We start from the raw sequence: 144179 nt of genomic DNA on the forward strand, positions 1-144179 counted from the left end.
TGCCACATATCTTAATCTTCTACCCCCTCTGAATGTCATGTTCATGCCACTGAACACTACTATACTTCCCATTGCTTTCCAGTATGCTTTCTTACAATTTTCCTTTGTCTTTCATGCCCTTACAGCGGTCTCCAATAGACCAGCTATTCTGCTAGATTCTTGACATTACTGACTCCTAAAGGCATTTGCTTGAAACTCACTGAGCCTGATTGCAACAAAATTTTTTCTTATATATTGATGGGCCAGTTACCCTTCCAAGAAAAATCACTGAAAGCCTTTGTCTCAAAGGTTTTAGCTGCCTGGTGAAGTTTATAAAAATATCCCGGGTGACATGTGACTGTGGTGGAACCAGGTCTCATTTAAGAAAAAAAAAAAAGTTCTATCAGTACACAGGATGTTGTTCTGGAGTTTGATAGGATTTTGGTGCCATGCTTAGCTTCTCCACAGTGGTTAAAACCTGAAGACCTTGTTCTCTAAAGCAGTGCCGGTGAAAGAACATTATTCCACAAACTCCCACCAACATTACTTGCATGTGTGCTCACACACCCTGCTCTCTTCTGGTCAATACAAACTGTTCTCCAGGCAAAGATGAACACTTCTACTTGCACAATAGATCAACTTTCTTCCCTCCCATTTAATGCAGTAATCTCTCCCCTTTCCTATAACGCAAGTTTATTAAGTTTTGTAGAGGAGCAGGTATGCTTGCACGTGAAAGAAAAAAAAAAGTGCTTTGGAATGTCCTGTAAGTGCTTGAGAATCCAATATCCAGTATATCAAATTGGTAGATCATAAGTGAAAGTGGTATACCAGGTAAGTTTCAAGCACAGGTAGGTCATTTTGGAAGCTGAAAGAATATAAATGGTATTAAAAATCACACGATGTGACCAGGCAGACACAGAGAGCCACAGAATTGCTGATCCAGTCTTGAAGACCTCATCAGGGAAGTCAAAAAAAAAAAAAAAAAAACAAAAAAACAAAACAGAGTGAGTTGGAATGGTCCATGAAACAAGAAAAGGAAAATATTATGAAGGACAGAAGGGAACTGCTTTAAGGAGGGGGTGACCAATGGTACTACTTCTGGGAAATATATTTACACAAAACAAAAATGTGAAAGCTGGACTTAGAGAAATTATCTTTTTTTGAGTTAATGGGGAGTAGTAGAGACAGACAGTCCATTTTTTCCCAAAGATATTTTCTGTGAAAAGGAAAGGAGAACTGGATTTACACGGATTTCTGTTGTCAAAATAATGCTAAAGAATGAATAGGTTTGAAAAATACTACAGAACTAACAAAGCAGTGGAAGAAGTTATAGATGCTATTCAGATGGCAAAACATAGATGGCATTGTTAAAGGTAATACTGAAAGGGCTAAAAATTAGTGTAGAAAGATAAATTAGTGAAGAAAGTCACACTGGGATTAAGAGAACCTAATAAAGAAATTTCTATAAAATGTGGAGAGAGAGGTGCGCTGAGTATTGTTCCTTGAGATAGAAACAGACTAGTTCTCTACAAGAACAATCAATATTATTGATGACTTTGAAACTATCTTTAGTACACCTGTTACTAAGATAATATGTCTTTTAAGTTAACTTGAGGAAAGGATATATAGCTTCTTATGTTCAACATTTATTGTTAACATTTAAAAAATGTGAATTTACCATAAAAAATTCTTTAAAAAATCGATTCTTCTACCACTGTTTTCTGGAATTCCAATATTGCTAATAAAATATCCCAATGATTCACGTGCTGCACTACAAAACTTTCTGTGACCACTCCAAACTACTTAGTTTACTGTTTTCTTTCCTCTTTTCATTAAAACCTTCAGTTATTTGCTGATAATAATTTCCCTGCTTCATAGCTATGAATTGAAGCTATAACAAACATCGTGGGGAAAGTTGAGATTCAGCAGATTCTAAGATTAGATGGTAAACTTGATTTTTTTTTCTAGTTCAGCTAATTATAAACTTTGCTATAATATAATCAGGAATGTATACTATTTCTATTGTTAACTGTTATTACTGAAAACCAACAATAATGATCATTATTACTGTGTGGAATACGGTTCTTTGTATATAACACATAACAAAATCTGCTGTTTTATTGCAAAGGAGTACTTAAAACTCATAGAAAGACATTCTATATTCACTTATTAGGAAACACTACATTTGTAGAAAGTTATACCTGTTTCATTAAATAATGAGTTATTTGAGCTAATGTAGCTCTTGGGGAGTATTTGGCTGGAATGTACAAAAGGTAAATCTATTTTGTATCAGAATTGGAGAGACTTGGTTTAATTTGAATAGTAAAGGATGAAAGTAGATTATTTATACTCCAGGAGTATTAATCTTAGAGCATATAAACTGGACATTTGTGGGCTGCAAAATCAAGTATCTGGAGATAGGCACATTCATTTGGGGAAACAGTTTTCTATTCTTTATGGTGATAAAAATTATCACAGAGAGTTCTATTTTCATATACTTCTTTTTTAGGAGTGATGTGAAATCAAGGCAGTGTGCTTATAAGTAATTTTAAATACAGAGATAGGAAGATACATGATTATAAAGTTACTTTAAGTTCTGTTGCAATTTCTCTGATAAAGGAGAAAACAGAGTGATACGATTTCCATACGAGTGTAGTTCCATCCATGTTCCCTAGCCTGACATTGATTATTGGAACAAATGTCAAAAAGGAGTTATTTTAGTTATTATTCTCTTTCTCCTTTTTAATACTTATACTTTTGTGGATTATATCATTTCTTTTAGCTTCAGTTGCTCTATCTATAACATAGTTGTTTTAACTGTTTCTCTAAAATGTTGTAAGGCTCAAGCAAGTTAATGTATGAAAAGGTGATTTATAATTTATAAAGCATTAAAAAAAGGTACTATTATTACAAATACTAGGTGAGTTTAGTTGATTTGAGAGTTTACTCTTATAAAAGGTGAACTTTATCTACTGATCCCAGCTTTTATATTAATTTATTTACTGTGAGGCAAGGGTCATTGCCTAGAAGAGATCTCAGGTCACTCAATTTTATAAAGGTGACAACACATTCTAGAAGGATCATAAATATTAAACAACCATGTATTTGGAAGTACCTATTTAAACACTTTGCTGTGTCTCTGAAACACCCCTTCACATACTTTGAATAATTAATAGATGTTTAAAAAATACTGACAGTAACATGAAGCTCATTCATGTCTTTTGAAGTCATTGTGTTTCCTAGGGATAAGTGATTGTGGTGTTAACGAAGCATCGCTTTTCATAAAAAAATGAAAGTAATTTTTACAGTTTTCAATAAATCATCACTTTGTAAGTTAGGATACGATATTTTTGCCCCAAGGTAAGGTGAAAAATGTTATGGTATGAGGAAAAAGAACAGCAGCAGTGACCAGTTATATCTGCATGATGCCACATATAAGTGCAAGTTCAGAGGATGAGTTACCATCTTAGGAAAGGCTTTTTTCACTGCTAGGAATAAGGATGTCATTGGGGGAAAAAAAAAACTCAATAAAAATTCTTGCCATTCACCAAAAGTATGTATCAATTACATAGTCATGAACACAGAGCTATTTGGTAATTGCTAAATTGCAAGGAATAAGACATTTGATCAATACAGTAGAGAATGAAGGGCTTCCAAGGGAGAAAACAACTCTTTCTAAAGGGAAAATTTTGACTAGTCTGAGTGCAGAAAAACTTGAAACTTCAAGTAAGTGACAATTTAATTATGCACCTTAGTTTTGGCAGAGAAATAGCTCTGGAATAAGTGTCAATGGCTGTCCATGTTAAGTTCATACCTTTTGATGAAAATACTATAGTGTTATCCTAGGATTATGTATAAGACAGCTTACCTAAACTAAGATGTGGTTAGAGTCTCAAGGCCACAAATTAAGCAGGAGAGTGTGGAGTGATGATGCAATCAGTCCAACTGATGTTTAGAGAGAATCTGAATTCAATAGCTTGAGAAATATAGCCATGTGTCAGCTAAGGGACTTCTGCAGATTCCCTGCCTTGGACAAACATCTCTCTCCTCCCCTACCCTAATGATCCCTTGGCACATCCCAGGGGTTCTGTACCTGCATTTTATTGGTTCTCTTTCAAACAATCTTTTGATTTGCTTATGACCTTCACAATTTCAAGCCCGCTTCCTCTGAGAATTTGAAATATGCGCCTTGGTCTGAGCCTCAGAAGAACTCCCATCAACTCCTGACCACAAGGCAGGTGTTAGGAGTCTCTGGCCATACTCTTAGTGAAATGAAATCTTTGATTTTGATGTGTTAAGGATTGATGTATGGTAGGTCCAGGTCTCTGGCTGAAACATTCAACCTGTCCTTCCTTCCTACATTGTAATATCTGTTTTTAAATATAGCACTATTGTTATTTTAATACATTAATTGGGGTGTAACTGATATATGAAAAGTTTTAGAATGCTTGAGTTAACTGCCTTCTTTATATGCAACTTATTTTTTAATAAAATTCTTTATTTTGGGATAATTTTAGATTTATGAAAATTACAAAGTGACACGTACCTTTCACTCACTTCGACATCTTACATAACCACCATGTTACATTTGTTAATCCTAATAGATTCACATAGTAGCATTTCTATCTAGTGAAATGTAGTTTAAAGACTATTCAGATTTCACCAATTTTTTGCACTGTCTTCTGTTCCAAGATCAGAGGGCTGCTTTTAAAGGTTGCATAATGTGTCTCAACTACTCAACACTCAGCAGTGACTCAGTATTCTACTCAAAATAAATGTGAATATCACACAGTGAACTACAATGCAGTGTACATTTTCCCTACAACCAATTGGCTTTCTGGTCTTTTCTTGTAATGTCTCCAATTCCTGTCCCCTTATACCGTATGCTGCATTTACAGTTGCCATTCTAACAGTTCTCTAAGTATACCGAGTACTTCTGCATGGGAAATTTGTCTATTTCCCCCATTTACTTGTCTACTCAATCATTTACTTCTATCACTCTGCCCTCAGGCATTTGCACTGATGCTTCCCTCTGCCTGTGGCATTCTTGCTCGGAAATTTGTGTGACTAACTCTTTTATCTTCTCAAGTCTTTGCTAAAATGTCACTCTATCAGTGTCATCCACCCCCAACTTCCAAAGCCTCCCTTCCCTGCAGTCCTCATTTCTACTCCTGCATTTACTTATCCTAAAAGCACGTACTTACTTTTAATTTTAAACTAACTAGTTTATAACAGATGTAGATTTACAGAAAAGTTACAAAAAAGCAATACAATTTCCAGATAATGCACAACCAGCTTCCCCATCCTTAATAGCTCACACTACTGTGATAAGAGTCCAAGAGTAGACCATTAAGATAAACTCCATATTTTATTTGGGTTTTATTATTTTTTTCCCAATGTCCTTATGTACTTTGCCTGTTCCAAGATCACAGTCATGTATCTCCTGAGTTTCCTCTGGTTTATGACATTTTCTTTGACAAATTAAAAAAAAAATTTTCTGGTATATTTTGTGAGTTTTCCCCAGTCTGGGCTTGGCCTTGTCTGATATTTTTATCATGGTTAGACAGGGATTGTGGGTTTGGCGGACAAAACCCAGTGAGGTAAAATGCCAATTTTATTACATCATCTCAGGGGAACATGCTCTTGAGATGATTTATCACTACTGACACTGACCTTCATCAGCTGGCTGAGGTAGTGTTTGTAAGGTTTATCACTGTAAAGTTACTGATTCTCCCCCCACCTTTTTTTTTTAAATGGTGCTCTTGGGAGGAAGTTATTAGCTATACACAGTCCAAATTTAAGGAGTGTGTGGTTATGTACCACTTCCTTTCAATCAAAGGATCTATATAAATTATTTGGAATTCTTCTACATGAGATTTGACCATTCTCCCCACTAATTTATCTATTCAATCATACATTTATCTCAGCATGGAGCTTATGGAAACTATATTATATGTTGAGTTATAATCAGTGCTAGGATCTTCCAGCTTTAGTCATCAGAAGCTTTTTCAGGTAGCTCCTATGTCCTTTTGACATGTCCAATACTTTTTATTTTCTGACACTAAAAGAGACCCCAGGTTCATCTTGAATATTCTGTCTCTGCCCTATAATTAGCCATTCCTTCAAGAAATCTTGGTTGTTTTCACAGGAGAACAGTATTAGAAACCAAGATCTGGGTGTGGCTATGTTCACTGCTATTGGGATACAATAGTTTCAAGACTCTATATGTATGTGTAGTTTTTTTATCAGTGTTGTGTAGTTTTCTACATACAGATCATGCATATTATTGCTTCTGCTCCAGTTAAGTAAGTGTGGGAGCCATCTTGTCTCCCTCCAGGAGCTCATCTCTTTACCTCAGGTCTCTGATGTGTTCAAGAAAAGTTGTTGATTGTTTTTCTAGCCTTTTCTTGTTAGCCTGGGGATGGTGACTTCCAAACTTTTTATATGTCTAAGGTAAAACCAAAGTTCTTGCAGTACAATTTTAATGAGTTATCACTTCTTATTTTTAAATTATCACTCAGTGATTACCTACCTGTCCCCTAATTCAGATTCTTCTCTCCTTCAAGATTCAAACATTTATCATTCTAACCTACAGTACATAACATGTAAAAAATATTTATACAAGACATCAAATTAGTTGATTATTATTTGTTGATAAATGAAATGGTTCCAGAGATTGTGTCTCTACTGTCTTTCATGTTAGGTTACTTCTCCCATTTCCTTCATGTTAGAGATTTTCAAGCCCATTCTGGCTGTATGATCCAATAAAGGTCATTAAAAGTTCATGACATAGCTGAAAGTCTGGCTTACTTTCTGGTCAACTAACTGTAGCAATGACTAAAAACCTCATTATCTGTCTTTCTAATTTACTCCTAGAAGTTGTAATTCTGCATAAACTTACATTTAACTCCTTTTTCAGTCTTATATAGGGTAGTTATTTAAATAGTGATGTCTTACATTCAGATAAAAACACTTTCATCATTTTAAAAATAATTTTTATGATCAAGGAATTATTATTTTCAATGACTTTCATTTCCTACTGGAATTCAATGAAGAGACATGATTTGGTCAAGTCCATGTGGTTGAAACAGAGAAAACATGAGGACTGAAATTCCATTCTCAGTTTTAAAGTTCCTATAGACTTTTACCCACTTGAGATACCATCTGCATCTACCAACATGCTGACAATTTGATGTAACTGTCTGGACTATTCTTAGTACAAAAGAATGTACACCTGCTTCTCAGCCTTGCAATGTGTCCTTCCCAGGAAGCCTCCTGCTCAAAGTACGAGCTCTGAAATGTTGCCTATTGATCAACCACACCTTTCATATACAACTACTTTTAAAGATTACAACTCTTAAGCAAAATAGGAACCAGCAACAATAGTATTTTGAATATTGGCATAGTAGATGAATATTTCTTTGAATTAATTATATGCACTGCTTATTGTTACCCAGTTTGGACAAAACTGTATTTCCTTTTTCGCTCTCCTAACTTCACATTTGTGATTCTACTTTAAGTTTGTTATCTCTATTTTTGAACTGTAGGCATAGGCAGTTACTTCTCAGGGCTGGAAACACCTAAGAAAAGGTGTCATATTCATAATTGCATCATTGGTGTTTACTCAGCATGGACATTCACTAGTGCTATGACTTTGGAAAAAACATGTTGGTTTATACTAAATTTAGTAGATTCTCTTAGGCTTTAATTTTCAAAAAGATGCTTCTGCCAGTGTAAGACCCATTCAGACTTAAATGTTCCAGTTAATTTCTGCTAAGGTGAATTCTGGTGCAATTAAAAAAAAGTGTAGAAATCTTGAAAGTGCAGTTGCTTGCCTACTCAGATCAAAGACTTCAGAGTTAGATTTAAACTTGCCAAAACCAATATTGAAACAACTGTGATTGGGCTTTGTCTATTTATTTTTTCCTTCTCGCACTATCTCTTTCATTATCTTCTCTCAACTGATGAAACACTGCAAATAAATAGTTTTTCCTTAATCCATCCCACTTCCCCAGAAAATAAGTGATCATCTTAACTTCACACTCTGCCTATAGGACTGACAAGGAGTAGGGTATGATCTAACTCAGGTGTTCACATTAATTCAGTGGAGAAAGAACACATGGTTTGTGTGACTTTACTTTTAAAAACATGCTTATTAAATGGTTATGTATTCCACTAAAGTAGATAATACTAGATAATGCACATCTTCATATCCACCACCCAGTTTTAACCCACGCTGGCGTTTCAGCTGATAAGGAAAGCAATTTTTATAATAAATCATTATAATAAATAATAAATAAAATATAATAAAGTGAATTTTATAATACAGTGTCCACTGTTGGGCACTTAATTTATAACAAAAAAGCCAAGAGTATACAATGGACAAAGGAGAGTTTTTCAACAAATGATGCTGGGAAAGCTGGACAGTCACATGTAAATAAGGACACAAGATCATCATCTCATACCTTGCACAAAAATTAACTCAAAATGAATTAAAAACATGGACATAAGACCCAACACTATAAAACACATAGGAGAAAACACAGAACACTTCACAACATTGACTTCAGGAATATCTTTTGGGTTTTATCTACAAGCTCAAGAAAGTAAAAAAAAAAAAAAAAAGAATTGTATCAAACTAAAAAGCTTCTGCACAGTAAAAGAAACTACCAGTAAAACAAAAGCCACTGTGCTGAATGGGAGAAAATATTTGCACATAATATACCTGACAAAGGGCTGATATCAAAAATATGTAAAGAACTTATGCAACTCAACAACAAGAAATTAACCCCATCAAAAAATGGACAGAAGAACTGAATAGACACTTTTCTAAAGAAGATAAAGAGCTGGCTAGTAGGCATATTAAAAAAAAAAATCTCGGCCCTCCCTGGTGGCGCAGCGGGTTAAAGCACCACACTAAGAAGCTTAAGCCACTTCTGCACGAGTTCGATCTCCGCCTGCCCCGGAGGTGATCCACATGGCGCGGCAGACCTCTCCTGACCTGCCAGCTGCTCCCCTCAGCAGTGGACTTCTTCGATCTGCCTGTTCTGCTCCCCACTCTGTTTCTGGTGAAGCATCTCACCCTCCGCATCTCTGGCCTGTAGCCTGTACCCCAGTTCTGTCTGAATAAATAAATAAATCTTTAAAAAAAAATCTCAAGATTCCTTATCATCAGGGAACTGCAAATCAAAATCACAATGAGATACCACCTCACACACATGCAAATGGCCCACATAAAAAAGACAAAATATGGGGAAAAAGGAAAACGTGTACACCATTTGTGGAAATGTAGAGTGGTTCATCCACTATGAAAAGTAGTATAGAGGTTCCTCAACATGTTAAAAATAGATCTGCCATCTGATATACCAATTCCATTCCTTGGAAATGGAATGTAGAGAAATATAACTAAAGGTCAAAATAAAACTGATAATGAACTATTAACATTTAACTATAAAATGGAAGCAAATAGAAGAGAAGGGTGGCAAAGTGGGATGGGAGGGAAGAGAATCAATGCAGCAAAACAGAGGATTACTGAGGAGCTAGCAGTAAACCTGGGGTGAAGCTATGCATCTGTGGAGTTTTGAACCTATAACCCCCAGAGATACGATGTAAACCAACTTTACCTCAGTAAATGTAATTTTAGAAAAGAGATTAGACAAACTTCACTCTTTATATTCTTTCATAGGAAGGTACAAATAGGGACTTCTAAATCTTTAGAAATATGTTCCTGTAATCAGACCGAATGTAACCAAGTGCCTAGAACAAAATTATTTATTTTTTTTTAATTTTTAACAAAGTAGAATTGTTTTACTTTTTTAATCTGTTCTTATTTTTCACAATATTGGGCTTCTCCCCTCAGGTGAAGTCATCATAGTTCTCACCAAAGCAGCCATCACCCTTCTCCTTCACTTTGGTTCATACACAAACTTTTTTTTTTTTTTGAGCTAAAAGATAGTAATACTTTTGAATCCCCAATAGACAAAAATAATAAAAAATTTTAGAAAAAAATAAAATGTTTTATATTACTAGTGAATTTTAATCCCTTTCCAAAAGTCTGACATTTTGCCCAAGTATAGAGTTGAAATAATCAGTGACTTCTACACGGGTGTTCTTAAGTAAGTTTATAAAACCATAACTGAAGGTAGTAGAACACACACTGCCTTTGGAGGGCAGAAACCCAAGGCTTGAACTGGACTCACGTTCTGACTCTCTAAGTCACTAATAATTGAGTCTCCATTTCTGTACCTGGAAAATTGTGAAATAATAGTGTCACTTCATAGGACTGTGAGGATTAGGTGAGGTACTACATATAAGACACAGAAGTAGGTGCTGTAGGCCAGCCCGGTGCAGGATGGAGGCACTTCTTACAGCTGCTAGCAGTTGGCGGCTGCTGGCCTTCAGACCAGGCTCTCCCTGAGACTTGTCCCCACCTGAAGGGAACTGTGTCACACAAAATGACCCCCCCCCTCTTCTGGAGGGTCAGCACAAACCAAAAAGTTGCCCAGTTCTATCTGTGCTTCTTGCTTCAATTCAGGAAAATGCTGGAGGACCCTCTAGTTTACAAGCTTCCTGGGGCTTTGACTGTGGCCTCCCTTGTAGCTGCTTTGCTTAAATTTTCTTGCTGCCCAATTCTGTTCCCCTGATACCCCTCACAAGAGAACCTCAATAAAATATTGCACACAATTTCTGCCTCTGTGTTTGTTTCTAGGCCAGTATAGCCTAAGATGGTGCTTAAAACAGGGCCTGGTAAATATTCAATAAATACTGTCAAGAGAAACTGCTATTATAATGATCATGGCTTTTAGGTAGTGCTGAGTCTTTCCTGTCCATGGTAGAGTTCACTCTATCCTCTGGAACTGTGTTTGCTTCATACGGGTGCTGTGCTGTCTAACCCTTAGCAGAGTGATCTAGGAAGTCTCACAGCTCCTAACATTGAGAGTATTTCTCCCTCTAAGCAGGGTAATGGCATTTATTATTTACACCATTCAATACCACCAGAAACAGTAGAATTGGGCATTTGTGTTCTGTAATGCAGGGCTCAGTGTTGTGGGTTATGCTAATGCAAGTCAGCAGATACAATATATGTAATGCCAAAAGCTAAAGGAAAAGAAAATCACATGGAGTTAAAATGTTGAGAAAATAGTGATTAATATTTTCTATAATTCTTAATTGTCATCATGAACCTCCTCAATCTGGCTTATAGGAGCCTGCACTGAAATCTGTATGTGGGTGTATGTTCTCACCCTATGTAGGCGAATGTAGACTGTTTCAAATATATATGTTGATATACTGCATTCAACACATGTACACCTAGGAAGTAAATCCATCAATTATGTTGGTATGTGGCTAGAGAGTAACGGTGCTTAAATTTGGAATAGGGGTGTAGGTGGAATATTTTTAGTAATTTCCTTTTTCACCCTAAAGTGTCTACAGAGCAAGTTTTAATGTGTCTACCAAAATGCTCTCAAAATAATTTACAGAAGGATCAGAAAAATCTGACAGATTAACAAACTGACATCAACATAATTTTGGAATTTTATTTTAAAATGTAAACTCCTCGCTCATTAACATGAAACTAGGTGGTCTACATTTTCGTTTAGGCAGTGAGTGATTGGAGTGCCTTTTGTCTACATTTATTTGTACTGAAAAGAAATGTACAACGCACACGAGAGTTTTTTTTTTTTTTCTTACATCCTTTTCAAAGTTCTTCATTACACTTTGGCAGCCTATTACTCCCACTTGTGCTGGAATTTAATGGCTGAATCACGTCACTGATCAATTAACTCTGTATTAACATTCCTTTCAAGAATCCTTGGAATCCACAACTATGCTGAAGGACAAGCAAGAATGACAGACCGAGGGGGTGATAGACTGAACCCAGGAAACCCAATATTTGCATTTTGTATTGAACGTTTCAATGGTAAAGAATTAAACCCAGTGTCTTTAATTATTTAAACTAGGTATTTAGATGATGGGCTAAATGGGGAACAGATCTGAAATATCCATCAAGAACTGAATGATGTCAAAAATGAACTTTACAGGTTAAGCATGTTGCCGAAAGAACAAATGATTATTACCTTTACACAGCCAATTTAGTAAAAAAAGTATTGTGAATTCAAAAACACACACACAAAAAAAACCTTTTCAGTAATAATCCAGTACAGAAATGCTGTTACAACAGGCGTCACAAGTCTTGCAAATTCCAATTAAGACAAGTTTATAAACATCATGACTGGCTTTTGAAGCACATTTCAATTTCCAAGAGGAAAAAGGAGTTGGGTAAACGATTTCCAAATGCTCCAGTTGTCCCTAAAGCAGCAGTTTTATTTCAAGAATAGTGCGGATGGGCTCTGGAGACACAACAGAGCTGTCTTTATTGATAGATTTGCTTGTAATTTGATGTTTACAATCATGCTTCAATTCGGGCACCTTCAAATAAAGAGAAAGGAGCCATGAGGAAGGAATTGGAAGAAAGTTTGAGAGTGAAATAGAGGGGTTTTGGAGACTATTTGATGGCTAAGTACAATTAATCTCCAGGAAGTGCTTTCAAAATATACTTTGGCCTGTGCCAAGCTAGAAATTGGAGCATCAGATGTGATGTCCTCTGTGTGCCCTGTCTGTGCTTTGAAACCAGAGTTGTAAAACTATTGAACTGCTACATCAGGAAGAGAACATAAAGTTATAGCATGATTCAGAATCCTCCAAAGGGCAGTTCAAAATTGGCCTTCAGCTTTTTCTCCAGGTATATATCTTCTTGCAGGATTGTGGTTATACATTTGTGCTTTTTTTTATAGTTTTTTTTTAAGATGTATTTATTTGTGTATACAGAACTGTAGTACAGGCCAGAGGTATAAGGGTGGTGAGAGGCTTCACCAGAGGCAGAATGGGGAGCAGAACAGAAAGATCGTAGAAGTACACTGCTGAGGGGAGCAGCAGGCCGGTCAGGAGAGGTCTGCTGCGCCATGTGGTCACCTCCAAGGCACGCGGGGATCCAACTCATGTGGAAGTGGCTTTAGCTTCTTAGTGCAGTGCTTTAACCCACTTAGTGCCACCAGGGAGGGCCCTGTGCTTCTTTTTTAGTGAAGGATGGATTTGGACATTAAACGGTGAACTTAAAATAGTATATGCACATGCTGATTCTTAACAGTAAACACCTAAAACTTATATGATGCTATAGTTCAATTAAAAGTGTATGTAGGCCCTCCCTGGTGGCACAGCAGGTTAAAGCACAGCACTAAGAAGCTAAAGCCACTTCAGCATAAGTTCGATTCCCACCTCGGAAGTGATCCACATGGTGTGGCAGACCTCTCCTGACCCGCCCGCTGCTCCCCTCAGCAGTGTACTTCGTCAATCTGCCTGTTCGGTTCCCCACTCTGTCTCTGGTGGAGTCTCTCACTGCCCCGAGCCTCTGGCCTGTACCCCAGTTCTGTATGCACAAATAAATAAATATTTTTTTTTTAAAAAGTGCATGCACACTATCTGAAATGTCTTCAATAACAATTCTGGTCCAGGTTTTCCTAAAAACCAAAAAAATGTGGATGGACCCTAGTAAGAGTGATGAAGGGCATATTATAGTTACAAGTCAGCAAATATTTAGTTATCACTTGCTATGAACAGGGAGGGGGTAAACTAGATCTAATATTTATGAAGTGTCTAATACATTCTGGGCCTATATACCTGCACCATATAAATAATTCTTCACAGCCACCTTTGGCCACACACACACACACACACACACACACACACACACACACACACACACACACACACACACACACACACACACACCCGCGCCGCGCGCGCACACCCATTCAATGACAGCCATAGAAACTTTCAGCATGATTCACACTCATAAATCCTTGAGTAACATAAAAAATTCTAACATAATTCCCACCAAATAGCTCCAGCATTGTTCAGAATGGAGATTTCTTTGATTTCAAGGCAGTTTGGTAATGGGAAATAAATGCAGTCTCCAGATGTCATGTGCTCCATCCACATTTGCAATTTACATACACATACCTGAGCTTTTGTGAATAAATAAGGACTCTCTCTTTTATTCCATAATATTCTTTCAAACTTAGAGTTTGAAGTTCAGTCCACCCCACTGTTTTATCATACCAGCAAGAAAATAAAATCTTGAAAGCCACTAAGGTTTCAACAAGTCGAATCTTTCAGAGTCTTTGGATACCTCCCAAGACTTTGATTTAAGAAAGCAGCTTAGTAAAGGTTTGCAACTTTAACATTTGACTCTATTAAAGTAAGAAAAATAGTTTACTCTATCTCAACATCTTAAAGGTAACCAAATAAATGGAAAATGTAGGAGACCCCCCAACATCTATACCTATGATGGACCAGCCTGAAAATTCTGCCTCATAAAATCCTATGACAAATGATTTGATGACTGTGTGGAACACTAATTGTTTTTTCTTTTGACATGAAACTTTATTTAAAAAGTTTCATCCTTTGGTAGAGACATTAAATACGTCACCAATTAAACCTGCTTCTTCGTTTAATTTGAACATCTGTTTTTCTGCCCTTTAGTTTTGCACTGTGCTCTACAAGTCCCATGTGATATCGCTAGCGATATAATGTTTTTCCCTGATATTCCAGATGGGTTGCATGTGGTCACAGGAGGATCCAGGTCAAAATGTGATTTGTATAAAGTCATGGTATACTTGAGGCGAGGTGACGGTATCACTTGACTCTATCGGAGTAAAGAGCAATAGAGCTATTTTTGAAAGAGAGTTACCATTCAGTAAATATATTTTTGCTAAGTCCTCCTCTAAGAACTGTATACACAGGATTACATTTCTTGGACTTAAAACTGCATGAGTATTGGGAATTTAACAAGAAGGACATAGCCATAGCTTCATGGAACTTCGAGATGATGAAACTGAACTTCAGAACACTAAAGTAATTTGCTTGTGGCTGGGCAATTCTTAGCAGAGGAGAAGCTGGGTTCAAACTTAGTATACTGGGACTTTTCTACTACTGTTCTTGTTTTTATACTACAGAGCAAAAAAGCCAGTTTGAAGAATTATGTAGGTGGAAATTCAGGGTCAGCAAAACAATAACATTGTAGCCACTGAAGACAATGAAATAACCAAGAAGTAGAGAAGAATACATTTTCCTAACATATCAACTGACAATTTATCTAATGAGTAACTACAAAGGGAAGTTTGGAATAATTAGATAGTTTTACAGTGCTAATTGGTGTTTTATTTATTGAATTAGCTTGTATTATCTAGCTATTATGTTTTGGGTTCTGGGGTTACAAGGATGACTCATACAGGAAGCTTGACCTCAAAATGTCACAGTCTAGAAATGAGGAAACAGACATCTAAATAAGCAAGTAAATAAACTAGTTGTTGTGATAGAAATCTGTACACAACAGTGGACCATATTAGAGGGAGAAGTAAATTCTAGCTAGGGTCAACAGAGGGAGAGGAATAAGAAAACCTTGTAAGAACTCATGCTTTATTAAGGATTTAAAGAGGGATTTCACAATGGGGGGGGGGAAGAAAGGGCGGAAGGAACTATAAAAGCATAAGATTGTGACATTACACATAGCTTAACATGATTGGGGAATAAGTTTTCAGAAACGAAGCCAAGTTATTTGCTTGGAAACAGTTGAGGTGAAAATAGCATCTTCCTTCAGGAGAAGACACAGGACCATTGAATAGTTGACTTATAATTCTCATTCTTGGCTACACATTGAATTTTCTAGAACCATGCCAGGATCCCATTTTAGACCAATTTAATTAGAACAGATGAGCTTCTTAGGTGACTATAATGTTCAGTCACTAGATGAACACATACATGTGCAACTCACACATGTTGCTTCTACTTTCAAATTTCAACAAAGGATGAGGGGAATATAAATACATGTGAAAAACATCAAGATGTTACAAGTTATCCTAAAGTGGAATAAGCCAGAGGCAGAAAGAAAAATATTGCATGATCTCACTTCTATGTGGAGTCTAAAAGTCAAACTTACAAAAAGTATAGAGTAGAAGAGTGGTTGTGAGGGGCGGAGGGGTGGGGAAATGTGGGGATACTCCTCAATGGGTACAAAGTTTCAGCAATGCAGGATGAATAAAATCTAGAGGTGTAACGTATATCATGATGACTATAGCTAATAATAGTGTAGCATATACCTGAAGTTTGCTAAGAGCAAGTTTTTGTGAGATCTACTGAGATGTATGTGACAAAAAATTGTATGTGAATTTAAGTTGTATAACATCTTTGGCACACTTATGTATTATAAAGTGGTTGTCACTGAAGCTCTAGCTAACATAGCCATCAAGTCACATGCTTAACATTTTTGTGGTTGTGAACATTTAAAATCTACCTTCTTAGCAACTTTCAATATATAACTTTCAGTATAAAACAGCATTACTGGCCCTCCCTGGTGGCGCAGCTGGTTAAAGCACAGCACTGAGAAGCTAAAGCCGCTTCTGCATGAGTTCGATTCCCGCCTGCCCCGGAGGTGACCACACGGCGTGGCAGACCTCTCCTGACCCGCCCGCTGCTCCCCTCAGCAGTGTACTTCGTTGATCTGCCTGTTCTGTTCCCCACTCTGTCTCTGGTGAAGCCTCTCGCCGCCCCTGCACCTCTGGCACCTCTGTACCCCAGTTCCGTATGCATAAATAAATAAATCTTTAAAGAAAAAAAAAAACAGCATTACTAACCATTACCACTAAGTTATACATGAGAATCACAGAAAGTACTCATCTTAGAAATGCAAATTTGCATCCTTAAACAACATCTCCCAATTTCCCCACCTCTGAGCAACTGGCAATTAACACTATTCAATAGAGAGCAGATCTCAACACCTATAACTGCACATGTACACATGTGTGTATACACACAGGTGACTGTGAGGTGGTGGATAGGTAAATCAGCGTGACTGTGGTCATTTCACAATGTATTATATATCAAAACATCATTTCGTAAATCTTATCTGTAGACATGGTCAATTACATCTCAATGGAAGAGATGGAAAGAAATTAAAGTATATTATATGTTGGTGGGGTTACCGTTAAAAATGGTAGGACACAGTCCTTTATGTGGAGAGTTAATTAAGGGAATACAGGAATACATTATGACTTTAATTGTATTGATTGTGGTGTCAGTACCATGTTTTGAGGAACATACAATGGAAAAAGGATTTGGTTAAGGACAGCAAACTCTATGAGATATTAAATTTGCGCTTCACTGAACAGCTAATGTACTACTATGAAACTCCAGAGAGGTCTGAGCTAATGACAGACAACTGAAAATCATCAACCTATATGTGGCAAAGCGGTAAGTGTGGATGAGATGGGATTAAGGACATGAATGTAGTCACAAATACATGAATATAGTCAGCCAAAGACAGAATAATTTGGCTAGTGACACTTTAGGTGCTTACAGCTAGTGAGGCTTTCCAAGGGAACTATGAAGACACAATCAAAGAGATAGAAAGAAATTCAGAAGATAGCATTTTCCAGTAGGTTCCAAGTGGTGTGTAAGGCTTGACCATTATTAGAATTTAGATGTGGTAAAGTTTAAGTTGACACCTGATATACCAGAGGCTAAGTACCAAAAAAATCAAGAAGTTTGGTGAGTGGGAAACTGGATAGGAGGGCCACGTTCATGCAGAAGTGATCTAGGATGATGCTGGAAATATGGAGAACAAAACTATTCAAGTTTTGAAGTCATTTCATGTCCAAAAAATGATAAAATCTTATTTAGATGGATTAGAGGCACTTTTTTTGTGTGTTAAAAGTTTTCTTCTTTCCCTTGGAGCTGTTACAAATCCAACTATTTTTTCTCTTGGGGAGAGCTATTAATGTGAGAGAAGCAAGAATCTATGTGTAATCATTGGATAACATTCTTGTATTCCTCCAAACCTATCATATGGTTTTACATCTTTGTGCTCCAGGCTTAATTGTTCATTTCACTAACCCTGTCATGCCTTGTCCAGACTTATTTCACTTTAGTTTTTTTTTTTTTTGCTTAAGTGTTACATTTTTTAAGATCAAATTTACATGTGCTGGTTGTCAAAATATTAAATACATACCTGACTTTGACAAATGATGTAGTTCTGTAACCCAAGCCCCTATCAAGATATAGAGTGGTACTATCACCATAAAAGTCCCCTCACATTCCCAGTCAAAGCCCACACACAAATGTCAGAGGAAATCACGATGTTGATGGTTTTTCATCAAAACAGTTTTGCATGTTCTGGAAATCCATACCAAGAGTAAATCCATCATCTTGCGAGCAGACACCTGAGCAATTTACACTTTGGTGTTATAAATAGAGCTGCTATGAGCATTCATGGAAAAGTGTTTCTGCAGACTTTTTTTTTTTTAATTTCACTGAGGTAAATAGTAGGAGTCGAACAGAGAATAGGTGTTTAGTTTCATAACCAACTGCCAGAGCTTTTACCAAAGAAGTTGTGTCATCTTGCATTGTCATCAATGTATGAGAGTTTTTGCCAGTCTATGTCCCTGCCAATATTTGGCAAGACATCTAAAGAAATTATTACCAATGTAAATTTACAATATTGTTATTTATATAGTCAAGTATGCATTATTGTGTTCAAGACTCACCCTCTTAAGAGATTTATTTCTTTTTTCTTTAGAGAAAGTTTTCCCTAGTTTTGTGGAACTGTCTTCAAATTTAAGTAATAAATGGTTGTTTATTTTAAGCAATGTACAATTGGATCTGTAATTTTTCATCTAGTCTGAGAGTATGTAATGATGTTAGAGCGTCGGGGAGGAGGCAGGAGAATTTATTCTAGGAATAGAATTTTAATTTGCCCAAAGACCACACCACTCCCGTTTCTTCAGCCCCTTCTTCAAACAGAACAGCTCAGCTTTGATCTGTACTTTATCCAACAGACTTGGGATTAACTTTCATTTGAAGACAAGCTATCCCAGCAAAAGAAACTGTATAACAGGAAACACATGTTTCTGTCCTCTCTTTTCTCACTTGGCCTTGTTAGGCATTGAAGGTACTGGAGCAGGGAAGATAGAAGGACAGACTCTGCAGTAGGGGAGATTGGTTTTTGTATTTCTGTGTTCTGTGCCTGGATCTGATACGGAAATAAGGCTTGACCTTTTCAGATCTTCTTTAAAGGCATCGTTAATACTGTTGTTCTGGAGGTGGAAGTTTCAAGCCCCAGATGCTCTTTCTCAAACCAATCCACAGTGGACAGTCTTTTCAGCTGCAAACTGTCTTTTTCTCATCTGTAAATTTTTATTGTGATTTCAAAGGCTGACCTTTCATATTGCTTCATTTTAATAATGGTTTATGTGTTTTACTGTAAAAAATGCTTATTCCAGAAAAAAGTGAAAGTAAATCAAATAAGAAAATAACACCCAACAACACTCAGAGGGTATGTTGGGCTATTTTCCAATTATTTTTAATTTTTATGTATATACGTAACTATATGTGAATATATGGTAACTTTTGCTCTATAATAAATGATCCCAAAGTTTGAGACTTTAAAGAATAACCATGCATTTAGATCATTCACTAATAAGCCCTGGTTACTATTACAAAAACAAGTTTGGTAGCTAAAACAAGAGAAATTAATTTTCTCCTATATCTGGAGGCTGGGAATCCTTGATCAATGAACCAGCATGGGTGGTTTCTAGTGAGAGTTCTTTTCTTGGCTTATCATTAATTGACTTCTCCTATTCACTCTCATAGCCTTTCGTTGATGCATACACACACAAACACACAGCCATCTCTGGTATTTCTCCTTGTAAGCACTCTGATAGCTTTCTCTTGGTTTAGAGCCAAACCACTGTGACCTCATTTGCCTTAAGTACATTGATAAAGGCCCTCGCCCTAAGTATAGTCATGTGGGGATTAGGATTTCAACAGATCAATTTTGTGGGAGCACACATATTCCTCACATTCAGTCCATAACAGATAATGATTTTGTGACTTTGATGGTGCCATGTGTCCGTGGCCAGCTGGTAGAGCCTTGTGATGGCTAGTGAATGGTGGTTTCATCTGGGAAGGCTGGGAAGTTACATACATCTTTCCCTTCATTGTCTCCCATCACTCAGCATGTAAGCGCAGTCACTCATGTAGTTTTTGGAAGGGCCTAAGAGCAACAAGAAAGCAAGCCCAGATATATAAGAGCCTTTCAATTCTCTTGTTCCACTGGCCAAGATAAGGCCACAGCAAATGATATAGGGGGTCACAGCAAAGACCTAGGAACCAGGAAGTTGTGAACTGTCATTAATTTACCACATGTATGCAATATACATACACATTTTCCTCAAAACACTGGCTGGCAAATTTTGCATGCTGTTTTATGACTTCATAAAATATCACAAATATCATGTTTTTATCATTATTTCTTAACCACATTTTATGTTTGACAGAACATAGTCTTAAACAAGTACTTTTAAAACAAGCCCTAAAAATATTCTACTTGCGGCCCTCCCTGGTGGCGCAGCGGGTTAAAGCACTGCACTAAGAAGCTAAAGCCACTTCCGCATGAGTTCGATTCCTGCCTGCCCCGGAGGTGACCACTCCTGACCCACCCGCTGCTCCCCTCAGCAGTGTACTTCGTCGATCTGACTGTTCTGCTCCCCACTCTGTCTCTGGTGAAACCTCTCGCCATCCCTGAGCCTCTGGCCTATACCCCAGTTCTGTATGCACAAATAAGTAAATAAATAAAAAATATTCTACTTGCAATCATAGAATATTGACTACTAAAATGAGTATTTGTGGGGTGTGCATGTGTGTTTGTGTATTCCAATAAAAGTTTATTTACAACGTTTTGGCTTGTAGATTGTAGTTTAACTGTTTCACATACATTTGGAAACTAAACTGATTTTTGGCAGGCAGACAATATTTTTGGGCCTATATGTTCTATTATATATACATTTCACTTTTTAACTTTTTTTCCAAATTGAAGCAGCATTGCAATGTAACATATGTTTCAAGTACACATTATTCAAAATCAACATCCATATATAGCACACTGTTTGCAACTAAGAGTCTAATTCAGTCCTTGACCATAAAAATGGCCCCTTTTACTCATTTACCCACCCTTTTCCCCCTAAAAGTTTATTTTTGTTTCCTTTTATCTGTTTGTTTGTTTTCTCTATATACCACATATGAATGAAATCATAAGGTGTTTGTCTTTTGCCATCTAATTTATTTAATTTAGCATAATACCTCTCCAGCTCTATCCATGTTGTTGCAAATGGCAGACCTTTACCTTTAAAAAAAAATACTGAGTAGTAGTCCACTATATATAACTCATCTTCTTTATCAAGTCATCTTCTTATGGGGACTTTGGTGTAGCAAACAAGTGGGTGCATGTATCTCTTCAAAACAGTGTTTTTACATTTTCAGGTAAATAACCGGAAGTAGTCTAACTGGATTGTGTGGAATTTCTATGTATTCCTTAAGAACCAATCTTGATCACTTCCCATAAACACTAAGCTAACACTAAGGAGATACTTGTAATTAAGGCATAAAGTGCATGGAAACTTTTCTTACTTTAAACAGAATAGCAAACGTATTGATGCACTGCAGATGATCATATGCATAGATCAGTACCATGATGAATAGAATGTGAGATGAAGCACAGGTTACAGAAGTCATTTTTGACTCTCCTATATTTCAGTATCATTTGAGCTCCTATTTCCCCTACACCTGATCTATAAGCAAATCCTCTTGAATAAACACTCAAAATGTATCTCAAATCAAATCATTTATTGCACCTCCACTGCTAGCATCCTGGTTCAAGCCATCATCATCTCTTGCCTAGACTGTTAGTCATTAAATAATCTCCCTACTTACATGTTTATCTCCTTAGAGTCAAATCCTCAAAACAGCTGTCAATATGATACTTCAAAAACATAAGTCAGATCATGTTACTCCTCTGATCAAACCTCTCCAGTGACTTTGTTTGATTTAGTACTTCAGGCAGAGTAAAAGAGACTGCACATCCAAAGCAGTTAACTGTATAGAGTCTAATAAAGAATTTGTATTTAGAGCTACTGGATTTAAGGAAAACAAGTAAGAATAGTGAGACATACAGGGACCAGCAACAGCAGGAACCTTTCTCACCCAGAGCTGAACAGGTAAAGGGAAGCAACAGTTTCACCAGGACACTTTGAGAACCAGAGCCATAGAAGGAGGAGGCCCAAAGGGAGTTGTAGTTTGATCAGGACAGAGACTCTTACATCTGCTTTCTTAGCAGTACATCTTTTTGATCAGCTGGACACACATGAAAATAACAAGGCAAGGGCCAAGAGTGGTGCAATCTATTGATTCCACCACCCAAGATAGAAAGGAGAAGGATGGAGAGATCTTCAGGGCAACACTCAAGCCACCTGCACAGGGTAAAAGCCACAGCCCTTCGTCTAACATGCCAAGCCTTCTACTGATCCTTAATTTTTGTTTACTCCCCTTCTCATCTTTCCTTTATTTTGTCAGGTTTGTTGTCATTCTGGCAGTACACACCAGGTATTTTCCTTCCTCGTGGCCTTTCCATAGTTTTTCCTCTACATTCAATGCTCTTGTCTCAGGTATGTCCCCGTGACTTACTCACCTATGGTAGGGGCCTGTGTAAATTCTGCTGTTCCCCTGATTACCTTTCTTCAAAGAATCCCATCTTTTCTTGTACTCTTTACTCCAGCTATTCTCTGTGGCACGTAGCTCCATCTAGTATAATGTAGGTATGTTTTGTCTTTGTTTTCCTTCTTTCCACTAAAAAAATGTAAGTGCCAAGGAGACCTGCTTTGTTTACAACTGTACTCAGTGTCTAGAACAAAGACTGGATCATCATAAATGCTATTTGTTCACTGAAGGGATACATCAGTTGAACCCAAATACATTATATAGTCAAGCAAATGGAGTTTCCAAGAGCCCATCAAGAGAATCCAAACATCCGCTTGTATATCTGTGGGAATTCTATTGAGTACCTCAGCTTAGGCTCATTGGGATATCCTTATAATCCTTACAACTTTGTGCCAAATACAACATTACAACCACTTATAATGCAACTGGCCTTCCATGTTAATATATCTTAAGTGCCCGACTGCCTGCTTGGCATCCAGCCATACAATGGATCCAAATGCAATATTACCAAATTCCACTGTTCTTTCTGTAGTCCTTTAACAACATATTTTTGATGGCCAGCCTGCACATCAACAGGAATACAGGAAGTAACTCCTCAATGACCTCATATTGCCAAAACAAAAGGCCTTTCTTTATTCTCCTATTACTTAGCAGTAACATTGTCCACTTTTGGTCATGCTATTCTTATTATACTCTCTTTGGTTGGGTTCCAGGACAAAGCACTTTTGTGCTTTCTTCTTACTTTTCTAAACTGTTTTTTGGTTCCGTGTAGTGGATCTTCCCTTCCTTCCATGCCATCTAAATGCCAAATGCCCAGGGTTTTTTCCTAGGATCATTTATGCTAAACTTTTAGGTGGTAATGTGAACATTTATGACTGATGACTGTGAAATTTATAGTTGTAGCTTCTATTTTCCCATGAAGTTCAGATTGATGTATCTAATGGTTTATGTGTCCAAACTTAATCTATCTGAAACTGATCCTCTGTTGATTCTCCTAGTAACTAGCAACTGTTGTATTTTCCTCACCGTGGCTTACAGTAATGTAATGCCTTTCTTCTAACTCCTCAGAAAAAACCTTTCTTGATTCATCTCTTAGCCTCATAGTCCATACCTAACCTGTTAGCAAATCCTATGAGTACTTCTACTTTTGTGATATTAAAAATATTATAGTGAATAATATTCATGTAGTACCTTTCTTATGATAAATTCCCCACATAGTTACATTAAGAAACTCTAGGTCTATTTTATTGCTTTAACAACTACTTAATTGCATTTCATAGTTTCTCATTCATCCATTCACTTACTCAACAAATATGCATTGACAACATGTTATATACAAGAAACTCTTTTAAATGCCAGCAACAGAATTGAGTACTGAGCCTTCATGATACTTTACCTGCTCATGTGAAAAAAAGTCAAGTAAAGAATGACAAACTCTGGTTAAAAATTATAAAATAAGCTAACAGAGACTGATATAAAATATAAACAGGAAAACATTCACATTACAGAGTTTTTAAAATAAAATTTCTCTATATATTTTGCATCATTATTCATTTTTGTACAGTTTACTTTAGTTATATTAAGGGTTAAATTACATGGCATTTGTCCAAACTGAGTATTATAGCCAATTATGTCTTCTTTATTCTTTGTTATTTCTAATTGTCAGTTTGGGAGATGAAAACAACTCCTCTCAAATATGACTACTTTGGCATTCTTACTCTCAGTGTTGGTTATCTGAGATTTAGCCTTGAGCATTGAAGTTTTAAAATTGATTAAATGCAAAACAATGCATATAATCTTATAAATATTGAGGCACTACGAATGATCAAAGAATAAACAGTGCTGCTATTCTTGGAACCATAAAATAAACATTTTCTGAAGATATGAATAAACATGAGAAGGAAACAATGGAACTGTGGTGACATGTTAAAGTAGGTTCTGAAATTTGTCAAATTGTAACGAAAAGAATTCTCCAGTCACCATCAAATCACATAGCTATGAGTCTTGGCATCAAACACCAATTGACATCATCTACTGCTGCTCTATATCTGTTTTTAGCATGTTGAGGGAGTTTATTATAGTATAGATAGGAAATGAAAAATGTCTAAGGAGAAGGCAGTCATATCTAATTATGTATTTTCATGGGCCACACAATTTCACTGAGATGACAACTACAAGCAAGCCAAAAAAGAAAGCTAGTTGTGTTTCTAGTCTCTTCTAACACTGTAGGATTGAACTAGACTACTGACCTCCAAATTACATTGTATGAATAAACCATTTTTTTAAACAAAATATTTTCTAATTCTTAAAATTACACAGACAGTTCTACAGTTGCTCTCAGAGGAATGTCAGCTGGCTGTAAACATCCTTCTTGTCAGATGTGAAAGCTGAACTTGACAGTGACTCAGGAAACCCTCGCTGCCCTTGTGACTCTTGCTACCTTAGTTCTGTTTCAATGGTGAATTCACAGATGGAAATGGATTTGGTACAGTCAAAAGTCACTGGATGGTTGTAAACAGCTTAAGTATCCTGAGCCTACACAGATCTTTGTTTGTGTGTAAAATAGAAGTCTTACTGGCTAAATACAAATAAAACCATTTAATAAACAACTTTTCCCCGAGCACCTATGGTAGTCTTCATGACTCTTTCATCCCATTAACACAATCATCTTGAGCTGACCATGTTCAAATGAATACTTTGAGTATAAAATCAACATAAGTGTGTGTGTGTGTGTGTGTGTGTGAGAGAGAGAGAGAGAGAGAGAAAATTCATATCATGAAAGAGACAGTTAAAATGACCTCAGTAGAAGTTGACAGTGTTGTTCATCAGGGAGCATAAATGCTGAAAAAGTGATTGTCACTTTTACATTTCTTGCATTCTTTTGTAGCAGGCCTTAACAGGGCAGATGAGAATTTAGCAAGAGAATAAAAAACCCAAGTGTGAATATTGAAAACAAATAACCTCTGGGTGTGAAAATCCTTAAAGACCTGTTCCAGAACCAAGTTGGAATTTTGGTTGATAGAGAAACTGCGTCATCAAATGATTGGGATTCTGTTTTTATAACTTTCAGGATATCATTGTCTTTCCACTCCTTTTCAAAAGTATCTTCTCAAATGTTGAGGTGAAATAATATGTGATTCCCCACTTGTCTTAAGTAAATTCTTCAAACATCAAGTAGACATCTCCTCGTAGGGCAGAGGGAAAAATCTATTGTCTCTAATTATGGATCTAGAGAACTAGCATTATACTAAAAACTATATGATTTTAAACATTTTCTGTGATTCAAATTTGAGAATAGAAGAAGAATCCATGAAGCTAAATTTAAAGGGGTGTTTCAAAGTCTAATAACTGGGTCAACTCAGAGAATGTGAATTAATACAATAGGATGTCCTCTTTGATAACCTGAAGGTCAGATTGGAGACAGATTTCTGATTAAGGACAAGGCAATTTCTAGTACAAGCTCAGAGAAAAATTAAATAGATTTCGAAGGGTCTTTATAGAAAGGTTATTTTGAAGCTCAGAGCAACCTAGCTGGATGTGAAGGGCTAAGAAAGGAGAGAAAAATCCAGCACTGCTGGTGGGAATGCAAACTAGTACAACCATTATGGAAAACTGTTTGGAGGTTCCTCAAACTGCTTAACAGGGAGCTTCCCTAAGACCCAGCAATCCCACTCCTAGGTATCTACCAAAAAGACACAAAAACACTGATTGAAAAAGATACCGGCCCTCCCTGGTGGCGCAGTGGGTTAAAGCACAGCACTAAGAAGCTAAAACCATTTCTGCATGAGTTCGATTCCCACCTGCCCTGGAGGTGACACATGGCGTGGCAGACCTCTCCTGACCCTCCCACTGCTCCCCTCAGCAGTGTACTTCATCAATCTGCCTGTTCTGCTCCTCACTCTGTCTCTGGTGAAGCCTCTCGCCACCCCTGAACCTCTGGCCTGTACCCCAGTTCTGTATGCACAAATAAATAAATCTTAAAAAGATACCTACACCCCCATGTTTATTCCTGCTTTATTTACAATTGGAAAAACATGGAAGGAGCCCAAATGCCCAAAAGTAGATGACTGGATTAAAAAGATGTGGTACATATATACAATGGAATATTACTCAGCAACCAAAAAAAAAGAAACACATGTCTTTTGCAGCAACTTGGATGGAGCTGGAGAAGATCATGCTTAGTGAGATAAGCCAGAAAGAGAAAGAAAATTACCGGATGGTTTAGCTCATAGCAGGAGTATAATGGACAAGGGGAGAAAATAATAAGAATAATGAATAGCCATATTCAAGAGATATTTCGTGGGGGTGGAGTTGGGAATGGGATCAAAAATGGGGGGGGGTAGGGGGAAGTGCACGAGACTATGGTGATGGTACATGGGTGACTTGGTGATGGAAACCCACAGGGATTACAAATGAGATGAAAAAAAATGTACAAAATGATGTAAAAATAAACTATTATATTATTAAAAAAAAAAAAAAAAACAAAAGAGAGAGAAAATGGCCTGAGTGACCTGGAGGAGGTAAGAAGGCACTGAATAGGACCACTAGACTCTCACCAAATTCTATATCCTTGTTTTTCTAGTTTTCATTTTCTCACTCTGTTTTCCCCAATAATAGACCATATTTACCACAGAAAGTCAGTGTTATATACATCTAATCTTTTGTGAGAAATTGAGGAGGTAAAGGATTTTATTCACACAGATAAATGGAGCATAGAAAAAGGAAAATAGAAAAATGAATGAAGCAAGTGTGATTTAAAGCAGAGAGGAATTAAAGGAATATTTCCAGAACCATTCCAAGTACATGACTACAAATTGCAAATCACAGTTGTTACACAAATATTGTTTTTACCTGTCAGAGTAGCGGATTAAAGGTGTGGAAGAAAGTTTTGATCTTCAAGAAGAATGAGTGCTATCATTTTCATGTTTGCCATGACAGCTACTTCTGGTAAATCTAAAGCTATTAAATGCTATGAAACATAAACCAGTTCTAATACACTCAAGGAACAGCCAATTTACACAACAGCTGGGAAAGAAAATCAAATCCATTCCATTGGACCAGCTGAATTGTGAGAGAGGCATTTCATACCCCTCCAGCTGACACAGCATGTAGATCAAACTGGCAGCTGTATTTTAGGGAAAATATGTCACAACAGACAAATGTAAGAAAAGGACAAATCCACAAAAAGGATCTTTTGCATGTGAATCACACTAGTAGGAAAACTGCAGAATGAGTAAGTAAGAAATTAGGCATCATCCCCTCAATATTTAGAAAGCTCTTGATACCCACTGCAACCACCATGAATTCTTTCTCTCAGAACAGAAGTCATGAGCCAGAGTCTTCTAAATATATTCACCATTGGTCTTTTTGTGTTATCCTTAGATATGAATTTCTCACAGAACCATCAATCATGAAATGCACATGAAAGTCAAAAAGATAAAAGGAAACAAGTGATCAGATGTGTATAGTGTTGCATGTAGCTAGTCAGGGCACACTACAAATTCAGCCTTGAAACTGTGCTAAATAGAAACCTCCTGTCAAAGTGTCCTTGGCATATCTGCCAAATGATGCATTGTATTAAGCCTCTCACACAGGAAGTATTACCATCTGTGAACTTGTACGTTTATTTGTTCCATTTGTATTGACAAGAGCATGGTTTCAGGATGCTTAAATAGGTTTATCAAGCTCACATATTAGCAGTAGGCGGCAACTCTGAGATTTGAACCCAATTATTGAAATGTGAAAAGCTGGATTATTTACCTCTTTTTACTCTGCTAGGTGAATGCCTACTTTTATTTGAATCCTATTGCAATGGAGAAATAGATGGAGAGTTCTGAGTTCCTGAGGCAGACTATTTAGTCTTGAACAATTCCTAATATCAAAAGGTCTCCTTCATTCAATATTCATGGCAAAACGTTTTAGAGCCTTGGAGAACCAATCTCCTCTCTCCTTTGGATCTCTGTACTTGGAGGTGGACAGGATCTGATTTCAGTTTGACTCGTCCCTTCTCCTTATTGAATTTTCCAACTCTCTCTGATATGATATATATTGAGTCCCTTCCACTCTTTGTCTATTGGGAATGCTACCTATTCTCTGTGTTTCAGTGTGTTCAGATCTAAAATGCCATGCAATGTTCTATACTCAGTTTTGTTGATAAAAATCTAATACTGAATTAATAGTAAAACTACTGGTATTGTGCATATAACAAATACTCAAAAATGGCTGTTATTGATATTATTAATGCTATTAGTATCATTACCCGTAGGCAATTGTGGTGACTGAAATGTAATTATACAGGCAAAGCCTTGAAATACAGCATGGGGCAATTTCATCCTGTGCTATTATGTAAATTTCCTTACCCCTTTTCTAAGCACCTAACACAAGGTAGTCTTCATGACACCTTTCATTCCCATGAGTTTGTTTTCTAATTGTTCACTTCTGTTGACTTGATGCTAGTAGAAGTCAGAATTCATTTTCTGTATTGGAAACAGATTTTTTTGTTAATGTTATTCTTTTCTTAGACAACTATGAACTCTGACTTTAGAATGAGTATCATTTTGTTCTATTATATGTAAATGAATGATCTTCTGTAACACCCTGATAGATGTGTCTTCTCATATGGCCAATCATAAAGAGTCTGGAATGTTTGAGGAATATTCTTGAAGACTATGGTAGACCTTCTCCATGCCCATCATAGGAACAGCATCAGTGTCTTGGCAATGACAATCTTCATGGTACAGATGTGCTGGGGTTTTCATTAGGTTCCATAGCTGTAACATTTCAGGGGCGGCTTTCTCAGATGCCACATAATGGTGTGAATTTGCATTAACACACTTCAGGGAGAATTCTCATAACGCAATGTCCTGGGATGTTTTTTTCTTTTTCTTTCTTTATTGATTTGATTAACTGAGTAATGTCTGAAACTTGTCCTTTACACACATGCATGTGTGTATACACACATATGTATATATGTATACATGTACATATATGTGTGTGTGTGAGTGTCAAATAACTAGCTGTTTATTCAGTATCAGTACACTCAATATCGTCTATGAAATATGTGCATGGTAGGAAGGCAGGGACAGCCAAGTGGTGAGGAAGTGATCTGGTAATAACAGGTGCAAGAAGGTCTATATCATGGCTACTGTTAAGCATATAATTACATTATAAATGGTCTTCTTGCCAAGAGGTCATGGAAATGATGGGTGTTTTTCTATGCTAGGAGAGGAGAAAATTCTCATTCATTCTCAAAATAAAAGCATCCTCTTTCTTTTACTACTGCTATTTCTGCACAGAAAAGGCATATTTAATTGCCATTTCATAATCATAAATCTATTTCTAAAGGGTAGGCAAAGTGTATTTTAAAATACTGAGCATAGTGAGAGCATTTTAACAATGTTAGTTAATATTGATTTTTGGTTCCCAAAGTACATAGTCCTTAAAATGGTCCATCATTTTTATGACTATAAAGAATTATTTAATCCTGGGTTTGAGTTTAATCCTTCAAAGTACATGTAATTTCAGCTACCACCATTCGTATATTCTGACCACAGATACTGCTGCCAATGCTCTATAAAACCTTACTAGTGATTTCCAAAGACTGGATTAAATGAAAAAGAAATATACAATCTGATTCAAGTAAACAAAGTGTCGCATTCTTTGAAATTTGGTTGGAAACTGGCCATCAACTTTATTTTTAATACATTGTCTTATATACTGGATGTACTAGGGATGTAGTTATTTTGAATTTATTTCATGGCTTTTTCCTTAGAAAATTTTATAACTCACTTAGCTTGTAGATTTAGATGCTTGCTGCCTTGTTCATCTATACATATGCCTACCACCCAACCCTTAATTATCTTAGGACATTTAGTTGAAAGAATAGTTTGGTAAAGTTGTATTCTAAAGGTAGCCAGCATTTGTTTTAATCAGGAATGGTAAAATGCACAGGCATGAATATGACATTTATACTCACAGATACCTAGAAACTGGAGGCACACCTGCCATTCTGGGTCACATAGAGAAGCACCAGGCAGAGGAAGTAACAGGAAAACATGGTCAGAAGCCTATGTGTGCTTGCTTTGCGAAGGAACAGGTGAGACAGAATATAAAGATTTAGGGTTGGGTAGTTTGAATAATTCCAATGGGCTTTGGAATATAAGGGGTTCTCCCTAGGTGCCTGTTACCTGGCCTTCAGGTGATTGGCAAGGGGATAAGAGCTAAGAGCTTCATTAAAGAGTTGGTTGAGGATTCAGGCCTTGGATTGGTTGGTTTGCATAGGAAAGGTCTATTTTCTAGATGAGTTGTGCCTACCTCTAGGAATTAGCTAACTCTGCAGGGAGGCTAACCCTCCAGTGTCAATAAGTCCTCAAGATGTCAAAGCATGAGAACATAGAAACTAAAAGTCGCGGTTAATACTGTTTGGTGCCCAAGGTGAGACACCTGACATGTATGACTGATTTTGAGCTTATCCAGAAAGCAACTGTCTCATTTGTCACTAGGTGCCCAGCCAGAGCTTAGAGCCTGGCTCATGGGAAGTGATTACAGATCGCTAGTATGTGCTAAGACCTCACCTGTACTATATACTTCTAGTCAGTCTTGCTTGTCTTCTGAAATTTATAAAAAATATTTATGAGGAAAACAAAAGGTCAAGATAGAAACAAAACACTATGTTGTTTATCTATAATAACAATTACTTATAACACTTTTTTTCTAGCATAACTCGGATTCACCAATTCTCGACATATGCTTCTAAACAGATGACAGACATGAAAGGTCACACAGGTCTCAGAGTCTCAGCTTTTTGATGAGCCCTAACCTCCTCTTCTGTCCTGCCTCACTTCTTAATCTTATAAACTACTCCCTTTCAGCATCTGTATCTGTTTGTGCTCCATACAATAGTGCTTAGGAGATCATGCACATCTGTCAGTCAATCTGACAGCAACCATTTATTGAGCACCCAGGGAGAACATAACCCACAGACTGTATCAAAGTAAATAGCAAAACCAAGCTAAATTACTATTTTGAAAATGAGTGGAAGCAATGGGTTCCTCTTTAAGGATGAGCAAATTCCAGTTGTTTTAATTTTCTAAAGTCTATTTGGGGAATAATCAAAAGATTTTGTCAAGCATTGTTCCTTAACTTAAAAAATTATAGATTTTTTAAAATTAAATTATCTTTCAAGGAAATTGTGAGCATTCACTTTCTCTATTTCCTATTATACTATCAAGTGATAGACTTATAAAATAAGTTTTGTATTCTATGAAGCCCTCTGAAATTTCTTAGAAAAATTTTTCTTTCCTGAAAAAGGAAAATATTATTTTATTGGAAATTAATACCAACACGTGAAACTTAATAATTCTTGGATAAACTACTTCTTGTGTGTGTGTTAAGATTCAAGCCACCGTTGTGTTTTTCCAGATAGGAACTAAAATTTGGGATTTTCTTTGGGAAGGGGTTGTTTGGTTTTGTTTCTTTAAACTCAGTTAGCTTAAAGTATATATGCGAGCATAAAAGTATACATGCTACACCAATTGTTACTGGCTGTCAGAGTAACTACTGTAACGAATCCTGAGTTCCAAGCCTATTTAACCTATGTGATAAGTCTTGCAAAAGTTGCAAGGTCCAGTCAAAAAAACTCGAAACCAAATCAGGAGACAAGCATGTACACTTCTGCTCTGTTCTAACCTGCAGTGTGATCTGGGGCTAAGATAAGATGAGATACCAAAGTATGATGAAATATTGGACCAATGGATCTATCATTCTATCGTTTTTTTTTATTAACTGAAAAAAAAATCACCAGTAAACTACAAAATATAAAAATGCTTTTTAAATGTATTGTATTCATCTCCAGGAATCAAAGTACTCCAGGAATTGTCAACCACACACCAGTACAAATTGGGGTATTTCTTAGCATTATTATTATTAATTGCTACATAAACACCTAGGAAACATAGTTATTGTATAAACATATGTTAAGAAGAAAATGAAACTAGGATTATACATAGTAGATTTAGACAAGTAAGCAGTTTTAGCTAGCAGCAAAACTGGCCTTGAAAATGGACCTTATATATATGGAATTGCATTGGAAAGGAAGCCTTCTATTCTGCTGAAGATGGTAGAGTAAGTGAAATGAAAGCAGTTAATGTTACTACTTTTCTATATTAAGCCTTTTAATGAGTTATTGAGGGCATTAATACTGCTTAGCCTTCTGATATCTGACCCCTGCTACTCACTTAATTTCTTTCCACTCTCTCTTTTGCTTCCTCTACTCCCACCAGTACACTAAGCATGGCATGTGGGAGCTTTCTCTGAATCCTACATTAGATTCATTCTCCTCATTACACTCTTCCTTAGCAGTGTTCTGTATTTCATAATAACCGTAATGGTTTCAATGAAATGTTTAGTCTCTATATTCCCTCCTAGGATATAAGGTCAAGAAGTCATGTTTATTACTTTGCTTTTTGAAGGAATATAACCCAATGATTAGTACAGTATCTACTATGTGATATGTACTTAGTTAATGTGTTGAAATCAACAAATTAGTGGCTATTTTAGACTCTCATTTAGTTATATAGAATGTACAAACAATACCTAATCATTTATGAGTTAAAACTAAAAGGGAAAATTTAAGTTTTAATTTCTTTTCCCTCATCCCCTCAAGTGGGGACATAAATATAGAGAAAACCAAATGATTTGTGTAGAGAATGCTCTAGATCTCTGTGACATTGACAAATGACGGACACAGAGAAAATGTAATCATATACTACACTTCAGAGCATGTAAGCTTAACCTGCTGCATTACAGAAACAAATAAATAAAAGGCCAATTTAGTAATGGTTGAAGAAAACAGAACATGAAGCTGAAGGAAGGAAAAATAAAGATCTTATTTTTATCTTTTATTTGCTTTTTGTTCTGTATTTATTGTCTCTTGAGTTATTGGTTTTCTTTACTTAACAAGCAAGATTGCTAATGTGTTAGCAAAATAAAGATTTTTAAAAAATCATCTCTGTGAAAAAAAAAAAAAAAGATTTATCTCCAGGTTTCTTTCACTACAAGTCCAATTGGTCACAGTTACTTAATGGCAGCTGTTGGCTACAGGAAATGTCAAGGATAATAGAAAATGTGGGCTGGTAATGTTGGAGAAAAGGGAACAGGAGGATGTGGAGGATGGAGGGAATCTGCTCTTTCCAATTTTCTCAAACTCCTAGCATTTTCTCAGTAGAGGTGAAATTGAAGATGCGATCATGGCCAGTTGTGTATGGATATAAGTACACATTGCTTTTCACCTTTTGTGTGTCTCTAAGCACCAAGCTTAGATTCACACAATGGTTCCACGACACGATGGTGAAATGGAAAAAAAAAAAAAAAAGTAAAAAAGTCCATTTCATCACAAGTGTCTTTTTCTATTTTAGTTACTTCCTCTTACTTCTTGAGAGTTAGGTATATCAGACCTATATTAGATGCTATAAAATATTCAGACTCTAGTCTTATTACAAACCTCCTGAGTCAGCATCACCAGGCATGCGGTCTAGGCATATGCATTTTATTGTATCTCCAGGCAATGCTAATAAGCATAGAGCGAACATTGCTGGTTATCTAATAGTAAATGAGCAGTATGATTTATTTTCTAATAATTTGGGAGTCATTTATTGTTTCACTTCACAAGTCAGAAATACAATTTTCCAGAAGTTTATAAACTAAGATTGCCATGTTATAAAGTGGAAGACGAGTATCTGGTATTCAGAGAACTTGATTCAAATGTAGTCTCCTTTGTTACATACACTGTGACTTTTGACCAAATAGACTGAATATGAAACTATTTATATTTTCATTTTTGACCGACAAAATGACACTTCTCATAGGGTTCAGCCTAATGGCCTAACTTTCTGAGTATTGTTTCCTGTATTCTAAATGGGATCATGTTATTACCAAAGGACTATTTTTAGGATTAGAGCACTTTTATAAGAGATCCTACTCTAAAGCTATAATGTGAGATGTTCTTTCATCTCTTTGGCGATCAGAACACTAGTAAATACTTGTCTTTATGTTCAGTTCTTGTACACCATTAAAACATGGTCTGCAGTAATTTTTGTTGTATATACACATAAAACCTGCTCCCCATTTTGGAAAGTGTAATGATTACTATAAATACAAAAATTTGATGACCAAATTAATGATGACTTCTTGTATATTTTGGCCAAAATGACTTCTTGGAATTGTTGACTTTCTAAATGTCCTTATGTAATTCCTTCAACCCTGATTGCTTTCACTTTTTTAACTTTGCAGGCCACAGAGAAGCTGCTTCATTATGTTGCTATCCCTTGTTGTATGGTGCGTACAGAGGAGAAGAAATGTTTGATTCCAGAAAGAGCTTTCCAATATCAACATACTGGTCAAGCTGCAAGCTCAGGATGGTGACCCCACCCAGCTAGTTCATTAAAAAGAGATTCACCTTGCCTGCCATAAGTTACCAAATTAGTGCCAGTGTTCACATTCATTGGTGTGAATGTGGTGATGGTTGAAAGAAGCTGGAAGATGTTTTGATCTTCAGAAATGTGAAATTTTTCGTTTATACAAAAAAAGATTGATGGACAAGTTATCAATAGCCAGAAAAACTTAGCAAATGACTCAAGCAGAAATGAATGGTGCGTACTATAACAAGAAGTTGGTGATTTGGGGGGAGCCAAAATTAGTTTGCCAAAAACAAGTTAAAAGATTTGTCAATTGAACTTTGTTTTTCTGTGTAAGTTTCTTTGCTTTGTAATTTAAACTATTTAATAATATATTTCATTATGCCCATTTGAAAATGTTTGGAAAATATGTATTTGTGATTGAAAAAGTAGAAGCACAGTCAGTTAAGAATCACACTAAATAAGTGTTATTTGGAGAGCTCTTAGGTGGTCTAAACACAGTGATGCACTAAGAGGTTATTGTATACATCTCTTCCTACTGCTTCAAGCAGTGATATCACAAAGGGCAGTTAAAAGTAAACATGATGGTACAGGTCCACAGTATAAATCAGGGTATTATTTTGCTCTAGAGAGTCAGTTGTTAAGTATTTCCCAGCACATCACTGAGCCTATGGTTTCCCCCTACATTACTGTATTTAGTTGCTCATGTAAATACTGTCTCTATGAGTCAATGTGCTAGGTTAGGGGGGAAAAGGATGTCACATTATGCTGAAATTGCTTCTTGTCTAGTATGAGAAAGATATATGGCCTGTAAAATCCTATATGTTTTGTTCTGTTGATTTCTTATTCTCATTCTATACCAGGTTCTCTACCACAGGTTGTGTTCTTAGTCAAACAGGGTATTTCTGTTTTCCTTAAATACCCCAAGTTCATTCTTGTGTCATGCTTTTGCACCAATACATTCCTTGAAAACATGGAAGGAATGTTACATAAATAAAATGCCAATGAATTCATTTGCACTTGAAAATAAGATTGCCAGCAGACATGAACACTAATACCAAATAATCTGCTTTTTCTTTATCTGTGGGAAAGTAATATTGAACCACATTTACTGAGCAAAATCAAATGAAGGTAATGCTTATTACCAAATGAATAGAGCCATGGGGAAGAACCCAGTAGGCCTTGCTCACTCAATTCTCTGTAAACTGCAGTCTATTCAAATACATTATTGAACGATGCTTGACCCTTCAAGTAGTATGTTCATTCAACTCTCTTAGAGATCGAGTAACCCTTTATTATAGGTGGTTTTATGGATCCATTTAATGAATTCACAAAATAATGTTAAGCCCATGTACTTGGAACACTACTGATAATACCTAAGACCCTGAACTATAATGTGGCATTATCAGTAGCTACATTCTAGGCAATCATTAAAAAATTATTTGATGTTTACCACCACTCATTGTTACCCATTCAATTGATAAAAATTATTTCATGAGTGGTACTGTTTGAACAACACATGGTACATGTACTTTTCCTTCTAGCTTTAAATGAATACTCAGATTCTCATAACAGAAGATTTGACACTTAGATCATATTGTATTGCCTTCCCACCTGACAGATATGCCTTATTGAAGAAAGTCTACGAAACACCTTTATATAACTGCGTGGTATTGTAGTAGGAATAAACAAATCTATGAAACCAAACAGAGTCTGAAATTTCTTGCAGGATGAAATTGAGATTTCAAATTTGGTGACAGGTTTAGGATAAAAATAAAGAGTGTTTTTCATCTTTTAACTGATACATTGTATTTCTTGTTAGCTTTTAGTAAAAAAAAAAAAATGTGACTTTCTAATTTTAAACTGTAAGACACTAAAAGAGAGACAGAAAGAAAAAAGTATCCCAGAACTTGCTTGTATAGTAATTAAAAAGCGTTCAATGACAACCTATAATAATTTATTTTTATGACCCTGCCCTGAAAGAAAAAAATTCTTATTTCATTCTTTGTTAGGAATAGTGTATCCAGAGTAAATATTTTGCTTAATATTATAAATTCTGTGAAATATATAATTGCTTCAATTTTTCATTTTTAATCTCAAAATAGGAAAAGCCTTATCTGTACCATATTTTAAATTTTGTTGTCTTTTCCGAAGAATCTATCTGTTGAAGCATACTCAATTCATTTCTAAAGCAATATGGCGTACAAATATAAACAAGTTAATACTTGGTTAGTTACAACAGACTTTGAGCATCAATATCTCCTATATCTAGCACAAAATTATACCTTTCAAACTGTCCAAAATGCTAATGGTACATGGTCAAGTTACATTTATATTTTTTCCTTGGACAGTGCTAGACATAAATGAAACAATTCTTACACATTAGCTCCACTTTCAGAGATCATATACAAATCAATTCATCTCATATTAAATACCTATTACACAAAGCAAGTCAGCACAAAATAATGATTTTTCAATCCCATGACTACTTTTTCAATGGCTACTTTCAATCCCATGTTTTCTCACATGAATTGCAAGTCTCTAATTGAGATGTGCCATATTTCTTCATCCCTGGAAAATACGAGGGTAGGAAGGTAACCTCAACAGGAATGTCCTAACAAGTTACCTCCTAAGATCAATTTTCTTGCAAACATTCTGTCTTGTAAATATCATGTCATGTATCCTTTTCTATTACTGTGCAAAACTCTCCCACATTTAATAAAATAAAGAATACTATCCAGTTATTATTATTATCACTTCACAGCTTTGGGTAGTGACAATGTTCAAGTAGGCAGTTATTTCTTCTAGTCTTTCAATTGGGTGGACAGTGACAGAGAAAGAGTCACCTCTAAGAATTCCACTTACTCATGGCTGGCAGATGATTCTAGCTATGTACTGGGGTCTCATCAGAGGCTGCCAATAGGGACACCTGCAGATTCCCTGGGCTCAATTGCTAAACATATTAAGAAAGAAAGGGCAAGAGGAAGCTATATTGGCTTTTCAAACTGAGCCTTAGAAGTCATGCAACATCACCCTATTAGTTAGAAGCTAGTCCCTAGGTCAGTCTATATTTCAGAAGAGGAAGTTCAGTTTCACCTTCTATCAGAAAAAAAAAAATGTTTAAGAAAACTTTGCTCATTTTTCAAATCATTACATATGTCTTGACTTTTTTTTTTTTTAAAGATTTTATTTTATTTGTGCATACAGAACTGGGATACAGGCCAGAGATGTGGAGGGTGAGAGAATTCACCAGAGACAGAGTGGAGTGCAGAACAGGCAGATCAACGAAATACACTGCTGAGGGGAGCAGCGGGCGGGTCAGGAGAGGTCTGCCACGCCATGTGGTCACCTCCGGGGCAGGCGGGAATTGAACTCATGAGGAAGCGGCTTTAGATTCTCAGTGCTGTGCTTTAACCCGCTGCGCCACCAGGGAGGGCCTGTCTTGACTTTTAATGTCGGTTCTTACTTGTTTTAGATGGCTGCTTTTCATTCTTGATCCCCTGACTGGGAGGTGGGCACATGTGTACTTCACAGAGCCTTTGTGTACCTACAGATTGCCATAACCACACATCAGGAACATAATGACCTGGAACTCCATATCTTGTTTTGTGTTCTGCCCCAAAGTTACACATCACTGCTGTCTTTATTTCTTTATACTTAAAGGGACCAAGTGTTCAGCATAATTAATAAGAGCTTTCAGTCTTTGTTGCTGATAATAGATAACCTGAATCGTTAAGGCTTCTCTGGGTCTAATAGGTATATTGAGCAGGGTTTCCAGAGATTTGTAATCATTCTAGTGCCCTTAGTCAACTTGCAAAATGGGACAGTCTCTAGTATGTTTTATTGCCTTTATATATCAGTTGGCAGTAGACTGGCTCACATTCTATTCAGTTGGTGATCTGTCTGGTTGAGTAGGGTTAAATCAAAAGAGCAATTTATTCATGACGTGATTCCAAATATTGAAAGGTTTGTTTCTCCTGCAGGCACATGAGATCACTGGAGAGAATCAAAGGATAGGCTTTTATGACTCTCGCCTCTATATATCATGCTTTCTAGAAATGACTGCCTGTAATAGTATTCACTACCCTTTGAAATGTAAAACCTTGAAAACATTCCATTCTACAATCTTGTCATTAGTCAAGGCAAGGCTCAAAATATTTCTAGAGTTAGCAAAATAATAAGAGCTTATGGAAATTTTAATACCTTCATTTTATTAAGTATTTATTCAGTGGATATTTATCATAGAATATAGCACATATTTTTCGCAGGCTTTTTATGTACATGTGTATGTAAATAGGTTTAATGAAAATAGACATTTACTAAATCAGTATTACTCTATGGAAGGCATGTATGAATATAACATTCATATCCAAATGCATGTAACTTGATCCCTCGACTGACATTAAGATGATTATTCTTTTTATTACTCTACAATTTAATGTTTTATTTGAAATGAGTGATTTTTAACCTTTGACCTACAAATTTTAAAATTAGGTTACTGCCCTACAGTACAGAACATAATTTACTTTAGTTAAATTAGTATGTCCGATTTGAAAGACAACTCAACTTTTGCTCAGCACAGCTGTATGAAATTTCCAACAGAGAAGAAACTTCCCACTGTGTTTAAACGTTGAATGTATTTACAGAAGATTAAAAATACCGGCACTTTACAGTCACATGCTGGTGAAAATTGCCTTTGAAATAATTCATGAAGTAGGAAAAATGGAATTTTAGTAACAGAATATAAACCAGTTTTGGTTAAGAGTTAGTATTTATACAACATTGGGGGATATTTTGTTTATAAATATGTTCAATGGTATATTTTATTTATGTTAGAGTTTTTAGTACAAACCCTAGAGCATTTTAAATAGACATATTAAAATCTTCACTTCGCTATGATTTGGGAAAGGCTTACATCTCTTGCTTGGTATTTCCTCAGATTTCTAGAACAGTTGCAATTGAGAATCATAAAGCAAGCGAATTAGTTTGTAGAGTGGAAAAACAGAGTCATTTCCGTAGAGGACTATAGGTAAAAAAAAAATTTAATAAGCCCTCAACATACATATAAAACATCTATCAGCAACATTCATTGTACTCATGGGCCTTCAAAGAGAAAGTTAATCTCTCAGAATATATGACATTTGGATAGTGTCGTCCCTCACAGTTGTCAGTCAAATGTCCCTTGGGCAAAGGGAAAAGTTATTTCCATCTTAAATAGTCAGACCCAATGGAACGCATCAAACTACACAATGTCAGAAATCGACCAGTTATTCCTGGATGCTGTTTTGTCATCACAAATGGGCACTGTTACCACAGTTTCATCAATCAGTTGAGAAGTAACCAGTTAGTTTCTTGTTCACTTCCTCTGTAAAGCATGGTTAATTTAGTTTTCCTTGAGCAGGCATCTGCCTGAGAGGAAATTGTGAGTCACTATAGATCCAGGTAATAGTTAATAATATTCTAAATTGACTATTCCACAAGCTGGCAGCCTTGCAAGTCCTGTATTGTCTTTTAGCAAGTATGAACCAAATCTTTGGCTCCAAGTGTTTACCTAATAGTCAGTTAATAGTTATTCCTTACCCTACTCATATAGGGTTTTAGGCTCTTAAACCTTCTTCCCAACGCTAGAAAGATAATGGTGCCTAGGGGAAATATTGTCCATTTCTGAGAAGGAAATGACTGGAAGGCAGAGGAAAGATGAGGGGAAGATAGAAGTAGTCATCAATTTCCTAGCATATAGTTGCAGGATATAAGGAGGAGGTACTTCTATAAATTAATAAGTAAAAAAACAACAGCTAAGAAGGAGGCTACTGCTTTCAATCTCTGTGGAGAGAGCTAGGAAAGGGTCACTTTTAGAGCTGTCCCTCCCCACCAACTTCAAAAAAAGACCCTGAGAACTTGCCCTAGAGTGGGATTCAGTAGAAGGAAACCTTGAAGTTGTCTTTCCCTAGACCAATCCCAATTCCCAACAACACCAGCACAGATTTAAGATCTAGTTGGCGTGATCAGAGACACTCACTAGAACTGTGGGAGCAGAGGATGTGGTGGGGGATCAGCTTGAATAAGTAGCTTGCCCCCTAGTGGAGACCAAGTTGAGCCCCGGCTGTTGTGACTAGGTTAAAACAGGCCAGTTACATCAATCACAGATTTCTGCTATTCCATTAGCAAGGTTAACTATACCTGTATTTACTTGAAACCTTACCCCAGAGACCAAAAAATAGAGGACATCACACCACCTTAGGGAGAAGGAAAGTCCTCTGGAAGATTTTAATATTTAATTCCAAAATAAAAAAAAATATATTTATGCCTTTTAAAATGATGCTTGTCAATGTAATTTCACCAGAGTAAGTTTAAACAAGTTACAATAATGAGTGATATTTTTTCTCCTTTGACAAATTCATGGTCATGACAAAACAAGTTTCTTTTCATTTGAATTACTTACCCTGCAGGAAGGAAGGAATGTGATCTCCTCAGTTTTTCTCTTCGTCTAGGAAAACCTATTTTTCTTCCTTATTATGGCTGTGGAGAAAGAGAAGAAACATTACAGCATCTTCTTCTTTCTAACATCCTCTGTGCATCACCAGTGATATGCAAAAGTCTGTTCATTTTGAGATTAAAGAACACGCTCTAAGTTCCATCTTTAAAATAAAAATTATACTATAACCAGAGTGTATTTATTACATATAATGAAGCTATTCTTGGAGCTTCTTAGATGTAGTCTGGTTAGTAGAAACAAGGCCAACTACCAGTTGTCAATACTCAGGCCTCTTATTTTCTTTTTCACATAGAAAAGTTCTCACTCTGAAATACTGGAGCTGCCATATTGACCACCAAGTGATTGCTGTCAAGAGTTTATCTGGAGAGAATTATGAATATGTGCTTTGAAATCCATTACACACTAATGTTTTCTATCACCAAGTGTTCATTTACTGATCCTCAAAAGAAAATTATATATATATATATATATATATATATATATATATATATATATATATATCTACTTTTGTAGAATTTCTATTATAATGACTGTAGAAACCATTTCAAACTCTTCATAGTCTCCTTAAGTTTATAATTTAAGGGCATAATTTCATTATGTTATCTCATATTTTTAATAAATGAACATATTACACAATAGTGGAAAGAGTGAGTCCATATAATTTAATGTTTATTATTTTAATTATAATTAGAAAATTTGCTTCCTAATCCCTCCCCTCCATATTTCTAAATTCCTCGATAAGCTCAGCTCTTCCCCTTATTCTACAGGAAGCATTCACCTTCCTGTCAAAGCTGTTAGTACTCCTCATTCCATGAAACCTAAGCACCTCTATGATAACTGTCACATGACCCTTTCCTATCTGCCTGCCATCTTCCATTTTTTTTAATTTTCATGTATCAAATGACAATTTTTCCCATATCTACATACATTCTCATCATTTCCCAAACTAGGAATAAGTTAACCTATAGTTCCCCACCCTCATTTAACACACTTTTACTCTAATTGTCCTCAATTTATTTTATATATTGAAAGATAAAGAAAAACTATTACAGAGAAAAAATACAACACTTTTGTTTTACCACCAACATTTTCAAGTATACATGTTTTTCTTATGGTAAACATGACTTTCAGCAATTGAGCTAACAGTGGTTGACAACACTGTGTATGGTTAAGAGGTCACACCATGCAGATGTATATTATCATGCCACACCCACCACCCAGGCTCTAGAAGTCCTCTCAGCATAGTCCATTGTGTCCCCTCTCCACTTTTCTCTCTCCCTGCACACACTCTCTCTGGTAGCATCAAGTCTACAGTAAGGTTTCAAGATTGTTATAAAAAGATTTACTATTGGAATTGCTATTTTGTTATCACATAGACATTAACAGAATTACCCAGTTAGAAGTCAATACATTCAATAAAAAGCAACCAAGTCATTTTCCATAATGTCTGTATCTCTTAGAACTACTTGGATTGCCAGGCCATTTCCATGTGAAATTCTGTCATTCAGACTTTCATTTTCCCCTCCCCAAGACCAGTTCATTCAGTCATAATATATTTCTTCCTTCCCATTGTCTTTCACAATGGTGCTGTCCTTTCTTTGCCATTGTTACCATCCGAGCCCAAACCTTATTTCATGCAGAAGCTTTTTCAATACTTCCCTTATTGGCCTCCTGAGTCTCCTATTTCCAATACTTTTTTTTTATGTACTTTTAGATTTATCTTCTTGAAATACCTGAATGAACTTGTCCACTGTTTAAAAACTAAGTCAAATATTTATGAAGTGTGCCCATATTCTTTTACTTGACCATCAACATCCTCCAAAACATTTTTTCTTGGCAGTATTGATCCAGAGTCCTATGATCCAACTCCACTCTAACATTCACCATGTTCTGATGATCCATTTTTCTTATAGTATTCATTTCTGTTCCCATGCTGTTTGCCTTATATAGAATTCAATCTTCACTTTTCCTTTATTAAACTCTACTCACCCTTAAGACTAGTTTACTTTCTCCACTTTTGACTTCCCTGGCCACTTCATACCTTGTTAATATGATTTAGTTTATGCTATTTGTAGGAGTGCTATGTCACTTTTATGAATCATGCAATACACTGTCCCATAGCAAAAGATACTCTTTCTGACCTAAATAATGGATGAGACTCATATTGGTTGTAAAAATTATATTAATGCCTCAATTCTCCCAGGTTTCCCATTTAGTACTCCTAATTCCTTGACTGAAATGCAGTCTTTCATTTTCTTATCTAAACTTGCTTGGTTTCACATTTAAGTGACTTACTACTTCTGTATACTTGGTGATCTAATGATAGAAAAAACAAGGTGAACCCTATTTCCTCCTTAGAAGATTAAAAGAAATTATTGTTTGGGCCCTCCCTAGTGGTGCAACAGGGTAAAGGACAGCACTACGGAGCTAGCCACAGCTGCTTCAGCATGAGTTCGAACCCCAGCCAGCCAGCTAACCCATATATGGCGCAGCAGACATCTCCTGTCTCACCTGCTGCTCCCCTCATCAGTGTATTTCATCAATCTGCTCCCTACTCTGTCACTGATGAATCCTCTCACTGCCCCTGCACCTCTACCTTGTACCTCAGTTTTCTATGAATAAACAAATCTTTTTAAAAATAAAATTATTGTTTTAGCCATTTAGAATGTTGTCTCAAAAACCATGGTTAATTTTGGGAGATAATGTAAGAGTCAGGAAATCTTCAGTTGTAGAGTGGATCCCATCTCTCCCATTTCGGATGGGGCAAACAACCAAGGCATCATAATGGCTTCATGATTGTCAGTCATTATCTATTAACACCCAGACTTGAAACTTAGAACTATCTCTGACATAGCCTAGTACTTATTTAGCTATCATAAAAATAGAAGTGGTGGGTGTTTAAATAGCTTAGTTTTATATTCATCAATAAAGATGAGTAAGTTCCTTCTACAAAAGGTGTTGTTTAACTACCGATCCCTACTAATTGGTGATCTTCTTTGATGTTGGTTGTTTCTTTATGTGTTTTACAATATCGTCCTAAGAATATGAATTCTCATGCAGCATTAGATTCTCAACACAAAGAATTGTTGCTATTTCTTCTGGCTGCATACCAGCTCCTTTAGTAATTTTTACTTAGCACCATAATGAATAATAAAGTGTGTTCTCTGCGCTACTCAGCTCCTACATATCTCCACCCACCTATCTTCTGTTCCAAAAACTAAAAAAAGTAAACCTCCATACACTTTTAAATATCTTATGGTGGACTTTATTTAGAATTCTATACCAGGAGTCCACATTTTTATTATTTCTTATAAATACATTCCAATACCAAAATTACCCTTTCTTCTAAAAACTAGTCAGAAAATTTTTCCCTTTGTAAATTAATCCCGTATCACTATATTGTTTATTACATGAGGTAAAATTTTTCAAACATGTAGATTTATATCAAATATAATCTTGTTTTGAATACCCAGCATTCAAAGAGAAAAAAGTGCTTTCTGTCGAACAAATCAAAATATAAACTGGGAAGCTACCATCAGTCAGGGAGTTTGAGCAACCTATGTATGCAGAAAAAAAGATAGTTCTGGGGCCCTCCCTGGTGATGCAATGGGTTAAAGTGCACCACTGCAAGCTAGCCACAATTGCCTCTGTGTGAGTTCGAGCTGGAGCCCAGGAGGTAATCCACATGGCGCAGCAGACCTCTCCTCTCTCACCTACTGCTCCCCTCAGCAGTGTTTGTCCATCTGTCTGTTCTGCTCCCCACTCTGAATCCTCTCACCGCCCATGTACCTCTGGCTTGTACCCCAGTTCTGTATGCATAAATAAATAAATATTTTTAAAAAGATATTTCTAAGTCATTGGATGATTTCAGCCACTTGTCAAGAACAGCATCGAGACAGAAGTGTTAGGAGCACCCTGTCTTCACAGAAGAGAATGAAGAGTTAGGAAAGAAATTAATGGCATCTCTTTAAGTAGCACTTAGGAATAGTAGAGAACTTACAGAATGAGAATGAAAAACATCCATGGGTAACTGCTACAGGGACAGCAAGTTTCCAGTTTACATGATGATGATATTAGAACAAATTTTGAAAGAAATATAGATTCCTAAGTTAGCAGTGCTCATATGTCATCTAAGAAATGCTTCCTTGTCCAACTACTTATCTTTTGTTGCCTCACCAACAATAACTTTCACCCTGTTGTATTAAGTTAAGCAAATAAGAGTATGAAACTCACAGCAAATATTTATATTACATTTATATGCTAGTGTTAAGCAAATCCCTGACTCCCAAGAAAATATTAGTACCAAAATTAGCCCAATTAGTCCTATTTTCCTTTGCACTCATAGCTGATTGGCAGACATGAGATTGAATTCATCTCTACATTGTGAATGCTATGGACCTGTCTCCTTGGAATGCAGCCCTCTAACTTTCCCCTGTTATCTGAAAGCAGAACAGTGCTACTTGCTATGGTTTGGCAGGTTGTTCTGGGATCTGGGAATGCTCAAAGTGTATTGCAGATAGATAATATTAACAGTATTTCCAGACTTAAAAAATAACCCATCAAATGACACCTAATAGGGAAGCTCTACTTTTGGTTAGTGGGAAAACTACTGCATTTGTCAACACAGGAGAGACTGAACAAGGATAAAATGATTTCTTGTGGCTGCCTTTATTTTCAAATATCCTACCATGCCCATTCGATCCAATTATTAGCTTTGAAGATTGGCAGGGAATCACTATTTTTTTGCACAGGATCACTTATAGTTTCAAAAGGGACTGTTACTCTAACATATATATATATATAATTTATTTATGCATACAGAGCTGGGGTACAGGCCAGATGTGTGGAGGGTGAGAGGATTCACCAGAGACAGAGTGGGGAGCAGAACAGAGAGATGAACTGAAGTACACTGCTGAGGGGAGCAGCGAGTGGATCAGGAGGGGTCTGCTGTGCTGTGTGGGTCACCTCTGTGCCCATGGATTGAACGAGCACTGAAGCGGCTGGAGCAAGCTTGCAGTGCTGAACTTTAACTCACTGTTCCACCAGGAAGGGCCTTTAATATATTTTTTTACAGACCCAAGATTATATTGGTAATTTCCCAACTAACTACAAATTATCTTAATCCTTAAACTAGATACAGAATATTAATACAGTGGAACCAAATTTTAAATCTCTAAAGCAATCGAAGAATTAACATCTTCGTGGGAACTAGAGATCACATGCTCTCCACTTCAGAATTAGTAATTGCCCAAGGCTTACACACCTCTGGGTGAATAAGCAGCTGACTGAAATAGGACTACGAAGCCATCAGTACTACAACCTACGATAATTTTGTGGACATACATTGTGAACACACAGTCATCTTAATTTCAATCAACTGGCATGTACATTTATCCTAAAATGATCTTCCCTGGGACTGTTATTAAATCAGCATGACTGAGATTCTTGAAAAATAATTCTATACTGAAAAGTCCAAAATCTTTAATCATGTATTCTGTTAATAAGTAGCCATTTCTGTCACCAGAATGGGTAAATATGTGAAGTATGGATATGTAAAAGGGAGAAAAAAAATCCTGCAGTCAGCAAATGAATACATGCAACTTCAATGAATATGGACACCATTTATTTTCTCCTTTCAAACATTCTGTGCTTCATTATGTAAAAGAAAGTAAAAACCATCACGTAAGAAAATGTTAATCTCATCCTTCCAACCTAGAGTCAGACAGGTTCTTAATCCCTTAGATGGAAATGTTCTGAAGGATCTTTCAGTTTAAAAAATCCAGAAACTGGCAGAGAAAGTGAAAATGATTTAGACTAAATGAATTTTTTATTGCCCCTGTGGGAGGGAAACACAAATGACTCAACTATTTTAAAAAGATTTAAGATTAATTTGAAGAATCTTTATGATTCATCTACATTTATTTTTTCTATCACAAAACCATTTATAATACTGTTTCCAAAGAAGAGAGAGAACTGATAATAAGAAGGATACATGTGTGTGCGTGTATAAGTATAGTTAAAGGGGAAATTATTTTTAAGTTAACCAAGGTATTTCTTTCAGACAGTAAATGCTAGCTTTGGGTTACACACACACACACACACACACACACACACGTGCTCGTATGTGTGTATTTAAGTGTAAAGATTATAATTTTATGGCAACCATGTATTTTACTTATCTGGACTCAAATTATTTTCAAGTTTCAAGATGGGAAAGTTGCCTCTGAAGAAACCCATACACTCTAACAAATATAACCATTTAAGTATATTTTGAAAGTTCAGAACTGAAAGTAATTTTTTTCCCTCTAGTTCAGAGAGTAGACTAAAAACATACTAAATTATTTTTTCATTTGTTTTCTTTTTCTTTTTTGGGTTAGGTCATTTCATTGGACATGAAATACTGATTCATCAGCTGTTACTGATTGTGGTGGATGCAAAGTGCCTCGCTGAAATAGTTTGCCTAGATATATTTATTTACAAATAGGGGCTGTATTATGTAGGGAGATCCTTTGATGTCACTGTTGCTTATGAACCATCTTGACAGATTGTGGTCAATTCCTTTGTGTCACCAAAATCCATTAGTGGAAACTCCTAGTCAGGGAGACATAATGTTTACCCAGTGTCTTTTTCACTATTTCAAAAGATACTGCTGAAAATCATTGACCCCCATACCCTCCTCATAATTTCTACATTAACTACACAAACAAAGATGAATAGTCTTTGACAGGGAAAATAGTAGAAATTAGAAATTATTCTGGTTTCAATAAATTTGATGGTACAGTTTTGTGTAAGCTGGACATTTTTTATATCTTATTTTAATCAACTTTTGTAATATTTTTATTATCAGTTTGGAAAATCTCCCAAGAAAGTTTACCAAATGTAGCATAGCAGCAATGGATGGACAAAAGAAGCAGAAAAGGAAGGAACTTGTAAGTGGCTCTGGGCTGGATTTTCTTCTTACTTATCAGCTTATCTCCCAACTCTTCAAGTTGTCTGATTACATATCAAAACCAAAGTTTGACTAGTAGCACAGCAAAACCGGCAATTGGAAGTGTTTCTGTTCAATAAAGCATGGACAAAAAATGCCAGGTTGTATTGGTCTTATCAGTATTCTTCTGCATGGTTCTCTCTTCTGATCCATTCTTTTCTCCTCCCTACCCTACTTCACATTTATAGACAGGCCCCTCTAAAGTCCTCCTCTCTCTTCCCAACCACTTTTCGATTTACTATTTCTCATATTCTCCCAGTTCTTAATACAGATTCTGGTTTTTCATCTCCTTGCCTGGACATCACAGGCATGAGGGATTGTACTTCGACTTTTGTTTTATTTTCAATTTTCCAGCCCAGAGCATTCACAGTTCTGATCCAACCCCTGAGACAGGGAGTCTGGCTGGAGTCCTGCCACGTCAAGTGTGCCCTGAGGACCAGCAGCACAGGCACTTCCTGAGAGCTTGGGGCTGCAGAACCTCAGCCTGCACTTCAGATCTCCTGAGTCAGAGTCGGCACTTCTGCATTTTAACGAGAATCCCAAGGTAGGAGAATTAAAGCATGAGAAGCACTGGGATAGAAGTTGCTAATTTTCAAATCTTATAATCCCTTAAGGGTCTTAAAAGGTTGAGAAGCTTTTGAAAAGTGGATTTGTGAGATCTCTTTGGCACAAGCTGCTGTCATTCTATCACTTCACCTGTTACCCCCACAAAACCCCAAGCAACACACCAATTTCAAGGTGGGGATGGCTGGATCTCACCTCAAGTTAAAAGGAAATGGTTGGGGGAGCCACTTTCCTTGAAGTTGTCAAGTGACACTGGACTGGAATATCATTATTGAAATGGAAACCATGAAGGAACTCTTTGGTAGCAAAGCGAAGTGAAAGCAACTATATCGGAGTCAGCCAGTCAGCTGATACCGCAGTTTGAAAAGAATATGTGTTTTCTATGGTTCACAGACAGAGATAACTGGAACCATCTTGATTCTTGACCAAAAATCCCAACTAGGGAAGTAAGGGAACTGCCAAATCTGGTAAATACTCACAGTTAAAGGCATCAAACGCACTGCAGTAGGGGGATATATACTAACTCAAGCAAAGCTTGTAGTGTCTCAAAACAGAAGAGAATATATATATATTTATATATAATGTGTGTGTGTATCTATGTGTGTGTGTTATATATGTGTGTGTATATATATATATGTGTGTGTGTGTATATATATATATATATATATATATATATATATTCTGAGTTTAGAATCTGAGTTTGGTGTTTCTAAAGATGATCTTGTGAAGAGAGAACTGTTTAAATTGGCATGGTTTGTGATATACACACTTTGGATACCTTAACCAATTCACTGTTATATATTCCAGAAGAACCTATTTCCTGGAACAAGTAGGGAAACTATTTTTGCTTATTCTCAGTATGTGGCTCTATATGACCACATTGTCTAGTCTTGGGAGGAGGGGGAAATAGGAATTTATTGATAATAAGTATGTGCTTTGTTTTGTGGTGGTGTAAAGGTTCTGAAATTAGACTGTGTTGATGACTAATCTGGCTAATGGAAAACCACCAAATTATACATTTTCATAAGGTGAAATTTATAATATGTGAATTTTATTTCAAAACTTCTGTTGTTAAATATATAGTCATATACACAGGGGGGATAGATGGATCAACAGATATATGACTGATAGGCAGACAGAGAGAGCCAGACTGAGTCTAAAGATCTATGAGGTTGTAGCTACAGTCACCATTAGCTCTGAAAAACCAGCTCATTAACACTTTTTCCTTTCTTTTTTTTTTTAAACACAGCTCTAATTTTAACTATGCTTTGTGGGTACTTTGTTAGGAGTTAGCCAATAAAATTGCTGTGGGGGAGAACAAAAGATTCTTGTGAAACACCTTGAAATTCCACTCAATTATATTTTAAAAATGATTTAGAAAGACTACTTTTTTTTAAAGATATATTTATTTGTGCATATAGAACTGGGGTACAGGCCAGAGGCTCAGGGGTCGTGAGAGGCTTCACCAGAGACAGAGTGGAGAGCAGAATAGGCAGATCTATGAAGTACACTGCTGAGGGGAGCAGCAGGTGGGTCAGGAGAGGTCTGCCACGCCATGTGGCCACCTCCCGGGCAGGCCGGAATCAAACTCATGAGGAAGCGGCTTTAGATTCTCAGTGCTGTGCTTTAAACTGCTGCGCCACCAGGAGGGCCCTAAAGTCTACTTTTAAAATAACCAGACATCAGAAATTTTATACATGACACATGTTATTTTCTATAACAAAACTACCCAGAAATGGGGCAGGGGGGCCAGTCCCCTCAATTTTTGTCTAGTATTCTCTACAGAGCACAAGTTATTTTCAACAGCAACTGTCTTATTTATTAAAAAAAAAAAACACTTGGCCCTCCCTGGTGGCGCAGCGGGTTAAAGCACAGCACTGAGAATCTAAAAGCCGCTTCCGCATGAGTTCGATTCCCGCTTGCCCCGGAGGTGACCACATGGCGTGGCAGACCTCTCCTGACCCGCCCACTGCTCCCCTCAGCAGTGTACCTCATTCATCTGCCTGTTCTGCTCCCCACTCTGTCTCTGGTGAATCCTCTCACCCTCCGCATCTCTGGCCTGTACCCCAGTTCTGTATGAATAAATAAATAAATCTTTAAAAAAAAAACTTAATATTAAAGTGACAGATTACATCTGTGTATGCAGGCATCATTAACAGCCTGTGAAGTAAAACTACCAACTGTCAGTGGTCATCCCTGATGATAAGGTCAGCAAATTTACTCTGTTCATTTTGTAAAAGAAAAGGTATTTCTAATTTGAACTACTATTGATGGCATTAATCAGTGAATCTTTTTGAAGAACAAGTTATTATGCTCTTAACTCTATTCCAGTAAACAATGTTGCTACCATTTGTGCTGATAAACTCATACACCTGAGTATATATAAATCACAATAGGTTGTGACCTGTTGAGAAGTCAGGAACTAGTAGAATCAGAGCTGGGGACAAATTCCTGATTTTCCTAAAGACACAGAATGACTCCTGAACATCTGGCAGACAAACCAAGTGTGGAATTCATATATCAATCATTAGCAAAATTCATTGTTTTCACTTTTAGATAGAACATTGTTTCCAGGAGGTCCAATACTTCCCTCCAGCTGCCAGATTCCTCTCAAGAGGCTGATACCTTCCCTCAGTTTTCATATTTTCATCAATGTCTTTTATTGATATCTATAGCCCTAAGGAGTCCTGACTCAGTCAACAGACGTACCATGTGGATCACCTCTGGTGCAGGTGGGGATCGGACTCATGCGGAAGTGGCTTTAGCTTCTTAGTGCTGCGCTTTAACCTGCTGTGCCACCCAGGAGGGCCAGGGCTGGGATTCTTAACTGTTGACAACTTGCAGGTGATGGTCCTTGAACTAGAGACAGCTGCAGGGTCCCAGGACACTAGCAGTAGAGTCGGGCATGCGTATAATCAGATTGTGCTCCTGCCTTGTAATCATCAACATGCTCCTATGAAAGCAATTTCCTCTGCTGCTTTAGAAAGAGCAATTTTGAATTTCCTCCTTCTGTCCATCAAGGAAAATGCACTTGGAACAAGAGGGCTGAACAGTGATTCCCACCCCTGGCTGCACGTTAGAATCACCTGGGGAATTCTAAAATTTCCAGTGTCCAGACCACTTACTAGGCCTACTAAATGAGAAATGCATGGGGTCTGACCCAGACATCTGTCTACTCCAAAGCTCTGGAGGTGACCCTAATGAGCAAGTCACCTTGAAGAATCACTGTTTAGTCCCATATGACCTAAATTATGGTCTGTGGGCCAGCTGGTGAGTCATCACCTGTTTGTCAGTAGTGAAAAGTATCAAGCCCAATACAGACCCACTGAACCAAAATCTGCATTCTAATAAGATCATAAATGATTACTCATCCACACTAAAGTATACAAAAGCACTGTGCCAGACTCTTGAAATGAGCTTTAAGCCTCCAGTCCAGATGAGTTTCATTTAAAAATTTCATGCAAAAGCAATGAGCCACAGCCACATGATCTTAGCCATGCTTATAATGGCATGGGAATGAGAAAGGTTAGAATACCAGATCCAAAACAAAAAAGGCAGGATTTCACCTCCACAGATAAATGACTTTGGTTCTATGTGAAAATCATCTCCAAAATGGATTATCAAGCTCATGGCCCATGAATATAAAGCAAGAAAAGGGTTATGCGTGTGTGTGTGCGTATGTGTGTTTGTGGGGGAGAAAGAGAGACAGAGAAGACAGAAAGAAATGGTTAAAAGTGAAGGGGTGCAGGAGTTTCTTATATGAAAAAACTACAGCTTAGGTCACCAGTAATAATTTGGATAGTAACATTTACAATTTATATTCATAAGGACTATTATATAATAAGGAAAATTTACCTTAAAATTCACATGCCAAACGAGGATGTGGTAAAAAAGGAACTCTCCTGCACTGCTGGTGGGAATGAAAACTAGTACAACAACTATGGAAAACTGGAGGTTCCTCAAACTACTAAACATGGAGCTTCCCTACGACTCAGCAATCCCACTCCTAGGTATCTACCCAAAAGACACAAAAACACTGATTCAAAAAGATACTTGTACCCCCATGTTTATTGCTGTTTTATTTACAGTTGGAAAAACATGGAAGCAGCCCAAATGCCCAAAAGTAGATGACTGGATTAGAAAGATGTGGTACATATATACAATGGAATATTACTCAGCAACCAAAAAAGAGAAACACATGTCTTTTGCAGCAACTTGGATGGAACTGGAAAAGATCATGCTTAGTGAGATAAGCCAGAAAGAGAAAGAAAAATACTGGATGGTTTCACTCATAGCAGGAGTATAATGGACCCGGTGGAAAATAACAAAAATAATGAACAACCATATACCAGAGACATTTTGTGGGGGTGGAGTGGGGAATGGGATCAAAAACGGGGTGGGGAGAGGGAAATGCACGGGATTATGGTGATGGCACATGGGTGACTTGGTGATGGGAAACCCGCGGGGATTACAATTGAGATGGAAAAAAAATGTACAAAATGATGTAAAAATAAAGTTTTGTAATAAAAAAAAAGATAGACTCATGATAATGTCATTAAACGTATTCCTTTCAAAAAAAAAAATTCACGTGCCAAAACCCAAACAAAACCAACTGACAGTACAAACAAAACCCTCAGAGTTTTATTTGCTCAATAAATCAGATATAATTTGGCAACTGAGAAAATCTGAGACTGCTATAATAGTAATATAGAATATAATTAGATAAGCTTTGTTGAATGTCTTGCTATTAGAAACAGAACAGTGATTCACTAGAAAACTACTGAGGGGAGTTTTATTTCATGAGCAAGAATATGTTTCTTCTTTATTCTCAATATATAGGACTTCATTGGTCATGTGTTCCTGCTATCATTGAGTGAAAGGACACCCTGGCATATAATTTGACTTCTCAAAAACATTATCAAAATATTATTCAGTTATTTTTAGAAAATGTAATCTAGTTCCCACCTTGTGACCCAAAGTGTATATTATCTTACTTACCTTAAACTGAATACCTCATATTTAAAATGTATTTAAAAAAAATCATCTTCATACTCTTATGATTCAAAGAAAAACTACTATCTTTCATTAGAAAAAGGTTTCCACTTAGAGAAGAAAAATAGCCATCAAACCAAGGAGATCGATTGTCTTTTAGAAGCAACATGCGGTTGGGGGAACTGGCTTGGCAGGTGACAACATCATGAAAACCTGAACATGTTATTATGGAAATGAGCAAAGAGCTATACAGCTGTCACCTTAACTGTAAATTTATGAATAATTGTTTCACATTTATATGTGAAGGTAAAGAAATTTGTTTTTATCCTTTTGTTGAACTTGTTTCTTAATTCCCTAAGCACAGGGTAATGATCACCAACATAGATGACATATACAAAAATAGAAACAACATAATCAGATATGGAAAGTGTGTGGGTTAGAAAAACAGGAGAGTGAAAATCCAAAAGTAGAGATAACATCATTATTAAACAGAATAGTGTGGTCCTCCCTGTGGCACAGAGGTGAAAAACAAAGCACTATCAAGTAATCAACAGCCACTGGGTTGTTAGATCCCAGGCCAGGGAGCTGACCCACATGGCACAGCAGGCCTCTCCTGTCTCACCCACTGCTCCACTCAGTGGTGTATTTCGGTGCATCTGCTTCTTCTGCTCCCCTTTCTGTCTCTGGTGAATTCTCTCACCGCCTATACCTCTAGCCTACAACCTAACACTTGTATGCACAAATAACTCTTAAAAAATAGTTTTGTTTGTTATAAGCAACTATTATTACCAGGGACAAAACAAGGTGCATTTCTCCTTTTATATTTTGAAAAGCATGATATTAAATGCACCTATCCTGTTGGCTAAAAGCCAATATTTGTGTCTTCGGAAGTATAAATTATTCTGAGTGCTTTCTCAGACAAAAAAGTAAGTGTTAGGTCTTCTTTTAAAAGCTCTGCATTATAGACAGATCACTCTAAAATTAAGAGAGAATGACCAACATCTCTACAAAATGTCTAAAAGTTAAATTTTCAAATTACTAAGCAAATGAGTATAAAGGCTAACTATAACATTTACAAGTGGACAAAATTATGGGCTAGAATTATCTTCCTAAATCACGGGGCTTGTGAGACATTACCTATATATACCTCATGAAAAGTAGAACAGGAGAATTCTCATTCATGCTGCTCTGTTGAGCTCCGATGGGAAACGTGAAGTTATCTAAGTGGAAGTGACCCAGTAAGATGCAAGACAGCCTGGTGAGGTCCAAGGATCACCAAACTAAGATCTGATCAAGATTCTTACCAGATGTTTGACTTTGGGGAACTTTATTTTCCCTGTTTTGGGTCTTAGGTTTGTCCTTCAAAAAATAAAGGAATTCTAATAAATGCTGTTTGAGTTCTTTTTTTTTCCTCCAAAATATTGTGACTATATAGCTAAATATATTTTCATTCTATGATTTACATTCAGATGTGGCATATTTATTTTGAAGCTTTAATTTCTCTTGTAAAAAACTTGGCCTACCCTAAGAATTAGTGAATTTAATTTACAAATGGAATGGATTAAATGCTTCTAAGCTTTTTTTTTTTTTTTTTTTTTTTTTTGTCTTGAGACTGGCTACTATTTGTGTTCCTGAGACAGAGAAGGGGGGTATACTATACCTCCTACACCCAAACACACCTACATTTATCTTTATTCTCCACTTCATCCTTGAGTATTCCAGCAACAAGAAGCTAAGCTCAGTACATATACCAGTCACAACCCCATATTTTCTATTTGTATGTCACTATCTATGCTGCTTAGGAGTCATAACAATGAAACAAGTCAGCCAGAATGTACCATTGCCTGCTTGGGGAATTTTTCTTTTTGGCTTATTTCAGTAAGCATGATCCCTTCCAGGTCTATCCATGTTGGTACATATGGCACAAGTTTGTTTTTGATGGTTGTGTAATATTCCACTGTGCATATTTCAAACTAAGAGTTATATGAGTCTAAGTCCCCAGGCTTTTCTTCATCTGTAACTCCACTATAACTGTCCTTAGCATCTGATGAACACAAGGTGTCAATATCTCTGAATACTGTGGCTGACCCTGTACAAAAGCAGAAGCAATGTTCTTATCTTCACACTGCCTCATACAAAGGCATATGGTCATGGAAGAACTTTGCATTCCTACTGTATAAGCTTATTGGCTTGAGTTACAAGTGCAGATTGATATCTTATCACCTGGAGCTAAAGATTAAGCAGCCCTAGTTTTCACCCAAAGAAACAGTGACTGCGATCAAAGGACTGTTACCTGTTACTCATTGCAGTATGCCATATTTTATTAATAAAATCGCTATTGTGTACTATGACTTCATTGATAAAACTGGAATAATGCTCCTTCCTGACCAGCAAAGAGTAGGCAGAATCAGCTATTAAAATTTATTGACCAGCTTCTTGCAGGTGAAGAGAGAAACAATTATCCTATATATTGATATCTAGAGTAAATTGAAAGGTGTGTTTTTCCCCCTAATTTCCATGGTAGATGATTTAAAAATTAAGCTATTGAGAAAGTCAGTGGAATGCTTGATTTACCATCTTATATCCACCCAATCTTAAATAAATAATTTCTTCCATCAGTATAGTAGAAATGATTATTGTGATTTGGGGTTCATTTTTAAAGTATTAATTTTACTTACCTTCCAGCCACAAACTACAGTGTTTATCAATTAATTATGTATGCCTTTAATTTTAGTGAGATTTAATCCAGTAAATAAATTAAAAATAGGCCCTCCCTGGTAGCGCAGCGGGTTAAAGCACTGCACTAAGTAGCTTAAGCCACTTCTCCATGAGTTTGATCCCCGCCTGCCCCGGAGGAGATCCACATGGCGTGGCAAACCTCTCCTGACCCACCAGCTGCTCCCCTCAGCAGTGTACTTTGTCGATCTGCCTGTTCTGCTCCCCACTCTGTCCCTGGTGAATCCTCTCACCCTCTGCATCTCTGGCCTGTACCCCCGTTCTGTATGAATAAATCTTAAAAAAAAAAATAATTAAAATAAATTCAAAAGAACCAAGAAAAATTATTTGAGAATTAGTGTAACAATTTAGGGAAAGTAGTAGTTATTTTAATTATGATCCACAGCTTCTCATTTTGCCATTTTAGTTTATCATTGTGTCTGGACAGGGATAGAAAATATCTGAAAGTAAGAAAGTTACTTTTAATTCAATGCACACAATTCTGTGAACAAAGCATTAGTGAGCTGCAAAACAAGACAGAGATATAAAGCATTTTGTCCTATTACTTAACAAAGAATGGGCTTTGTATCTATAACCTTAAGGAAATCTAAAAACTCCAGCATTTATTAAATGATACCATCACTGCAACTTCATTAAAATCTTGGCTATCAAAATGAATGATAATCAAGATTATAAGTACCATTGTCATATTTTCAGCATTTCTTGAGTTACTGTGTTTTTCATGTGCTGTTAGAAAAAGCTACCATCCTATATGCTTCTACTGAACATATACCATATCATGATTATTTTTAAATATACGATTCAATGCCAAATATTTTAACAACACAGTTCATTTTATTATTTTCCTTAATAAGTTCCTTGTTCAAAATCACTTTCTTTGTGTCCCTTAAATTTCAAATCACCTAGCTAGCAAACAATTCAGGCTTCAAGAAACAAGGATATGGGAAAATGAATTTATAGCAAATTATTCAAAACCTACAGGACTGGGTCTATGTACAGGAGGATGATGACACCTGACCTCCTTTCCATTTATTTTTCACCATGACAAGGTCATGGTTATTTCTGCTACAGTGTGCTGAGCCATGTTGGAAAATATTATCACTGATGTTTCCATCTGGTTTCTGTAATTTGAAGTTTATTTCAAAGGAACAGCAAAGCCCTCTTAGCTGAAGCTCTGGAATTAATATTTCTCATTACCAAAACATGGAATACAACTTACTCTTCATACATTTACCAAAACTCCCCTACTTCCTAAGCTTGTGTAGGGTAAAGTTCATTATTTGGTTCATAGACGCCAAGAGTCAGAAGGCTAAGAGGTTATTTGATTCAATATTTCATCTCAAGCAAAAATCTATTTATAGTAAGAGCAGGAGCAAGATGTTTGGGGAAGAATGCATGAATGAAAGTGTGTATGTATCACTGCCTTTGCTGCACATGTTTGGTACCTTTAAGACATATGGTAATGGATTATAGAGACCCAGGTTCAAATCCCAGCTCTTACAATTTGCTACCGCTTTAAGTTTTGATTTCTTAGCTTTTCTTTTCTAAATTTTACTTTACTCACAGTCTAAAGGCATTGATTCTTGCCTCTCAGGGTTGTGAAGGATTAGCCAATTATTGGTCATGGTTATTATTCAATAAATACTCTGTGGTGATGAGTATGATGATGACGGTGCTAAGACTACCGAGACTGTATGTTAAAGGAACCCTAGAAACTTTCTTCATTCCAGGTATATGATGGCTGGTTACTGAGAACAGTTAAGTAAAGGACTCTTCTAAGTAAAAAGTATTAAGCAAATTCCAGGGCAAATTGTTGAGGTTCAGATAGGTTTTACTGTGGTTACTAGAGGAGATTGTGGGGTGGAAAGAAGCTGTTTTTTAGTCTCTGGAATCTAATTATCTTACAGTTTTGTTACTGGAATCATATTATATTATAATTTTGTTAATCACAGCTCAATGAATTTGAAATAAATATGTATGCATGTGTATATATGTATATATAAATGCTGAAGAAAAAAGACTGAACTGGAACTCAGACTTCATGATAAAACATGTGCAGCAGCTTGATCAGTATTTTTAACATCCCTGAACCTGAGTATTTTTATCTGCCAATCATCCTGTTGATTTAAATAAAATCATATAGAAACATGCAGTTATAGCCCACAAAACTCTACACAACCACAAAGTGGGCCTAACATTTGTACTAGCACTGCTACAAACTGAAAGAGCTAAACCAGGAGCCAGGAAAAGGAACTGCCCAGGGCTATGAATGGGGTCAGTGACACAGGAAAGTCTCAGAGAAGAAAGCAAAGAGCTGTATTTCACAGGAGTGGCATGTTTTTTGATAGAAACTGATTCCCCAGCATCTGATTCTTCAGAGTGGATTCTAAGACCAACAGACTTGAAGCACAACTGAAGGACTGAAGATGGACTAGTAACTGTTGGTAGTTTCAGATGTACCAAGACACAGTTAAGCAGCCCTGTATGAAGTTATATAGTCACAGCTATGTTAAATGACTCATGTCCAATGTAAACACAAAGCAAGATGAATGCCATGACAGCTGATTAGTGTGTAGTAAACCACTAGATGGAACCAGAGAGAAAGTTAGGAGAAACAACACTCCCCTAACAGCTGCCAACCATAACTACTTGTCAGCCTATGTGACCTAAGTTAACTCTGATTCACTAATACTCTTTGGAGGTATAGGTTCAACCCAGCTACAAATCTACCCAATTAATTTTAATCTCTGTTTCTCCATAATGATTTTGAAATCTACTTTTCATGAATCTTAATGAAATCAAGAAATACTACCAATAGTATCCACTCAGAATAGCAATATGTCTCCCTAAGAAGGATGTGAAATTATTTGCCTTATTGTTTTCAGTGAACTCACAATGTTTCCTTGTGGTCACTACATACATTTCATTCGAGATTTGCTCATTCTCAAGAATCTCACATTTTAAATTGTTTCAACGGATTTCCCCAATTGTAGAAAATTAACTAGTAGACCTTTTTCTTTAAGATTTTAGAGATTATCATTTTTATTATGAATATATTTAAAGCTTTAACTTATTTCCTGTAATATGAATTAACTTGGGCAAGAAATGAACAAGGAATGTGCTTATAGTCCACAAAACTCCAAACAAGCACAAAGTGGGCCTAGCATTTGTACTAGTGCCAGTATATACCGAGAGAGGTAAGCCAGGAGACAGGAAAATCATTCCTCTTTTTTCCCTTCTCACATATACTACAATTAAAATAATCTATTATGTATTTAAGTTTACAATATAGAAAAGTTTTGCTGGCCCTAGAAACTGTGACTGAGCATATTATTGCAAACAATTTCATAGTGAGCTTTGCGAATGTTCATTATTGTTATATTTCATATAGTTTCCTTTGAATTTGTAAGTTCCTTTGAATCTGCAATGGCAGGAAGGTACTCTGGGATTGCAATAGCAGGAGAGATGAATGAACAGGAAATGTGTCGTGTACTTGCTGAAAATAATGTCAAAAAATTCACAGTGTGCCCCAGTGGTATTTAACCTGATACAATGCATGCATGTAACAGGGATCTATAGAAAGAGGTCACATTTGTTGTCAAACAGTACATGTAGTCTAAGGAATCCTTTTTGTTTGATTTAGGAATAGCAGCTAAAAACACAAATACGGAAGTCCAGATTCTGGGACCAAAATCTGACAGGGTTTTGGGAGGTGTAAAGAAGTCAAGGCACAAGTAAGTATTTTCTTACACTACAGAAATTGGAATGTTCTCTGTCTACTATAACAGAAGATCTTTCAGAAGAAATGACAAAAATGTAAGGCATTAGATGATAGGTCACAATGTTTTGGTCACACGGCATACTGATATTCAGTGTTTCAACTACCAAATGACCTCTATCAACTTTCCATAACCCCTTCCTGGGATACCTTCTCCCCAAATCTCTGAGCCCATCCCATCGGACAAAGTAGCTAATAGACACATGTTAGCCCAGGCCTGCTGTACATATGTGTGCTGATAGGCTCAGATGCACACACAAATATACATAAATGTCCCTAGATGCCCACAGAAAAACTTGTCATTACACAAAGTCGCTGTTACACAAACTAGAATGCTCACTGGCATGTATGCCTACAGTCACTGCACAGGCATATTCACACACACTTCTAGTCACCAAATGTATCTACAACATTTGGTGACCATTTTGGCTTAAGGCAGAAGAACTATTAGAGTTGGTATGTGTGGAGTTCTTATGTTCTGTCAGCCCTGCTTAACTTTGGCTCAGCCATGAACAGTGTGTCTCCCAAAGAAAAGCAGTTTGTTCTATCTATAGTTGGGTTAGCCCTTTGGAAACGATGATGAGAAGTAAATGTTGTTTTTCTCTGCATGTGCCTAATACCTATATCCTTAGAAGAGCACTGATCTATATATATATTTAAATAAGTCATAGTGTTTCCTAGAAACACACTAGTTAAATTCTATATAAATTCAAACAACATGAAAAAAAATGTTCACCCTAGAAGCAGGTTTATGTTATGATATCTTAAAGAAAATAGCTTGTTTACTTGGGAATCAGTGAAAATATAGTGGTTAGGAGTTCCATTTTCAGTTCTGGAAGAGTAACTCACATCACAACAAACCTTTCACTGAGAATAGATACAAGAACTGTATAAAACACAAAGAATACCTATTTAAAGACATCAGAAGACAATGAAAGTAGTCAGGACTTGTGAGACCAGGGTCCTGTGAGTAATAACATACACTAAAATACAGCTCACCTTTTCTGTTTATCCCACCATACAATCAGGTTCTTATGAATATTATAAGCAAAGCTTGTGGGATTCTGATTGGGATTTAAAAACACCATTAAGGAACTTGACCTAACATTATAGAAGTATAGAAGATTTATAAGATACACTCTTCTCAAGTATATTTGGGACAGTTCCAGTATTAACCATATTTGGACCATGAAACAAGTCGCAGAAAATTTCAAAGGAGATTATAAGAGTTTATTCTTTGAAGAAAGTAGAATTAAACTAGGAATGTGTAATAAATGATAAACAGCAAAAGAACTCCCTTAATATTTGTTATTAGTGTATAAGGCTACAAATAAACCATTGATCAAACAAGTAATCACAATGAAAAATAGAAAATGTTTGGGAATAAATGATAACATATCTGGCATATCAAAAGATGCAGGATGCAATTAAACTCACACATTGATAAAAATTTATAGACCCATATGCATATATCAAATAAGAGGGCTGAAAATCAACATTATCTATCTCAAGAAGCTCGAAAAATGATAAATTACATCCCAGGAAAGTAGAAGAAAAAATGATAATGATACATCTAGAAGTTCAGATAGAAAAACAAATATACCACCAACTAACAAAACCAAAAGTTGCTTCTTAAAATACTTTTGATAAACACATCAGGAAAAAATTAGAAGGTAAAAATAATCAGAGAAAGGAGCATTTCTATAAATTCTATACAGGTTGAAAGATTATAGGAAAATATTGTAAATAACACTATGTTAGTACTTTTGAAACTTAAATGAAATAGGCAAAATGGTGAAGACAGTTAATAGAACTAAATAAAAATAAATGGAAAATTGTTACTGTTCTATATCCAATAAATAACTTGATTCTATTATTCAAATATCTACTCTCAGAGTAAACTCCAAGTCCATTAAATTCTTCTAATACTGAAGCAACAGGTAAAATGACACTAGTTTATAGAAACTCTTCTATAAGCTGAGGAAGCTCACTAAAACTGTTCTACAAAGCCAACATAACCTAATGTCAAAATCTCACAAGGGCACTACAAAATGATAATCACTTCCCAAAGTCTTCCATGGACAGAGATGCATAAAATAAAAAGAGCATATTAACAAATCAAATCCACAAACATAGATGCATAAAATATAAAGAGCATATTAGCAAATCAAACCCAAAGATATAGGAAAGGTCAGAAGCAGTTGTTCCAGGAGTGCAAATGTGGATTAACATTTAAAATTCAGTTAATATCACTCATCAAAGTAGCAGATTAAACAGTAAAGATGTGATCAAATCCAATCAATAGATGATATATTTCAATGCCAGTTAAATATGTTTTAAAAACTTTACATGAAATAGAAGGGACTAAATGGTAATAACCTTATTCTAAGAAAGAACATCTATAAAAGAAAAACCAAACAAAAAAATCATATTAAGTGATGATATGCTTAAAGCATTTTTTTGTATCAGAACAAAAATGTTACTTGTAAATACTACTTTTATTTAGATTGAAGACCCTAACAAGTGCAATAAAGTGAGAAAAAATATATTTAAAATGCATGGATTGCTAAGAACCAAATGAAATTATAAGTACTTACATAAGAATGTGTATACAGAAATGCAAGATCTCTATTAATAAACTAATAGCATTAATAAAAAATCACTGGATGCAATTCAAGATGCAGAAATAAACTGATTTATATTTAGTAGTGACAAATAGTAAACTGAAACTTAAAAATAGTCATCATAGTTTTAAAATGCATCAACTTCCTGGTAATATTCTAATAAGACGTGTAATATTTTACAGGTCTACTTTTAAAACTACACAATGTCTTTGAAGATGTTAAAACAGACCCAAATAAAGAGTCTTAACATAAACTCATAATTCGAAAGACTCGATAATGTAAAGATGTCAAATTGAGCCAAGGTTTGCGGGGTAGTATTGAATGAGGGATAGGGGGTTGTGGAGGGCATTTCTTAATGCATTTGAACTTAGTCTATTCTAGAACAGAAAGTCATAGGCCGGTGGCTTATAAACAGCGCATACTTATTTAACACAGTTCTAGAAGCTGGGAAATCCAAGATCAGTGCCTCAGCCATGTGTTGTCTGATGACAGATCTCTTCCTGGTTTAAAGACTGCCCTCTTACTGTATTCTCACAACAGGGCTGTGGAGAAGAAATCGGGGACCTCACTGGATTTCTTTGCTAAGAGCTCAACCCCTGATTGCCTAAGCACTTCCTAAAGGCCCTACTCCCAAATGCCATCATACCTAGAATTAGACCTCAATAATGTGAATATTGGAGGGATACGTGGAGGGAAGGGACAACACAAACATTCATCTCACAGCAGAGATCAGTGTGACAAACTCATTCTAAAATCTATATGAAAATACAAATGATCAAGAGAAGGTGAGACAACCTTGACAAAGATAACAAATTTGGGCGATTTAAGCTACTTTTTATGAAGCAGACAAATAGTCACAGTGGGATAGGCAAATAGAAGTATAGAAAACAGTTCAAAAATAACCCCATAAATATGTAGTCACCTTATTTGTGATAAAGATGAGACTTCAGTGGATTATCTTGTTAATAAATTGCACCTGGACTATCGGATAATGGCATGAATATAATGAAACAATGGGAATCTTGTCTACAACACACCATATAAATAATTTACCATAGGTAGGTTCTATGTAACCTTTTATATGAAAAGTACAATTATAAATCTTCCTGAAAATAACATGGCATAATAACTTCATAAATTTTTCAGTAGGCATTGATTTCTTAAATAATTAACAAAGAGTACCAATCATAAGGACAAGACTGATAAATTATACTTAATTAAAATGGAAACTTTTATCTGTCAAAAGACATGTTTCAGAGAGTGAAACATCAAGTCTAGAATGGGAGAAAATATTTGCCACACTGGAGGGGTGTAAACTAGTACCGCAATCACTTTGGAAGTTATTTGGCATTAGCAACTAAAGTTGAACCGATGCAATCCTACGATACAACAGTTTTATCTCTAAGTACATACCCAGAAGAAATGTGAATATTTTCTAAACTGAATTCACAGCAACAGCCATAGCAATATACCAATATAGCAATAGACCAGAATGAAATGAAGAAACGAAATGCTGATAAACAGAAAGAAAGGTAAATGCATTGGGAAGAGTCATTGTTGTTAAATGATGTGTGCATTCTGAGAAATGCATCATCAGGTGATTTTTTTTTATAAGGTAACTATCATAGAGTATGCTTATATGAACCTAGATATTATAGGTTACTACTCACCTATGCTGTTTGGCTTAATGGGACCACACATATATTTGGTCTGTCATGTCACAGTCCATAAACAACATTCACATTTCATACAAATGGAACACTATACCTCTATGAGTATGGATGAATCACTGTTTTATACAACATAAATGAGTGAATGAAACCAGATTCAAAAGAGTACCTGTTGTATGAATCAATGTAAGTTGCATTCAAAGGCTTGATGAGAGGAGTCAAAATGGTGTTCATCCATGGAAAATAAAAACTGAAGACATTCCAGGGAAACTTCTGAGATGCAGGTAAATCTCTATATCTTTAACTGGGTGGTTGTTTCACTCATGTACTTACTTGAAAATAACTTATTGAACTATATACTTGCAGTTTTTAAGTTATAACTCAATATTAAGCTTTCTTTATATATATAGTATATAGATAGTTTAATGGGATGGTCATTTTAACAAGATTATACCTGAATAACATTATTTTTTTATTTGATTTGTGGATAAAAATATTTTACTTCTCTCTATTATAGGAAGGTCATGTTGAGGGCCCCAAGGCTTATATGGTTAATTCCACCCCAAATCCTTGCCATGAAAGTCAATGACTCTGAGAAAGCTTAATTGTGCCTTAGATGTGATCTGACATAAATCTTACTTAATATATCATCCAAATTCTCCACTAGCCTTTGCAATTACAACCTGGCTGTCAACTAATGAAACCTAATAAAATTTTCTATTTTCATCTTCTTTTCCCAATACAAAATTAAATGGATTTGTATAAAATTGAAATGCTATTAAAACATAATATAGGTAATCCAATTCCCTAGTGACCACAGCTCCCAGATCATTACGATGATTTGGTGAAAAAAAAAAAAAAACTTTTCTCTGTGCTTATTGACACACCACAGTGTTTCAAACCTAGGGGTGCACATCATAACGTTCTGCAATTGTTCCCTACAACATATCCCTATCATTGTCTATTACCACATATAGATCAATCTTGATAATGTCAGTTACTATATTATCCTAATAAATGGATTTGAAAATTAAGTTCTTTTGATGGGTATTTTTGCTGCCCACTATTTCTTCCTATTGAAAACAATGCTAAAATGAACATAAAAACTGAGTGTAAAAGCACAGATATTCAGATTAAGTTACCTGAAGTAGAAATGTTAGGTAAACTAGAATTATCTCTTCAAAATTATTTTAGTGTCTCTCTTTAGGTTTTGTGACTTCCACCTTTGGTCTTTAACATTCTTTCTGATGGTGACTTTGTCAAACTGTCTACAAGAGATTTTAGTGTCTTGGTTAACCTTACCAATTATATCTTTAATTATAACCTTCGCATAAGTCAAGTTCACAAATTTGCCAGATCTCAGGCTGTGCCTTCACAAAGTTGTTGATGAAAATACTTTAAACATCAGTAACAGAATTATTATCAAAGTCAGGGAAATTATTTTCTGAGAGCTTATCATATACATACTGAATATGGGCATCCATTTTTGGGGTATGCCTTAAAATAGGCCCCTGTTCCAGATTGTTAAACCATCACATTAACCACTCATTCACTCATTAAACTCATTTTTTATTAGTAGGAATGATCTAAGCTACAAGTCCAGCAGTTTCAATGAGACAATAAAACCCTAAGAATACATGTAATATTTAAATACTAAATTTAATTAGATATTTGATTACAATATCAAAATGGGTTTCCTCTGTCCTTACTCTCAATTCAGTAAATCTTGCTTTTTTAAATTGTTCTCTTACATCATTCTTCATTTTAGTTCAATACTTGCTTTCTCCCCTCAGATGTAGTCCCCACAGTGCTCCCACCCACCTTATCACCATATCCCCTTGTGCTCTTCCCTGCATGGGGCTGGCCCCCCATTCCTTTCACCCCCTTGTTGTATGCCTCAGTTCTGTGGTCAGCAGACCATTTGTATTTTTCGTGAGCTTTTGCTAGGAGAGTCTTGATACTATCCATGCGTTTATTGGGACTAAGATTTAGCAATCAAATTCTTTTGTGCTTAATTTAATAAACAAACACTGTGTAACATTGACCTTATACGTGTACCAGTGGTGACATTTTACTAAAAACTCTACCCCATAGAGACATGCTATTCTAAAAACCCATCAACACTGATATCATCTGAACATAGACTCTCGCTCATGTTTGTTTCCATATCTGGCTCTTGTGTATTTCTAACCCTTGATGTGCTCTGCCTACCACGTAGAGGTACCTTTCGTATAGAAACCATTCCTGTTCTTTTCCCTTAGAGATGCCAGGGGGTTACCCTTCTGATTTTGATTTTCATTGGCCAGACTAAAAACTAGTAATAAGGTAGGAGAATATGAGAAGGATCCTCTCATCTCTACTATTTTTCTATTTTTCTCTTTTTTTTTACTTGAAATATATTTGGCATAGAATACTGTGCAAATTTAGGGCTAATTTTATGCATTTATGTATAGTAATAGAACTGTCATAGCAATAATTAGCACCTCTATCCTGTTACATAACTATATTTCTTGTGTGTTTGGAGCCATTTAGTAAGTTCTTAGCAAATATGATGACTGTACTGTAAGATTGTCTATATTCTCTATACAGTATGTTAGATATCTAGGTTCTACTCACTATTCATTAAAAGTTTGTACCCTTAATATCATTCCCATTCTTCCATTTTCTGGTAATCATGACTTTACTCTTTATGAGTTTGGATTTTTAAAAATTTCACATATAAATGACATCACACAGCACTTTTCTTTTTCTGACTTATCTTGCTTGGTGTAACACGCTCAACATCCACCCACTGTTGTCAATGACAAAATAGGCCCTCCCTGGTGGCACAATAGGTTAGGACACAGCACTGCAAGCTAGCAGCATCTGCTTCAGTGTGAGTTTGATCCCCGGCCCTGGAGGTGATCCACATGTTGTGGCAGACGTCTCCAGAACCACCCGCTGCTCCCCTCAGCAGTGTACTTCATCCATCTGCCTGTTCTGCTTCCCACTTTGTCTCTGGTGAATTCTCTCACTGCACCCCACCTCTGTCCTTTACCCCAGGTCTATATGCACATATAAGTAAATCTTAAAAAAAAAAAAGACAAAATGTCCTTTCCCATGGCTGAACAGTGTGTGTGTGTGTGTGTGTGTGTGTGAACGCGCATGTGTGCCTGCATGTACACACACACACACACACACACACACACACAATTTTCTTTTATCTATTCCACAACTTTCATTTCACTAAACCTTATTACTCATATGCCATGTCTGGCCTTTTGTACAATCTATTCTTCTAAATTGTGGATAAATCTCAGTGTTTTCTACAACCAACCAGATTTATTTCACATGTGTTCCCCTCTCAAATAGCCTTTTTGAAAGAAAACTTTAGGGGGGAAATATAGGTGGATATGTCTTCCTTATCAAAGGCAAGAGGGCAGTGACTATCGACTTTCTGCCCATTTAACTGTGCTTCATTTATTATGGTGCTAATAGTGAAAAACCTCAAAACTTTCAGTGTGCTGTCTTCAACATTGGTGTAAAAGTAGCTTGGAGCTATAGAAGGCCAGGGAAACAGAAATCCAAGTAAAGAACAGACTTATCTTAGTGATTTATAATCCCTTTCCTACCACAGGTAGAATATAATTTTTCACGTTGTTATTTATCCTTTATCTTTGCTGTTTTACTCTTCGGAAGTTTTAAATTTATTTATAAAATGATTAGCCTGCCTTTTATCATGAAGTACTTCACATACATACAGAAAATACAAATGAAAAACTTCATAATCCATCACAAACTAGTTTCCAATGTATACTGATAACTCCAAGAAGTTTTCTCATGCACTACAAAGGAAAATCTCATACTGATTTTCGTAGTAATAGTTTTTTGTTTTAGTTTATTATTTTGCTGTTAAACTTGCATTGCCAACATTATTTATGCCTGATTTTCAAATATTTTATTTGGTTGAATTAGGTAGCATTTTATGTCTAATTCATTTTGCTTCATCATGAGTTTTCCATGTTGATTAATGAAGTTCATTTGTGTTCAGTGTTTTATCTGTTTAATTGTGTGACAATACCACATTTGAATTGCCCATTGGGTTGTTTCGATTGATTTGTTATTAAATTGTTAGTGAAAGACTATGGGTGCCTTGGTGGTGGAAGTGGTATGTTTATAACTAAGGGTATTATTCTGAACCTATAAACCATACATAGCACTGCAAATAGATGTTGGCTCAACAATAAATACAAAATAATTTTAAAGTGCTTACTGCAGTATTTTTGTGGGGAGCAGTGAATCAACTTATTTATATACAAAAAAATCTAAATTCTTTAATTTTCATTTTATTGATTATAAGGTTCCACTTTTATGGGAGATAAAAACAAAGCAAAATATGAATTACCACTCATTTTTATGAAGCAGAAATATCTTCAACCCACACAGCCATTCATTACCATGACATTTAAAATAAGTTTGCAGCACTTTTCATCCCTATAGCAAAAGACTTCTTAATTCATATATTATCTTATCTGTTCCTCAAACAGAACTCAAAGTATTCAGACCTATCCTTTGCAAGATTTTCAAAATTAATCATTTTTCTATGCAAGACCTTCTAGAACCATGATATCTGAAACATAAGGAGTTTTTGGATTTTGAAAAGGCCTTGAGCTGTACAGCTCTTCTTTTTTGGACTCCTTTCTCCTCTTTCCCTCCTTCCCATCATTTAATCTCATTCCACTGTGGTGGACTCGAATACATCTCTGTAGAATGGTGAAATGTCTTGATCTAGGCTATAGAATTAAAGAAGTATCTAGTGTAATAAACATTGCAAGGTGGAATCTTAGCATTTCCTTTTCTTTTTCAAAGTAACATAAATCATATTCTATGGGTATAAGGAAACAGAAACCTAGACTCAACATCTGGGTGTACGCCCTTTTCATGGTTAATTAAATGAATTTAATATTTTACAGACCATATTCCTTGCCTGTTATCAGTTTTATTGTTCTGAAGGAGGATGATATCTACAAAATAATCCTTCAAATATCTTGGCCGTCTACATGATCTTATGAAATTTCACTTAGGAAATGAATTTTCAACAGAATGGAGGTATCGTAGGGAATATTTCTTATTTTGAGATGATTATTTTAAAGCAAATCAGTGAATTTATTGATCCAAATACTGTTATCACTAGAATGTTGCTCAGGAATCCATGTGAAATTAACTGACATTGTTGATCTTGTTCTTAACATAGAAATTTCATGACACCAAAGCTAGCATTATTAGGTCTAGACCCCTATACCTTTTTATACAGAGTGCAAAGATTAATTTATCTGATTTGTTGACAGTTGGTGGCCTACCTGATATTATTTCATTAGACCAGGGTTGACACTAGGAAAAACAAATGAAGGAAAAAAAAAGCTTTTGTGGATCTTTGTATAATATTTGAAATTATATTATGTAATTTTAATTGACTTCCTAACCTCTAATAATATTGTTTGTCAATGTTATGATTTTCAATTTATGAGCAAAAAGAAAGTGATATTTTCAGCTGTTTCCATGTTTTCTGGTTAGTTGTGTGACTTAATTTTTTTCAATAAAACATAGTCTAAGTACATATGGGTAAGCTTTTGAATGCTAAACATTGTTTAAGAAATAGTATATTATTAAAAATGTCAATAGTGACAGCATCAATAATACATTTATACATCTTCCATAGAGATAGAAAATGTATGCAAATTTTATTCAATTGTTCATCTTAATTCAGGAAGAGTGTCAGGAGTAGGTCCCTTTCTGTAATAGCTGAAGGGAATAACCATTCTCTGAGCACCTTCAACCTTTAAAGTTGTTCATGGAAGATTTCCATTAGTTTGTTTTTTTTTCAAAATCAGCAAAATTTTTAAAGTTGTATAACACTGAGGTATCAGAATTGATCCTCGTGCAGTCTTAACGAACTGAAGAAAGTCCTGTTTCCCCTGATGTATTAGTACTCTGAAAATTCCTGCTGCAGTTGACCATTAGATTAGAAATTTACCTTAGCTTCTAACGAATGGTAAAACCTGTAAGACCGACACCCAACTCAAAACATTGTCTCCCACCTCCCCCTTCAATATTCCAATGTGAATTTCTCTATCAGCATGTTATATGTCCCATTAGAGTGCACCATTGGAAGGCTATGATTATTTGTGGTGAGTCATCCTCTGATCATGCTTTACTTAAATGTTTACATAGCTGTGGGTCTCAATGGACCATGAGATTCCCAAGGTTAACGGTTATATCCTGTTTATTTCTGTCCTCAGGAGTTAATATGATGATACAGAGCAGGCACAGTTGGTTGAGATAATTAGTATAAAGAAGGAAGGAATCTCAGCTCCCAAGCCCACTATTAAATTCTATGACTTAGTGAAATCAGTGCTAGACTCTGCTCTATTCCCTCAACTACAGAAAGGAAGATGGGGTACAGATATGAACAATATTTTTTTCTTCTTCTAAACATCTACAACATTAGGCAATGTAGGTATATAATGAACATTTTTTTTTTTGGTGGCTACATTATAGCTATGCCCTTCAAATTTCTCCTGGTTAGGCCATTGTCTAGAACTTGTCCATGATTGACCCTATATGTACATTGTCACCATGAGCAGAATGTCACCAATGAGCAGAATAGGGTACTAATTTCTGACTTCTTGAAATGACAATTGCTCTTTAATTTTTCCTTTCTTGGTAGGAGAGACAAGGAGAGTAAGCAAGTCTTGCTTTCATAATATGTATATATAGTCATAGTAGATATAAAGTTGAGCTCAAAAATCCTGAGAGAAAAAAAGCTGGCACAAAATTGCATATGTTGAACTAGTATTAAAAGAGAACTTCACATAAAAGATCTAGTTAAGAAGAATAATTGCTCTCATTTCTTATTTTTCCTGGTTGATGTGCACATAACATTCTTATCATCAATTGACAAACTCACTGGAGGTAACAGAATTGCTCCGTTAGTCAAAAGTATTTGTACCAAACAATAGATGCTCCAAATAAGCTACCTTTAGAAGGTAATTTTACCTGTCTAATTCTTTGAACATTATGCCTGAAATATTGAAATGTAACACATTTCTGTCTCATGATTATGAGGACTTTAGCAAAAAGGGGCCAACAACTCTTTTCAATGGTACCCATGCTTACTTTGATACAGTACCATGAAGAAAATGTCTTGTTTGATGAAGTAGACCCTCTTCCTTAGAGACCTTCCTACATCATTTATAGTTTTATAAAGTTTAATTGTATCTTCCTTTCAAGCCTTGGTATAAAACAGTGTCAGATCTTTCTCCACAATTCACTCGTCACTTTACGACTTAGATTCCACTTGAGAAATGTCTTAGATTTTTCAGCTCAGTGTATCTCAGTATGTTTACCTCAACATGTAAACACATGCTTTTACTACATTTGTAAAATAACAAAGAATGCAAAACCAAGTAATTTGTAAATCCTTCTGAGCAAGTGATCGACAAAATTTGCTTTTGCGATTGTTCAATAGATGTTGTAAAATCTTAGAATTGTTTTAGCATTCATGGAACTTGGCAGAATATACAGCTCTATGTCAAGCATTCCTGTCATTTTTCTTCTATTACTATACCCTATGCTCAAAGTTATCACAGCACATGGCATGGCATACTGACATTAGTCAGCTAGTGCTGCAGTAATGCTGCATAACAAATCACTCCAAACTCAGTGGCTTATAACAGTAAGTATATTGTTCTCACTCACTTATCTTTATATCAGTTGTGTTTCAATTTATTGCATTTGGACTACATGACACTGCTTCAAACTGAAGGTAAGGTAAACTTACTGAAATTAATGGGTCAGATTGACTTTTAAACTCTTTCAATGACAATGAAGCATCAGAAATTTTTATCTCTTGCCACAGTCCCATAGCTGTTGAAAGAAGTCTGAACATTGACAGTACTTTATTATTATAATTGCTGTTATTCTGTCATATTTTCATTTTATACCACAGCAGACAACTTGAAAGTCATAACTGCCTTGGCAGTAGAGCCTGTGGGGGTGACATGAAAGCAGACCCAATGGATGTTCTGCACCTCAGAGGGTCTGTGTGAAAGATAAGGAACTCTGAGTATGACAATGCCGGTATATATTTTTTATCACCCACTGCTGGAGGGATCTCTACCTTTCAAATGCATTGATTATTTATTATTTTATTATTTATTAAGGCATTTATTATTTTATTTCCTCCACCAAAGCAACTGTGCCCATTCCCTATCTGCCTCTGTGCCCCACCCATTTCTATATTGTCCCTAGTCCCTCCAGGAACCACTATCTTATTTTTTTGCCAGGCTCAAATTTTTACTTCCATTTTTTGCATGTAATAATTTAGAGGGGTATTTATATTCCACAGATGAGTGAAAGCATCTGACAATCTGAAATCTGTTTTTTACTTCTTGGCTGATTTCACTCAACATAATCATTTCAAGGTCCATCCATTTTGTGCCAAAAGTTACTAGTTCATCTTTCTTTGAAGCTGTGTGATATTCCATTGAATATATGTTCTACATTCTCCCCCCTATCCACTCACCTTCTGAAGGGCACTTGGGTTAGTTCCATGATTTGGCAATTGCAAACCATGCTGATATATATATATATATATATATATATATATATATATATATATATGAATATGTCTATGTATATGAATATGTCTATGAATATGTATATGTATATGAATATGTATATATATATATATGAATATGTATATGTATAGATAGATCTTTTCATGTTCTATTTTCCATGTTATTTGGATAGACACCTAATGGCTATACTTCTGGGTCAAAAGGGATTTGCTTTGTTATTATCTTGAGACACTGCCATACCATTTTTCACAGGGGCTATACCAGCTTGTGCTCCTACCAACAGTGAAGGAGAGTTCCTTTTTTACCCCAATCTCACTAACATTTGTTAAATCTGTTTTTGTTTTTTGGTTGTTTGGTGATAGGAGCCTTTCTCACAGGGGTGAGGTGTTATCTCAGAGTGGTTTTAATTTGCATTCATCTTATAATATGTGATGCTGAACATTTTTTCTGTCTGTAGGCCACTTTTTTTGAGAAGTGTCTATTGAGGTTCTTTGTCCAATTTTTAATTAGGTCATTTGTTCCTTTGTTGTTGGATTATGTAAGTATTTTGCAAGTTTTGGAGATTAACCCCTTATCAGATGCATAGTATGCAAATTTTTTTTTCCCATCTATATGCTGCCTTTTAGTTTTTGTGATGGTTTGTTTTAAGGTACGAAAGCTGTTAAGTCTGACACAGTCCCACTTGTTTGCTTTAGTGTCCATTGCTGCTGGGGTTGAAGTCTCAAATATATTTTTGTGATAGATACCTTGCATTATGTCCTCTATATTTTCTTTGAAGTCCTTTATAGTTTCAGTTCTTATAACCACATATTTAATCCATGTGGAGTGGAACTTTGTGTATGGCATTAAATAGGGTTCTTACTTTTTTGCATGTGGCTACCCATGTTTCCCAGCACCACTTTTAAAAAGTCAATCTTTTCTCCACTCTGTGGTCTTATTCCTTTGTCAAAAATTAGCTATCCATACTTACATGGATTTATACTTAGGCATTTGATTTTGTTTCATTGGCCTAAGTATCTGTTTTTCAAAAATTGGTATTTGAAAAGGAGGCTACTAGTAAACCTATCCAATCATTACCCCAAAAGGAGACATATCTTTATTGTTTTAGTAAGAAATCTTCCCTTTGCCTCAGAGGGAGATGAAATTGCTAACCTCCAAAGCTACAACCATCCAGGCAAAGATAACCATCAGGAACAAAGCTGTCAATGGTTTTTGCTCACATGATGTGAATAAATGCAGTAGCTCCATAAAAAGTCACTTCCCAATATCCTCCTTGGGTCAATGGCTACCCAAAATACATTCATGGATACATGCATGAGCATAATGATTGTAACAGCCTGTTGGGTCAAGGAAGTCATGCCACTATGCCAAAGTCAGTGTGACAGAGAAGCATTTATCACCCAAGTGAAAGAGAAATATTTGCTGAATAATAATCCCTCATAGACTACTGAATTACTTATCTGCTCCTTCAAGCTAATACTATTTGCGGGTAAAGACCGTTTTTTTTTTACCCTTGCATTTTTCACACATTGTTAAATTATTTCAGTAACTGATCAGTTTTTTCTTGTTTTTGATTAATGAATGAATGTCCATATCAGAATGATTGATGTAATTAATGTAAACATAGAGGTTATCTATTTGTAATGTAGCTATTTAATTATTGCTGTTACAATTACTACAACTGCTATATGTTACTAAAATGACACTGCTTATTGCATTACAAGAATATAGCCCTTGTTCAAATCATAAGGCAGCCACTTACATGGACAAGTTAGACAGCCTTTATGTCCCTCAATTCTTTTATCAGTACAAGGGGACTCAATGCAGCTCCTATTTCTTGGAATAGGTAAGAGCATTGGTTGAGTTAGTACATGAAAATTGACACATGTCAAATGCTGTGAATGTTGAGTGTCATCATTGCTAGTTAGGAAATTTACATGAATTATTTTTAATTTTAACAATAACTTCCGAGATTGGTATTATCCTTATTTCAAACAGAAACTCATCAACTACATAATTAACTATTTGCTAATTAAAATTTGACTTCTCTACCAAGAAATGCTTTCATCTAAGCTAGAAGTATTACATCTGTACTACTGATAGATATACATTCAAGAGTGACTTCTGAAGTCAAAGCTAAATAGGTTTTCATTGCTGTATTTCTACCTGAACAATATGTAATATTCCTAGAAAAGTGAATTCTTTGCTGTCAAAGGGGAGAAAATTCCAGTGAGAATAATGGTAATAAGAATCACAATATATCAATAGTATAATTTTAAAAATGATGAGAAAAAGCCTCAAAGCTTTGAAATTTTAATGTGTTTTTTTGATTAGTGGGTATAGACACACATTCATTATATATACTGTATCATTAACATACAGATATATACAGGGATTTCTTTTCTTCTATAATACGGTCAGTCCTACAATTTCTGAGTATTTTAAAATGAATTCTAATTTTAAATTAAGCTAAGCTCAATAGAATATTTGTTGCTATTTTCAGCATTAAGAGTCATTGCCAGCACTGGTTTCCAAATGGATATTCAGGCACGTCCTCCTTAGTGAGAATGCCTGTCAAAATTCCAGTATAAGAGCTGCTGAGTGTTCACTATTACCGAATGACTCTTACTTCTAAAATCTGTCATGTTGCTTTTGCCTACTTACCTTGTAAATAGGTCATAACTCTCCCCCTAAGTTTCCTGTAATTTTGCTACTGACCTGACTAAAGCTCAACTTCCTATTATATGTTTTTTGTCCTCTTTTTAAAATGTTAATGTGCATTTTATTAAGGCGATTGCTATCTGTATCTCTCACCCTTTAGTATTACCTACTACTGTGAATCTCTGACTCATCAAGTAAGAAGTTCATGTCATCTTTAATTCATTTTCTTCTTGAGGCAGATGGTGGAAGTGAAGGAGCCCCTTCATGTTGAAAAGAAAGACTGTGATAGGGCCAAGTCTGGGAGGTAACTAAAGAGTTTCAATAGCCTGTACATTAGTGCTAGGAGGAAGTCAAATTTCCTACTTCATTTTCTCAGGAGATCTATACATATAACAACTTACATTCTGTTGATCAGTTTAGTCATCTGGGCAAATGTACAGGAGAACTGGCATAGGTGCAGAGATTATTTTCAAACACTTCCAGTTTGTATTCTAAAATATATCTATATCTATATAACTGGAAATATATAGGGATAGATACATAATTAGAAAATACAGAAAATAATGAAAAGAGTAGAGTGTTCACCCACACTGTCACCATCTAGAAACAATCAGAGTCAACACTGCAGTTTATTCTTCTAGGCTTTTATCATGCACAGTTAGGTCATGTATATATAGCTATAGATACATACGTATATATAGATTTGGATATAGATTGCTTTTTAAAAAATGACATAATAACATATAAATTCTATATATCACTTACATTTTATATGTAAATATCATAGGCTTTTATTCTGTGCCATCATTTTTGAAATGATTAATGTTTTCTTGGATGAAAATAGTATAATTTATTTAATCAATTTACTTACAAAACCAAAACTCCAAGTTTCAGTGACTTAACTAAAAAAAAACTTTGTTTTTGTGTTTCTGGCTAATGGAACACATTTTACTTGGTGATGCACACCCCTACTATCTTGTGACTCTGCTTTCTTTTAGGGTCTTTCTGTCAGCTGGAGGTTGAGAAAAGAGCATGGGAGATGTCCCTTAGAAGATATTTTGTTGATTGTTCCTGCAAATTTCTAGTAGTCACTACCTCTTTTTATAATTAAAGCCTTTTTCAAAGTGAAAGAGATAAAATATGTGACAGGTAGCTAAAGTCATGTCTACTCTAAAACTTGTTCTGTTTGTTTCACTAACAAAGATACTACCATGAAAAAAAAAAAAACTTTAATCCACTGTGTTATTTGAAATAACACAGGACCTAAATTGTCCTTTTAGTTATAGAAGATTTTGCTTAATATGTTGCTATTTTTTGAATTTCAACTAGTATTTCTCCATTTTATTATTTAATACAGTGCATCAATAAGAATAAACCCTTTTGATTTAAACTTTTTTACACGAATTTTCCATATATTTTGTTATATTTAAATGTTTTCAATTTTAATAGGTGTGTTTATGAATTTTCAAACATGAAAACTGCAAATTATCTCTATTATTTGTCACTCACATCAAAAAAAAGATCACATTCATAACTTACTCGGCTTCCTAATATAATCATTTTCTATAATACTAACTATATTAATATATTAATTTTATTTATTAAAATTAGGACATTACACCTTAGATTCTTCCTCTTATTTTGCTTAATATATGAGTAGTACCCTACCCCAAACTGGTAGATTTAGTTCATTCATTTAAATAGTGACCAAGGGTTTGTGACATTTTTTGCCTCCTTCAAACATCAAAATCATTTTGAAGGTAGTCCCTACTAATTAGTAAGAGACAATATCTCTTTTTTGTTTCTTTCCTTGTTTATCTGTGAGATTGTCTCTCAAGGTGTAAATTGGGAGGCATGATTTAATTTATCTCATTGATGTACTTTGATCACATTTCTGTTTTACTGATTTATATGGATTCTTTATATGTTGTGTACTACCTTTTGTACTCGATAAGTTTGGCAATTGTTCATTCCCTTTGTCATATGGGTGTAATATGGCATTTTTTGTCATACAGACAATGTATATTATGATGCATTCAAAGTCCTAAAAGGTCCCTTTATTAATTTTGCCTTTTCATTGCTTTTGAAAGGTTTTAATAATAATATATCTATATTTATCAATATTTAAAAATTATGATTACCTTATATTTAAAAATAAATCGTTTCCCAGTCCTAAAGTCATAAAGCTACTTCACAGTTTTATAAGTTTTGATTTTCTTCACATTTAGTTCATTAATCTACCTGAAAATGTATGGGAAGTCAATTGTCCTAGTGTAAGTGATTGAATGATCCATTTTTCTACTTTGATGGATTTTCCAATAGACATCAAGTTCCCAGACATTGGGATTCTTTCTGAACATCTTGTTTTATTTCAGTGATTTATTTGTCTCTCTTTGCACATAACACCTGTTGTGATTTATATGTGATATTTAATAAGATAATGTTTGCTTCCTTATCCTTTAGAACTGTTTTGATTCCTTTAGAGACCTCTTTTTCCACATTAATTTTTCAATCACTTTTATTGTTCCACAAAAATAACAAGTTGGGATTTTTATTGGAGTCATATTGAGTTTATAGATTAATATGAAAGAGAATTAATATTTGAAAATACTTTGTCCTTTGTTTTATAATTTTGTTAAATATCTTATTTGATGTAGCTTTTTTTAAATAATAGCTTATTTTTACATCATTTTGTGCATTATTCCATCTCAGCTGTAGTCCCATCGGGCTTCTCATCACCATATCTTCCATGTACCATCACCATAGTCCAGTGCATTTCCCTCCACCCACTCCCACCTCCACAAAATGTCTCTGGCATATAGCTATTCATTATTATTATTATTTTCTTGCCTGGCCCATTATATTCCTGCTACAAGTGAAACCATCTGGTATTTTTCCTTTTCTTTCTGTTTTATTTCACTAGGCATTATCTTTTCCAGTTCCATCCATGTTGCTGCAAAAGGCATGTTTTTTTTTCTTTTGGTTGCTGAGTAATATTCCATTGTGTATATGTACCACATCTTTTTGATATAGCCATCCACTTTTGGGCATTTGGGCTGCTTTCATGTCTTTCCAATTGTAAATAAAACAGCAATAAACATGGCGGTGCAGGTATCTTTTTGAATCAGCGTTTTTGTGTCTTTTGGGTAGATATCTAGGAGTGGGATTGCTGGGAAGCTCCATGTTTAGCAGTTTGAGGAACCTCCAAACAGTTTTCAATAGTGGTTGTACTAGTTTGCATTGCAGGAGAGTTCCTTTTTCTCCATGATGTAGCTCTTTTATTCATCTGCAATTTAGTGAAAAATGGAGACAAATTTGTGTCTAGACTTCTAGAGATATAGAGCCCACTGTGCCTCAAAACATAGATTTTTGTTCATATGATATCAATAATATCTAAATATCTACATACTGTGGTGTTGTTTGTAGGTTTAAGTTTGAATGGACAACTGTGATCCAATTACATTCTATGCTGCCCAGCACAAATACATTTGGATTCAGTGAATTCTGACAGCACACAGGAAGCATGAAAGTTCTTAAATTGTCCCTGTGACTCTTATTTTTCCAGATCATATCCTAGAATTATGCCATTTAAAAGGAGAGACATAGTACCTGAGATTTAACAATGTCTCCATTTGGGGAGCATCATTGTAGCTCCAGGAACTTTTTATATGACAACTACATCTCTAAGGTGATTAAACATTGCTGTTTTTTTTTCAAAATCATTATATACAAAACTCCTATAATATTAGGTTAAATGAAGAAAAGTGACAAATTAGGAGTTCTTTTTGTTGTCTTTATCCTTTTATTATTTTTTATATTTCATTTTATGTTAATACAATGTTCTTAGGGGAATAGGAAGAATTATGAAGTCTGTACTTAGAAAATATTCTCTTAGCATAAATCTGAGAAGCGGGGAGGGATGCAGTGTTTCAGTGGACAGTACAACACTAGGTTCATAAATTGGGGAGGGTGGTTACAAAACTAACATGCAGGGAGTGATTTGGAAATTATGGATCGAACAGTAGCAAAGAGAGCTTAGTCCCTTTAGGTATTTCTGTGTTAACTCTGTTACAAAGCTCTGGGTAGCAAGCAGGTCTGTGTATCTGTGTCTTCAGCAAGCACAGTGAGATGATGTATGTGGGAAAATCTGTTTAAGCTTGGGAGGTAAGTACGTGAAAGACATGTTTCCAATACATTTTTCACTGAAAATTTTAGAAAAATACCCTTCCATGTCCATTAGAGCTTTTATGTCACTTATTTAGTATTGGCACAGGGAAACTATTTAAAAATATGAATGGGACATTTAAGTAGGTGAAACACCAAATTCACAACCTGAATTTGAATGTGACATTGGTATTAGCATTTCTCTTCTTGAAAACATGTGCTGAGAATTTTAATCTCCACATATCATCAGAATTGATTTTTAATGTTGTCACAAAATCCATTTCTGACTTAGGTGAGCATGAAGAAAATAGAGCGGTTATTTTGTCCTTTCAATAAATGAGTGAACTTTATCCCCCTAATACTGGGCTCACAATGAAGCTGGCTGGATTTCTTGCAAGCAGACTCAGTGATTGAGAGAAAGAGGAGCTTCAAGACTGGGAAACACACCCTCCATTTTATCATGGCAGTTTTCCATCAACAGGTTGTGTGTGACCTGCCTCCTGCAATTGTGTTTCTATGACATCTTGCTAATTCAAGCTCTTCACTCCTCCCATGGGTTTGCCTTCCAAAGCACTTAATGATATTGCTAAAATGTGTTTTTACAAATTATAATCATTACTTTTAAAAATACCAATCTTAAAATTTGCCAAGAAATGATTTGCCAAGAAATGAGACAAACAGAGGACATAGCTCCACCAGAAAGACTAAAGTTAATTTCTCTGATGTGCAACAATGAAGAAACTGTCTTTGCGTGGTTCATATGCGTTCCTCTTAGTTTGCACTGACAACTGAGGTGTGGGAAGATGAATGTCCCCAGGAGCAGCTCTGTCCTGTGGCATCCCTGCAGAGTGATTCTGTTCATTTTTTATTACTCTCTAGCCTTATGGAAAGGAGAACAATTCACTCCACTGTCAGATATATGTTAGGAAGGTGACACACAGATGAAGAGGAAATGTCATAGGGCTTCAAATACCGGAAATCCAGTTTTCTGAGGTGGTTCTCTCATAGATGTGGTAGATTGCCATTGCCTTTTACAGCACCTTCAGTTTTTTGTCTGCGCTAGATAACACACTGGAAATGTCATCTCCCAAGGTTTTCACATGGCTTTATTTACTTTTTTTTTTTTTTTTTAGGTTGTGAGATGATGCATATCATTATTTCTCACAAAATTTAGTATGTAAGACATGCAAAATATAATGAGTATCACATACATGATAGCACTTATCTTTTAGGGAAGAAGAAAAATAAAGAGGAATGGAAGACACTAAATCTGTGAATTTATTAAAAAGAAGAAAATAACTGAATCAAATAGGGCAATATTTGACGAAGCTAGCTGGTGAGTGAAGAGGTATTGATTATGTTAACACACACTGTATATTTGAGCTTTTTCATAATTGAATGTATATTGACTATATTTCTGTCACTTTTCTTCAATGTGGATTGTCATTCATTCATGTTACTTTCTTGGCATATGTGTGCACCTGAATTTGTAAACCCTGACCTTTGATCACGTGGTTTTAGAGACATAAGATATTTCGGATGAGTTAAGTGTTAGTAAATGACTAGAACAGCATCACATATAAGGACAGTTATATGTCATGCCCAGGTATTATGCTAAGCACTGAACATACATTAGATAATTTCCCCTTCACACAGTAATATGAGGAGATTTATAACCACCATCCCGGATAACACATTGAAGGTCAGAACTATTAGCAATATTTCTCAAGGAGAGTCTGGGGAGAGAATTTGAACCCAAGGGATATGACTCTAAATTGTGCTTAAATTAAGCTATATGGTTTCCAGTATATAATGGCCACATATGTTCATATTACAAACTGCCATAGATCTTGTCGCAGGTTTCTAATATGGGATAAACTGAAATAGTTAGGAAGCAAATTCATTTTCTTCCTTTAGTGTTTGTTACAGCTACCCTGTGTGAGGCACTTACTAGGCATAGGAGATACAGTAAAAATACGACAGAGAATGTCAGTGCTGCCTTGGGGAACATATTTTTTTTGGTGAGCTAATGGAAAAACGGTAAGTTCCCAACTCTCTGGTTCACATGGCATATTCACTGGCATGTTATTGTATTATTTTCAGAAATGAGTGTACTGAATAATGCAAATGTGGACTGCCAGAATCAATGCTTTAATCATTAAATTTCATTGTGAGAAAACTGTGTTTCATTCATGTGGCATCCCCTTAACAGAGCAGAGGGCATGGTTTTTGGCATTCAGGATACATAAAATTGTTGGGTGCCTGGGCTTTAAAAATTATGTTCCTGTTTTTAAGGAAAAAAAGACAATTTATTCTTGTGAATGATATAATTAAAGTCTGATTCTTAAGAACAGGCTATTTGTTTTTCTGGTTTTGAGTAATTTTATAGTCAGTCTTTATCAGGAATGTGAAATTTCAAAGCAGTGAAATATATAAACAAATGCTGGATGAACAGAGATGTTCCAATACCTTTTGACTAAAAATAGGGTTTTTTTCAGTGAAAATTATCACAGCAAGTCCTCATTCCCTGCCTTTTTTAAACAAAAAACAAAACCATTTGTAAACAAGGATTTGTGATCCAGAACCATATTCTGCATTTCTCTGAAACACTTATTCATTGATAGCTAGTATTCTTCTCTTTTTTTTTTAGCACTAAACACTTTATTCTACTAGAAGAAAATAATATTTTCATTTTAAGTTTTAGATGTTTTGAAAGATAATGCTGCACTGTTAACTACTCCATCAAATGAAATAAAGACTGTATTCAAACACTTGACAAACTGTATGCCAGACAGTGACAGAGGATATGCTATCAGAACTAAGGTATCAAGGAAGGCTGGTAAAGGAAAAATTTCCAGAAAAAGTTGGCCTTTACATAGATATTTTACTGCCCACCAGATGATGGCAGGCAGTAAAGTGGACTTGAGAACATAGCCTCAGTAATTTAGGATATGGACATGTAGCGTTAGGAGAAATCTGGAAAGGGTATTTCTCTAATTCCACAGAGTAGTTGTCAAGAAGAATTTGAACTATTTTCTTATAAATGTGGGAACTGGAATAAAGTTAGGGCTACAATTCACACTGCCTGAAGTTATTATAGTTGATTGGTCTTTCAGTTTCTTCACCATATGCAATGAGCGGATGTAAATGGGTGGATGTAAATGAGTGGTCATAGTCCTTATTCTAAATGGTGGGAAAACTAGACAGCCATATGCAAAAGCATAGAACTAGATCACCATCTCATACCTTACACAAAAGTAACTCAACATGGATTAAAGATATGGGTATAAGACCCATAACTATCAACTACATTGAAGAAAAAATAGGGCGAACTATCCATGACACTGGCTTCAGAAATGCCTCTGGGGATTTGTCTTCAAATACAAATTTGAAAAGCAAAAGCAACTATAAACAAATGGGGCTACATCAAACTAAATGTGCCTTCACAGTGAAAAAAAAAAAAAAAAAGTCAGTGACTGTAGTTAAACCTCAACTGGATAGATGAAAATATCTGCACTTAAATATTTAACAAAGGGCTGATATCCAATGTCAAGAACTCATGTAACTCAGCACAATGAAAACAATCAAAAATGGAAAGGAGTTAAAAAGATACTTCTCTAAAGACATACTGATAGCCAATGGGTACATGAAAAATGATTCCCCAATAGAAATGCAAATCAAAACCATAATGTGCTATCACGATACAACCACCCATATAAAAAAGATCAGAAACAAAAGGTGTTGGTGAAGATTTGGAGAAAAGGAACTCTTGTACATTCTTGATGGGAATATAAACTGGTCTATCCCTTACAGAAAACAGCATGGAAGTTCATGAAAATATTTAAAGATAGACATATCACCCAACCAATTCCATTCCTAAGTACAGATCCAAAAAATACAAAAAAAAAAAAATCAATTGCAGGGATGTATATACTCCTATGCTCAGTGCAGTCCTGTTTATAATACCTGACTTCTGGCTACAGCCTGCCTAAGTACCCAAACATAGAGGAGTTAATCAGAAAAACTCAGGAGATCCAACACAATGGAATACTACTCGGGTGTACCAGTGAATGAATGCTTGCCATTTATAGCAACATGAATGGAACTAAAGAGAATAATGCTAAGCAAAATAAGTTCAAATGGGAAAGACAAATATTGGATGGATTTATTTATATGTGGGATATAAAGAAACAGAACAAAGGGTTGGACAAACCAAACCAATAATTAACTTAGTATCTGACTGCAAAACTGAGGTTACCAGAAAGGGGGGAGTGTGGGAGTGGGGAAGGATGTGGAATCAAGGGAGCATGGTGGAGGATACCTGGAACACGGATGGTATGAAATATACATTTGTGGATCTTTATACATGTAACTCCCAAAGGTACAATGATGCAAACCAAATTTACCTCAATAAGCATTACTAATGAAGTGGGGTCTGAGAAAGGCAGGAGAAACTACTCCCCTCTTCCATGGCCATGTTCTTATGTCCATTCCTATGGGAATCTCCTTTTTACCAACTACTTCCTAAAACTCAGGCTCTCATTTTATTTAAGCTGAGCTTACAAGTGAAATATTATTTCAAGCCACTACTACTACTCACATTCAGGATAAGACAAGATACATTGGAACTATATTCAAGATTTTTGAGTTGATTCCTTTCAATTTTATTGCTGATTTCCCTGTCTTAAAATACCAAAAGTTTAATATTCACTAATTCACATACATTAATTTGACCAACATAGAAATATTCTGATCTTCCTTTTGTAGGTCACTGCTTTAAACAGCAGACTGCATGTCTTCATAATCACTACTATAACATTTCTTTAAAAGGTTCTTAATAATCTATGAGAATGTAACTTCTGGACATATTCCAGGCATTCATGTCACAAAATTTCCTGACAAAACAGACACTGACTGGCAAATGAACTCAATGATTTTGCTTATTTGTTCCTTTGTGAATAGAAAGATATGAGATGTACTCACTGCTTTAAAAGGAATAAGACCCCTGCTCTACTGCTCTAGACATCTGAAGTTTTTCTTTCAAACTCAAAATATGCTATCAGATACAGAAAGTAGCTTTCTGGAAGTTCAGTATAGCAATTATAGCCAAGGCTCATAGCTTTGTGGTAGAACCATCTTAACCCAAAGTCCCAAAGTGAGTTCACTCTTAGCTGCCATATAGACAGTGATACTTTCTTTTTAATCTCTTTTTCTCTACCCAAAATTATATTCCTGGTATCCTAGAATGGATCAGATATCTGCCCATTAGTTTAACATTAATAATTCCTTTTGCTGTGTATTTCCTTCTGCTATAAAATGAGTTGATTGTACAAAGTATGCTGGCAGATTTAAAGCACATTATCTGTTCAATAAATGTGTGCTGTGATTTCTTCCTAATGTCTCAAGAAGGACAATGATATTTTCTTCGAAGCAGCCCCTCCCGTTGTATTCCCTGACTTGGTTAGCAGAACTGTATATCCTAGAAGGAAATGGTAGGCTGTGACCCAGAGAGGTGAGTGCATGTGGTACGCTGGGAATGCTTGGCTCCAGAAAGGAGGTATATATCCTGACATACCTCCCCCAGTAAAAGAGAATGGTGCTGGGAAATAGACCTTTGGAGGGCTGCAGTCTCTGGGTTGAGTCTCAAAAATGAGGAATAAGCTCACAAAGAAAGGCTTATAGTAAAAAGAGGCAGGATCCAGCTTTTGTGGATTCTAGTGTGGAAGGAAAAATTGGAATGGTCCATGTAATTTCCCAATCTGCCTGCCCCATAACTTCCATATAATCCTGTCACTACCTCCATATAATCTGGTACATAGTGCTTGTTTTCCTACATTATATCTGATGTATATTATCTTTATTAGTTGGGAAAATAAGAACGATGCATCTGATGTTTATTATTAGTCAGGAAAATGAGAATGATGCATCTTTTTTTCTCTGTAACAGAACCTTAAAAATGTCTTTCATTTACATATTATACAATTGATACATACTTGCTGAGTAAATAGTTTTAGGTTGAATTATCATGAACTTTCATCTTAGTATTTGGTTCATTAATTTCAGAAGGTTTCCCCAAGTGCTACTTTACTTTTATTGCATTTATAAGAGGAAAGTAGAGAAGTTATTTAGATTTAAGGAAAAGTCACTAAGACTTTGTTAACCATCATGGCATATTCTGACAAGATACCATAATATTCAGTGTGCTGGAATATGCTAGAAAAACAAATGAAAATTCCCTATCTGGCTATGGTACCTTGCTCACCATCTATATCTGTGGGGATTTTAACAAATGAACAAATAAAGATTCACATACATCTATGAACTTAAAATTTATAAACGATCTTACCAAGCTATTAAGTAAAATATATTCTTTGTTTCTACTTTGACAAGGTGCTTTCCATCACCTGAATGAGCAGGTTCAAATTCTGAGCACTCCAGCACTTTGGAGTTACAGATTTGAAGCAAACAGCACAGAAAAAAAAATCACTTCAATAATCAGGAGTTTCGCTTCTTTTCTCCACCCGCTCCTGTCCTCACACACTAGGAAGAACCTTGCCTTCATGTGGACCCCCCCAATACATGCTAACCTTTATTACATCTGCCCAATAATATCTTCCAGTTGGCTACCCCTTGGAGGCAGGCATTTACACACCAGAGGCAGATCTGCACTCAGCATGATAGGCCCAGAAGGGTGCCCATATGGCCCTGGAAGTGGACTCCTGGCCATTTGGAAGGGAAACCCAAAGTCAGGCTCGAAATAGACAGCTAGTTGTCTCACCACAGTTCGGTTAGAGGATCCACATGGGAGTCTATTGTTTATGTGGTTTGGGCCTAAAGGTAATCTTTCTGTTTGTGAAGCATCCTCACCACTTCAATACACTCTCTCACTACATAAAGGTTGACGGGCCATCATTTGTATTTAGAGCTTCATCTATATTTTTATGTTAGTTAATGTTTCCTCTTCCCAGAAAGCTATAGTTAATGTAGTATATGTAATGGACACATATAAATGATCTGGAATACTTGAAATATGTAACAGAGTATTTTGTGAGTAACTTGGATTCAAATAATCAAAATAGTAATTATAATCATGGGTGAAGCTGATTTTATATTAATGGGCCATCCAGGAAATAATGAAACAAAGCACTCTAGATACAGCTTAAAGAAACAATGAGAATATCTATGAAAAATTAAAACAAAAATATCTGGCTGCAGAAAACTCATTACCAGGAGAGCTGATAACTAGAATAGTTCTCTCAGGAACATCTACAGTTTCCTGATGTATCAGAGAACGGGTCACCAGACGATAAGGTAAAAATCCTGTGACTGAAAGGCTTGGTTCAACTTTTTATTCAATTCAAAAATAATCATTAAATTAATTTGGGAGACAACACAACAGCAAGTTTGATATAAGCTGCTACTAGTTTATGGTGGAAAATGGACCACTTTTCTTAGTGATAGCTATGAAATTGACCTAAGCTTAAAAATACGAATGGATTTAAAGAGAAATATTTTTAGGGATAATGTAGCTTTGAAAAGTTTTGATTTGACATTTGTGGATGGCAGCTACTGAGAGTGAGACTATCTCTGTATGCAAAACCTGACTTCAGTTGAACGGCAGCAGACTGATGGAAGACTTTGGGTAAGGCATTTGAAGTATATTACATTGAAAAACAATTTTTCTATATAAAAAAGGGACAATGGTATCTAATATGATTATTGTGAATATTAAATTGGGCCTAATATGAAAGTGCTTTGTAAATGGCATTGTGTTCTACATTCTAATATGACTATTATTTGTCTTAACTCCTTCTTGCTGTGATTTCTGAAATATGCCATATATAAAGGATGTATCCCCTGCTATTTGACTTACTTCTTTTCTGCTCAGTAGCAGTTAATTTCTCAAGCTTGAATCACTGCGGAGCTCTGATTCAGTCATTAAAATGACTGATCTGAATCAAGGTGTCATCTTGCTAGTTGTTGCTTTCATCTTAACAAGCAATTAGGATCAATTATGTAGTCATCTATTTGATTGTTTGACAACTGAGACTTTCTATAACTAAAATAATTGCCTCAGCTATGTTTTTGGTCAATCCTGCATAATCTCTAACATCATTTTAATGATTTCTTTCTTCTAAAGAGAGTTAAAGTATACATGATTGAAATAACAACACAAAAAGGTAAGGAAAAGGCTTATACTATATTCTACAATGTGTGTGTCCTGAGGGAATAAAAGAGACACTTTATATCAGCAAGCCTATTCTAGAAGCATAAATAAATCATCAAATGAAGTAGAGGTCGTTCAAAGGCAGTGGATAATATACTGTTGGATAGTCAACAATCAAGATTAAGCAAAGTCACAAACAAACCTGTGAGTTGATTATAAAAATGAACTAGGATAAGGATTTGAAGAGGTTAATGAAGAAGCAGAATTAAAAAAGAAGAGATTTGTGAAGTTGAAATTAAATACAGCTAAATTTTATTTTGTATGCCATTCACGGTGATTAGTATGTGTATAAGAGACTGGCCCCAGTGAAATCTGTGGCACAAATGAACATCTTCTTTGGTCTTCACTGATTCTCTTTCACAAACTTTCTATGTCATAACACTCTCCATATTGCCTGTACACTTATAGGCAGTCCTGATTTCTCAAATTAGCTTAATACCTTAAGCTATGATCCATAATATTTCTTTCTTCCTCCACTGTGGGGAATCTATTCATTTATTTTAATTGTTTTTAATGCAGAAATTTGAACATACACAAATGTAGTGGCCTAACATAATGTGCACTTGGGTACCCAGTGCTCAGCTCCAAAATTTATCATCAGAGGCTAATCCTGTCCCACCTACATTCTATCTACTTCTTGCTTTGTGTCAAATTTTAGTTTTAGTTATTCAAGCTAAAAAATAAAGTATTTGCAGAAATAAATATCACTGCCAGCATCAGATGAGATTGGGCACATCTAAGATGGTATGGCCATACCGAATGGTTCACTTATGTGTGCAACAGACTGGCTGGTATATGCAGAATATATGCAAATATACAGAAACAGGTAGTACCAAGCTATTAACAAAGCCTAGAGATGTGATTATAGAATTTAGGTTACCTGGGAGGAAGAGAGGTGGCAAAATGGACTATGGTGGAAGACTGCGGTTGCAATACACCAGAAGGGTGGGACCCTGTACCTCTATATCGTATACAGTACTGTAAACCAATGTTAACACAATTAAAATTAAGTATTGCGATGTTTTCTCACTTAAACATAAAAGTTTATATATGCCATCAAATATCCAGTTCCTGTTACACATAGAGAGCATAATTTTAAGTATTAAGTTTAAAAAACATCCAAGTAATACCTATACATTATAATGATTGACATAGTCAACCTCATGCTCATTTAATCCACATATTTCCTCTTCATCTTTTTGTTCTATTTCTGCTATCATTCAGTAATAAAATAGTTGAGTACTTATTAAGTGCCAATTCCTGTGGAAAATTTATCCTTCTAATAAGGCTTCTTTGGCTTGTAATCCTTACAAGGGCAGTACAAATTGGACATGATTCTCTCAACTTCTCCAGTACTATATTTCAAACATATGGGTATATAACTACAAATGTGGGATTCTTTCCATGGTACTATGAAGCCTGTGACTTTACCCTTCACACAAATCTACCAACACCCACATCTTCACTGTTCACTGGATTTGCCATGCAATTTTCTCTCAGTCAGTCTTTTTAGCAGACAAAGGAGTAAGCTAATGTGTTGAAGATAAACTAATTCCTGTCAAGAGCTTTAATGAGAACTTAGGTATGAAGTGGTACTTATTGAACACCATTATGAATTAATTAAAAATAAGTCAAGTCAAACTCATTTCATAATTTTGACAGGGTTCATTATTCACTCGAATAGTGGGTGAGGAGGAGAACACAGAAGGACAATATATAAACCTCATTAAGAAATTTTATTAAACTTTTCATGTAACTTTTGGTAATGTTAGAGTCAGAAGTTATATGTTAGTAAAATTACTTAAATTCAAAGAGCCAAGAACAATTAAAACAAAAAAGTATGGGAGAATAATATTAAATGTAAATACAAAATATTTTTGTGCAAATATTCATCCAGATTTGAGAAACTAAAAAAAAAAGGAAGGATAATAAGGCATGTTAATAACTGAACAGAGACAAAGACCTAAACCTCTTATCCAATATGATAAGATTGTTAACTGTCTTCCAACTCTGTTCTCTATATGTCCCATCCCTAAGGGATCCCTACTGTGCTACAGTAAATAAAATGTTCATATCTTCCTTAGCTTGATGGGAAAGCCACTGGTAGGTAGATATTTTTTCAAGAGACAAAGGTCTCCTGTGTTTTCTATGAGATAAAGTAATGAGAAATCAACATATCAGTAAAAACATACACTATAAAATATAAAGTAATAACTTATAAAAGAAGTATGATATTGGAGGATAAGGGAACAAAACTGTGATTCTGTTGCCTGGGTTCATGTACTAACTTGCCACCTACTAGTTGTACGACCTTGGGGAAAGTACTTAACCTCACTGCCTCAATATACTAATCTTTGAAATGGAGATGGTAATACTAGCGCCTAATTCAGAGTTCTGGGGAAGATCCAGTGAGTTAATATAGCTAAAGATGCTTAAAATAAATTTAAAAAAGCCAGTATACAATAAGCACTGTGTAAGTGTAGATATTTATTATTACTATCTGTAAGAAGTGGAATATATAGATATTTTGGTTAGGAGCTACTCTTTATGGGTCTTTTGGTGCTTTTCTATATATAGTGCTAGCAAAGGCATTTGTTCAGAACCATTTGACTATGATATTTCAGAGTAAACAACCTTGAGAGATACAGAAAATGTCTTGCCTATGCAAAGGGCACACAGTTTTATCAGCCATTAGTATAAGAATGGGGTTCCTTGAAGTCAAGTTTTCTCTTTTGTGTATACACTTTGTGTATAGATGTTACCTGGCTGTTTCACACTGCCCTGCAGGAAATGGAACTCAAAAAATCTCTGCAAGTGCTGATAGTCATGCTATCACTATGCCTTTATGTAAAAAAAAAAAAAAAATACAAAAAAACACATTTTGTCTCTGCTCCAGGATTCTCATATATTTAGCCAGCACCCACGAAACTGTGGCAGGCCAACTTTTCAGCGTATGAGCTGAGTAAAGCCTCAGATGCTTTGCAGTTCTTAACAGCTTCTAAAGATCAAGTCTTTGTTTACCAGATTCGAATCCTAATTTCCATATAATCTGCAGAGCAAGTGCATTGCAGACAAATTTGTATAATCCTTATTTTGAATTATTTAGAGTGGGTAAAGACAATGCAGCTCAGAGTTGTTAGTAATACCTTAACATTCACTGTCAAAATATGTAAACCTTAAATAATTAATTTGAACATGAAACCACAGAATACATAGAAGAAAACATAGGGGGAGATACTACTCAACATTAGCCTTAGAGATAGCTTTAGTGGTTCAACTCCAACATCAGGGAAAACAAAAGGAAAATAAGCAAATGGGGTTACATCAACTAAAAAGATCCTTAATAGTGAAAAAAAAAAACCACAAAAGTGAAATGGTAAACTACTGACTGGGAGAAAATATTTACAACTGACAATGGATTAATATCGAATACATACAGGGAAATCTCACAACTCAATTACAACAACAACAGCTACAAAACAAGCCAATCAAAAATGAGCAGAAGTTCTAGAATAGACATATCTCCAAAGTCATATAGATGGCCAGCAGGCACGTAAACAGATGCTCACTATCACTTATTAAAGACATGTAAATCAAAGCCACAATGAACAATCACCTCAGTTCTCTTAGTATGGTATATATTGAAAAGAATGGAAACAAGTGTTGGTGAGGATATAGTGAAAAAGGAACCATCATATACTATCATAAATTAATATTTATTAATATATAAAAATTAATTTATATTTAATGCAGTTTCTATGGAAAAGTGTGGATATTCTAAAAAAATTAAAAAGGAACTATCATATCATCCAGCAATTTCACTTCCAGCTGTCTCTTCAAAGAATAGGAAAACATTAATTCAAAAAAATATATATGCACCTCTCTGTTCATTGCAGCACTATTCATTAGGCTGAAGGCATGGAAACAACCTAACTGCCCACTCACAGGTGACTGGATAAAGACATGGTATATGTACACAATCGAACACCACTCAGCATAAAAGAAGAAATCTTGCCATTTGCAACAACATGAATGGAACTTGTGAGGACTATGCTAAATGAAGTCTGTAAGAAAAGACAGACAGATACCAGATGATTTTACTCATATGGGATATAAATAAACAAAGCAAATTATCAAACAAAACAACAACAACAAAATAAGCATGAGACTGGAAGCAACATGGTGATCACCATAGGAGAAGGGGCTGGAGGGAGAACAGGAAAAAGAGGTCAACTGGATGGTGCTGGGTAGGGGGCGGGTTAGAACGTTGGTGGTGGGTATAGTGTGGTATAGTATCTTACATTTGAAGAAATGTAAACCTGTATTCCTAAAACTTACAGAATTTTGCAAACTAGTGGTACCTCAGTAAAATATAAAATTGTAAATATTTGAGGAGAATGACCTTGGAAAAAACTGGAATGAGGACAAAGAGGCTGGAAAACAAGCAGGGAAGAAAAGCATGGTGTAAGTTGAGTATGGAAAGATAGTCAGGGTCAAGTTATCAGTCTATTAGCTCATGTGTAAGATCTGGGCCTCATTGTAATATAAATAAAAAATGGCTAAATGGATATGGGTAATATGTCTCAATATAAACTTCAAAATTGCTGGAGAGACAGAATGGATGAAAAGTGTCAGATGGCCCCAGAGAGATTAATAATATGCATTCAATATTTTAATAAAGAGTTTAATTTTGGAGAAAACAATTGATTGAATTATGCACCTGTCAATGAGTTTTGTCATAAACATCTAGGGAAATCTTTGCTTATTGATTCATTAATCTATAACCTGAAGCATAATTTCCACTCTGTTCCTTGAAGTGCAGACACTGTCTGTAAACAAATAAAGCATTTCGAAAGTGCTAACCTCACAACCCCAAACCTACACAATGATGGCAAATGTCACATAGAGTGTTAATAAAGGCATAAAAGATCCAAATCAAATATCACTCAGAGAAGATGAAGAGATGGGGCTTTATATTTACAGAGAACACAGGGGAGGAAGTTCTCTCAAAAATTCCCTTTAGTTTATTTTCCAGGGGACCTTAGATTAAAGAAGCAAACAAAACAAGAAGAAAATTATAGCTTTAGGAACTGCCAGACTAAATAACTCTTTCTGAGAAGACTAGAGGTTTCTTTTGGATACAGTTAAGTGCTGAAGCTATAATTTTCCATTTACTTGCCTTTGTCATTGTACATGTAGGGTATTTACCCCAATTTGATGCCATTTGCTCTTTGTCAAAGGAAGTCTTCCTGCAGATTCATATTAACCACATTTCTTCTAAAACATGTTATAGAAACGATCTCTGCCACTCTTTTTTTGACATCAGTGATTTTCTCATATAGAACTAAGTCCTCAAATGATTGAAACCCTGTGTAATTCAGCTCTAATGGATTGCGTTTTAAAGTACTCGAGTTTAAAATACCATAGGCCTTGCTTCTTAAAGTGCACACATTTCAAATAGAAAGATCAAGTTCTACCACCATGGTTACTGTAATAGCTACGTGACAGCGTTTGATTTATGGGTGTGTGTGTGTGTGTGTATGCATATGTTTGTGTGGTGTCTAATTCGACATATAAATCACAGGTGAGCTAAAAGACCTGGGTACAAGCTATTGGAAATTCAGTAATTTGAACAACAATGTAAGATGCACATCTTGGACTAGTTCAGTTTTGACCTACATTATATTAATTTAGTTTAATAGTTTTATTTTTTATTACACACACACACATATATATCACATATATATATATATATATATACACAAATCCTCCTTCATTTTGTGCATGTTTTCATCTCAGCTGTAATCTCCATGGCCTTCCCATCATCACTTCACCCCTGTGCCATTACCGTAGTCCCATGCACTCTTCCCATCCCAGTTTTGATCCTGTTCTCCACTCCTCCCCCGTAGAATGTCTCTGGTTTATAGTTGTTAGTGGATGTTCATTTTTACTTTATCAGTCAAAAGAGATAAACGCATGCTATTTGTGGCAACATGGATGGAGCTGGAAAAGGTCATGCTTAGTGAAACAAGCCAGAAAGAAAAACAGAAAAATACCAGATACCAGATGGTTTCACTCATAGCAGGAGTGTAAAGGATCAGGAAGAATATATATATATATATATATATATATATATATATATATATATATATACACACACACACACACACACACACACATACAGTTTAACCTATTGCTTGGAGATTACACATTTTCCCAGAAAGATGACTACATTGTGGCTTATTTTATTGAGATATCACTACTTAATCATACAGGTGATTATCTACTGTCATTTTACTCTTTGTCCAAAATGCTGAATATGTACATTCTACGAAAAGGATGTGGAGGTTGAATTCAACTGTCAATGACCAATGAGTTCAACAATTTTTACTGTGTGGGTGAGAATCACAAGTAACAGCCTGGGCTTGCAGATGGATTCTGAAGTAAGGGGTGGTCTTGGGAGAAAACTGATTTGAACTCTTGGACACACTACTAGTGTCTGACACCCTTCCAGCCGATTGGTATGGAGAACCTTAAAGACATCCCTGTTGGAAATTGGAGCCAGGAAAGCAAACACAAGAAGCAAGAGGGGCTCACAATGGAAACCCTTAAGAACTGTTTAAATATTACTGACAAGAAAGACAGAGTGGTAGGAAAAATGTTTCCTTGTGCTATGTCTAATTTAAATGCACTCATTATACGCATCTTCATCCCAACGCAATCTCTAGTTGCTTTTAAGTATTGTTTAGTGTCTATTAAAAGTCAACACAGGCCCTCCCTGGTGGCGCAGCGGGTTAAAGCACTGCACTGAGAAGCTAAAGCCACTTCCGCATGAGTTCAAATCCCGCCTGCCCCGGAGGAGACCACATGGCGAGGCAGACCTCTCCTGACCCGCCCGCTGCTCCCCTCAGCAGTGTACTTCGTCGATCTGCCTGTTCTGCTCCCCGCTCTGTCTCTGGTGAAGCTTCTCACCGCCCCTGAGCCTCTGGCCTGTACCCCAGTTCTGTATGTACAAATAAATAAAAAAAAAAATTAAAAAAAAAAAAGTCAACACAAACAAGGAAATACATTTAAAGGTGTCAGTTTTGTGTGTGTGTACAATTCATTATTCACTGGTAATGGTAACAATTTGAAAAGTTAAGCAATCGGATGTCTCCACAGCCTATTTCATGAACACTAACATAAATACTAAAGATAATTCATATATTCATAGTAAGAATTATAATGCTATTTCAATAGATGCGGATTTTTCACATAATCTTTTTTAATCTCCTCTTTTGATATTGTCTTCAGAGTCAGTGTTATCAATTTGAGTCCATATTTTGAACAAAGCTAACAGTAAAAAAAAAAAATAAAGGTTTTAATTTGAGGTGATTAGTCCCATTTTCACTAGATATAACTCAAAATATTATGTTTATATTTTGGTGGGGGAGAGGTTATTAGTTTAGATTTTTGTTGATTCTCCCAAATTTAAAAACAAAAATATATTCTTCAAGCATTCTTACATAAGACAATTTCTAAGTAGCAATTTTTGCCAGTACGGTAGGTAGACTAATGCCCCATGCAAATCATTCCATGTGCTAATCCTAGAACGGTGAATATCTTAGTTGGTATATGAAAAATAAAGTAAGGTGGCAGATGGAAGTAAAATTGCTAATCTCGAGAAGAGTTGTGGGAATTATCCAGGTGGGTATAATGTAAATGCATTGTTTCCTCTTTAGCAGAAGATCAAGGCAGAAGAAAGAAAATGAGGGACTAAATGTTGCTGGCTTTGAATATGAAGGAAGGGGGTGATTAATCAAGCAATAAAGGCATGTCAGAAAGTGGAAGGAAATGAATTCTCTCCTTGAGTGTCTAGAAGAAATTCAGCCTTCCTACCACCTTGATTGTAACTCTGTGAAATCTTAAGACTTCTGACATTCCTAACAGTGACATAATAAGTCTATGTTGTTCGAAGGCACTAGATTTGTGGTAATCTGTTAAAGCAGCAATAGGGAATTAAAACAGTTGTCAGACATTGTTGTAGTCATAATCCCACTGAAGTGGTTTAACAAAGCATTATGATTTTTTTCTAATATATTTACTGGCTAAATGTACAGTCAAATATAGTTCATCAAACCTTAGCACATTTTGAAAGACACCTGTATATCCGCCTCTATAAGTATTTAATTTTTTTTCTAAAAAATAATCGTTTATTTGCGATAAAAGTATTCAAAAGGCACACATGTCCCAGCTTTTTGTGACCATTGTTCTACCTAAACGGCATCTTCTAAAACAAAATAGCAACCAGAATAGTTCTCAATACAAGATGTGGGATGATGCGCTATATATTCCTCAATACACAGAGCATTTCTAATTAAGATAAATGCTACTCAGAGCTGTAATTATGAAGAAACGCATACAGTGGAGGAACCATCCTTTTACTTCACTAATTAGTTAGTCATGGTTATATCTTGATTAATAGCTGTATCTAACCTCCAAAAGTTTAATTTATTCTTTTCTCTAATTACCATCTCAAATAGTAAAGGGTTTATATAATCACTAGAAATTTCTTATAAAGTTAATATAGAAATCTACTTTTTGTGAACTTAGTCCTCTTATGAATTTTACTCTTTAAATGGGTAAATTGTATAGCACATCACATACATATCAACAAAGCGATTTATTTGAAGTTTTAAATGGATGAACTGTATGGTATGTAAACTCTGTATCCTTCAGGCTATAATTCTTTTCAAAGATTTATTTTTATTTATTTATGCATACAAAAGCTGAGGTCTCAGGCCAGAGGTGTGGGGTGTGAGAGAATTTCTTAAGAAAAAGACTGGTGAGCAGACCAGGCAGACCCACTGAAATACACTGCTGAGGGAAGCAGTAGACAAGAGGAGAGGTCTGCTGTGTCATGTGAGTCACCTCACTGGCCAGGGATTGAACTCATGCAACTCATGTTGCAGTGGCTGGCAGCAGCTCAATAAAACAGACACTTAATCCCTTGTACCAGCAGGGAGACTCCAGGGTATAATTTTTAAGTATATGAGGAAGTGTTTATGAAGAATTTAGCCAGTCAGTGAAGTCACAGGAAGTTTTTTTTTTTATTTTAATTTTTTAAAGAAAGTAATGACTGAGCTCATCAGTGAAGAACAGGTAGAACGTCACTAAAATAGAAGGGTGAAACAGAGTGTAGTTAAGTATAGCAGGAAAAGTATAGGAAGTAGAGAAAAATAGGAAAGAAAATGGTTTGTCATAGATGGAAGAGTGCATGGATGGGTTGTAAGGTGGAAGAGGCCATAATGCATCTGAAGGACTGACAGAAGGTCCTGTGTGCCATGAAAAAGTGGTATATATTATTTGTTATGAATGTGGAAGATGCTATAAAAACACACTCAGGAAAAGAAAAGACTGTGTGGACTTCTTTTCAATATTTGTGAGAATTTACAAAATGTTGGAAAATACAGCTGAGGGATTATCTCCAAAGATGGAGAGGATATAAAAATGAAAATGAAGAAAAAATATGAATGTATTAGAGTTGTTATAGAGAAAATCCCATATTCAACTAAAAGGAGTAAGAGGTTTGGAATGGACAGAGAAGACAGAGAGAGAATTGCAGAAGGACAGAGCGAAAGGAATGGGGGGAGGGGAGAGAAGAAAAGGGACAAAGAGAAAACAGATGAAAGACAATTATTTAAACATAATTTAAGAAAATTTTCTAGAATGAAAGGGCCTGATCCAAGCTGAATGCACTAGATTGGGGCAAAAACATAAGCAAACGACCATGACAAGAACTGTTTTGGGCAGTTGATCTAGACACTCATGTAGGAGATGACTCCAGTATAGGTTCCCTACACAAGACACAATACTGGGAAATACCTGGCTTCTTGGCCTTATCTCAGACCCACTAGTGTGAACCAATCAACAGGCAAGGGGGACAGGTGAATGGTAATTGGTGGCATCACAAATACTGATATTAATAAAGAACTAATAAAGAAATAAATTAATAATAATTTACTACTAATAAAGAAAAAACAGCTTTTAAATTGTTAGTGGTTTCTTGTACAAAGCAGTTGTCTATGTGACTGCTGATGTGGTGGGCCCAGTTTCAGCCCCTTGGTGCTGTTAAGAGGGTACTTCCATGTGTCCTAATGGCAACTAAGTAGGTTTAGGGCCATTAACAAGCGAGGATGTTAGTGTACAACTGAGCAGTACCCAAGGAACCCCAAATTTACACTCTAAAATGGGGTCCTACCATCTATCAAACACAGACAAAGGATGAATACTCTTAGTGTACGGAGAATTTTAATAGAATCTGTGTGCCTAGAGAGAACAGAGGATATTAGTGTCCCAATAAAATACCCCAAATTACCCATCCTCCTAAGGGTAAATACCAAATTATACCCAGCTGACCTGAAGCAGGGCTACTGAGGTCTGAAAGCTTTTGCAAGTCTAAGGAACCTTCTGGAGAGGGACCCTAGCAAAGGGGTTTTGAAAAAGCTGAAACAAATGGAACAAAACCAAAGTACACACTAAGATAACAGCCATCACTGTCAGTGCCCCCAAGTACCCCTCACCCACAGGTCTCTTTCAAGTGTCTCTACATGTCTCTCCACTGTGTGCTTCCTTCCATGTCTCCTTGTCAGTGGCACTAGAGTGCAGAAACAAGGGCCCTCTTCCCCACCTGCCTTCTGTGTTAAATAGTTTCACCTCGACCTCAGCTTTGCCCATTGCTAGTAGGGTGGGGAACCTGATACCTCCCCTAACAAGGAGATACAAAGGAGTTTACTCATACCATTTTCATTTCTACTGGTAACACAAGCTGCTCACTAACTAGTATTTCTGTCAGAGAATATTAGTAACTTTGCTAGAGTGAAATCCTCCTGAGTAACTGTTTAAATGACTTCTTCAAGTATGGATTTAACAAAAAGCAGAGCACATTTTTGCCAAAAATTTCAATGAATAAACAGACTAGGGATGATGTTTGTAAAGTCTGTGTTATATGTTTCCACAACCACAGCCCATATAGTTCATTTTATACATCCTGTAACTCCCTTTGTTCTGGCACCAATCAAAACTGATAGAAAGCAGTAAGTTAGGAATATGCTTAGTTTTAAAATCTGGTAATGAAAAAAAACATATTATACAGACAATATTAATGTGGAAATTTTGCTCACAGTTAGGTCAGGCTTTCACATTTTTCAGTGCTCTCATTTCTTAGACTTCCTTCCATAATAGACAAGGGTTTGCCTGTAGGGCCAACATTGGTAGCTCAGAAGTCATTAGCCAAAAAAGAATGTGTTTCCTTCACAGCCTTAGGGAATCCTTACCTTGTTCTGTGACAATTAAAGTGATGCACTCGATTGTCCTGTCACTTGGGTATCTACCGCATAGTTCCTTAAGCTCATTCTGGTCAAATGATAGAGAAAAAAAAAAATGTTATGGAGTTATTCTGGCATAGAACAGGAGATAATACCCCAGGCAAAAAACATGTTTGAAATATCATTTACTTTGTTTAGAAATGTTAAAATGTTAGTTCCATAAACAAAATACACCAAAAAAAGATTTAACAATGCTACTCATGAAGCGATTGCAGTGCTTCAAGTCAATGGTCATTTGATTTGGCAATGTGTCATGATTCCAACAAGGCCTATTGTGCTACAGCTATCCAAGCCCACAAAAAATGCTTTATTTCTTCCTTGCATAATTGTAACCTCCTGACATGGAGTACAACGACATGGATCAGGAATATTCAATCCATCATTCTGCACAGAGGTTCAGTTCCTACTCAATTTCTTCCTAAATTCATTCTGAGACTTGTTCACTAGTTTGCATTGAATGATTCTTAAAATCTCATGCTTTGTTTTACTTATTGGCAAGTGATTCCAACTGGCAGTGTGTAGCCTGTAGGCCAACAATGCAATACAAATGCCAGTAGGTCATTCTACCCGTTAGGGCCCTCAGGTGCTGTTTAAGTCCTTTACTGCCTATACAACAACACAACTTGCCCACCCCATTCACTGCCACAAATCTCTGGTTTTTGCCCCACCTCTGCTACCATATAAAATAAACTCTATATTCTAATTAGTCTGAGGAGCCCTTCCTAACATAATCCTCTAAAACCTCAAATCAAGTTGGGGAATAAAATAAACAATGTCGTGTACTGATGTGACCTGGAATGGGTAAATTGTATTGAGCTCAAGAACAGGAGTACACAATTCTTACTGGCATGTCGTTCTAAGGCAGAGAACAAATGTTTCCTGTTTGTTGGGTTCTAATTTATTTTTATTATTGAAATAGTGGCACAGGGACCTCCCTGGTTCCTAGGGGCTAAGTCTCAGCACTATCACCACCCCCATCATGAATTCTCTCAACCCCTCCACCTCTGGCCTGTACCTCAGTTCTTCTACACCAAAAAATGAAAATAAAAACAGTGAAATTGGAATTGAGGGGGGCCAGCTCACTGTATTTTTTTTATTTACATAGCAAAACGATCAATATAGGTAGTTTAAGTTGCTTTTGGGTAATTAAGTGAAATCTTTGCCCAGTCAGATTTATAGAGAGATAATACAGAACTCTTACTTTCCATGAAATTAGACTTGTGGCTCTTTATGTTGATTAAATCAGGGTTACTATCTTTCTCCTAATCTTAGGTTACACTTGAACCATTTTTCATCTCTTTGGACCTAAGCAACCTACTGCTACATTTCAAGTGTGAATACTTCTTTATGATTAGGATTTTGAATTGAACTTTGAAAGGCTTTAATCTCTGCTCCTATGAAGGGCTACAAGGCAATGAAAAAGATTAAATTGTCTCTAAACACAAAAATCCACATGAACTGAAAACAGAATGTAGTCTTTGTCCAAATCCTAGTAAATATAGAGTTAGAAAGCCCAAACTAATATTAAAAAACATTTGGTAACCTTGTTAATCCACCTAAATACAGTCCTCATTGCTAAAGAAACAACCTAAAATACAATCTCCTCCCAATTTTAAATCATTTAAACATTCAACGCTGTAGTGTGGGTAAAGCTCTAATCCACTTTAGATTAGAAGCCACCCTTCCCTGGACCTTTCCAATCACAGCAGAAACCTGGTAATTTTGTCCATGTTTAAGAAGAAAAACCATGGAGACCTACAGATGGGGTAGGGAAATCCACCAAGTCACCACCAAGAGGCTGGGTCCCTGCACTCACACCCAGTCAGGACAGCGGAAGCGATTCAGGCAAACCACTCCAGACAGAAACTTCTGGCGGGCTGATCCTCCTTTGGGATGCTCCCTGGAGTTCATAGTTTCACTGTTTACTGTCAGTCTAAAGGCGTGACTTAACACGAGCCCAGGCAGATGTAAACTTTTAATAATTATGAATTATTTTTAACAATTATGAATCAGACTGAAAGATATTAAGTTACCCCAAAGAGATAGACAGATGAAGTACATAAAAATGGATTTATGGTCTCAAGTACTTATGGTCATAGCTCTTTCAGGATTTCTCTTCAATTCAGATAGTAGCACTAAGGTCTCTCTGGCATACAACAAACCAGATACCGTCACTGTCACTTCATCACTACATAAGAGGTTCCCTTTAACCACCACGCCTGTACCTGTGACATTTTCCAATAATTTTCCACTAAAGCCACCTGGCATCTATGTCTTTGCTTTAAGATTTGACTATGGGGAGTCGTTAGAGCTGTGCAGCGTTTGCTCTCAGCCTGGTTGGTCTCCACTGTCAAGGCAAAGTGAGGTCCCTGCTGTCCACAAAGCACATCTATAAAGGAAGGGGAGGGGTCGACTCGAAGTACCTGAGAGAGAAAGTCTCTTCAGATAACGAAAACCTTGGTGCCTGCCTCTCAGAAGTCCTGTGGCCATTAATGCTGGTCCTGAGTTTTGGGAAGCCAATTTATAGCATATAATCAAGGGTTATTTTTTTCTGATTACCTCTGAAGTAATTACGAAGTACTCCCCACCCAAGACCTCTACCTAATGAGAAGTGTTTGGCAAGAAGGAATTTGCATATCTTCAAGTCATATTATGTCATGAGGACATTCGAGCTGATGAAAACTGACATTTATATGAAATAAAAATGCATCATGCTGAAATCAGGAATAGAAAGAAGCTCACAGCTGCAGATTTGGGAGACTATTTTAACTGAGGAGCCACAGTGGCTCTGCCTCATGAAGTAAATCAGAGCATGAAGCGGGAGGAATGTAAATATGCAGAGGTCAGAATGTCACAGCTCTCGAGGCAGAGCCAGGACACTGTGATTGGCGCAGAACCCACCCCCCCCTTCCCTTGGGGTGTGTGATCAGAATGTTCCGACAGAGCTTCTCCCTTTCTCCCTCTCCCTCTCGCTTTGTTTTACCTTTGCCGTGTCATTTCTGCTTATTAGAGAGTCACCGTGAAGTGCAATGTTTGGACAACAGAGAAGCCCAGAGAAAGAAGCACTTTTGCAGCTGATTTCTGGAGCTTGCCATTATTTCAGTCATTACAAAGAGCAGCTATTAAGATGACTGCAGGAGCTAGTGCTTACTATAGGCCAAGCATTGTAATATGCCTTTTACATGAATTAATTCATTTAATCCTCACAAAAATCCTCTGAAGTAGTTGCTTTTATTATCCCCATATTAATGGCTGGGAAATAGGACCTAAAAGTGCTTGAATAATTTGTTCTAAATCATCCAACTAGTAAATTGAATTCAAGGTTTAACCTGGTCAACCTGACTCCAGGATGATCTCCAAGCACTGGAATTTTTGTAGCTCTGTTCTGACAGTAAGCATCAGTAACAGTATGCACACACAGAAAATCACAGGAGAGAAGAGGATTTAAATGGGTCACAGAGGATTTCAGTGATGCTTGTGTACATTTTCCAGTTATTTCCATTATATGATGGAATGAAGTCCTAACTTTCATCAGTAACCTATGTTTTCTGAAATTTTTTCACTGTTTGATAGAAAAAATGTGAGCAGAAGGGTTACCAGGTGCATTTGACATTTGTCACCTATTTCCAACTTTACTGAGTTATAATTGATATATACAATAGCATTACATAAGTTTAACACTGTTTAACATTGATTTAATTCATGCATATATTGTAAATTACCACAAAAAAAGATAACACATCCATCACCCCATATCATTTTCATTTTTGATGTTTAACTTCCATTTCCCACAAGTTTCACCCATGTTGACAGGAATGGCAAGATGCCCTGTTTTTAGTTAGATAATATCACACTGTACGTATATAGTCTTGTTTCATTTACTGATGTTTCCCCATTTGACAGACCAGATACACAAGGTTGATGCAACAGGCTACACCATCAAGCCTCAGTGTATAAGAGGCCACACCATGGAGATTTGTGTAAGTAAATTCTATGGAGTTCATACAATGATGCCACTGGCTAGTGACATGTGTCTCAAAATTTACACTAGTCATTAAGCAGCATATGAATTTATTTCCTTTATCCGTTCATTTATTGTTTCCATTTCTTGGCTATTGTGATTAGTTGTACAAGTTAGATAGGGGCATATTCATTGCTTAGAAATGATTTCAATTCTTTCAGATTCATGCATAGAAGTGGGATTTCTGGATCACAGCCTATATACGCTTTAATTTTTTTAAGGGTCTTCCATACTGTTTTCATAGTGGCTATACCAATTAATATTCCCACCAACTGTTCGCAAAGGTTTCATTTTCCCCCACATCTTCTCCAGCAATTGTTAACTCGTCTTTTTGAAAACAGCTGCTCTAAAAGGCATAAGGCGGTATTTTAATCTGGTTTTGATTTGAAGTTTTTTGATGATTAGTATTAGTGATGATGATCACCTTTTCATGTACTGAAGTATGTTCCTATATACCCAATTTGTTAAAGGATTTTTGGGGGGAGCATCTAATGAGATGAACGTAAGATTTTTATCTTTCATATCATTGTTCTTGATCTGTGTATACTGAACTATATTGTATCCCCAGAGTAAATATCACCTGATCATGGTGTATTATTTTTTAAAGTTATTTACTTATGCATACAAGAGGCCAGAGGCATGAGATCTGAGAGTTTTCAACAGAGACAGGGGGGTAGTGAAAAAGGCAGATGTACTGAAATACACTGCTGAGAAGAGCAGCGGGTGGGTCACCTCCCAGGTCAGGAATCAAAATCATGCTAGTGGTTGTGAATAGCTTCATAGTGCTGTGCTTTAACCCTTTAATCTGTTGCATCCCCAGGGAGGGCCCGTGGTATAGTATTCTTGCAAAGTTCTGTTAAATTCGGTTTACTAATATTTGATATTTTTGCATATATATTTGTCAGGGATATTTGTCTATATCTTTCTTTTGGTGTCTTCATCTGTATTTGCTACTAGGGTAAAACTGGCCTCATGTTTTTTGTGTTTTGGATTTACCCTCCTCTATTATGTTTTTGAAGAGCCTTAGAAGAATCAGTGTTAATTCTTCTTTAAATGTTTGGCACAATTTTCTTGTGAAGCCATCTGGTCCAGGGATTTTCTTTGCTGGGTAGTTGTTGATTACTGATTCAGTCTCCTTGTTATTCATCTGGCTGGATTTTCTGTTTCATTGTGACTCAAGTCTTGAGAGGTTGTATATTTCCACAAATTTATCCATTTATTTTGAGTTGTCATATTTGTTGGCATGATTGTTCATACTAGTCTTTTATGAGCCTTTGTATTTCTGTGGTATCAGTTGTAAATTCTATGCTTTTTTTTTCTTTCTAATTTTATTCACTGGAGTTCTCTTTCCCCCCCGGTACAGCTTGCTAAAATTTGTCAATTGTCATTTCTTTTTTTAAAAAAATATCTTTGTTTTCCTAGTCCCTTGTTTATTTCTGCTTTTATCTTTTTCCTTTCTTCAGGTTACCATATCCCGTAAGATTATCTATTTTGTGTTCCTGTTTTTGTTTCAACATCCTGGATTTCTGTTTTTATGTCTTTGAATAACCCATTTGTTGGTTGTTCAAAATGCTTTAATTCCCACTTATCTGTGAATTTCCCATTTTCCTCCTGCTTGTAATATCTAGTTACATACCGTTGTGATACAAAAACATATTTGGTAGGATTCCAATCTTTTTAAACATTAAATTGTTTAAATCTTCTGTGACATTGCATAATCTAACCTGGAAAATGTAACATAGTACACTTGGGAAGAATGTGTATCCTTCCTTACTAACTTGGTCTGGATACATAGCTTTTGTTGAAAGTGGGGTATAAGGCACCCTACTATTATTGCATCCTTTTCTGTTTCTACTTTCAGATCTGTTATATTTACTCAATATATTTGGGTACCCTTATATGAGGTGATATATGATTACTATGTCCTCATCATGTTACCTTTTTCATTAGATAATGACCTTCTTTGCCTCTCTTTATTTTCTACCTCAAAATCTATTTTGTCTGCTGGAAGTATTGGTAAACCGGTTTTTTTTTTTTTTCATTTTGTGACATTTATTTCTTCATGCCTTCACTTTTATCCTATGTGTGTTTTAAAGCTGAAGTAAATCTCTTGCATAGCTGAGTCTTGCTTATGTTTTTACATAGATGAACTGGGGTGTAGGCCAGAGGGGTGGGGCAGGTAGATTCAAGAGGAATCACCAGAGACAAAATAGCGAGCAGAACAGGTGCAATTACTGAAATACATGGCTAAAGGGAGAAACAGGCAAGACAGGAGTGGTCTGCAGTGCCATATGTGGGTGAGCTCCATGGCCAGGGATTGAACTCAGGCCATAGCAGAGCGAGTGCTAACAGAACCTCTCGAGCATCAGGGAAGCCCTGGTTTTATTTTTATCCATTCACTCACTCTTTTTAATTACAAGATTTAATCACTGGAACTGAAGCCAATGCTTAATACTTACTAATACAGTTTGTCAATTGTTTTCTGTTTTGTATATCCTTTACTCTTTTTTCCCTTTTGCTGTCTTTTGTGAACTGATGATTTTCTGTAGTGATATGTGTTGCCTCTTCCCTTGTAGCTCTCTAAATGCTTTAAAACAGTTTAATTATATGTTAAGTAATTTGTAGATCTCCATTTCTTTCTGGTCAGTTACTGGAAGTGTTTACAGTATTCTTTGGTGGTAACATGTTTCCCTGACTCTTTGTGATCCATGCAGCTACATAGGTGTCTATGCACTGGAAAAATCAGCCACCTATTTTAGACTTCTCAGACTGACATTTCTAAGGAAAAGCCTCCCCCTGCAGGCTGGGGCTGCAGCACCACGCTGTGACTCGAAATGCAGATGTGCAGCGCAGCAAGTGCAGGGCTTTTGACAGCTCCAGGTCTGGGGGGATGTGCTGTTTGTCCACTCAGTCCTCTGACGCCATGCTATTGCAACTGCAGGACATACTTGCAGAGAGCCACAGGGGCCTGGGATACCTGAAAGGGCTGTCAGGGTGCTCACAGGTGCCTCTAGCTGCAGTGGTTAGGGGCTAGGTCAGATGGTCATCATGACTGGAGCCAGGAGTGTGCACATAGGAGCTGGAGGCACCCACTGCTGGTATCTGTGGTGGCAGTGACCAGCTGCATACACACACATTGGCATACCATGGTGAGGGCATGTTTAGCACCAGGTGCCCAGGACAAGTGTGGGTACAGGAACACCTGTGGGGAACCCCGGTGCTGGTGTGGACTCTTGTGGTTGCTGATGTTAGGAGTGGGGGTATTCAGGCCGGTAATGAGGGCAAGGGACAGACATGGGCCTACAAGTAGTTCTAGAACTGTATTTGGTTGTTGGTGTGTATATACTCCTGTGGTTGTAAGGGCTAGGTACAGGTGCACAGTGGAGGTGGCTGGCCACTGGGTCTTCAGCTAGCATCATGCACCTGTATAATTACAGGACTAGGTTGTTTGTTGGTGTGTGTACCGGGATCCAGCACAGCAGCAGGGAGTGAGGAAGAACACTGGCAGCTGATGTCTGTAATGTGAAAAATCTGTGGACGGCCTCCCTGCTGGTACAAGAGGTTAGCACGCAGCACTGAAGCTAGCTGCAGCCACTGCAGTTTGAGTTTGATCCCTGGCCTGGGAGCTGACCCACATGGTGCAGCAGACCTCTCCTGTCTCATGTGATGCTTCCCTCAGCAGTGTATTTCTGTACATCTGCCTGTCCTGCTACTCTTTGTTGAATCTGTGGAAGGAAAAAACTTGTAGTGCCCTTTGCCAGGGGTTGGTGGCAGCTGGGTCAGCCACTGGCTTCTCCAGTGGTAAAAGCTGCTGGGCTCTCCTGTGGAGCTGTCTGTTAGCATCTGCAGCATCTGCAAGGCTTCAGAGTCCTCTGCAAAGCTGACTGCTGAGAACCAGCCAGCCCCTCAGTGGTTAAACGGTCTGCTCCTCCCTATTTTAACCATCTCTAGAAGTCTCAACATGTTGCTTCGAGGGCTGGGTGAAAGCCAAAAGGGTCCTTTGTGCAGGGTCCTGAAATGCTGAACAAGCTGGCGTTCACTCCACAGCAAGCCCAACTCTTTTGGCAGGGAAGTTCCCTCTTGGCACAGAGAAGCGCACTGGCAGGGGCAAAATGAAAGCCCCTGATGCCTTTCTGTGCCTTTCTGTTCAAGTTTTTTCCTCCATTCTATTGAAGCTACTGAAGCAGTTTTCTGAGCTGTCCCAAGTCTGTTTGCACTTTTGAACAGCTGTCTAATTGCTCATTTTGGATACTGAGGGCTGCTTGTCCATCCTATCTGTAATTCCCTTACTTTCTGTCTTCATTTGAAGAAATGTCTTTCTCCTGTGCAATCAAACTCTCATGCTACATAATTGAGTCTGATTTATGGGAACACCCCATTTCCCCTACACTCACAGGCACACACATGCATCAGGGCACTAGCATGCACATGCCAGCATGCACAATGACTGGTCAGAGCTGGAGACATAGGGATCCAGCCAAACCGATCAGATTCGTTGTCAGTATTTTTGCTGCAACTCTTCTAAAAGAGGAGCTTTCTGTATGCAGATTATGTGGGTCCAAGAATACTGTGTGTTGAGAGCAATCTCTCTCTCCACATAGGGAAAAAAAAAAGATCTAGGGATAAATAGAGTAAAGAAAAAAGAAAATCCGAGATATGGAAAACAAAACAGCAAGACTGAGATAATTCAATCCCCTGAGTGGGATGCAGGTTCAGCAGTATCTGAAGACAGCTTATACCACTCTCTTCAAGCTATTTCCCCCAAATCCATGCCTGCGCTGATGCACCTGGTATGAAACATTTTCTGTTGTGAGTTCTGAAATGTACATTTGAAACTGGAAAATGTGTGTGTCCACAAAATGTGCCCATTGTGGTTTGCGGTAAAGAATGAAGTCAGATGATTGGCTGCATCAGAGTATCTCTCAGAAGGAAAAATACCACAGCTCTGTCTCCCAAATCATGGACAAAGGAATCCTAGTTCGTATTATAGAAGCATTTGAATGATCCTTTTGTTGAGATCCCCCTGTTGAGGATATCTGGAGAATCGAGAAATTCGAACAAGAAGGTAGTGCATTCATCTGTTATTTTCCTGCTGGAGTGGGTTTATTCTATGAATTTTATTGTCAAAATAACATTTCTGAGTTTCCTATGACATGCATTATCATTTTTGCTTTACAGCAGAGAATACTCTGGCAAGAGAAGGTCATATGACCATAAAGTAATCATAGACGGGGCTAGGATTTTGAAGTAGGTCTTCTGATCAGAGATTTGGCGTTTAGTGATAAAGAGAATTCTTTACTTCACCATCAGTAGTGCCCCAATTTTGAGGGGTATTTCTTATAGTCACAACAGATCCTAACCATTTATTTGAAAAAAAAAAAAAAAAAGATTTGTTGAGGTGTAATTTACATACCATACCAACTCATTTAAAACAGAATGAATTGGGTTTCAGTATATTCAGAGATACGTGCAGTCATCGCAATAGGCAATGTCAGACACATTTATCACTTCAGAAAGAAACTCCATGTACTTTATCACTCCCTGCTGCTGCCACACTGTCACTGAGCAGACACTCATCGGCTTTCTGCAGAAAGGAGCCCCCACCTATCAACCTCACTACACTGAGGCTAAGCCCCTGAAACAGGTAGCTGTGAGTAGGATGAGAAGAAGCTGTGGTTTGCTCCTCCCTGAAAGAAAGTCCTCTGGTCAGGATCTGGCATGTGAGGAAGCCCTGCAAGCTGACTGGTGTGTCATGTACACCTCTCAGAAATGGAGAGGAGGGGTCCAGGCCTTTCTTATCAAGTTATCACTGACTGTTTTGAGTAGATGTTTCTTCATTTACTCTTTTCTCTTTAGGGCCCTTCCAAGAAGCTTGAAATGGTTCATTTTTTATTATAGTTTTCACTGTTTTTGTGTGGTAAGTGTTCTTCCACTCTTTCATAAACTGTTTTTTTTTTTTTTTGGCATGACGTTCTTTCCATCATTGTAATTGTCATGTTTTACTTTTACCACTGCTTGAGGAATCTTTTGATTAATGATGTAGAAACACAAAAACAGACCTAATAGTTGTGGTTTAGTAAAAACTGTATACACTGCAGTGATTACCATGCATTAGTTTGGAGGCTGCCACATTTGGGTATCTTATTGCACCTAAATTTCATATTGCCTTGTAGACATGATACAACCTACGAGACTATCGAAAAACATCTTGGTCAGAAAGGTAGAAGAGATTCTGAATACTGAGGGAGGAGAGAAAAGAGCTGGACAGCTTCATAGGGCAGAAAAAGATAAATCAATCAATGACCCTTAGTTATAAGTCAACTTCAAAAGGTCTTGGAAAGTAAAATATGAACAGTACCTTAATACTGTACATTTGAAAAGTATCATGATGGTTTTTTTCCAGTAAAATATTATAGATACTGCATTTTGCTGTGGCCTTACCTTTATGACTCTAATTTATGGCATGATTTATTTTGCAAGAATTGACTTATTTCTTAAGATGTTAATTCCTCAAAAGAATTATATTTGTGAATTACTGTGGCAATCAGGTACACACTAAATGCTAAGGGAAGATTTGTAGAACGAATGTATACATGAATGAAACTTTCCTGGGAAATCACAGTTTTATAAATAGGTTCCCAATCTTTGGTGGCTTCTCTTATCAAGTCCAAAGGCAATGGCCGCAGTATAAATTGATGGTGTCTGCAATTAGGCACAGACTGCACATGAGGCTCAAAGAATTGTGGAGGGGGGTGGTGGTGGCATAAATCACTGAAAGGATGAGAGGGGAGCCAGAGGCAATGCAGACGAGGGTAAAGACAAACTTGTTGCTCTTCAGTGCTTCATGCCCTGGCTTTTGCTTAAGTCCCTCAGGTTGCTCAGGTCTGAAGAATATTGCCGAAAAGCACTGGTGAGAGGGAAGTGTCTGGTCACAAAGATTTGTACATGGACTTGGCTTGTGTCCATGGCTGGAAAGAGTAACCGCTGGAAGAAGTCTTGGGTGGGGGTGAGGACCTGCAATGGGAAGAACTTCAAGCCAGCTCTCCTGGCTGGGATGCATTACTGAGTTCGGCCTCTTCCCCAGCTTGGGGATACAGAATGGCTGCACATACAGCACGAGGACTGTACCTCCTGCAGGTGGCCATGTTTGATGGCGCTGTCCGTCTGTGCTGTAGCCACGGAAGTAAGCAGGTGCAATACTGCAGTTTCCCCATGACCGACCCGGGAATCAGCTGCACATGGGCCCCCAGAGAGCAGGAATAGTCCTGCCCGCCACCTGGCATCCAGTGAAACTGCTGACAGTTCCGCTCACAGTGGCCATGCCAACCCCTGGTGACAGTCCTCCAACACATTTCCCACGCTGTCCCCCAACTGATTTCCTCTCCTTTCTTCCTTGAGCACCACACACTTACCCAGTAAACACGGTCAAAAGTTTAGTGTTTCGACCCATTAAAACTGATTTGGCTCATCCTTTTCAATTCGTTTTAACTTTGGCACATTTGACGTAGTCAAGCTACGTCGTGAGAGAGAGCTGGCTAAATAAATGACCCGGAGGTGAACACGCTGCTTCTTTCAAATGTCAGGTCCACAACCTTGAACCCGAGGCAGCCCCTCCATTCCCCGAGCTGGGGAGGAGCAGCCGGGAGAGGTGTGTTTCCCTGCAAGTCAAGTCATTCCACTAACATCCTGCAGCTTGGCCTGCAGGGATCACTTCCAGGGGCAAGAGGATAATTTAGTGTTCACAGCCCATTGATTCTTGGCCGTGGCTGCAGAAATGTCAATAAGGCGCCGACTGTGGCAGGGGTTGCTCTGTGACCCATTTGCTTTTCTGCTGAAACTCAATTTGTCAAGGCTGCCAGATAGTTCATGATGAGTTTTAGTCACTATAACCTGGGCTGGATTTGGGTCATTGACTTGGTCTCCAAATTAGTTACCGAATATTCTAGAGTGTAACCATTGTGCATATTTATATCAGGATATATATCTTGGACAATTAGAATGTCTGAAGATTTAGTTCCTCTGCTTTCAGAGTCTTCAGTGACATATATTATGAGATAAACACACAACATGCTCTGAGCAGGGGATGGGAGAATTGGTTTTCCATCAACTTATCTCAGCAGTGCCAGTTAGGTCACCTCTCACTCTGGAAATCAGATCAGTCTATTGCCGATGAAATGTTTTATGACAGTGAGACTATAAATCATGTTATCTTGAAGGCAAACTTGTAATTCTCCTGGGGCATTGTAGAGCAGGGCTTTAACTCTTACTGACATGGTGGGGATGCACTGCCTCCCTCAGAGTTACCCCAGGCTTCCCCCAAATAGCGACAACACTGAGCCTGTCAGAGGAGGCCCCAGCTCGTGCCTACCCCGGTCCTCCACTGCACTCACGTGACCGAGCTCCTGGCGAGGCCCAGAACAGTCACATCCCGTCCAATCACTCCACCTGCTGATGGGACGGAGGGCTGTCCTCCACGCGATGTCTGTTTTTTGATGCAGTTCAGTTACTCCAGTGTCCTGTCGCTGAGGGCCTCCTCCCGCGTGCTCTGCAAATACCCCTTCCATACACTCCGTAGACTTGCAGTCAGGTTTCACTTCTAGTGCGAGGAGGTGCTCGTTCCTCCTCTTCGCTTGGTTCACATCTCCTGGCCATGTGCACCACGACCCTGAAAGTGCAGGGCTTATTCTCTTTGCCCCAAATACACACCCTGTCCAGTTACATCTCTGCACTGATGGTACCAGGGTCTTCTTTGCCCAGTTCCTCTTTGTTGCTTAACCGCCACCCTGTTTCTCGTCTGGCAACAACACTGATTTACTGACATGCTGGGGTTTCTCCTCTTTCTACTGGGCACGCCCTTTCTGCGCATGGGCACTATGGATAAGGGCTCTTGTCTTGGCCCTGTTCATAGGCCTTAGCTAGGTCCTCCCCACACTGTAGATGTAGGATGGTCCACTGATCTGTTTACTTCTGTCCACTCGTGTTATCTTGAAGGCATGTTCGTGAGTGGGGAAAAGCAAAGATACATGAACATGTCAATTGCATGGACATGTTCATGTATCTTTTCTTTTCCCCACTCACCAATGCTATCCCCGGACCTTTACAATGATGGAGTGTGGCTCTTCATGTAATCTCTGAGAACACATCCTCTGGCCAGTTTCATTACTGCATAAATGAAGGTGACTGTCCTCTCCATTCACAGCCCTGTCTCATCACACTGCTGCCACCATGGGCTCTACTTCCTTCTTTGCTCACGACACCTCTCCATTTATCACCTGCTGAATGGGACTGTTGTCCATATTTGACTCTTCTTTGCTCCATTCACAACCACTCCTCCTTTTCACATCATTTGTATCTCCCGTGTAACTGCTCTATTTTACCACTGACATGGGCTCCACTTCTTTCCAGTGGAAAAGTAGGGCTAGGATAGTTGAAGTTCAAGAAACATTCCCATTCTTTATAATTATTAGAAAATAGAACAAAACATACTCTCTTATTTAATGTGTATTGCATGTATGATTATATCATGTAATTATAACATGTTCTGGGGAACAGTCCTGCCTGGTAGAAACACACACAGGAGTGATAGATTTCACCATCTGTCTGGCAACATTTCTCAATGCAAGAGCAAAAATGCACAGAATCTCACATTGAGGGCAGCAGGAAGGGTTTACCATCACAAGGATTTATTTTCATTAAAAGACTTTACAAATTCACAATATGTAGCTTGGTTCACATTTCACTATCATTCTTTCATTTCTCAATAAATATATCCCAAATTGCTGTACTTTATGATAATATTTATTCTTTCATTTTTCTCTTTCAGTATCCTAGAAATATCTCAGGTTCATCTTTCAAATTCCTTATGAGACTCTTCCACCTATTATTTTCACTGAGGGTTGCACCATATTCTGAGTTTTAATTCATACTTAACACTGGGTTTTAGCATTTCACCTTGAATTGTGATCATCAGACTAATATTTTAACAGAAGTTTTTCTTAATTTGTCTTGTTTTTTTCCTCTTGTCCTCTGAAATAGGCACTTTTGTTATTTAGAACTTTTTGTTTTACTTGAAGCAACGTTGTGTTAAAACATAAGTTTCAGATGTACATCATTATAGATCATCAAATTTATATATCACATTAAGTTCACCACTAGAAGTCCAATTTATCCTCTTCATCTAATTGACCACTGTTGTCTGATTTGTGCCACCCATGGTGATTTTGATGGGATATCCCAAAAAAAAGTCCACCTCCTAATTCCTAGAACCTGTGAAAATGACCTAATATGACCAAAATATGAATAAATTATAAACAAGGAACTTATCCAAAATTATGTGGATGTGTCCAAAATATATACACATTTATTCTTATAAGAGAAATGCACACAGATTTTGGACAGACCACACACAAAAGATAAGACAATGTAAAGGAAGTACAAAGAGAGATATATTTCCACCAGAATGTCAAGGAATTCCAATAACCTCCAAAAATAGATAGATAAGGAAGAAATTTTCTTGTGGAACCCCACAGAGATACCATGCTGACACCTTGATTTCAGACTTCTGGTCTCCAAACTCTAAGAACAGAATTTTATTGTTGTAAGATACCCAGCTTGTGATAATTTGTAATAGTACAAATACAGGATGCCAATAAACTTCCACAATTTCAATCCATATATCCTGGAATCAATAATAAAATAGTAGGAGCACTCCCGTGTTTGTATTATGTTTATTTGGCACAGTTGACCTGTAAGTGGGAGATTATCAAGATGAACCCTTAAAAGCAGAGAACTTTCTCTGTTGGCAGAAATGAAGGCAGGAGGACAAATGTCAGCACCTTGACATGTGAGGAGGATTTGACACACCATTCATAGATTTGAAATGGAGGTGGGCATGAGTCAAATAATGTAGGTAGCTTCTAGAATCTGATAATGACCCCAGCCAATATCCAGCATCAAAAGAGTGACCTCTGTACGACCACCACATAAAACTTATTTTTCTTCATAAACTGAAAGTGCAAGGAAACATGTTTTCCCCCAGAATATCCAGGTAAGATTCAACCTCAGCTGACACACTGTCAGACTTATGAGATCCTAGATGGAGAACCCAATAAAAGCTGCTCAGACCTCTAATCTATAGAAACATGAGCTAATAAATGTGTTTTAAGCTGCCATATTTCTTTAAATTTGTAATACCAGCAATGAAAAGTAAATCTACCCCCTCTCTGTATGGTCCTTCTTCCTTTATTTGCATTATTTAAGATTTGTTTATGCATACAAGCATTGGGGTAAAGGCCAGAGGTGTGGGGGGAGGTGAGTGGATACATCAGGGACAGAGTAGGGAGCAGAACAGGTGGATCTACTGAAATATACTGCCTGAGGGGAGCCGGAGGGGGGAGACAGGAGAGGTCTGCTGCGCCATGTGGGTCACCTCCCTGGCTGGGGATCAAACTCATGCTGCAGTGACTGTGGATAACTTCATAGTGCTGCACTTTAATCCATTGTGCCACCAGGGAGGGCCCTTCCTTTTCTATTTAGAGAGATTGCAATTAAATTCACCAGGTCTACTGGCCCCGCAGGACAGTGACATCACCTCATCACACCTCTGGCCTCCAGAGCAAGACTGGACTCATCTGTCTCTGGTTCTAAGCACCACTGTGGTCTTTGGAGTACTGCACATCCATGACTCAGTCAGCTGAAAATTCATATAGTTCATCACTATGAGATTTTGTGGACAAAATGATGCCACAAAAATGTTTTAAATCTTCTCTTAGAGATGGAGGGAATATCCCAAGCCTCTGAATTCAAGCATGGAATTTGAAGAATACTCTAGTTCCTCTTCAAAATAGGATTCACTTGTCTGATTTGCCACAAAGAAACAGAATTGTCCATGGTGTAACAAAGAAACTGAATTACTTTGTTTATGGTTCTTGATGATTTCTATCTTGTTGCTTTTGGCTTGACAGTATCATCTGTTTCTATTTTAAGCTGTATCGTTTACTATCTCCTTGGAGCAAAGATATATGTCAAAATGTGAACTCATTGTACCCTCTTAATGAAAAAGCAGACATTGTTTTATAAAGGATAAGAGGCATTCCTATATACCCTCATGGCTGGGGCCCAGGTATATTTGATTCTTGACAGATTAAACACTGAAATTGGGTATAAGGTTGTATATAATGGCATATAACATATAATATTTTCAGAACACAGACATCTCCAATATGTGTGTGTGTGTGTGCATATGCATATAGTCACACATATATATCATCTGAAGTTAGAGTATTAATTTTTAAAATTCAAACAGTTATCCTGATCTATGAATAAATCACAGCATCTAAGGAAAGTATAAATGTAAAGGTTCTAGAAAAGATGTAGTATTTTTCTATGTTTGCCTTTGCTCACTGGTATCCCAGACAAACATCTGTAGAATGAAGAATAAAGTATTTTCAAAAAGAGAGAAATTTGTTTGTAATTTAGCTATTATCAATCTATTATCAATTCATTCCCCATAATATCTTATCAATATTCATCATCATAATAACATCTTTATGAAATATAGGTTTCTATACTGCAAAATAGAGTTAAAATTAAGTTAGGTGTTTGTGCATGAAGAAACCAAGAACATGGCACACCAAATCAAGTAGAATTAATGATAGTTGGATTATTCATATACAAAGTAAGTTAAAAATACATTGTTTCATGTCATCTATCAGGGGAAGACTACTCAAACATCAGGATGACTGAGGCACTAGGGAAGATCGAACTATTTTCTGACCAGAAGGCAACTGTAGAGTACTATATAAAATTCTACTGGCTAAATGTCATGACTGAAACTAGACATAACCAGTGATTGAGCCCATGATACTGCTACACAGATGAATCTTAAGACAGCATTTCTTTTGTTATCTAGTGACTCCTTGTTATAAAGACAGATACATATTTAGCTATTTACAGGAGTTGCAGAACTCAGACTGTATTCCTTTGGAATATTGAAATTGTAAAGAATATTACTTATTATTTTTTTCTCTTTATGCACTCATTTTCAACAATCTGTTGGACAAATTTACCTACCAATGCAATGAAATCTTTCAACTTTTCTCTCCAAACCTGATCATATTTCTTAATCTCAAAGACACCATCCTTCTTTTTTATCTGCCAAACTATTCAATAGTCAAATGTGACCTGTCACTTCTATCAGTCAAAGCATTTCTACAAAGTAAATCAGATTGTTGCTACTGCTACAATCTTAAGTTAGCATTATCTAGATTATCTTTTAAGCCGAACATTGTCCTTCACATTGATACTAGTTATCACACATGCCACAGATATATAGAGTGGAATTTCTAGAATGGCTGAATAAAAAGCTCAGCAAATCTTCCCTCCAGAACATATATAAATTAGATAAATTCGTCAAAAAAAGAAACATATAAAGGTTTTGTAATTAACAAAGGAATTTATTAAAGAACTAGATCTATGGAAGAACTATGAAAACAAGTGGCATTTTAGTCAGAATAGGTTCCTGTCAAACCCCTGCCTACTGCCATCTATTTTGGTCCCACACAAAGGAGGTGTCCAACTTCTCTGAAACCAGCCTGCTATAATGCTATTTGAAAAATTTGGGGTTATGTTTTATACCTGCTACCTGAGCTATTTGAGCTTTCCTTCCTTAAAAGGTATAAAGGGGGGCCCTCCCTGGTGACAAAACAAATTAAAGCACAACACTGTGAAGCTATCAACACTGTTTTGGGACACTTTCGATCCCCAGCCAGGAATGTGACCCATATGGCACAGCAGACCTCTCTTGTCTCTCCCTCTGTTCCCCTCAGCAGTGTACTTCGTTAATCTGCCAGTTCTGCAACCCATTCTGACACTGGGGAATCCTCTCACTGCCCCTACACCTCTGGCCTATACCTCAGTTCTGTATGCATAAATAAATCTTTTTAAAAAAGGTACAAAGGAGAATAATCTATATGAAATAAATATGTGTAGGTATGTATAGTATTTAGTGAATATTTACTGAGTCAGCCTCAACAAATGTCAATGAAAAGATCGTATAAATATTGTTTTTTATTAAAGTATGTGTTTTCATTTATTCAAATTTGATTGTGTTCAATTAAGTGATTTTCTGGTGACTAGAGTTCCTTGTAAAATCTTAAAAGCATTTTATATTCCTTTGATATGTATGCAAATTGACTCTTAACTGCCACTACTTACTCATTTGCAATTTTTAATAGGATGTCTACTATGTGCTACAGACCATTATAAGAACTTGGAGAAACATCATTGAGGAAAACAATAATAAAAAACTATTTTATTGCTTCTATTGCTTGTATTGATCAAGTTGGGAAGCTGGACAATAAACAAGGGGGTGATTGATATGTCATTAAGACTACCTGAGTTATTTATAAAGTGTTTTAAAATACTGTGTACTAATGGTATATGAAACTACTTATATTTGAAACTGAATTTTCAGGAAAAAAAAGACATTCATTAATATACTCTGAAGGTGACAATATATTGAGTAGTCCCATCAATGGTCTGCAATTTACAGTTGATATGTTAAACAGAATGCATTTAAAGCAACCTCACCCATGACATGTTAAGCATTATATTACTACCAGACTGCCAAGAGTCATTTATAAGTATTTGTGTTTGAATTTTGTTGAAGTATTCCCTATTCTTCTTATGCCTGTATCAATCCAAATGTAAGAAGCAATCCAAGTCCATCAACAGGTGAATGGATGAACAAAATATAGTATATACGTACAATGAAATACTATTCAGTCCTAAAGAGAAATTAATTTCTGATACAGGTGAGAGAGTGGATGAACTCTGAAAGCATTAGGCTCAGTGAAATGATCCAGCCACTTGGTGACAGATATTGTAAGCAATTTCATAGATCCAAAAAGTAGATTACAGATTATGAAAGACTGAGGAGAGAGACATTAGGAATTAATTTTTTAATGGTTACAGAAGTTGCGTTTGGGGTGAAGAATCGTTTGGGAAATAGTGGTGGTCATTGTGCAATATGGTGAAGGAACTTAATGCCAAGGAATTGTACACTTGAGTGTCTAGTTAAAAAAAAAAATAAAACAACTACCGATATACTGCTTGACTTTAAGTGACTCAACTCAGCCACCATAATAGATGACCAACCTTAAGAATCAATCAAGTTGCTATGTGGAAAACTCTCATTTAGCAAATCACCCTTCAAAATCACTTTCCCACAAGGGTGAAAGAGTCTCCCAGCATGTGAACTGGAAATATAAATCAGCTTCTTAAAGCTTATATGGCTACTGTCCATGACTTTTCAGTTTGTCTTCCATCTTCAAGTGCACAGTTTCATAATAGGAGTCACCTTGGCATTTGAAGCCCTTCCATTCACTTTTGAATCATCATGTAAAATGATTCAGTGAAGGTATGTGATATATTCTGGAGATCACCTATCTGGTGTTATTCTTATCATCGCTGCATTTTTTTCCTATTCTTAAAAAAACACTGTGGCTATTGTAGATAAATATTTGGGTTTTTCTTACTTTCATTTTTTCCCCCATAGCCTAGAGGAAATAACAGAAGTGTCAAGCTGTGATAAATTCAATGTTATTAAAAGCCCACCAGGAAAAGTGATTTCCTGGTTGCATAAAAGAACATTCTGTCCCTTATAATTTATAACTTTTAACACTGAACCTATTTATGTAGCAGCACTACAAACTTAACTATGCATCACTCTTATTGCAGATGTCATTAATCATGTAATGAGACAACTTGGAGTTCAACCTGTAGAGCAACTTGGCCCTGAGGCTGAGGACCAAGTTAGTGTTCCATTTGATGCTAGCAGTGAGTCTTTAGGGACCACAAAGTAAATGCCAGTTTGATTGGTTCCATAATGTAATACATTTTGCCTTAAAAAAAAAAAAAAAACTTCCTTCATGAAGAATAAACCATTTAACTTCAACAATGTTCTTTTTTTTTTCCAAATTTATTTTTTCTCAAACATAGGTAATTTATGGGTATCCATGTAAATAGTTATTCCAAAATCACTGTGTCAGGATAAAAAGCACTAGCATACAAATAATGCTTCAAGTATTTGTTTTATCCTGAATAATATCATTGATAATAATGGGCATCATAACTTTATGAACCATTTTGTGGCTTTACAACTGGGAAATTAAATAGAAAGCAAATGTGTTTTCCTTGGGACTTAGTTTATTAGATGTATCTAATTATATTTTTAGACAATATAATGTTAACTACATAATGACTGAATATGGTATATATATTTTTAACAACTGGCTGTTGGAAATAATTCATTCGGGAATCATTATATAAAGAATGAATGTATAATTTTTGAGTGACTAGAAATATCTCAGTATTTTTCAAGATATTATGGTCCATGATACAGACCATGAAATACATTATTAGTAGTATGATTACTGATCACAATGGGAAGTACCTGGACTCCCTAACCTCTAATAGGGAAACCATGAGAACTAAGGTAGCCTTCTCCATAAAGTAACCCTGGCTTAATTACAAGTTGCAAGGTATGAGAGGTACTACTACTCAATGTTGGCTAATCTAACTCCAAATTAAGAGAAAATAAATAGGGAGATAAATGTGAGAATGGCCATAATCAATATTTTTACTTTTTTCTGATTCTAACCAGGAAGTAACTTCAAATTGCATTACGATCTAATTATTCTGACATCTACCTCCTTGCCAAGAAACAGGTTAAATCAGGTAACATTGCCTGCCATTCAGACACATATTTCAGCATGCATTCTACAATCTCATCAGGGGTTACATTGTCTTGCGCTCTGTGCTGTGCTCTGACTTCAGCACGCTGACTTCCATGCCCCCATTATGGTAGTGAACGACCTTAAGTTCACTCCAAAGTGACTTGGCCTCAGATGCCCACCTGACTGAAAATATAAGCTTGCTCCAGGTGAGAGAGCTCTGGCTCCTCCATTCACACAGGAGAGTAGGAAAAGGAGAATGACACAGAGTCTGACAGAGAGTCTCATGTCTTTTCTGAGAAGTCCACACAAACAGTGGAATTCAGAATTGGAAGGGATAGGACTACAAGTTGACCTGTTTACCCTATGAATAGAGGAGTTGTTTAGCCCAAGAGCTCTCATTTGGGTTTTGAAATAAATTAAAAACCACAAAAAGGAACACTTAAGTAAATAGCTGTACATAAGACCCCTTCTTATTTGATGAAGACTTTATTGTGTATAAAACTTAGAAAGTGTCTCGGTTTTTCAGGGTCACATAACAGATCACAAAATAACTCTTCAGTACCAATAAACAATACTATTAGAAGTGTCCATTATTCTTTTTTTCATTTGTTCTATTGCTCTAAATCTTAATTTTTTTCCAGGTAGGTAAGTATATTTCCCTGAATGTTGCCACAGAGAAGGTTTTAAATAAAAAGATATGTCTTCGAGGTAAACAGTCTGTATTGCTATCTCCATTATGTGTGAGGTAAAATGTGGAGAGCAAGCATGATCTACAATTTTCTTCAACTTCACTACTATCTTAACTAGAGTCCTCCAGATTATAAATTATTGTAATTCAAGGTTTTTAAGCCCCATTCTAATGACAGTAACAGTATTAAATATATTAGAGGAATTTTGCTAAATATTTGCCATGCATTCTGCTAATTACTATGGTATGCTTACTATTCTAGTCACACTTTACATCAAAGTACCTTGGATCTGAAAAGGTTATGCACTTGCTGAAGTCACAGTGGTAGAAAATGGAAGCGCAGGGCTTGCTCTTAAACAGTGAGTTATATGTTAATCTGCAGGTTATTAACTTTATAGGCCTCAGTTTCTTACTCTGTAAAATAAAGTAGTAGGACTGGGTCCCCTTTATTCTAAAATGGCATAATTCCAGGAATTTTGGGAGACCCTTCAAAATTATATATATACATCGTTTGATTTACAGATAATTCTGGATTATCATCATTGTTATTTTGCAATAATCAAAGCCCTCAATGAAGTTTTTTGTTAAATTCTTGTTAGAAGATTTTGATCTAGGATTTCTGTGCCCTACCTTTAAATTTATTTTATTTATTTTGCTAAAGAATGAATTGTCATCATCCAGTGCGAAATGTGCTGCCTCAGCCAACAGGGCTTTCTTTATATTATTATTTTATAAATAAGGTCAGGCTCTGGAAGTGGACTTTCTAGTTGTGCACTGACCACAAGTTCCTTCATTTTAGCAGGTGATCTGCTTCACAATTTGAGGCTTAAATTGTCTACCTAACCTTTCCACCAATCCTACATTGGATCTAAATATTCCTAACCCTGGTGGTAGGGAGGGAATGGGTTCAGTTATCATTTGACTAATTACTATACAATGTGGAACCCTTTCAGGGGCAACCAAAACAAACGTCAAGTCAAGGCAATAGTCAGGAATAAGAAAGATCCAGACTTTAAAATTCAGCACGCTGCAGCAGCTGAGTCCTTTGAAACCCCTTGTTAAAAACATTTTTCAGATGTCCATTCTGTATAGATTGCTCATTTCATACTGCATTTTCTAAAATGCATAGCTATCTGTCTCTTTTACTGCACAGATCCTCTCTTACTACTTGGAGTTCAAGCAGTTTGAGCAAGAGCAAGGGAGATCAGCCAGGACTGCTTATGAAGTTATTGTGTGTTATACACTTTGCCATTTATTCTAACTTAATTCTCCAGACCATGTTGGGAGGAAAACAGCAATATCCCATTTCCCAGTTGAGAAAATTATTGGCTCACAAAAGAGCCAATTTCAATGTTTCATTTTTACCTAAATTCTATAGCCTTCTACTTGGTCATGAAATATACTTTTATAAATGACCATTTTGGTGTTAAGAAAGATCCTATGCCTATAGAAAAATTAAATTGCAACATGAACTTTCAAAGTATCTTAGACATAATTTAACATACCTTCCTTAAGAAATGGGAATTCTAAGATAATAAGTTAAGTGACTACCTCAAAGTGGTTATTTAACAAGCATTTGTTGACTGATGAGAAAACAGAAAGCAAAATCAAGATGACTTCATCTGCAATAAAATAAAAGATGAAGCCATGAAACAACATGTCTTAGATATTAGCCTATTGGGGCAAAGTTTCTGAAACATTCTTAGATGAAAAAAAAAATCCCCCAAATAGCACCTCCCTGGTGGAGCAAGAGGTTAAGTCTCAGTACTATGAAGCTATCAGCAGCCACTGCAACATGAATTCCATCCCTGGCCAGGGAGTTGACCCATATGACACAACAGATGTGTTTCAGTACATGTATTTCAGTACATCTATCTGTTCTGCTCTCCACTCTCTGGTGAATTCTCTCTCACACTTCCATCCTTACGCCTCTGGCCTGCACCCTAACTCTTGTATGCACCAATAAATAATATTTTTAAAAATCCTTGAAAGAACAAAATCAAAATATTTCAATTTAACTGTGTAATAAATGGGTTTTAACCACAGGTCAGAATGCCTTTAGTAAAGCAGAGACATTAAACAAATGAAATCAAGTATGAGAGAAATTTTTTGTCAGCTACGAGAGAGCATAGCAATATTAAATGCCATTGAGGTTTATAGAACTTTTGGTGTAATCAAAACATATAAAACATATATAAGTGTTTATAGTAAATAAAACATATATAAAACATATATAAGTGTTTATAGTAAATAAACACTTAAAGATAACAGTTAATTAAAGATAACAGTTATTTGTAGACATTTAATATTTCTCCATCATTCAAAGAAGTAGATAAAACACTGTCATTGTTCTTGTTTGCTTCACAATCTGTGCTAAAGAAGTATTTTTTTAGGAGTTTTGTTGTATGTGTGTGTGTAGTTTTTTGTTTTGTTTCAGGTTGTGGAGGCTGTAAATTTCATAGTTCTGCTGAAATTTTCAACCTCGCTGTTTTCACAAATGAGTGACACAGGATAAAGCCCGGCAATCAGGATTGCTGAGAGTTCGTGTGTTCCCTTCCCAAAAGGCAATTCATGACCAAACCTACGTTGGACCATGAAAAAATGAATGTGAGATCTTGAAATTTCATTTTCCCACTAATCAAAAAGGCTCACAGGCTACTTTTATTGGAAGGCATTTAAAGCACACTGATATAGGTTTTTGTAAAATATTCTCATTAAAATTCATAAGCAGACTGCAGCTAGTTTGTACAAAATGTTAGCAGCAAAAAAGCAAATGTGACCAGATCCCTAGGCATAGATATGTGGATTGCAAAGATCTGGGAACCTTTGTGTCTTTCTACTGGAAGTGAAATATCTGTTCCTATTACAGCTGTGTGAAAAGTGTACTGAAATAAAGTGTACTGAAATAAAGTCCCTGAATTATCAAGAGGGGTGACTACGGTGTGATGGGCCTGCTTTGCCTCTGCGTTTTCCGCCTTTTTGGTTGGAAGTGTACTGATAAAATACAAACATCCTGTACTGGATCTAAAATAAATAAAGATGTATTTAGAATGGAACACTCTTCCTGATTTCTCTTCCAACTTTCCTAGCTGTCCAAAAGAAAAATATGATTTGTTGATGGCTATGATTAATTGCTTCTCATCAAGTAACAGAACAGCAATTCTATGGTTTTTTAGACTTTGGAAAGCTGATCTTGCTCAGACTCAAAGGAAGTTTCAGAAAATGTCTCAGTATAACGCATGGTCCTGGAAGCAAAATTTTCAAACATAAATCTCAGCAGGGAAAAGGGCTGTTATGTTCCTTTCACGACTCATGTGACTTGCTGCAGATTTCCAGAATTCTCCTGCTGTCACCTCAACACGACCATGAAAATAATGTTCTCACTTTGTTTTGTATGTACAAGAACAGAAAACACAGTAACTGATGCTACGAACTCCCCCTTCAACTTGTAGCTCACTTGGGTTTTTTTTTTTTTTTTTCAGTTAAAGTAACATTGGCTTCTAACATTAATAGGCTTCAGGAGTACAGTATTTTATATATATAAAACTTCAGATAATACCTGATACTTGCAACAAAATTTTAGTTGCTACCTGTTTTTACCCTGTTTTCATGATCAAAGCAAAGATGGTATACAAAAACTGTGGTCAACCATTTTACTCACAGCGTTAGGGATTACAATGCCTCAACCAATTTAATTATGACACAGGGAATATCAGGACCCACCTTAGGTAAATGAGTGAGTCTTTTCCATCTATGTTTGGTCTATTAATAGAAATTATTTTAGCAACACAGAAATACACTCTTGGGAGAGATGTATCACGAATTCCACTCATAATACAACAAACAAAATAGGGCTCAGATGCCAAATTCTCCTGTCTTATTCTTTCAGTTGCCAATGCAAGTAATGTTTACCCCAAATTCATTTTCCCCCCAGATCACTGTAATTAGTACTCTGATAGAAGGCTTCCTTCCTGCTTGGCTTGGGTTAACACTTCCAATGTGAAGGTCTGTTTTGTTCAGGATTTATGTCCTTTCCTAACAAATTCCTGGTATTATGGATGAAGTAAAGAATTCCCCAGTGAAGAACAAGCCTTTTCTTAATACTAGCACTGAGCCAGTTTGAACCTTTAATTAGGTCTGATTTGAGAGTTTGAACCCTAACCCTTCAAACTTCTCATCATTGACTCATTGACTGCTGCTCTGCTTGCTTCTTTGTCCTCCCTTATCTGAAGAGGCTTCCTTCATGAATTCATAGGGTTTCTCATTCAACCATTATGTAGTAATATTACAGGCAATGAACCTGTTTTAAGTCTTCTTTGTACAAATGGCATAATTCAGGAGTTATGCTTTATATTTAAAAAGGATGAACAAGGCCCTCCCTGGTGGCGCAGCGGGTTAAAGCGCTGCACTGAGAGACTAAAGCCACTTCCGCATGAGTTCGATCCCCGCCTGCCCCCGAGGTGACCGCATGGCGCGGCAGACCTCTCCTGACCCGCCCGCTGCTCCCCTCAGCAGTGTACTTCGTCCATCTGCCTGTTCTGCATCCCGCTCTGTCTCTGGTGAATCCTCTCACCCTCCGCATCTCTGGCCTGTACCCCAGTTCTGTATGAATAAATAAATAAATCTTTAAAAAAAAAAAAAGGATGAACAAGCTAAAATGAAAAAAAATTCAATTTTTTTTAAAATAAATGGAACTAAAAAAATATGACTATGTATTATACATATACACAATGGAATACTATTCAGCAATCAAAATGGATAAACTCATGCTATTTGCTGCAACACAGGTGGAGCTTGAAAGGACAATGCTAAGTGAAATAAAGGAAGAAGGATTAAGATAAATACAGCATGACGACACTAAATGTGAATATAAAGTAATTAATTATCAAATAAAGATGAACTGAAGAACTAACCCTAGATTGCTGACGACAGAATTGAAACACCAAGATGGGGGAGAGAGAGAGAGGGAAGAACAAAGAAGGAAGGAAGCACAATGACCGATAGTGGTGAAATATGGATGAGTTGGTGGGTGCACAGTGGTGGTGATACCTACTAGGCATATTCCGATATCTCTAGTAAAAATTAATTATAAAAAATTACCATTCTAACATTTGTGCTATCATTACAAGCATATTATGATACTTTTATCATAAATACAAGTACTATTTTAAAATAAAAAAATAAAGTATACAAAACAGAAAAGAAAAAAAAATATTATCTTCACGTTTCCAATGATTAATTCAGATTCAGGTGACTTTTCTTTTGTGATTAAGGAGTCCACACAGTGTTTTCATTGTGCAAACCCTTGTAACAGTTCACAAATAAGCAGCTGTGTCCACTCGATTTAGAAGTGAAGAACAGGCCAGTGAGAGTATCTTGAAAAAGTTATGTAAAACAAAGAAATTTCTGATTTCTTTGCTAGGGATGCATATTAACTTGAAGAGCAGAACCTTCTCTATAATTTCATCTTCTCAGCAGGCTGAAATCCCCACCAAGTACCTTGAGTTCTAATACAGACTTTCAATTTTTTTCTCCTTTTTTTTTTAAGTGTTGCTGATTTCAGACCACATGGTTATTCATCCTGGCTGTGCCTTTTCCTAGCATGCACATAGTTAAGTCATTTAGCCTTCCTTAGCTTCAATCATCCTACTTGTAAAATTGAGGTGATGCGTGATTTCAGTCCCTAACTTGAGAGTTCAGTGAGTGATTAAATGAGAAATGAAAATGTCTTCATCACTGTTCTGAACACAAAATACTTTCTGAATAAATGTTCCTTATTGTTGTGCACTTCTGGACATAGAAGATTTCAGATTTCTTTACTAGAGTCACTGAATAAGTTTGTGAAGTACATGTTTTTTTTTTTTTTTTAAGGTTTTCCATTCATTTATTTGCATTTTTTAGTAGAACTGGGGTATAGGTCAGAGGTGTGGGGGGTGAGAGGATTCACCAAAGACAGAGTGGAGATCAGAAAAGGTGGATGTACTGAAATACACTGCTGAGGGGAGCAGTGGGCGAGACAGGAGAGGTCTTCTGACCATATGTGGGTCAGCTCCCTGGCGGGGATTGAACTCAGACTGTGGTGTTTATAGTGCTGAGACTTAATCCATAGGTCACTAGGGAAGCCCCTGAGAAGTACAAATTTTAAGCAATCAGAGTTTTAAGACAATGGCTCATGATATATAAGGAATAATCAAACTAAAAACAAATTTTAGCGTAATTAAATAATCAGGTATTTTACAATAAACCTTTCCCTGGCCTCCCAGTGAGAATGCTTATTAAAACCTCCCTCATATTTTCAGGTAATGTACAGTAAGTTCATAATCTCTTCATGTCTGATCTGGTAGAACAACACTGGTTACATTAGCAATAATTAGCTAATCAAATCAATTTTAATTTTTCTTAATACCTTTATAGGAAAATTTAGCAAAGGTCCACAGTTTAAATCTGCTTCCTAGAATCTTGTGAATTAATTAGATCAGGAAAAAACCTTAGGCATCTTCTTGAATATCAGAAGACTTGTTTAAATAATAGTGCATACATGTATATGTGTATGTTTGGGTGTATGCATATATTCTGATATATATATATATATATATATATATATATATATATATATATATATATATATATCTGTGTAAATCTGATACATATGTCACAAATTATGTGAAACTTATCCAGCATCTGTCCTGTGGTAGAAATCATCACTGTTCCAGTAAGATGTGAATTAAAAACATGGGTGTAAAGTTGATGTAATAAAAAGGGAGAAAAATAAAAATAAAAAAGTAACAACAATAACAATAAACCGCAACAAGATGAGTCCCATCAGAGCTATATAGAAATAGGTTTAGTAGTTTCATTTATTCAGTACTCTTTTCCTGAATGCCAACTATGTGCCATGCATTATGCTAGTGCTTTAGAATAAAAATGAATAGGATTTATTCACAAACTTCTGTGTAAGAGACATCTTATGTAATTGCACAAATTTATGGACAAGACCAGAACTTGAATATGTAGTTTTCTGTCTCAGAATTCCATGTTTTCCCCCACTATGCAAAATCAGGCACTGTATGTATCCAGCTCTAATCCTCTCAATCTCTTTTCAGAGTCCGTACTCAACTCTTTGCTTCTGCATGTTATAAGGCTAAATGCTTTTACCTTTTACTTTGAACAGTTGCACTTGGGCACTGGAGTTTCTGCTCTGAACAGAGTCAGAAGTGTCTTGGAGGCCCCATACCTTCAACCCCAAACACCCCAGAATCCCTGAAAGACCCATAGCAAATAACTGGTGTGGGCGTTTAAAACCCACTTTCTTTGCTATAAGGTAAGGCAAATTTTGAGGTGTAACTTATGCTTCAGAACGTATGCTGAGACTCCCCATAGGATCAGCCTGAGACCTCATCTAAAATTATATCCATGCTTGCCTTCTTCAATTCTATAACGCTGCCTCTAATTTCTCACTCATTTTACTCTGAACATAGTTCTTTAATAAACCTATTACACAAATTTTCTTTCAGGATCTATTACTCAGAGACCTCGCATGCGACACCTGTACTATAATATATATTTCATTGCGAGTTCACATAGATGTAATAGGATCATGGAGATATGCCTCTCAATGACATTTTTAGATGATGTCATGAATACAGCATTGAAATTAATCACTTACAAAATGAAATTAATCATTTGAGATTATTAATTCATCAGTCAATGTTTGTGTGGCATAATTAGTGACCATGGTCTGGTCACTTCCAATATTTGGCCATCAGCTTTTCCTTTGAACAAGGAGTGTTATTTATCCAGGTGGTATGCACATATCACATAAGTCTGCACCAGGGCATTTTATGACATGAAAGAGTCAGAGATTATTTAAACCAAAGGGTACATAACATTACCCACATTTTGACATTTATCTTACCCCTAGTCACCAAGAGAAAGAAATTTAATGCTTTAATTTACTTTTCTCGGTAGAGAAGATTTCCAATAGCAATTGTCATTTTTAGAACCTTTGTCTAATTATAGAACAGTAAATACATGAAGACAACTTTGCTTAAAAATTCACTTGTTACATTTAAAGAAAAATCACTTCTATTTCAGTTTTTTTTTTTCACTTCATGTATCCCATGGTGTCTGTAATTTGAAATCTTTAATATTTTATTAAAATGTAACATTAAATAGTATAATTCAGATTTTTTACCACTTTAAAGTACCTTTAATTTAAAATGAGACCTAGAATAGATTCAAATACTGGAAAAATTAAGAAGGAAACATTAAAATTCTAGAAGATATTAACTACACTAACACATGATTAGTATTTTTCTTCAAACCCCCAAACAAATAATAGAGGCATTAAATAAGCTGTATGCTAATAATACCATTCATGATAATGAATAAAAAGAAGGAAGTGATGCCATAAAGGGGTGTTCTGTGTTACTCTCATAGTCAGGCTTAGAAAATGAATGTACAGAAAGACAGTTAAGTTCAAAGTGCTTTAAAAAATGATTCCATAGCAAGATGGATAGATGAAAAAACCATTTCACCCAAAGATTATATAGCATGAAATTATAAGCTCTTAAAGAGCAAATGGACAACAGGACATCAGGATTGAGTCATCATGCATGTGTTTCACCACGCTGTACTGATTAGCTCATTGCTGGGACCAATAAAGCTTGGTAGACTGACTCAGCAGATCAATAAATGGAAATGCAGAGATAAATCTACACAAAACAAAGGTATACTGGAGCAGTATGCAACCTTTCAATTTTTTTTGCTTCTCACAGTTTTCATCAGCCATGAAAGGAATAGTCTACTATTCCCAGATCCAACTGGGAATCAAGGTAAGATGCTGAAAAAGGATTATATCATTCATTTCACACTGGATGGAGGTGCTTAAAATTCCACTGGGACTCTGGGAGGAGTACATTTGGTGGGGATTACTTTTGCCTGCCTTTTGTCTAAGGTATCTGAGGATGGTGAATGTCTTAGTCTGAGGGAGGAGGTCTATACTTAGGAGAATGCAGAATCCTAAACCATGAAATGTTTCAAGGTAAGAGGCTGAGTGGGAACTGAGGGAAGTACTCATTTTTCTATAAAGAAGTCCCAAAGAGAAGAGCCCAGACCCTATTCCCACCCTATGAGGCTGAAATAGCTGTTAAACTGAATTGTCTCCTGAAGTCTATCTGGGGTTACCAGGAAGTGAGGCTGATTTTGAGGACTGCCACATTATATGAGCAAAGGGAAGAGTCCTAGGTGATGCCAGAAATCACGGTAAGACATTGGGTGAAGCGTGAGAGATCCTGCTCTCCAGAACAGAGGTCTCCCTCCTGCTCCCTGCTTGTTCCTGCCTCCCTGCACACAAGCCTCCATGTCTTGTGTACCTGTGTACCTGGTACCGTGAAAGAGCAATAAAGCCTGTAAAATCCAACAAGAGCTCCAGGTTTCTCCTTTACCCATCTTCCCAAATCTATAGTGAACCCACCTGTGCATGCAGGCAGAAACATCATCTAAGTACCGTTGAATGCAGTGCACAAAGTAGCTGTTCTATGAACATCATCTTCATTGTCACAAATTCCTTAAAGATGACTTTATTTTTTCTAAATGCATTTTACTGAATTAACATTGGTTTATAATAAATTTCAGGAGTACAGCTTACAATCTGTAAATGTAATATAATCAAGGGGTGAGTTTGAGTATGAACACTCACAAGAAACTGGGCTAGGAGATCCATGGCCCAGTTCACTGACGTACATGCTAGATTTGATTTTAAGAGAAAAAAAGAGTAAAGCAGGGCCCTCCCTGGTGGCTAAAGCCACTTCTGCATGAGTTCGATCCCCGCCTGCCCTGGAGGTGACCACATGGCACGGCAGACCTCTCCTGACCTTCCCACTGCTCCCCTCAGCAGTGTACTTCATCGATCTGCCTGTTCTGCTACCCACTCTGTCCCTGGTGAATCCTCTCACCCTCCGCATCTCTGGCTTGTACCCCAGTTCTGTATGAATAAATAAATCTTAAAAAAAAAGAGTAAAGCACCATAGTTGTCTGTTTTCCCTACAAGACTATCTTGGTTTTCAGTGCTACCTCTATAGGTGTTCCGGCACAATGAGTAGTCAGCTAAGTGTAGCAGGGTCTCTCAAGCTATGATACTATTTAGGAAAAGGAAGAAGAAAATTCTCAACCTACTGAGATTACACAGGTTTTTGCAAGAGGAAGTACAGACATGTGCTACAGAGTGAAGGAGGAGAAATATTTTTTTGTGGGTATTTACAGGTTGTTCTAAAACCAGATGCGACCCTGTACTTGAAAGCAATTCTGTAAAACAAGGCTCATTCTTAACAAAATTATTTTACAAATAAGAAAGCATGTATCACATAGAGTGATCTCAAAAAAGTTGGCAAATTATAAAGCTAAAATGGTGTTTACAGAAGCACCTCTGGGAAATAAAGCAGTTTTGTCTTAACATTTCTTTTTATTGAGCACATATTGTGCAATAGTTAATGTGAGGTCCTGGAACTGCTCATTGATGCCCTGTCTTGCTCTCCTTCCTGGATTCCCAGGAAGACATACTCCCAGCATACCTGCAGTTAAGGGTCATGTGACTACCATGGCCAGGAGCAATATTTGTCATTCCCAGGCCGAGTCTTTTGAGATATTGGTTGCTATTTCCATTTTCTTTCTTCCTGTCAGTAAAAAAAAATTCCATGTTATGATGGAAGACTACAAGAGGGACATAGTCTGGGTCTCTGAGTCACCAGCAGCAAAGGTCCCTTCCTAAATCATACCAATTTTGTTTAAAGATTTTATTTATTCATACAGAACTGGGGTACAGGTCAGAGATGCAGAGGGTAAGAAGTTTCACCAGAGAGAGGGACAGAGTGGGGAGCAGAACAGGCAGATCTACGAAGTACATTGCTAAGGGGAGCAGCGGGCGGGTCAGGAGGGATCTGCCGCACCATGTGGATCTCCTCCAGGGCAGGCGGGAATCAAACTCATGCGGAAGTGGCTTAAGCTTCTTAGTGCAGTGCTTTAACCTGCTGCGCCACCAGGGAGGGCCAATCATACCAAATTTTATACGCACAAGAAATACTTCTGTTGCATTAAGCTATTCAGATTTTAGGTTTTATGTGTGGCATCAGCTAGTAGTTACTTTATATAATAAATAAATATTACTTAGGTTGTTAAGCTTAAATAATGACAAAACTCATACTACTACAAATGTTTTTGCTGCAAATATTTCTAACATGCATGAATTAATCCCATCCCTTTACCATATTCCTCCAAAATTAAGCCTTTTCACACAAATCATTATAATAACAATTATGCTGTGTGTTAGAGATATTAATATTTTAATACAGAGTGCTAGAAAAAAATATTGATTTCTTAAACATGTGGGTAGTGATATATATTGTTCTCCTGCTTACTTTTGTCACTTCACAAAATGAAAACAGTATCAACCCATGAAAACAGTGACAGATCCACCGCATTACTATAATGATTCCCTAGGACTCTAAAATATGTGGGTTCTTTAGTTAATTTAACTATTTCCCTCCTAACAGACATGTAGGTAGTTACTCATCAGTTTCCACAGTTATAGAAATGAAATCAGCACCTGAAGAGAGCATTTCTTGGGTAAATGTACACAGGAAATAGATAACAAAGCAGCAACTGGAATAAAAAAGTATGGAGACTGCAGATTGTTATATGTTGCCCAAAAATCTCACGAATCTACAATCCATATTCTTAGAAATAAACATGTAAATACCCTACATTTCCACATTGAGTTTTGTTCAATTCTTTAGCTTTAGTCAAACAGATATATTAAAACTTAATGTCTCACAGTTGTATGGATTATACTTCCCTGTTTTCTGATTTGGTTGGGATGCAAACTCATCTCCCTCCATATAAAGCGCAATTTCTGCAGGGATGCTTGGAATGACAGGACTCTTTCATACATCCTTTGAAGTCTTGATATCAGCAGTAAAGTTATTATATGGAAGTATTATATGTTAAGAAGAAAAGGATTGAGTGACCAAGTGTCAGAGATTAGAGTCAGTTAGGACACTCTGAGCCAGTGAGGAGCATGAGGAGGACATCAGGGAGCAGTTTCCATAGTGCTTGAATGAGATCACAGCAAAACCAAATTTTAAAAGTTTAGATCAGCTGGCAGCCAAGGATCTTAATCTAGAGTTCAGAATTGTGTGAGGAAGTGACCAGAAATAGAGAAGATGATGGATCGGAGTGAAGAATCCAAGATCGAAATGAATGAGCTTGGAAATGTTTTGACATCTACTAACTAAAAAGTGAGTGATCTGAGTGGATAGGCCTACTGGTTAAAATAATCTGAAGCTCGAGCAACATTCCGCTCTGCCTTATATTCCTCTCCATATAATGACTCTTCTACAGCATCCATTGCCATTATTGGTAGATTCTGGTAGAACATTTCTTGACAATCCTGGGATTTGGAGTGCTCTTGCCCTGAACCCATAGATTGGGAGCTCTCTTCATGTTTACTGGAAATGGCTATTTCTTGTGTACAGTGGAGTCTCTCCGCTGAGGCAGGGCTGTGTAGATGAGAGGTGTTAGTGAATGATGACACATAGTTGAGACAGATCAGGAGTATGATAAAAATGAGGTGGGTGTATACAAATGCACAGAGGGGTAAACTGGAGCAAGTGCCTTAAGGGCTAATGAGCCCAGGGACTGCGGGTAAAGAGCAAACACTGAGTGTTAGGGAAGAATGTGAGTATGAAAATGGCAAGGAGCACACAGACTGGTGTTGATGTTTTAGGAAGTGAGGGACAGTACAGACAGCTTCTGTCTAAAACGACTGAATTCTGAAGGAAGAAACTGATCCTCTTAGCTGAGGTTGAGGAGACAGGAGGAGGACAAGTTGGTGGTGATCTGAGTTAGAGGTAAAGATGAGTAAGGGTGTGGTGGTTGAAGACAGGCTGGGCCACACAGATGTATAGGTTCTGACAGTGTCCAGGTGGAGATGCTCAGTGGGCAGCCACGGCTGTCTACTAGGACTGGCAACAACAGAAGTTATGGGAAGCCTGGGTAGAAGAACATCCAATGTTATGCATATAGTGACCTATATTCTACCTTCTATGTTGGAAACACTTTGAAACCCAATGTTACTCAAACTTAATTCCCAAGGAGAGTCTCAAGGGAGAGAATGCTCACCCACAAATCCATTAATCACAGAAAACGTCCCTGTTTTCTTAGTTGATGCCTATTTGATGCATATATTGACAAGGCCAAGAAATTTTCAAATTCTGCCATGTCAACTTTCACAGTGGTTGCTATGTTGTTACTTGGATATGTGTGAGCCTTGACATGCCCAACACCAGTATAAATATAACAAATTTAGTGAGCATTTATTAAATTGGGCACAAGTCCTTCACGACTTTTTGTGCCATATGATACTGTTCATTCACTGCAGAAAATGGTGAAATTCATATATAAACCAGTACATAGCAGCAAGCTGAACAAGAGAAATGTGTAGTTTCCTGAACTACTACCAGTGACGTTAAAAAATAATAATGCACTTATTTGCTTAAGAGACATTCAGATTAGGGGTCAAGAGTGAAGGTTGGAATTACTAGGATGAACATAATGTAATATATACACATGCTGACTTGTAAGGATGTACACATGAATCTTATATAATGTTATAAAACCAATATTACCTCAATAGAAAAGTTTTAAAATAAAAAAGATAGTTACAGCACAAGTTACAATGGCCATCTACATTAAATATCATCACCAAGCTTTCACTTCAAGTTAGAAGCAAATTTTCAAGTGCCAGGACCAAATCTACTGAAATAAGAAAAAAAAAATAATAGCCACATTTACTACTACAGAAATTATGTAAGATTAAACTGCCTCATCTATTTTTTTTTCACTGAAGTCACAGATGTATGTAATGACAATAGAGAACACATTTTTCTTTCATTTGTGAAATTGTTTCTCATGAAACAAAAGCTTTCTTAAAAGGCCGCTATGAGTCAAGTTCTTTGCAGATATGACTTCAGAAACAATGGCAAATAATCACAAAAACGTCTTTATTTTTTCAGGTAAGGGTTAATAAAGTAGTTAAAGTTGACATGAAAAAGAAGCACAATGCTATGGACAAGATTGGCACTATAGCCTATATTCTGCATAACGTCAATCACATAGCACCTGCTGCCTTACTGAAATTGCAGTAACAGTAATGAAGTGATTCTTACTTGGCATTTAGTCTTTGAACTGCATTACTAAAGGATTCTGTTAACATTTGGAATTGTTCAATTCTCATTTAAAAATTTGTCGGCTCTCTTTAACAAACACAGTTGCAAGAATCTTCAATTTATTTGAAGCACTGCTCTTATAATTTAATTCAAAAGAAAAGGGCCCAAGATTCTTGTTGACTTTCAAAATAAGCCACAGAGCAAAGTCTACTTAATTCTTCCTCCTAGTTTTCAGTATTTCTTTAGCAATAGGAAGAACAGTGTTTGTAAAGTATGCCATTGATTAATAGGACTTGTTGAATGTGTTCAAGAAAGAACTGATGAAAGATGTTTCCATTCATGTGTCAAAGCTTTTTTAAAATGCACAACATCACTTATGAACAGGTAAAGAATTTCTGACTTGAAGTGGGTAATTATGGAATTTGTCAAGACTGTCATTTGGAATGGGTTTCATCACTTGAAGAATTTTACTTAGTAACATGGGTATTACTAAATATTTTTCCAGCAAGGAAACAAGAAGAAGAAAACAATCTGTGATGACAGTGCTCTTTACTGGTCAGTGGGAAACATTTAAAAATTGTTAAAAGATGCAGCCTGAACAATGGAAAAGTGATATATGAAAGATGACATTGTGTGATTTACAAAGGAAATTTGAAAAGCAGTTCTCAGGCTGGTTAAGTGCTCATCATACTAATCTTAGAAATGAATTTTCAATGGATAAAATAATGAAATCAATCACAGACAGAAGCAACAAATGATTTATAAGGAAATTCTGTAAAACAAGCAAATGACTTATAAGGAAATTCTATAAAACAAGCAATGACTTAAGAGAGGTAAGTCATTAGGGGACTATAACTAAAACATAGATATGATGAAGGTGTTAATAACTTACTTCATATAACCAATAATGTATAAGCATATCCTGATTTTTTTATTTCAATATGTGTATGCATAGAAAATGTGTGATAAATTTTGTCTCTTTAAAATTCATTTACTGAAATTCTAATCCCTACTACATCGGAGTGTCACTGGATTTGGAGATCAGGTCATTTAAGAGGCAATTTAGACAAAATGAGATCATCAGAGCTGACCCTAATTCAGCGTCCTTCTGAGAAGAAGATATTTGGACATTGATATAAAGAGGCATAAGCATGTAAAGACACAGGGAGAAAATGGCCGTCTACAAGTCAAGGAGAGACGCCTAAGTGTTGATATCGTGATCTTGCAGTTCCAGCCTCACAAAATTTTAAGAAAATAAATTTTGGTTATTTTAGTCACTTAGTCTGTGGTATACCTTGTTCTAGTAGCCCTAGAAAACTAACACAGGAAATTAACTAGGTGCCCTTCACTTTTTTTTTTTTTTTGCTTTATTTGGCAGTCTTGGGTAAGGGAGAATCAGGGGTAAAGCTGTCCATTCTCCATATACACTCAGGAACAGCCAGGAAAACCACTGCCTTGGTGAGAAGCAAAAGGTGGCATCCTAAAAAGTATTCTCAAATGTTTAATCTCATATACCTTTTTCCAGAGTACAAGAAAAAGAAACAGTTGCCAAATTAGTTTCATGCTTCCAGACCCCTGATATAGAAGCCTGAAAAATACAAATAGATAAAATTTTAGGCCAATCCCACTGGCCATTGAAGAACTGTTTACTATATAGTCAAACAATAAGGACAACCTGAGTGTTCCCCTATCAAGTTAGTGGATCATGAAAACATGCCATGTATATACAACAGAATGCTACTCAACTGTCAAAAGGATATACTTGTATCATTTGCAGCTATATCAACAGATCTGGAGGTGACAATGCTCAGCAAAGTAAGTCAGAAGGAGAAAGAAACATCCTGGATGTTGGTCCCTTATATGTAGAATATAGAGAGACCTACCAAGGATCAGATGAAGGTAAACTCAGAAATAACCCTAGAAACATGACTGTAGAAGTGAGGCTAACAGAGGAGAAGGGTGAAAATATGGAATGAAGGGAGAGTAATGGACTAGAGTGGAAATGGACTATGAGTTTGCCAAACATAGCCAAAAACAGTAAGGCACCTGATCAATCGTCTGTGTTAGCTCTCTAGGGTTACTGAAACAAGATACCACACCGTAGGTGACTAGTAATGAACTATGGAAGTCTTGGTGGTGGGTGTGGTATGGGAAGAACCCCTGACTCCCTGATGGGGGAGAAACTTATGCTTCTACTATGCAAACTATGTAAACCAATGTTACCAAAACTAAAGAAAATCTATGGGGTGAAACAAAATTGTCACTATTCAAAAATGATCTAACTATGTATGTGGATCATCCAATGTAATTTGTGAAAAATGTATGTGAAATAATGAGATTTCTTACTATTAATTCCTTATAACAAAATCACTTGTATTTCTACATATCAGGAAAACAGCTGAAATATAAAACTAAGAAATATCATGTTCAAAAGCATTAAAAATGTCAAGTCCCTTAGGATACATCTAACACAACATGTATATGACCTTTACAAAGACATTTTGTAGCCTTAATGAGGGACATTTTTTGAAGACCTAAATATATGGGGAGTTCTACACTTTTATGACCTGAAAAGCACAACTACCACCTTGTTACCTGGTCTCCATCTCATATTTATTATATAATTGAATTGTAACAACATCACATAAGTTTTGGTTAGGTGTTACTGCCTCATGTTTAAAGATAAAGAAACCATGGGTCTATAAATTCAAGTCATTTGTCCAAGGTCACGCTGTAAGTAGCAAAATCATAACTTGAATATAGTTAGGTCTGTCTCTACAGTCCCTGGAAAAGCCACACCATCAGTGGAGTAGATTTTGCTAGTGCCCTGCTCAGTAACCCCCAGTACTTCTTTCCAGCTTTCTGTTTCCCTTTCCAGGTATCTGCATGCTTTGCTGCTGAGATGTCACACATGTAACCCCTAGGGACTAGAGTGTCCTTGCTCATACAGAGTCAGAAATGTCTAGTGATTTTCTATCCCTTCTGTTGCCTCCAAACCTGAGATAGTCCATGGTCTCCTTCCCACTACAGACACTTGGAGGTGGCTGTACCCAAGCCCAGAATAATCTCCATAGCCATAGACATACCCAAGCCCAGAATAATCTCCATAGCCATAGACAGACTAGCTTCCTTACCTCAAAGCCAAAAAACTTCTGAGTTCTACTTTATGCCCCAAAGCTGCTTTAGGGTCAGGCTTAGTCTGACATTTCACCTGAACTTATAATCTTGCTTGGTCCCTTCCCCTTTTTGATCCCACCTCCTTTACTTCCTTAGTATATCCTCCTAGGAAGCAAACCCTTAATGAAACACTTGCATCTCAAACAGCTTTATGTGATAGCACCTTAGCTACTAAACCTACATTATACGATGTGTTCACTTCAAAATCATAATTTATTGCTAGATAGTAACCTCCAGTTCAAGTAAATGTGCACATTATATGAACTTTATAAAATATACTATGAATAGGGAATTAGAAAAAAATATTTTAGGTAATTAGGCTAATGTTCATGGATTCCTTTCAGTGATCTATGTAATTTCACTGAAAGGAAAGGAGTAATTTTAGTTTTCTCCTTTGATAAATCAGTGTATTGGCATCAGATAGTTTCTAAGGCAGGAGCTCGCAAAAGAGGGTGAATTTAGTCCCCAAAGACATTTAGACATTTGGTCAAATCTGGGGACATCTAGGGACGACCCACCACTTGCACTGTGAGCCGAGAGGCCAGGGTTCAGCAACAGGGAGAAGCCAGTATTTGAAACACAGAGAGCCACATCCCGGAGGAGACAGGCAGGCCAGGAACAGACTGGGAGCTGTGCTGAGTGGCCAAAGTCAAAGAAGAAAGGACTGAAAACAGAGAAGAGAGCCCGCAGGATGGATTTTTTTTTTTTTTTTTTTGAGACACAATTTGTTTTTCAATTAAGACATGGAGAAAATTACACCCAAAGAGAAAGGCACTATAGCTTTGTCACTTAAATAAATCTTTCAGAAGGAAAAAGATAAATACCAGATGGCATCACTTTTATGTGGACTATAGAGAAACCAAACACAACGTCAAGAAAAAGCCAAAACTAGCAGCTGACCACAGATCTGAGGCATACATTGAAGGAGCAGTGGGGTTATGGGCAAAATAGGGGAGTGATGGTGCATGGGTGATATGGTGGCAGAAGAACTATGGGGGGACCACAACGATGTAAGAAGAAAATTAATAAAACAATTTTTTAAAAAATTCTTCAGAGCTTGGTGGGAATGGTAATGATTGTGAGGGAACTGAAGTATCTATTATTGGACTTTTCCAAGTAAATTGTTTAAGCATAGGAATATAAGTTGGAGGTTCTGGACTCAGTTACCTTATGGAAAACAAGAACATGCACACCCAAGGACAAGCTCAAGTTGGCCACGGTGAGAGGGAAGCGTGAAGCATGCTAGCAAAAGAGCTTTCATCACTTCCACACCAAGCTGAGGAACCAAAGGCAGAAGTGCTTAAGTACAAGGAAAGTGACCTACAGGTGGTGGAAGAAATAAGTCAAGCAAATGAAGTAGGCAAGAAAGCTGCTAATGGACTGAGAACAAATATTTGCAATATATTTTAGGGGCAAAAGGGAACTGGGTTTGAAGGGAAAAAATTGCTAAATATTTTGGAATCTCTGAACCCTGTTTACATAGACTAAAATGTTTGATGCTGGAAGCAGATCTGTTAGTTAATATGTAATTTATTTTTATATCATCCATTTAAATATACCAAAATTTCATTTACCTGTAACTGTGTTAATCATTTTATCAGTTTTTTAAAATTTCATAATCTATTTTTACATATTTTTGTGCATTTTTCAATCTCAGTTGCAATCCCCTTGGGCTTCCCATCACCAAATCACCAACGTGCCCTCACCATAGTCCATTGCATTTCCCTCCTCACATTGTTTTTGATCCCATTCCCCACCTCACCCCCACAAAATGTCTCTGGTATATAGCTGTTGATCGTTATTATTTTCTCGCCTCATTTTATTCGTTTTAAAGAAGTATACGAAGAAGCTCAAGGTACCATAACTGTGGAGGAGAGCTGCTACTACCAGTGGGTGGAGACAAAGTGGGTGGCCAAGCAGCACCCATGGCCAGCACAGCCTCCAGCACAAAACACAGCAGTACTGAGAATGGGAGGCCTTCACCTCAAGTTCGGTCTTCCTCTAAGATTCAGTGACCTATTAAATGCTTAGTCATAGTTCATCATTTTGATGAATTTTAATTAACAGGTTTTATTCTATGTGAATCCAGTCAATTCAGTCAAGTGGCTTAGCATCATCCATTCTGTTCCTGGTCTGTTTAAAAGAAGGTGATAGTCTGTTAAGATTAGACCACTTTTGCTGGGGCCATATACACTATTCTTATTTAACATTCAATGGCCTGCTTGCTGCTCTAGAAAAAATTACTTTTTTAAACATTTAGGACAGAGAACCTTCCCTGGTGGTCCAACGGGTAAAGCATAACACTGTGAAGCTCCTGTAGCCACTGCAGCATGAGTTCAATTTCCAGCCTGTGAGGTGACCCATATGGCACAGCAGACCTCTCCTGACCTGCTCACTGCTCTCCTCAGCAGTGTACTTCATCGGTCTGCCTGTTCTGCTCCCCTCTATGTTTCTGGTGACTCCTCTCACCACCCCTGCACCTCTGGCCTTTATCCCAGTTTTGTATGTATAAATAAATAAATCTATAAAAAATTTTAGGACATAATATGGAAATTCCTTAGTGAAAGCAAGTATTTCTTTAATGCAATGTGGCATGGGTAAATTAAATGCAACATGCCATTTTGACACACAACAATAAAAGACAGTTAAATTCAGACAGCTATATGAACAGTACGCACTTTTGACCTTTTATCTTATTCTTTGTAACCAAGAGAAACTAATTTAATCTTAATTTACTATTTTAATAGAGCAAGTTTCCAGGGATAGTTGCCATGTTATAGTTTCATAGAACAGTGAACACATTAAAAGTGCTGTGATTAGAAGTCCATTTGTTATATTTACCAGAAAAGCCCTAATTCGATTTTTTTACTTACATATATCATCGTCATTTTGAATTGCATATGTTCAATGTCCCATTAAAATACCCCAAATTAAATGAAGTAATGCTACACTCTTTACTTCTGTATTTTATTCATTTTAAACCTTAATTGCTTTATAATGAAGCATAATATAGAGCTAAATATGGGAACAAATGTAGAAGAAAGTATTAAAATTCCATGTGGAATTAATTCCAAATACTGTATAAAGAATCTCCACTAGGAAAGCCTTATCTTGCAAGGAATAGAAAAACACACAAAATGACAAACCATTTTGGATTAATCGCAAAGTTGATGAATGTGAACAAAGAAAAAAGAAGTTAAATAAGTCATAAAAGTTGTTGGAATCCAAAAGTAGAAACTTGGTGTTACAGTAGGCTGACTTTACTCTTGTTTCCAGGTCCAAAAGGGAATGTAAATAAAGTAAAATAAGTCTAGAGGGCTGTTAAATAATTCCAAGGTAAATGGGTTAGATTAAGAAATATAACATCGTAATGCTATAAAAACACCTAAAAGGACAAACATAAAACCCCTTACTGGTTCTGTAATCAATATTGGAGGAGGGAATCACACTAGAATATCATCATGCTTAGTGTGTTTTTCTCTATTTTCTACTTGATATTTTATCATCAAATGTCTTCATGTTCAACAGGATTTTGTGAACTGCAGCTTGAAGACCAAGAATTGAAAATGCAGAGATAAGACAGGATGACAGAATATAGTAGCACTATGATCTGAATGTTTACGTTTCTTCCAAATTCTTAGGTTGAAATTCTAATGCCTGATGTGATGTTATTAATAGGTGGAAACTTTGGGAGGTAATTAGGACATGAGGGAGGAACCCTCATAAATGGAATCAGTGCCTTACAAAAGAAACCACAGAGGTCCCTAATCTCTTTCCTCTGTCAATATATAGCTAGACATCTCAACCCTGAAGAGGGACTTCTCTTAGCAATGCTAGACCACTGATCTTGAACTTCCCAAACTCTGGAATTATGAGAAATAAATTTCTTATGCTTATAAACAATTTGGTCTGTGGCATTTTATTATAGAAGCCTGAAAGGACTAAAGCAAGAAGTATTCAGACTGTTTTTTTTTTTTTATCATACCTCTCACTACCTATGGAAAAAAATAGTCTTCAAATGGAAACATATCTAGCATATTTATTATGTATTTTGTATTTCAACATCATCTCAAGGTAATTTTTAAAAGATTTATTTAGTTGTGCCGACAAGAGCTGGGGTGTAGGCCAGAGTTGCAGGAGGGTGAAAGGATTCATCAGAGACAGAATGGGGATCAGAGCAGGTGAGTCTACTGAAATCCACTACAGAGAAGAACAGCGGGTAAGACAGGAGAGGTCTGCTGTGCCATGTGGATCACCTCCCTGGCTGGGAATTGAACTCATGCTGCAGTGGGTGCAAATTGCTGCATAGTACTGAGACTTAATTCCTTGCATTACTAGAGAGGTCCCTCAAGATAATATTTGAATGGAAATACTTGCAGTTTTAACTTAATGGTTAGCACTTTTATTTTGTGATATAAGAAAAAATGATGTTTATTTAAACTGTACATAAAGTATAGAGTTGTAAAAAAAGTATAGTGTAGTATATAACAAAGCACATTTTCACTCTGCAAAATAATAAATTATTTCTATCAGTGTCCAGATTTTATGAACCCTGATATGGAACAATATCCAAGATACATAATTAATTTGGGGAAAGCAAATTTCTGAAGTCATAATCAACTCATAGTTATATGGTGATAAGTAGTGAGAGGGGATTACAAAGAAATCAAGAGAGGCCCTCCCTGCTGGCGCAGCGGGTTAAAGCACAGCACTAAGAAGCTAAAGCCACTTCAGCATGAGTTCGATCCCCGCCCCAGGAGGTGACCACATGGCCTGGCAGACCTCTGCTGACCTGCCCACTGCTCCCCTTGACAGTGTGCTTTATTGATCTGCCTGTTCTGCTCCCCACTCTGTCTCTGATGAAGCCTCTCACTGCCCCTCCACCTCTGGCCTGTACCCCAGTTCTTTATGCCTAAATAACTAACTAAATAAATAAATCTTTAAAAAAAAAAAAAAAGAAACCAAGAGATAGTTACATTTGATTTCGTGAGATTTTCATTGTGAAGGTGGTTATGAAGTACTATCTTAACTCAGAACAGCAACAAATCCCTTGCAAACACTTGATTCTAGTGTTCCAATCACCACAAGTACAAGTATGGACTAGACTCAGGGAAAGGACAGTGATTTCACCTGAAAGGTCCTGTCTAATTGTCAGAGATACAGGTTCTAGTCCTCCTCCTGACACAAATGACCTGGGTGATCCTTGACTAATCACCATTCCTTAAACTCCAGGCCCCCCATTCATAAAATGGAAAATTCTAAGGTATCGTTCTGCTTTCCTATTTCAGTTATTTATCAACTGATTAAAAGTTAAGTAAAACATGCACAAGTCAACCCAATGGACTTAAGCTGGTCCTTAAATACTTCACTTCACAGTTGCGTCACAAAATCCTTTTGAGAAAGTGGAAGTCAGCACCACTGGTAAGTGTTCTCCCAATAGGACATGCACATATA

This window comes from Condylura cristata, unplaced genomic scaffold (assembly GCF_000260355.1).
Source record: "Condylura cristata isolate star-nosed mole 26May11 unplaced genomic scaffold, ConCri1.0 scaffold00027, whole genome shotgun sequence".
NCBI classification, from domain to species: domain Eukaryota; kingdom Metazoa; phylum Chordata; class Mammalia; order Eulipotyphla; family Talpidae; genus Condylura; species Condylura cristata.